The 131540-nt window shown below is 41.6% G+C and overlaps 1 protein-coding gene and 1 pseudogene across 12 annotated transcripts; one reads left to right on the top strand and one right to left on the bottom strand.

Annotated features, from left to right (window-relative positions):
• Window positions 1–9889: 9889 nt before the first annotated feature.
• Xiap (X-linked inhibitor of apoptosis) lies at window positions 9890–63349 on the bottom strand. Of its 12 annotated transcripts, none has more exons than XM_052738507.1 (10): window positions 63168–63349; window positions 62771–62890; window positions 35237–35274; window positions 30870–30983; window positions 28064–28969; window positions 26777–26876; window positions 24500–24578; window positions 23219–23261; window positions 22772–22972; window positions 9890–15220 (listed from the first exon to the last, which is right to left on the bottom strand). In XM_052738507.1, the coding sequence occupies exons 1-10, from the start codon at window positions 63254–63256 to the stop codon at window positions 15027–15029; spliced, it is 1884 nt and encodes a 627-aa protein (XP_052594467.1). In that variant the 5' UTR covers window positions 63257–63349; the 3' UTR covers window positions 9890–15026. The 12 variants fall into 12 exon arrangements, with proteins under 12 accessions (XP_052594467.1, XP_052594474.1, XP_052594496.1 ...); XM_052738514.1 differs by lacking the exons at window positions 35237–35274; window positions 63168–63349 and adding exons at window positions 29952–30008; window positions 34264–34488 and having other exon boundaries at window positions 62771–62885; XM_052738536.1 differs by lacking the exons at window positions 35237–35274; window positions 62771–62890; window positions 63168–63349 and adding exons at window positions 29952–30008; window positions 34264–34488; window positions 62443–62719.
• Window positions 63350–63369: 20 nt separating this feature from the next.
• LOC128110783 (protein phosphatase inhibitor 2-like) lies at window positions 63370–101809 on the top strand (annotated as a pseudogene).
• Window positions 101810–131540: the final 29731 nt, after the last annotated feature.

Genomic DNA, 131540 nt, shown 5'->3' with positions numbered 1-131540 from the left:
AAATTTTGATATAACCTTGAGAAATAGGAATATTAAAGAGGTACACAAATCAAACTTTTATTGATAGTTAATCTTAAAGAAATGTATTAAACAATAATTCTTTGACATATATAGAACCTTATCATTTATTAAATTTGCATACTGACAGTTGTGCTTATTTGTTTTTACACAAAAAAGAAAACCCTTGCTGAATATTTAATGCTGCAGGACATAAAGTATATTCAACTTTTTCAGAGTTGATTAGTGTTTTGATTTTATAACTTCCATTGCTGATAATGCCATTTCACATAAATATATAGCACAATGTGCCAGAAGTATGTTTAAGGTCATTTTGGAAATTGTTAGAAATGTTTTCCTAATGTCATGGCCTCATGCATTAAATTACTTTCCTATAACTAAAACTATAGCCTACCCATTCGTCCTACTCTCACTATGAGGAACAATCACAACCAGGTCTATCTTGTTTTTATTTATAAAACTATGTGCATGTGTGTGGTATGCACATGCTAGCTCAGGTGTCTTTGGAGGTCACAAGCATCGGATGCCCCTGGAGCTGGCATGAGAAGCAACTATGAGATGCCTGATGTGAGTATGAGGGATTGAACTCAGATTCTTTGCAAGAGCAGTAGACACTCTTAACCAGTAAAGCCAGGTCTCCAGTCCTCTGAACAATTTGTTATGCATATCAAATCAGCAACTCTAACATCAATTTTTAAATTAAACATTTTTTCTTTAAAGATTCATTCATCTTTATCTATGTAAATGAGTGTTTTGCCTGCATGTTTGTCTGTGCACCCCAGGTGTGCTGGGTGCCAGAGGCAACTAGAAGAAGGCCTTGGATCTGCTGAAGTTGGAGTTACAATGATTGTGGGCTGCCATCTGGGTGCTGGGAATCAAACTCAAGTCTTCTGGAAGAGCTAATCAATGAGTCATCACTTCAGCGCCCCCCCCCCATTAAACATTCCAATGCAACACAATGCAGAGATCTACTGATTTGATACTTAGTTGATAAGGAGCAATGGTAGGAAAATATTGTTTTTCTTTAATATAATTATACCATTACATTTCTAAAAGAGCAGAAAACTTTCTATGTACAGTAAAAACACGGAATCATAACACAGTAGTTTCAAATATGATTCAAGGTGTTTCATGCAGTGTTCATTGGCCTGAACAGTGCAAAACATTCATGCTGTATGTTCAGAAGCAAGGCTGCAGTGGAGTCATGTGATGCAACACAGGTGAACACTACCCACTTGGATTCATTACACATTCATTTTGAAATAATTTTTGTTGTTGCACATTCAGAAACATTTCACTGTTGCTAAATCTTTCATGACTTGTACATTTACTTATATGATCCCATGTGGGCTTCTTACAGTTTGAGACACTAAGGTCTGTACCACCTACTCCAGTATCTCCCTCCTTGGATTCTTTTTTCTTTCTTTCCTTCTCCCTTCCTTGCTTTCTCCTCTCCTTTCCTTCCCTCCTTTTTCCTTTGCTTTCCTCCCCTTTCCTTCTTTCCTCCCCTCCCCTCCCCTCTCCTTTCCTTTCCTTTTCTGCACAGCACTGAGAATGAAGCCCAGGACTTTGTGTATTCTAAGCACATGCTTTACCCCAGCCCTCTAAGTCTTCTTTTTTTGTATCCTACTTTTCAGAATTCCCAGCAAGTACATAATACACAGTTTGATTTAATAAGATTAAAAGACTAACAATAAGCCAGGCGGCGGCGGCGGCGGCGGCGGCGGCGGCGGCGGCGCACGCCTTTAATCCCAGCACTCAGGAGGCAGAGCCAGGCGGATCTCTGTGAGTTCGAGGCCAGCCTGGACTACCAAGTGAGTTCCAGGAAAGGCACAAAGCCACACAGAGAAACCCTGTCTCGAAAAACCAAAAAAAAAAAAAAAAAAAAAAAAGACTATCAACAGTTTCATTAAGATCAGTAGACAAAGTAGCTTAAAAATTTTTTTTTTCAGTTTCTTTGAGACAGGGTTTCTCTGTGTAGCTTTGCGCCTTTCCTGATCTCGCTCTGTAGACCAGGTTGACCTCGAACTCACAAAGATCCGCCTGCCTCTGCCTCCCAAGTGCTGGGATTAAAGGCGTGCACCACCACCACCTGGCACAAAAAAATTTTTAAATTTTTTTTTTTTGGTCAGGCATGATGGTTAATGTCTTTAATCCTCAGCACTTAGGAGGTAGAGACAAGTGGATCTCTGTGAGGTTGACGCCTGCCTGCTCTACATACCGAGTTCCAGGCTAACCAGACTGACATAATGAGACCTTGTTAAAAAAGAGATTTATTTTTATTTATGTGTACATGTACATGAGTCTCTCTCTCTCTCTCTCTCTCTCTCTCTCTCTCTCTCTCTCTCTCTCTCTCTCTCTCTGTGTGTGTGTGTGTGTGTGTGTGTGTGTGTATGTGTGTGTGTGTGTGTGTGTGTGTGCCACATGTGCACAGATGGCCAGTGAGGTTGGAACTGGAGTTGCAAGTGGGTGCTAGAAACCAAACTTGGGTGCTCTGGAAGAGCACCAAGAGTTCTTAACCACTGAGCTGTCTTTCCAGTCCCAAAGTTGTTTGTTTGGTTTTGTTTTTTTGGGTTTTTTTTATTTTATTTTTTTTTTTGGTGGTGCCTGTCCTGGATCTCAATCTGTAGACCAGGCTGGCCCCGAACTCACAGAGATCCGCCTGCCTCTGCCTCCCGAGTGGTGGGATTAAAGGTGTGCACCACCACCACCTGGCCCAAAGTTGTTTTATTTAAAGATATATTTCAAATAAGGAGCAATCTATGTAAGGCTTGTATAGCTCATTCAGCCGGAAAAATGGAGACTCGTGGATGAATAGTCTTTTCCTTACGTTTCAGCCTGATCACAAAACCAGCTTGAGAAAATAACTAATTTCTTTCTCTGATGTCCAATATACCTCATTTAATCTTCATTTCTTGAATGTGGCAACAGGGCTTCCTGAGAAAATTTTCCAGAAAAAATGCATCTTAAACAGATATCCCAAAAGATATAGTGCATATAAAGAGCCTCAGGGCTGGAGTCGCAGCTGAGGGGATACTGTGCTTCCCCAACATACACAAGAGCACTGGTTCCCAGTCCCAGCACTACTGAAAAAGAAAACTAAAAATAGCCTGGAAGATTCTCAATAAATTCCTTCAGGCCTCTTCAAACTTCCATTTTTAAGACTGGACACCGGACAGTGGTGGCACACATCTTTAATCCCAGCACTCGAGAGGCAGAAGCAGGCAGATCTCTGTGAGTTCGAGGCCAGCCTGGTCTAAAGAGCTAGTTCCAGGACAGCCAGAGCTGTTACACAGAGAAACCCTGTCTTGAAAAAAAAAAACAAACCAAAACAAAAAGACTGGGCCTAGTGGGGTGCTCTTATAATGCCAGGTACTTTGGTGGCAGAAAAGGAAGAATAGCCTGGCCTACACAGGCAACATAGTGAGACCTTGTCTCACAACCAAACTCATCTTCCCATTTTCCAGTTCTTCAGACAGCCCAGCTTTGTGATTCTGAACTCTGCGCTGTTTTTCTCCAGCTAGAATTCTTTCCTCCAGTACTTCAATGCTCCCTCCTCGGAACACTTTCATCCTCTTCCCCCACAGTGTTTGAACTAGACGAACCTTTTGCCCTTCAACGCTCTGTGACAGGAAGTGTAAGAACACAGCCTACTGGCACAGTAATGGTTTATGTTTGTTTTACAAAGAATAAACCAACCACGTCAGAGTGCCTGCAATCACTACATTCTGGAGGCAGATGCAGGAGGCCTGAGACTTCCAGGCCAGCCAGGGCTACATAGTGCAACCCCCTGTGGTGGTTAATCTTCACAGTCTTCCCTAGGAGACACACTGGAGTGTGTCCATGAACGTATTTCCAAAGGGCTTAACTAAGGAGGCAAGATTTAGCCTAAATGTGAGTGGCACCATCCTGAGAACTGGGTTCTGAGGCTGAATAAAACCAGAAAGTAGGACATAGCAGGTCGAGCATCCACATTCCCTTCTCTATGTCCTGATGGACAATACCCCCAGTGGTCCCTTCCTTACGTTACTTTTGACAACAGCAAAAGAAAATGTCACTAATACAATTTCCCCCAAAAAAACATTTTTTCTCAGAAAAATCAGTATGAATTTTAGTATATGTATTTCTTTTCCATGCTCAGCTTTTAGTTTTCCCATCCCATTCATTTATTCATGTGTTCATTCATTCTTTCACATAATGTTCATTCAACACATTATCTCCAAGCTGAACAATAATTAACCCAGTGTCCAGTAATGACCTACTAATGGACTAGGCAGTGTCCTCAGTACTGGGAACACAGTGACTTTAGGGAGACACGCAGCAACATCCTGACTTCCAATGTTTGCCTTGTCAATGTAATAAAATAGTTCTCTTCCCTTTTTTTTTCTGGTGTTAGGGATGGAAGTTAATGCTTCAAACACATTAGGTAAGCCGTTTGTCACTGACCTACTTGCACTCACCCTCAGCCTCCATTTCCAAACTCCTTTTTGTTTGTTCTGAGACACAGTCTCAATATGGAGCCTAAGATGGCCTCAAATTCCAGGTCCTTTTGCCTGTACCTTTTTAGTGTGCCACCAATGCCAAACATCCCATCCCCTCACCCCCCAAAAAATTGAAATTAGGAATGTACTTACATATTTTGGAATTTTAGAGTCATTTTACCAAGTCAAGTTTAATCACTTAGACAGGCTAAGGTTTAAATTAAACCAGGCAGATTAGGGTCTTCACATACCCATTTATCACCTCTAATTTGATTTTGTGGCTTGATATCATATGGCCAGCCAGGTCTTACCATGAAAACAAAACAAAACAAAAAATCCATAAACAAACTGAAGAGCCTGGATTTGGATGCATACGTGTTAGACATCGAGGCAGTCGATTTAGCTAATTCATGCCAAAAATTAGCTAGAAACAGCTTTACTGCCTATAAGACCAGCTTGACTGGTGATTCACCATATGATTTAGGTGAGTCATATAACCTCTATGTCTAGGGCTCCTCAGCCACAAATTACATAGATGGTACAAATATAATGAATGAGACACACAATGGCATGGTATTAAGAGTACCAGAGGAAAAGTGAGGGCTCTTGGGTGGTCGAGATGGCTCAGTGGGTAAAGGCACTTGTAACCAAGCTTGACCACTTGAGTACAAGCCCTGGATCCCACATGGTGGAGTAGAGAACTGACCTCTCACCTCCACATGTGTTCTGTGGCATGCATACCCACGCACATATGAAATAAACAAACAAATAAATGTAACAGCAGTAAAGGCTCTTATGACTTTGTCTCTACTTTACCTGCATGAGTTAGGTAAGTCACCTAACTTCACTGTGGTTTTTTCACTACTTTCAAAATTACAAAGAACTGTCCATTTCAAAGGGAAGTTATAAAATGAAGTAGGTAAAGCACTTTGAAATTTAGTTTTAGAGATGTATCAAGAAATCCTGTGAGGGGCTGGAGAGATGGCTCAGGGGTTAAGAGTGCTGACTCTTCTTCCAGAGGACCCGAGTTCAATTCCCAGCACCTACATGACAGCTCACACCTGTCAGGGGACCCTGACACCCATGGCAAGACCACAAATGCACATAAAAAAATAAAATAAAATATATTTTAAAAAAATCCTGTGAGGACACAAATTATCATGCCTAAACATGTTTTCCATATTCTTATGGTCACATGTTAGAAAAGTGATTTGACTCCCCCAAATTCTTATATGAGGGTCACTACTGGCTTGCTGCTCTTGTTATTGTGCTGGGAATTGAACCCAGGGCCTTAAACCTGCTAGTCAAAGTGCTCTACCACTAAGCTACATCCCTACCTCCCTATTTGAAGGTCAATTGAATGTTGTGGTTTAAGAACATCATTTTTATGATTTTACACAGCAACAATTTCCCCAACTCCCCCTGAGCCATTACACTCTCTTCTGATTTAAGCACAACACATGACCATGTAGAGCAGAAGGCAAAGAGAAAATTGATGCGAGGCATTTTGAGAGCTATGAAAATGGCCATGAATGCATTTCATCATCCTACATCCCTGATTAATCAGACGCTGGTCCTCAACTGCTTCATTTTGTGTCAAACTAACCTGTAATTAGTTCAATACACTCTAATTAGAGGAATGATCCCTCAGGCTTACAGAGGGCTTATTCCTTTCAACTCTTTCATGTACATTTTCTCACATGGTCTTCCCAATCACACAAGGCAGGAGGAACAAGAATAGCTATATCCATTATGAATATTTTTTATGCTCATTTCATGTAAGTGAAAAAATATTGGTTTATAACTATTGTCAACACTTGACTTTTCCATTAATTCTTACAGCTCACATAAAATATAACATATCTGAAAAGTTTATAACAGAAAGCTAAGAAGTAGAGTATGTTCATTTTAATAATCAAATAAAATGTAGCTGAAAGAAAAACAGGTTTTTCCAGATCTGTTAGGACATACTCTTAATGATTAACACAGACATTTGCTAATTTTTTACCAATAAAGCCAAGATCCATGTTTAAATAGTCAATGAAAAATAATTTTAGAAAGTTTTTCCCTATTTCATAAAATTAATTTAAAAAAACAGAAGATTTTATAGGGGGTGGGGTTTTGAGTCTACTGTTTTAATAACAGTTACTTGGAAACATCAATTGGTGTTCACACACTCTCATGTCTTTCGCCTCAAGACAATTGCTACTGATCTCACAGAAACAGACCCTAATTTCTGGCAAAATAAGTTCCAGTATTTAATGAACAAATACATTTTCAATGCTTTAGCTAAAAATACAAAACTCTTTATATAAGAAATCCCTAGTAATAATCATCAAGTAATGTAACAAAGCTAAAGAAAGAACACTTGTGCTCAGGCACACGGACAGACAGACAGACAGACACACACACACACGAGAAATGAATATACAAAGAAAGTTTATTTTAAAAATGTACACAAGGGGGGCTGGAGAGATGGCTTAGTGGTTAAGAGCACTGACTGCTCTTCCAGAGGACCCTGGTTCAATTCCCAGCACCCACATGGCAGCTCACAACTGTCTGTAACTCCAGTTTCTGAGACCCAACACCCATGGCAAAACACCAGTGTACATGAAATAAGAATAAATAAATTTAAAAAAAATTAAAAAAAATGTACACAAGGGGCTGGGGAGATGGTTCAGTGGTTAAGAGCATTGGCTGCTCTTCAAGAGAACCCAGGTTCAATTCCCAGCACCCACATGACAGCTCACAACCGTCTGAACTCCAGTTCCAGGGGATCTGACACCCTCACACAGACATACATGCAGGCAAAATGCCAGTGCACATAAAAAATAAATAGATCTTAAAAAAGAAAAAAATGCACATTGGTAATTTTCAATGTAAAATACATATTGGGGGGTTGGATGTATAGCTCAGTGATAAAGTACTTCCCTAGTCTAAGTGAAGCTCTAGGTTTGAGCCTAGGAAATGCTAAGACTATATCTATCTAAATATGTGCATACATTTTGGCAGTAAAAGCTACTGAAATAATTAAGATTTTGAAAGTGAGACATTGTGGTACGTGTATGCCTGTAATCCCTGCTGGCCAGTCCTGAGCTTCATTGGACCCTGTCTCAGAAAGAAATTAGGTTTGGAACAAGACCGCTGATTCAATACACAGTATCTCAATTAATTATATCCTAGATTTTCCTCAAATTCTTCTCTGGAAAGAACAAAATGATGAAAATCTGATTCTCCTTTGTTTTTATTCTTTATTTGAAACCAGTATTCCTGCTGGGCGGTGGTGGCTCACGCCTTTAATCCCAGCACACAGGAGGCAGAGGCACGCAGATCTCTGTGAGTTCGAGGCCAGCCTGGGGCCTACAGAGTGAGTTCCAGGAAAGGCGCAAAGCTACACAGACAAACCCTGTTTGGAAAAACCAAAAAAAAAAAAAAAAAAAAAAAGAAACCAGTATTCTTCCAATATCTATACAGAAGCCTAAGGTTAATAAGTATAGGCACACGCAAAAGATTTCTGTGCTGTTTTCATTAATTACGAGTCATTATGTTATCTTGGAAATCTCATACAAACTAAGACTTAAAATAATAAACTGTCATCTAGCCTTACACCTATCCAGACCACTATTTTAGTTACAATATAGACTGACATGATCAATTTACACAACTCTCATCATCTAAAGACTGAGCACTCTGCTTTCTTTTGTGCCACACTTGAAAAATTTCAGAACTGGAAAAAAATCAGAACTGTTAATTATTATGAATTAGAAAGGCTGACTCCTTCCAACTCTGAAATTCTTTCCTTCCAAATTAATGGCTCACATTTCACTGAAGTGTTGGCTCTGTAGAAGTGCAGATCCGTTCTGCACAATCTCATCCGGTTGCTGTCACCCACCAGCACTTACAGCTGAGCTTTCAAATCCTTAACTCTTTCATTGCTTGATCAAAGGGTACTTCTTTAAAACCATGTGTGTGCCATACATGTATATATGTACACACATGTACTCTAGTATGTACGGAAGCCAAGAGGAAAACATGCAGAAGTTGTTTTTCTTCTGCCCTATGGGTTCTGAGGATTACTCATCAGGCTTGTTGGTGCCTTTTATCTGTTCAACAATCTTGCCAGCTCTTGATCAGGGTAGTTTAGAGGCAATAAACAATTTGGGATTATTCTGAATTCAGCACTGAGTTACAATATTACCATTACAAAGTTCAAATATATATTATATGCAGGAGAACGTTTTTTGAACGTGAGCTGGGCATAGTGGTTCATGCCCACAGTCTCAGCACTTAAGAGGAGGCCAAAGCAAAAGGTTTGCTAAATTTAAATCCAGCTGGGACTAGAGATTAAGACCCTACCTCAAAGCCAGATCTGTTGGCAAGTCTTTTGTTTTTTGATGACAATGATTTTTGACAGTGATAATATTGTCAAAGATTAACCAGTCCCTACACAGACGGCCTGAAATACGTTTCTTTTTAAAAACAAGGTCTCACGTATCCTTAGTTGGCCTTGAACTCCTTTTGTCTCCCCTTCTATATGTTGGGTTTACAGGCATGTGCCATAACACCTGGTTGGAATAGAATTCACTTCAGAATCTGTATTGTGGATTAGAAGGGACAGGACAATAGTCACTTGAAGTAGCTCCTTGTAGATTTCCATCTAGGGAGACTGTATCAGGCCAAATTGCTCTCACATTTTGAAACTCTGGCCAGTATGTACCCTAACTCATGAAAGTCCCTTATTCCTGCCTGCCTCAGTGGGGCAGTGGTTCTTAGGATCACTATTTCTTGCTTGTTCCACCTTTGGTTTTACAGTGACTATATGGTCTTTGAACACAAACAAGCTACTCTGTGAGGAGAATGGTGTTAACTATTTATATTTTAATTTTTTTTCTGGTGTTGGGGATTCAATGTAGGTTCTCATGTATGTTAGGCAGGTGCTATGCCACTGAGCTACACTTCTGGCCCTATTTTAATGTATTTTTAAAAAAGATTCATTACCCTTTTTTTGTTTGTGGAGAGAGTTTCTATCTGTGTAGCCCTGGCTGTCCTGGAACTCACCACACTGCCTGGCTCATTACTTTTAATTATGTGTACAATGTATCTCGAAGAGGGGTAGGTGTCTGTGTGTATGTGGTTTAGTGGGTAAGGGTACCTGCTGCCAAGCCTTCTAACCTCAGTTCAATCTACCTTAGTTGATAGAACTTAGCATGCATGAAGTCCTGGGTTTGATCCTCAATGCTCCATATATCAGGCAATCCCAGTACTAGGGAGGTAGGGGAAGGAGGATCAGAAGTTCAAGGTTACTCATCCACATATGGCATTTACAGCCAGTAGCTTGGGTTGATGCATGAAATCCTTTCTCAACAAAACAAAATCAAATACAAAGAAGGTATCATTTTAAAGAATAGTGCTTTATTGAATAAGTCTTAGTCACAGAAAAATAAGCTTTAATCTACAACAAATGACAGATTATAGAGCAGAAAGCAATTTTCATAAATTTCCATACTGAAAGGTATCCACTAAATGAAAAAAAGCCATAAAATTATATTCACAAATATACTATTCTGTCTCAAAATGCTTAACATAATTAATTATTCACAACCCTAACAAAACAACAAAACAATTGGTCATTCTGTCAGGTGAAGTATAACAAAAAATGCAAAACCAGAAACTACATTAAAGCCATTATTAATATTAAATTTAAAATGCAAGCTTGTTGGTAAGTATTGACAGTGATAAAAATAAACTCACACAGTAATCTTCAATGTTCCATTAATGATACATAAGCACACAGTAAATGTCAAACATCTGTACTCACATCTGCAAACTGCAGCCTCCGAATGAGAACTTTACCACTCAAGCATTAATGTTATATTATTTAATTGGAAAGTAGTAGGGACTGTCCTACTGTAGCAATGAGAAAGCACTACTTCCTGTGCAGTGAAAATTGGAGCATAATGGAAGGAACTGTTGAAAAATGAACACCCAACACTTCCCAGGACAGGTAGCTGGTGTGCTGAGGGGTTTCTCGACTACAAACTATGTCCCAGGAAAGTCTACCTCAGCAATAAAGTGAGGGTGGTGGTGTGTGAATGAGCTACTCTCTAAGGTAATTTCTAGCTAATAGTCTGTGATTTCATTAGGTAAGGAAGAAATCTACATTGTGTTAAATGGTTCAGAGCCAAACTGAAATATTAAAATGGGAATAAGTTGATTGTTTCTATTAGGAAAACTCAACTGAATTTAGTAAGAATGTTTTTTCTAGTTTTTGAGAAAAGAATTTAAACATTTTTTTTTAAGGATTGGTCTATTTTTTATTGCAATTTATAGCTTCATTATAAGGAGCATCCATAGAAATGAGTAATAGTGATTAAAAGTTAATATATGTCATTTAAGCTCTACGATTATTTTTATGTTACGTGTATGCGTGTATGTTTGTATGTATGTACACGCATGTAGGTACTCATGGAGGCCAGAAGAGGACACGACATAGCCTGAAGCTGAAGTTACATGCAGTTGTAAGCCACCATGTGGGTGCTGGGAACCCTTGGTCCTCTACAGAAGCAGCAAGCACTCTCAACAGCTGAGTTATCTTTCCAGGATGTCTTTCAAGCTTTAGTCCAAGGCAAACCCATGGAAGGGCCTAAAAATTTTAGGATGAAGCTGAGCAGTGGTGGCGCACGCCTTTAATCCCAGCACCTGGGAGGCAGAGGCAGGCGGATCTCTGAGTTTGAGGTCAGCCTGGTCTACAGAGCGAGATCCAGGACAGCCAGGGCTACACAGAAAAACCCTGTCTCAGAAAAAAAAAAGTTTTAGGATAAGAATTAACACTTAGAGCATAAGATATATTCTTCTTGAGTTGAGTTCCACCATCTTGGAGAAGATGGTTAATGTAATACTCTCATTTTACAGATGGCTACTTTTTGTTTTTTCTCTTTTGTGTACGTACGTGTCTGGGTATAGGTGGATACCTGCCATGATGCATGTGTGGAGGGCAGGTGACCCAAAGGATAACCTTTGGTATTGGTGGGGCCTCATCTTCCATCTTGTTTAATAGTGTCTCTTTACTAATGCCTAAGCCAAATTAGCTGACCTTGAGCTTCTGGACATTCTCCTAGCTGCTTCCTGTCTCATGTAGGCATTCTAGGATTACAGATGCTTGTGCTATTGCACCCAGCTTTCCTGTGGGTTCTGGAGATCTGAAGCCTATACAGCCAGTTTATTTCTTCACTGATGGTTACTTTTTTAAAAAGAGAAGATTTGACTAAAATGCTATCTGTCAGATATTTCTCCATTTTCTTATTTTGCTAAGAGCAATGACATACAATCTATTTCATGATTTAGGTCTAATGGGAAAAATACATGCAGCTAATGCTGGGGTGGTAGTTTCCATTCAGAGAGCTCAAGATAGAAATTTTACCTTACTAAAATGAAAACAGAAAAAAACCACACATTGTAAATAACAAAGCAACAAAATGTCATAACAACATAGCCAAATCACATTATATTCACTTACTACACTCACCTCACCTCTACCCCTAACCAAAGGAAGAGGCAAGATCTAGCAGGAAAGGGAATGCTAAGCTGTTAACCAAATAAACTGTATTTATTTAATAAATGCCAAACACTCACAAAAATTTTCAACAACACAGTGAATTACAAATAAAATTAACTATTTATTACAAAATAACTCAAATTTCACATGACTAATATGTAGCAAAATAGATGGTTACTTCAAAATCCTAGAGTGAACTTTATACAGAAAAGAATATCAACACAGATAGTGAGAACTCTCGGGGGTGATTTGGATCTGGTTGTATTTTGACCTTCTAAGTGACCAATCTTTTACACAGCTTTATTGGAAAGGATCTAGTATTTTGTTTTGTTTTGTTTTAGTGTGAGCTCAGACCAACTCTGGTAAGTCTCCAACAATTTGATTAGAGTTGGAGTGCTGTAATTTTAAGAACCCGAAGCAACAGCATTTTCCAAACAATTCTTAAAATAAACTTGTTAGCCACATCAGCTTCATGAATTCAATTTCGCAACTCATGAAGACAAAAAAAGAGGTCTTGCTTAACTCTCAGCACACAAGTTTTAAAAAGAGAGTTTTGATGAACTGAGGCTCCCAAAACAAGAAAAAGCCTTATTCAAAAACAATTCAGTCCTTAAATCCTTGGATAACAATTAGATTAAACAAACTACCTACATGACTTGTACCTGAAGTGTCTTAGAAAACATTTTTTCTGCCGGGCGGTGGTGGCGCGCGCCTTTAATCCCAGCACTCGGGAGGCAGAGCCAGGCGGATCTCTGTGAGTTCGAGGCCAGCCTGGGCTACCAAGTGAGTTCCAGGAAAGGCGCAAAGCTACACAGAGAAACCCTGTCTCGAAAAACCAAAAAAGAAAAAAAAAAAAAAAGAAAACATTTTTTCTAAATTAATAACTTTATCCCCTTGTAGAATGCTTTAAATGTAAATTTAAATTTAAATCTTAGTCAATTTAGATCAAATTCAACTTAATGACTACATAACTGAACCTAAGTAGGAGACAATGGAAGGAACTAAGGATTTTCGTGTGTGTGTGTGTGTGTGTGTGTGTGTGTGTGTGTGTGTGTGTGTGTGAGAGAGAGAGAGAGAGAGAGAGAGAGAGAGAGACAGAGAGAGAGACAGAGAGACAGAGAGAGAGACAGAGAGAGAGAGAGCACAGTCATGTATTTAATTCTGTTAATTTCTATTTAAATTTGCAATTAAAATAACATCACTTACCATAGTAGTCAACAGACGTCAGGAGAACCTAACAATACTCTTTCTCTTAGAAAATACAACAAAAAGTCTAAACTGTTTTCAGTAACAGTTTCACTCCCAAACTGTTCTCTGTAATAAAATAGACCAGTCTCTACAAGAGGTCTATCATGATAATCGTTTAAGGTAAATCCTGTGTTCTATGAAGCATTTTAGCTTGATTTTATTCATATTGACTCTTACACAAGTTGTTAAAAAATATTTAAACAACTACTCTTGTCAGCATGTTACAATTTTCAAGAGGCTTTAAGGATCTTGAGAAAATGTTTTAAAAGTATTCACTACCATTACTAGTCAAGAAACAAACAAACATAAAACAGAGACTTACCATTCTGTACTATATACATCTTAATTCACCTAACAGTAAAAACTCACATGAAACTTTGAAGACACAAACTGACATGAGAATCTCAACAAGGAAAGCTGTCACTAAAACTACAAGCAGTATACAAACATGCTTCTACTTTTACCTACATAAGCAGACAGATGTTTAAAATACTGGGTTAACAAAGATCTTTTAGTAAAGTGACTTAGGCAGGCTTAAACTAGCAAGGATTAAGGATGAATCCTTACTAATTAATTGGAAGATCTGAGACATATTTTATATTTCATTTTACAAAATCAGAAATATTTATTTTGAAACAAGATAAGAAGACATGATCTACCTGTCAGAAAACTACCACTCAGAAATATTTTTCATCCACAAAGCAGGTAAAACAAAAATATTTAAACTTCACATTGGCACCAGAAAGGTTAACTGGCCTGCCTTCTTGGATTAGAAAAACTAAAACTGAGCAATAAGTAGTTTTGCAGACGTTTGAACATGCCTAAGCCTTTAAATCAGTAAAATATTTCCTAAAATTTCTGATTATATAAAAGTAATACATACTTATATAAACTTCAAACAGAATAAAATGAAAAACAGAGAGAAGGGCTCCTATAATCCCCTCTAAGACCCATGCCCCCACCCCCCCCAAGAAAAAAAAAACATATTTAAGAGTGTGATGCATATATTTCCAAATCTCTTTTGTCCTATACAGATACAAAATTCACACACCTTGATTTGCCTCAAACTATACATAGTGTTTTGCCATTTGTATTTTACACTTACTATATCTTTGTTGTCTTTCCATGTTAGTATATGCTGGTTAGATAGTAGTCTACATTAAATACCTTTTGGGAGATGGCAAAATCACTTGAAAAAAAATCATTCACACAAGTACATTTATAATTTCGAAAGGAAACAGACAGAATCATAAAACACAGAAACAAACATCTAAAGACAATGTTTATCCTCCCACCAGTGTGGAACAGTTCATTCCATGTTCACAATAAACAAATTAAGTGATTGGGTAGATTAACTCAAATCTCCCTGCTTATACAGAACACTCCATTTGTTAAGCTTATCCAAAAGGAATGAAAAATGCAGGTGATTAATTCACTTACACATAGAAATCAAGTCAGTGTACTACAAATACATAAGGCGAAAAGTTACAATATTAAATGCTTCTTTGTCTGACGTTTCAATTGAGTAAAAAATTGGATAAACAATATAGCTAATAACCTGAAAGATCTAGAAATTCAAAGTTTAGACTGCAACAGTGCTGTTAACATTTATTTCCACTTGGAAGCAGATGCTAATGGAATGCAATGCTGATTACTTAAAGTTTGCTCACATCACACATTCAATTAGAGTAAGAAGAACATAACATGCCTACTGTGGCTCTGAATTAAGACATAAAAATTTTTTGCTTGAACGTAATGATTGTGTAGCACATGGGACATTTGTCAACTGCTTCGGCACATTGTTTACAAGTGACCAGATGTCCACAAGGAACAAAAACTACAGCAATATTTTTATCCATGCAGATTTTGCAAAGCTTCTCTTCTTGCAGGCGTCGTAGCTGCTCTTCAGTACTAATGTCTGCACAAAGAGAAAAACAACATATACTAGTTTTTGGGTTTGTTGTTTAAATTCATTGAAACACTGAACCCCTTCTGTTTGCCAGACACTCAAGTCTTGGGAGACATGAAAATGACTCATACATGGCACACATTCTTAAGTAGTTTGTATGCTAGTGGGAGAGACTGTGAGCTGCAGCTAGAGAGGTAAGTACAAAGTAGTAAGTACTATAATAAAGTTACATACAAAGTGCTCTGGGGCAAGATGAACAAGTTCTTCTGTCTGGCTGGTTGGAGAAGGCATCATGAGAAAGAGGTGCACTGTGACATTTAAGTACAGGCAACAATTTGTCAGGCAGAAAAGCAAGGATGAAGGAAAAGCAAAATCTCTGAAGGGCACTAGTAAGAAAGGGGTCCATTTGATGGACACTTCTCCAGTGGCACAAGTAGGATTTGGTGCTTAGATATGAGGGCTAAAGAGAGAGAGAGGAAGTAAAGTTGGGTTTGCTAATGTGTCAAGGAGATGATAAGAATTACTGGAAATATAAAAGGAGGTAGAGGCTTTACATTTTCAGCTATATTTGAGACGTTGGCAGGATATCCAAACAAAAAACATATTTGGGCATGATTAGCATATACATATAGGATACTGAAGTAGCTGTATAGTTGAACTTTTGCCAAAACAGATTTTATGAAAGTCTAACAAATATGCCACAAAACTGTGACTGGTCATATATGATAACACCAGCAACAATCAATAGTAATAGAGCATAAATATTATGTGCTAGGCACTACAAATAATTACCTATTTTAACTATCTTTGTAATCACTGTATACTAATCGTTTATAAATCTGGCCTCAAGTGAGAGTTACTTGTTTTTTTCCTTTGGTATGTATGTTGGAGGAGGGGGGTGTCATTGATGTTGGGTATGGAAGTCGAGGATATTGTATACTGCTCGTTCATTGTGCCACATCCCTACCTCTTGTGGCATTTAAAAAAACAAGTTTTCTTTTTAAAAAATAATTTATTTATATTTGTGTGGGTGTGTATACTGTAGCACATGTGTGAAAGCCAGAGGGCAACTTTCAAGACCTGCTTCTCTCATTCAACCACATAGGTTCCAGGATCAAACTCAAGGCGGGTCTTCAGGCTTGAAAGCAGGTGCCTTTACTGAGTGAGCAGTCACCCCATACCTGCTAGGCTCTTCTACTAACTCTAAAACTTCTAGTGCTAGTCACACTGGCACATGGGAATTACTTTATTATATGTATACACACACACATATGTATATATATATCATATCATTATGGAAACATTCGATGCATTTCCCTATTTAACTATGTAGCTCCTTTAAAAACAACAAGCCTGGTGTGGTAGCGCATGTCTTTAATCCCAGCACTCTAGAGGCAGAGGCAGGCGGATCTGTGAGGCCAGCCTGGTCTACAGAGTGAATTCTGGGACAACCAGAGCTGTTATACAGAGGAAACCCTGTCTTGAAACACCAAAAAACCAACCAACCAACCAATCAACCAACCAACCAACCAAACAAACAAACAAAACCAGGGTCTCACTATGTAGCCCTGGTTAGCCTGGAACTTAAGAGATCTGCCTGCCTTGCCACCTGAAATGCTGGGATTAAACATTTGTGCCAGTATGCCTGGCATCACATCTTTTTATGACATTTAGTGTCCTAGAAGGGAACATTACTTACAAAATATGTTTAGAAAGTAATAGTTTAATTTCATTCAAGTACTTATTGAACACTTACTTAGATACTTGGTATACAATGAATAAATACATACATGTGTTTTAGGCATCCAATATGCAGACAAGTAGGGAACATAAGTAAACAGGAAACTTTGATACACTATGGTGACTAAGGTATTAAATGAAGGCCCTTCAAGGAAATTATACCTAACTTGGGTCATATAGAATGTACAGGTGTTACCTAGCAGAGGGAGGGGCCTTAGAGGCCAGAGCAATGACAGAAACTGCTTTAGGTGAAAGAAATGACTGAAGCATGTTCTAAGAGATAGAACATGACTTAAAGGAACATAGGTAAAAACTGGTCATTGAATCTGAAGGAAAAGAGACCAGTACAGAAGGCCAGCAAGAACTGATCCTTAAAGATATGGCAAAGCATCAAAGAGTTGGGACTTGATTCTAAAAGTCCTGAGAGCTGGTGAGGAGTTTCCAGAGAGAGGCACTGTCACATTTGAGCTCCAGTGAAGTTTCTCTGGGTAGGAAGGGGACAAAAGTATTGTTCTCGTCTCTCTCTCTTTTTTAAATTAATTTATATTTTATGTGTACTTGTGTTTTGCCTGCATGTGCATCTGTGTGAGGGTGTTGGATCATCTGGAACTGGAGTCACAGATAGTTATGAGCTGCTATGAGGGTGCTAGGAATTTGGGACCTCTGGAAGAGCAGTTGGTGCTCTTAACCACTGAGCCATCTCTCCAGCCCCTCTAATCTTTTTTTGTTGTTGTTGTTTGTTTTTGTTTTTCGAGACAGGGTTTCTCTGTGAAACAGTCCTGACTGTCCTGGAACTCACTCTGTAGACCAGGTTGGCCTTGAACTCACAGAGATCTGCCTGCCTCTACCTCTACCACCACTGCCTGGCCTCTAATCTCTTCTTAAGAAACAACTTTCTACACTCAATGAAGATGGGCTGTGGTTGGGTATATGCCTCAACTGTCCTGGCATGTATAAGATCCTACGTTTGATCATCAGGACCAAATTCTTCAGAGTGGTTGTATAATTCAACAGTATGAATGTATGTAACTCTACTACGCTATACACATAAAAAATGTTAAGACAGTCTTTTTTTGTTTTTCAAGACAGGGTTTCTCTTTGTAGCTTTGCGCCTTTCCTGGAACTCGCTTTGGAGACCAGGCTGGCCTCAAAATCAGAGATCCACCTGCCTCTGCCTCCCAGTGCTGGGATTAAAGGCGTGTGCCACCACCGCCCGGCGAGATAGTCATTTGTGTGTGTGTGTGTGTGTGTGTGTGTGTTACTGGGAATCAAACCCAGGGTCTCTAGGTATATTAGGTAATTACTGTACCACTGAGCTATATCCCCAGTTATAAGATGGTAAATTTGATGTGCACTTTACTACAATTAAAAAATAATTCCTGGTAGCAGCTTATCTGCTGTATTTTTGGTTGCACATTGAAATCATAAAAGCATAATATAATCTAGGTTGTTTTTCTGTTCTTTTATCTTTTTGAGATAGTATCTCATGTATCCTAGCTGGCCTCAAACTCATTATGTAGCAAAAGATGACCTTGAACTCCTGACCCTCCTGTTTGTACTTTCCAAATTCTGGGATTAAAGGCATACAGTTTATGTATGCTGTGTTGGGGATAGAATCCTGGGCTATCCACATGCTACACAAGCTCTCTATCAAGTGAGCTATATCCTGAGAATACCCCTTTCCTTTTGAAGCAGAGTCTTGCTATGTAACCTAAAATGATCATAAATCTAGGCTAGCTCTTTCTGCTTTAGCCTCTAGAGTATTGGGATTATAATGCTCAAGAATTAATATTCCTCTTGAGTTTGATTGTGATTTCATTTTACAGACCCAATGGAATGAACTTAAATACTGATAGGATCAACTCTACTTTTTCTAGTCAGCCACGTACTGAGGATGCTCCTGACTAGAAATTTACCACTGGCAATTGCTTCATACCACAAAGGTGAATATTGTGTTCTACATCCTTGCCTATAGCAGCTTTTTGTTGTTGTTTCTGAATCAGCGTCTCTCTATGCAGCTCTGCCTATTCTGGAACTTGCTATAGATCATCAGGCTGGCCTTGAACTCACAGAGGTCTACCTGCCTCTGCCTCCTGAGTGTTAGGATTAAAAGCCTGTGTCACCACACTCAGGGCTCTTTCTTCTTGTATTTTTCACAAGCCTCCCTTCGAGACCAGCATGTCCTAGGTACATAACAATAAAGGCTTGGTATCTAGATGACATTTGGTGACCCTTTCTAATATTTTTAGTATATCTTTCAAACTTTGGGAGACATGGTCTTGTATGTTGCTCAGACTGGTCTTGAGCTCCTAGGCTGAAGCGAGCCTACCACCTTAGCCTCCAAAGCAGCGAAGAATATAGATTGCTGAGACTACTATGCCTTAGCTTAGGAACTTGTGTTTTTTATATATTTTTAAATAACATTTATTTGTGTGTGCGCGCATATAGTACATTTGTGTAAGTGCTTGTGGAAACCACAAGAGGGTGTCAGATATCCTGGATCTGGAGTTACAGGCAGTTGCAAACCACCCAGCATAGACGCTGGGAACCAAATTTGTGTCCTCTGCTAGAGTACTATAATTTTTTAAATCACCAAGCCATCTCTCCAGCCCCTTTCATGTATTTTTTTTAATTTTCTCTCCTCATGTATTAAAACAAAATAAAATGTGTGTGTGCCTTTCCTCCACTATCATGAGCCATAGGTCTGATTGTTTCTTGCCATGTCATCCCACAAGACTTTCAGAATCAAGAGATTACTAGCCAAGAAACAAAGGCAATACTGCTCTATTGCCCCGAGGGATTTAGATGAAAACTGGTAACAAAGTCAGGTACAACTCCAAGACAAGATACTGGAGGAGAATTACATCATCCATCAATCCTATCAGATGGAGTTGAATGTTTTAACCACTGGGGACTTGGTCATGTTTAAATTGGGAATCTGGTTTGCTTTTTTGTTTCACAAGAGCTAATTTTTTTTTAATAATAAAGCATGCAGAACCTTAAAAAAACTGTGTGTACATGTGTCTATATTTGTGGGGCTGGTGTACGCCTGTGTATATAAGTAAACTTGCTTGTGTGCATGAAGGGTAGAGACTTATGTCAGGTATCTTCTCAATTGCTCCTCCACATTCTTTTTTGAAACAGTCTCTCTCTGACCCTGGAATTCACCAATTGGCTAGACTGGCTGGTCAGGAATCCCTGAGGATCTGCTTGTCTCTCTTCCTCACACCCCTAGTTCTGGGGTTACAGGCGCACCACATCTGGCTTTTAGGTTGGTCTTGAGATCCAAACTTAGGTCCTCATGTTTACAAAACACTTTAACCACTCAGCTGCCTCCCCATGCCAGGAATCTTTAAAAGCTATGTTTTCTTTTAACATTATTTAATGTATTTTCTTTTGCTGGATATTTTCAACAGGTCTTACAATGCAGCCAGGCTAGTCTGAAACGAGTTATCCTATTGCCTCTCCCTCTGAATGGAGATTATAAGTGTGGACTACCGTCTGGCTTTCTCTATAAAATGTAGAGTATTAGGATTTATTTTAATTCAAAGCCTATTTAATAGTATGATCCCCTTATGTTTTCACATATGAAAAGTTGCAGAATACTTTAAAACCAAACTGTTTCAGTTACAAAACTTAGATTCTACACACAATAATAAAAGCCTCTGTTGTTCTTTGTCTAAAATAGTCTAACCCAGATAACAGCGGTGATGTATACCTTTAACCTCGACACATGAGAAGCAGAAACAGGTAGATCTATGAGAGTTTGAGGCCAGCATGCTCTACAAAGTGAGTTCCAGCACAGCCAGGGCTGTTACAGGGTAAGATCCCATCTCAAACAATCAAAAAATACTTTATCTCGCACAAGGTCCTAGGCCCAATCCCAAGCACCTCATAAACTAGGAATAATGCTGCATGCCTGTAATCTCAGAATTTGGGAGGTAGAGGCAGGAGGAACAGAAATTCAAGGTCATCCTCAGCTACTAAGCAGTTCAAAACCAGCTTCTGTGGGAGACCCTATCTAAAAAACAAACTTAAAATGTGATTCCTGTACAAGATCTTCCAAGATTAGGTCACTAAACATCCTGTCATGTAAAGGGGAAAAGGTCCTAAGACCCCACTCTTCCCTGAGAATTCATACACAGTTAAATGGTTATTGGAGACATTTTATTTAATCTTACAGACACTGAAAAATTACCCATTTAAAAAAACAAGGTGGAGAAACAACGCCTGAGGTTGTTCTTTTCCGGCCTTTACATTTATGTGCACACACATGCATATGCACACACAGGAGCACACACAAATAAATAAATATATATATCTCCCTAATGAAACTCATTGAGTCACAAAGGGTGGGGGCATGAAATTCGAAGGGGATTAGTGGAAGGAATGTGGTACATGAAACCTATCATTATATGTAATTAATATATGGAAATGAGGCATTTAAAACTAAAATGAAGAAACTGGTGAATCTTACTAATGGGTCAAGTGTAGAAATGCTTTAAGAAACTCAAGAAATGAGGGGTGTGGCTCATTGGTAGAACACTCCGTTAACATGTATCAGGCCGAGTTTACCCTATAGCACTAAAAACAAAGGAGGAGTATTAAAAACCAACTAGGTTTCTGATGATTTAGAGAATTAGTTAATTTTGTCAAGTGTGATAACAATGTGATATGAACTGAATGTTTTGTGTTCCTAACATTCATATGCTCCAGCCTTAACGTTCCACACAGTGATGTTCAGAGGAAGGGCTTTAGGAAGTATAGTAATGTGCTACTGAACAATGCTTTGTAAACCAGAAATCATGTATTTGTTCCAGATCACAAGTGAACTGAAAAAATCCTATCATATCTAGTGACATTTCAGCCAGCCTAATGTTATGGCATAATGCATCACATGTTTGTGATGATGCTGGTATTAACTAACCTCCTGAGCTGCTAGTCATATGAAAACATAGCATACATATTAATATATGATAATGAAAAGAAAAAAACCCCAACAACTATGCTACTGGTTCACATATTACCTTACACACTTTATTATTAGAATATACTCCTTCATATAAATATAACTACCATGAAACAATGTCATATCATGTCAGCAGAAACCTAATGGCATACATCTTATGTTTACAAAGTATCTGAGTTGTATGAAGAAGCCATATCAAGTGACTGACATATACCATCTATGTTTGTATAAGTATATTTGATGACATTCATTCAATAATGAGATTGTTTAACAACACATTTCTCAGAACATATCTCCATTGTTAAGCAATGCATGAATACAATTAGGTTTATATGAAGTCATGAGCATGAGAACTCCTGGGGGAATTAATATTCTAGTAAGTAGAAGAAGAAAGACCTGAGAGGCTATAAACACTACTTCGGGAAGGCAACTAGCTGCAGGAAGACCTAGATTTTGGACTTTTCAGTCTGTGAGAAAAAAACACATTTTGTTTAAACTATCTATTCTGTGGTATTTTGTTATAGTAGCCTCAGAAACACAGCATTGAGGGCATACTTAAAAAATACCCTAATATGCTGACTATATATTAAAGTATTTGTAGATGATGATGCACAGGATGTCTTATATTTACTTTGTCTTATATTTACTATGGACAAAAAGATAGGAGAAGATGAGAATCAAGATGGGAACGAGTTGTTTATTATTGAAGCTGACTCATTGTTCTTTCCACTTCTGTGTATGTTTGAAATTTATCATAATAAAAGAGTAAAAAATGTTTATCCCATGGGGATATTATAAACAGGAAATGAATGGGTTGCAAAGTTGTTACTTTCGTTTAAAAAAATACATACCTTTCTGCAATGAAGTCTGACTTGACTCATCCTGTGTATTATCTTTCTGAGCACTCACTAGATCTGCAATCAGAACCTCAAGTGATAGATAGCTGCTCCCAGATGTTTGGATTTTTTCTTCCATTGTTTTCTTAATGTCCCTGAAACTAAATCCCATTCGTATAGCTTCTTGTACCATAGGATTCTGGAAGATGGTATCATCTGAAATCAAAGTAGGATGGAGAAAGAACACAGCCGAAACAAATATTTTCATTAACACAGCTAAAGGCACGCACCAGCACTGCCCAGCAACACCTGGCTTTCTATTAACATCTTCACTACAGAAATATATGATATAAAATGATAAGTACTTCATTAAATTCTTAAATTTATAGCAACTTCATTAAACATACCACAGTAATTTGGCCACAAAATTAAACACAGATTTATTTTAATAAGCATATTTACCAATTTTTGTAGTTAGTGAAGTCGTTTTTTCAGCAGTTCTTACCTAAAATAGAAATATGAATGGTAAAAATTCACTTTAGTAGAAAGAAATTATCTCAATTTGAAAAGTTAATAAACTTAAAAAAATTGGTTTTATTCTAATTTAAAACATGACTATTCACAAGAGCATAGCCTGATGGAACAGAAGGAAGTTAAGACTATTTACTCCAACATCACCACTTTACAGACAAGAAGATGAGGGCCAATGAGATCAAATGACTTCCTGAGGGGAAACAAACAAACACAAACTAAACTAAAAACTAATGGTAGAACCATCATGTCAACTCTAGACTCCCATTCCAGTCTAGGATGCTTCCTACATTTCACTAATGCTTTGACTGCCCTTTGTTCTATGTATCTACTCAGATACATTTTTGTATGGTGTATTTTTTTGTCCCGGCCTTGTTTATGATAGCCAGATAAGGTATAACTGATGTATATCTCCAGCCTTATTTTTGCAATCTTAAGTACTATGTGCTAAAAGTAACTAAAGAGATGGCTCAGCAGTTGAGAACACTTGCTGCTCTTGCAGAAGACCAGAGTTCAGTTCCCAGAATCCATATTGGGTAGCTCACAACTAACTGCCTGTAACTGTAACACCAGCTCTAGGGATCTGATGCCCTCTTCTGTTTTCCTCAGGTACCTGCACAACACATGTTGTGTACACACACACACACACACACACACACACACACACACACACACACACACACACACTCTCTCTCTCTCTCTCTCTCTCTCTCTCAATCAACCAACCAACCAACCAATCAATCAATCCATCTTTTTTTAAGGTGAAAATTCCCAGGCATGATGGCAGATTCCTTTAATCTCAGCACTGAAGAGGCAAAGGCAGGCACATCTTGTAGGTTTACAAGGCCAGCCTGGTCTACAGGGTGAGATGCTGGTTTTTAAAAACAAAACAAAACAAAACAAAAAAACAGAAGGTAGAAACTATTTGTGAGTGGAAAGTACATTACACAAAAGCCTAATTTTTGAAGGCTAAATGATTTCAGTATTTTAAGTTCTTTACACCCATTCTGACCACAACAATACATTGTTTTACTCTGATCTTTTCAAAAATTTGCTTCAGAGTTAAGAATTAGAAACTTTCTTCAAGTTCTCTCCTTTAAAGTTTACTACACATTAATTATAGTAGTATACCATATATTTTACTGGAAGAAATCATTAGAAAAACAAATGGTACAGATTTTGAAAAGATATATTACACAACAGGCAACTTACCAAAGATTCCCCAAGCGAATGGGTTAAATGAATATTATTTATATATTCTTGCCCCTTCTCATCCAATAGATATTTACACCTAAAAGATTAAAGAAAATTAAACTCTACTAGTTAATAACTTAGTGAAGTATTAGTAAAGCCCATCTCTATCATATAAATCCTATTAACCATCTTTTGGGAGCAGAGAGATGGCACTTTCTGACAAATCTGATGGCCCGAATTCAATCCCAGGAACTCACACAGTGGAAGAAGAGAACAGACTCCTGCAAGCTGTCCACTTGTGCACTATGGGATGTGAAGCGCCCCCCAGGCAATAAAGAAATAAATGTAATTTTAAAATGTACCTTTTCATTGTTACTGTCTTTTTTGTACGTGGTACTAGGGACTAAACTCAGGGCCATGTGCATGTTAAACAAGCATTCCATCACTAAACTATATGTCTCATCAGTTCCAACCCCCTTCCTTTTTTTCAGGCAAGTTCTCATGTGATTCAAGCTGGTCTCAAACTTGCTATGCAGCCAAAGATGACCTCGGACTTCTAATCATCCTGCCTACATATCTCAAGTGCTGGGATTATAGTCAAGAATAGGAATAAATCATTCTAGTCTTTTAAAAATACATCTTTTCATTTGAGATAGGGTCTTAATAAATTGCCCAGGCTGGCCTTGATTGTGCTTTCTAACCTAAATAGGCCTTGAAATCCCCTATCTTATCAGACTCCTAAGTAGCTGAGATTAAAGGCCTCAGCTTCACTGTTTCTAGGGAGCCACAAAGCAAACTGCTACCCAGTTCCTTATCCAGCTGTCATTTCAAGGCTAAAATAATGTTCCTATTATTCATGTTAATAATATCAATTTTAGAACTTCAATTTTCAAGCAAGAGTTACTAAATTAGGAGCCAATTTTGGTGGCAAATGCCTGGAATCCCAGCACTTGGGACGCTGAGTCAGGAAGACTGATATGAAAACTAGGCTAACCTGGGCTATATAGTCATACCCTGTCCCCCAAAAACCAAAGAGTCAAAAAAGTTATTAGCCAGGTATGGTAGCAAACACCTGGAATATATGCACTTAGAGGGTTAAGCCAAGCAAATCAAAAGTTTAGCACCATCACTGGCTACATAATGAATGCTTGCTAGTCTGAGCTCCAAGAGACCCTGTCTCAAAAAAGAAACAAACAAAAAAGACAGGCATGGTACCACACCTCTGTAATACTGAAGAGGCAGAAGCTGGAGGACTGCCACGATTTTTAAGTCCAGCCTGGTCTACATAGGAAGTTGCAGGCCAGTTAAGGCTACATAACAAGACCGTATTTCAAAAAACACCCACAAAAAAACAAACAAAATCCAAAACTGAAAACAGGCAAAAGAAGCTATTAAATTAGTATCCTAACACTGACCTCTTTGAGGGGGAGGTTTGAGATAGTGTTTTTCTGTATAGCCCTGGCTGTCCTGGAACTCGATCCATAGACCAAGGAGTCCATGAACTCAAGAGATCCACCTGCCTTGGCCTCCTGAATGCTGGGATTAAAGGGGTGTACCACCAGCGCCCAGACAACACTGACATTTTTTAAAAGTTCAAATTGGTAAATCTTTTTTTAAAACCAATACTGAACACTTAAAAAAAATCTGTTTTTATTTCCTAATTTAATTTTAAGGTTGCTTAAGGAAGATTCTTTTCAAAGGATTCTTCTAAAGTTTTAAGTTGTATTATTTTATATAGTAGAAACTCATACAACTTATATAGCTGAGTACTTTATTTTACAAATGACAAAGGAACTGAGACAAGAGGGTTTCAAGATGAAGGCCAGCCTGGAAGACATTGTGAATTTCTGACCAACCTGATGTGAGACCTTGTTTCAAATTAAAACCAAACAAAACACAAACAGTTAATAATATACATTATGACACCTCTTCAGGACTTCTCATGGCACCATAGGTGTAGGTCAATCTCCAAAGAGCCTACTTCTAAATAAAAAGTATATATTTTTTATATAGTATACTAAATAAAAAGTAGACATTTTTGTAATTTGCTGTTTAGAAATGGAACCATCTAAGTATCATATGATATACGGACAGTGAGTGTTTTGGTTACCAGAAGTCTTAGGTGGTTTTTTTTTTTTTTTTTTGCCTACAAAGTAGGTGACCCCATTTCTATAAACCTGGTGTGAATTTCCAGCCATAATGAAGGCAAAAATAGTTGAGGTGAAAAGTAATTCAAATCTTTCCATGCACAATGTCCAATCTTCCTATTACTGAATGAACAATGAAGAATCTTACCCTGGATACCACTTAGCATGCTGTTCCCAAGGGTCTTCACTTGGCTTCCAATCTGTGAGCCCTCCTCCACAGTGAAAGCACTTCACTTTATCACCTTCACCTAAGAAAACATACAAGTAAAAGTATGTGCATCTGTGCAAGTAAACGTTTTCAGAAAAATGCCCATTCAAACATTTAAGGGGTGTCTAAGTTACATAAAACCTCATGGCTTAAAAGAAGACATTCACATTCCATTTAGATACAATTTTTATCATTTGAGGGGAAATATATTCTAAATTCATCATCTCAATATCAGGGGCTTTGTAGAAGACAATGAAAGCAAAATCAAATTTTTATGTTAGAAACTACAATTGTTACATTCTTTCTAGTGTATGTCATTTGGGCTATCACCATTACACTTACTTCATCAAACTGAAATTTGGCCAAGTTATATTCCAAATGTTAAAAACAATAAAATTCAGCATAAATTACAAAGTATCTTTAACAATAGAGCTCTCTCACATGAAACAGACCTTTAAGATTACTATGTTATATAAATGATAAGATTTGAAATAATTTAATTTTGAATTTGGTATTATTCAATCTTAAAATAAATGGGCCAGGCATGTAGATAGAAAATATTCCTAGAAGTCACCACACTACTGGCTATTCTTGAGACATCTATAGGAACTGTTTCAAAAATACTCTGAAGTAGCAAGGCATAATACAGGGCGGCTTTCACATATGTAGTGTATGTTTTAAAGGTAGATGTTAATTTTTGTTTGGCTGGTTTTTTGAGAGAGGGTATCATGATATACCCCAAACTGCCCTCAAACTCATCTTCCTATGGATTGCTGGAATTACAGAAGTGTGGCACCATGCTTAGCCTGATGTCAATTTACCACAAACCCAACTAAATTCTGTTAACTCTTTTTATAGGGTTATAGTGAAGCTTAGAGAAAAATCCATTTAATAAGTATTTTAGCACACAGAATAGTAGATATTCAATAAATGGTAGCTACTATTTTTAGACCCATTATCTATCAGGAATCGATACTATCTTTTTTTTTCAACTCAACCCCCCAAAAAATTATATGAAAACAGATCTGACTCATAGTAGCATAGCATTTTAACATAAATTCAATAGTTACATTAAAGATGTAACATATAAGTTCAGAGAATGATACTGAGGATAAGCAAGCCTAAAAACTTAGCCCTAAATACTAATCAGTTCCGAAGACTAAAGGCAATGACTTTCGTTTGGGGAGCCCTGTGACAGATGGAAAGTAATTTACCGGTTAAGTTTACCTAAAGCATAAAATCCAGCTCTTGCAAGCTGCTCCTTGTTAACTGAGTATATCCATGTTCCAAAAGTAATGATCCGTGCTTCATATTCTGCCATGGCTGGATTTCTTGGAGAATTTGTTGAATTTGGGAAATTCCTATCAGAACTCACATCAGATTCACTTCGAACATTACCATTCCGGCCCAAAACAAAGAAGCAATTAGGAAAGTGTCTCCTGTGTTCTGACCAGGCACGATCACAGGGTTCCCAATTTTTCAGTTTTCCACCACAACAAAAACACTGCACTTGATCATCAATCCCTGTGTAGTAGAGGCCAGCACTAGCTAACTCTCTGGGGGTTAAATGGGCATAGTCTGGCCAGTTCTGAAATGACTTCAATCTGGCTTCTTCACTACACATGGCAGGGTTCCTCGGGTATATGGTATCTGAAATATCTACAACCTGTCCAGTCCTCAGAAGATAATCTGCATGAGTCTCAGATGGCCTGTCAAGAGCAAAATGACTTCTGTTTCCCACATAGTTTTCAGCTTTGTACTGGCCATTTTGGATACCAGGATTTGTAGACTGTGTGGCACTGTTTTCAAAATAAAAACCATTGATAAATCTGCAATTTGGGGATATTTTCCTGTGTCTTCCAACAGCTGAGTCTCCATACTGCCATCTATCTACTGTCACGTGACAACTAAAGCACTGCACAGTATCCCCTTCACCAGTATAAAGAAACCCTGCTCGTGCCAATGTTGATGCTGAGACAGGACTACTACTCGGAAAGGTAGCAAACGTTTTTAATCTAGTAAACTCTTCTACAAATTCTTCATCCTTATTGGTGTCTGCAGGTACACAAGTTCTAGATCCTTCAAAACTGTTAAAAGTCATCTTCTCTTGAAAATAAGACTTGTCCACCTTTTCTAAAAAGAGAACATTGCATTAGGAAATCCAACACACATAACATAAGGAATATATTTCTGATACTAACCACTAACACATTATCCAATGATAACATAAAACAATGGCACAATCACTAAGATACATTTTAATTCTAAACACTAGAGCCTTACAGTACCAAACTACTTGAGCTTTAAAATCTGGTGCTTTTGTTCTCTTTTTTCAGTGTTAGGGCTTCATATAATGCCAAACACATGCTCTAACACAGAACTATACTCCCAGCCTGTTTCTCTCTCTTATTTCTTGTAGTCTTGGATATCCATCTCAGGGCCTTTTGCATTTTAGGCAAGTACTCTCTACAAGTGAACCTCAATCTCAGTCCCATTTTCTCTTTTGATGGAAAACAATATGTAAACAAATAGCAGAATTACTAATCTTAAGTACTCATTTTATATAAATATGGAAACTGACACGGAAAAATTATAAATATTAAACATGTGAAGTCATTAATTAGGAAAAACATGAACGTAGCATAAAATATGCAGATTATTAAAGGCTATGTATAATTGTTATAATGAATCATTTCATATTCAAGACATCAAAGTTCAATTTTTACTATTTAAAAAGAAATGAATGTTTAGAATGTTCATGGATTAATTTAAAATACAGTTTTACTTTCTTGCTTAGCCAAAAAAAGGTACTCTAGTGGATGCCAAGCACAAATTAAACTTGATGCATTTTCAAAAAAGGAGGACAAAGTTGGGCTGGATCCAAAAAGAGTTAGGGAGGTAGGTGACTATGATCAAAATGCAATGTATAAAATTCTCAAAGAACTAATAAAAATATTAAAGTATTCACAATATTATTTCCAGCATGCTAAGTATATCAAATGTTTCTCATTTTCATGTATAGAGTCCACTTTTGCTGGAACTAGACCATTCCTTACTTTATGTGTACACACACACACACACACTCCCCCTCCCCTGCCCCCCACACCCTACATACCCAAAAGTGCCAGGCAGATAATGGCTTAAGAACAACTTCTGTTGGTCAAGGAACAGTCTGTTTAAATGGAAGAGAATTCAGCAGCCTCATTAGAGTTGCCAAATTACAACTATGTAATGTTTAGCCCAAATAACATACCAAAAGGAGTCAGCTGAGTTATGGGAAGAGTGGCAAGATAATTTGTCCTCCAACATGGTAAAGTGCAAAAGGATGCTACTAATAATTGCACAAAGACAACAGGCATAAATCATGGTCACCTTAGGCAAAGCAGACAGAAGAACACATGCTCACCCTAGCTACAAGACAAACCTGAATCTCCAGACTCTTCCACATTGCCATACTGTCCTCAGTATGTTTGTCAAATGCAAAATAAACAAATGGCTAAAACACAACAGCAAAAATGAAAGATTCTGATGCAAAATGAATACATTTCTGGATATTTCTCAAAGGGGGTGTACAAATAGTCAACTAACACACTAAACACCAGAAGAACACAAATTAAAGTCACAATGAGGTATCACCTCACAACTATTAGAATAGCTATTATTTGAAAGACAAAAACCAACAAATGCTGCTGAGGATATGAAAAAAGGAACCTTTTTTCATAGGTATGTAAACTAGCACAACCATTATGGAACACAAAATGGAGATTCTTTTTGTTTTTATGTAGATATGTGTGCCTGGTATGCATGCATGTGCATGGATATCTTTCTCTATCATTCTCTACTTTGTTGAGACAGAATCTCTCAGTTGAACTCAGAGCTAGCTCACTGACTGGGCTGGTCTAGGCTGCCAGCTTGCTCCAGCCAGCTTCTGCCTCCACAATGCACTTGAACATCTCTCCAGCCCCTAAATGGAGCCTCTTTAAAAGACAGAGTTGGGGTTTGAAGTGGTGACTCAGCAGTTAGGAGCACTTACTGCTCTTGCAGAGGACCTGAGTTCCATTCCCAGCATCTCTATCCACATCAGGCTGCTCACAATTACGTGCAACTTCAGCTTCCAGGATCCAATGCCTCTGATCTCCTTGGGCACCTACACTCACGTGCACACACCCACAAATACACATAATTAAAAATAAAAAAGTTTCAAAACAAACTAGACAATGATGGGGATGTTGCTAATGTAGTAGAGGACCTAGCTAACTCTGGGTTTAATCCTTAGCACTACATAAACTAGGTGTGGTGGTACACCAATAATCTTAGAACTCATGAGATGGAAGTAAGAGGATCAGAATTTCAAGGTCATTCTCAGCTACATAACAAGTTTAGGCCAGTCTGTGATATACAATCTCAAAAACAAACAAGCAGAGACAACTCTGACACAGGATCTAGCAGTCTCACCACTGGGCATTCATCCAGGGAAGGAAAATTCGTATGTTGAAGAGACACCTGTATTTGCACATTTATTACAGTACTATTTCTATGTGGAATCAGCTTTAGGTGACCATTGTTGAATAGACAAAGAAAATGTATTATATGTATACAATATAATATTTAGCCTTAAAAAGATTAAAATTCTACCATTGGCAAAAACATAAATAGAACTGGATGAAATTATGTGAAGTAACATGAAGTAACATGTCAGATACATCTGTGGAAGCTAAAAGTTTAATGGGCACAAGGGTGTACTTAAACAGAAGTAACTTATTGTTCTTCCTTTTTGTTTGGAGTCAGAGTTTCACTACATAATCCAGGCTGGCCTCATATTTCCTGTCTAAGCCTCCAGAGTCTTGGGATTACAGGCATGTACCACCAAGCACTGCAGGACAAGGAATTTTCCTGTTTCATGTATGGGAGTGAATACGCAAGTGCAGGCCTGTGCACGTGGAAGCCTAACGTGCATGTTGAGAATCTGCCCCGATTTCTCTTCCATCTTATTCGTTAATACAAGGTCTCTAAGTAAAACCTAGACCTTCTGATAATGTCTAGTCTGTTAGCCAGCTTGCCCTGGAGACCCTGTCTCCTCCTGGAATTATGGGTATGCCACCATGCCCACACCCAGCATTTATCTGGGCATTGAGAATCAAAACTCAGGTCCTCATACTTGCATAGCATATAGTTTAGCTACTGAGCCATCTACTCAGCCCTGATTACTAATATTCTGTAGTATATTAGAAAAACTATGGTTGAAAATAATTAACCAGATATTTTAAAATAGTTAACAGGCAAGTTCTGAATATTCTCAATGCAAAGAAAATAAATGTATAACATGAGAGACAATGAATATTTAGTCTGATCTGAGTTAATGCATATTTCCCATGTAGTGAAACATGTGACACTATATCACATACACTTATAATTACTGTGTCAATTAAAAATATATTTTAAGGGCTGGAGAAATGGCTCAGCAGTTAAGAGCACTGGCTGCTCTTCTAGAGGACCAGGGTTCATTTCCAGCACCCACACGGCAGCTCATAGTTGTTGGTAACTCCATTTCCAGGGGATCCAACACCTTCATACAGACATACATACAGGCAAAATACCAATGCACATGAAATAAAAATAAATTATTTTGGGGCTGGAGAGATGGCTCAGAGTTTAAGAACACTGGCTATTCTCTCAGAGGTTCTGAGTTCAATTCCCAGCAACCACATGGTGGCTCACAACCATCTGAAACGAGATATGGCACCTCTTTTGGCATACATGCAGAACACTGTATACATAATAAAAATAAATAAATCTTAAAAAAAATAAATCATTTTAAATATATGTATTTTAAAGAATACATTCAGGGGGCTGAGGCAGGAGACACTAAATTAAAGACCAGCCTGGGCTACATAGAGACCCTTCTGAAAACGCGCACGCGCACACACACACACACACACACACACACACACACACACACACACACGCACACATCCCTCAGAATGGTCACGATATCTTGTTTACTTCTAGACATTAATTTTTTGGGACCTTGGAAAGACTTATGCAGAACTTTGGGCAGGCACTATGTTAGCACACTATGTCATAGAACATCAATTTCCTTTTTAGTAATATTAAAAAGATGACAATAACTTCAGACTTGTGTGGCCTTGCCAATTTTCACTAGTATTCATATATCCCTTAAGGGCTAACTTTTATCTATCTCTGAGCGATTTTTTGGAATACAGTTTTAGATACTTTTGACTAGCATTTTCCAGATGTTTGAAAACATTCTGACAATACATTCAAAGTTCTTTGTTGGCTCAGCATAAGCTAGATGATTAAATAAGAGATTCAAAGAAACAAAAGGCTAACTGATAAACTAGTGGGAAAAAATTAATACAGAAATACATAAAATTTTATATTCTTTTTTTAAATTATTGCATAACTAAGGAAAATGAATAAATGATTTAGAATGAAGTCACATAAAGGCGAACTTCCAGTTTAAAACCTTGGGATTTGAGTTAATTGCAAATTTATTGCAAGCCAACATTACATGGCTGCTAAAAAACTCAGCCTTCAGACTGTGTTAGTGTCCAGATGTGGAACATTCACATCCAATTCAACTCCACAATGAATATTACCTCCAGTTCCAAACACATTTTAGGAGGAACATTGACAAATTTTCATGTCCTCAGAAGAGCAATCAAGATAATATCGTATGAGGAATAGTTGCAAGAGCCAAGACTATTTATCCTAAAAGGAGGGAGGGTTGACATGTGGAAAAGAAATCCAAATTCCATGTACCTTTACCTTATAGTGGAATTAAGGGCAATGCATATACTTACTACATTTTACTTATTTTTTGCATTTTAAAATCTACACACATGCATACATGCACACACCACATACACACACACCACAGGGTATGTGCCACAGCACATGTGTGGAGGTCAGGGGAAAACTCTCGGGACCCAGTTGTCTCCTTCTGTCCACCACGTGGCTCCAAAGATAAAAATCAGGTCATCAGGTTTGATAGCAAGTGCTTTTACCTGATGAGCCCTCTGGCTGGCTCATAACCAATAACACATTTTAACCCCATATATGAATCAACTTTTTTTTTGGGGGGGGGGGGGTTTCGAGACAGGGTTTCTCTGTGTAGCTTCGCGCCTTTCTTGGAACTCACATGGTAGCCCAGGCTGGCCTTGAACTCACAGAGATCTGCCTGCCTCTGCCTCCCGAGTGCTGGGATTAAAGGCGTGCGCCACCACCGCCCGGCATGAATCAACTTTAAAACAAGCAAGTGCAGTACAAAATGAGTTGGGTTGCCTTGGAGATTATGAGTCCTTCCCATCAGTAAAGAGACTTCAGTGTAGAATAGAAGACTAGGCATTTTCAAATCAGTAATTATCCTGAAGAATGATCAACATAAACACAATCATGAAACTCACCTTCCCTAAGGTAATGTTTCTTTTCTTGGGACAATCAAAACATATAAAATTAAAGATCTAGTCTTATTTCACAGTGGCAGAAATTTTGTGAGGCTCAATTATTCATCCCATTCCAGATACGTGAAGCTCTGTCATTCTATGAGAGCATCTCTCTGTGAAGTTTTGAAGAGGAGACTTCAAAAGTGGATATAGTGGCATATTCCTGTAATCCTGGCATTCTGGAGTCTAGGGCAGGAAGACGATGAGTTTAAGGTGAGTTTGAGACCTTGCCTCAAAAAAATAAAAAGAGATTTCACTTTCTCAGGGATTAATTCCATGCTGTTGGTTTAGGTTACAGAGGTTTGAAAAGCAGGTATTTGAATGAATACTACATGTACATTATAAGATGTAGAAGGATGCCAAAATAGAGTTATCCAATAAGCTAAAAGTGAAAGACAAGTGACAATCAAGAGAAACCTGTGGGCTAAAGATGGCTCGGTAGGTAAAAGTGCTTATCCCACAGAGTTTGTGGCCTGAGTTAAATCCTGATAACTGATACAAAGGTAAAGGATAGAAACAACTCTGCAAAGTTGCACTTGACCTCTAATCATGCACTTTGTGTGTGTGTGTGTCTCTCTCTCTCACATACGTGAGTGCAATATACACACACACATATATGAGATAAGGTTTCACTGCAACACACACACACACACACACACACACACACACACACACACACACACACACACACACGAAACCCGGTTGGAAGAAGGTAACAGAAAGGTAACAGAGAGTAAAATAAGAATTCACATGAAATGAACGCTGGCAAGGAACTGCAGAGAAATGTAATTCTATAAAAAGCAGAAAATTATGAATATAGAAGAAAATGGGGTATATGCCTATTGGAGAAAGGTTACAGAATGTCTTTGGATGTGAAAAACAAAACAAAACAAAACAAAGAAGATGTGAGGAGCAATAGACTATGCTGAGATACCTGAAGGCCTCTCTGTATTGGTATATTCCGGCGTTGTACTGGGTAAGCAGAAATGGAGAAAAGCAGGGAGCACAATGTCAAAGAAACCTTTGTCAGAGGGGGAAGGCAGTCAGAAATCTTGAGGGAAAAAAAGGATTGGGGAAAATTGTACCATGGAAGTCAACAATGAAACAGCAAGGAATGGCGCATACGCTTCTATGATGGAGTTGAAAGATTTTAAAATGGTGATATAGTTTGTTTAAAACACACATGCAATTCTGGGATTAATGGCACATGCCTGTAATCCTAGCACTTGGGAGGTGGAGGCAGAAGTTCAAGTGCAGCCTCCTACATGGTGAGTTCAAAGTCAGCCTGGTTACACAAGGTCCTGTCTCCCCCTGAAAAAGTAAAATACACATGTGTACACAGACAGACACACACATCCTAGTCAGCTCTGTGAAGAAAACTATGAGCAGGTGCTTAGAATAGAGGATTGTTAACCTGGAGAGCAAAAAGGAAGTAGGTTGAGATATACAGAAATAAAAAAAACAGCCAATTTACTATTTGTAGATAACACAAAAGGTTTTTTTTCCCCTCTTAGATTTTTATTAAGAAATGTAGAATATGCTGGGCGGTGGTGGCACACGCCTTTAATACCAGCACTCGGGAGGCAGAGCCAGGCAGATCTCTGCGAGTTCGAGGCCAGCCTGGGCTACAGAGTGAGTTCCAAGAAAGGCACAAAGCTACACAGGGAAACCCTGTCTTGAAAAACAAACAAACAAAAACAAAAAAAGAGATGTAGAGTAAAGGCTATTTGAACAGGACAAAGGATATAAAATAGGAGATAAACCAGACTGCCACCATATTAAAGCATACTAATGATCAAGACATAGAATGTAATATTCAATGAATTGAAAATATGTTGAGCTGGGCAGTGGTGGCGCACACTTTTAATCCCAGCACTTGGGAGGCAGAGGCAGGCGGATCTCTGTGAGTTCAAAGCCAGCCTGGTCTACAGAGAGAGATCCAGAACAGGCACCAAAACAACACAGAGAAACCCTGTCTCAAAAAAAACCAAAAACAAAACAAAACAAAAAATTGCTGCTTTGTTCAAAAACAGTATTGTGGTGGTAGTATTGGAACTGATGAAGTTTATGAGGACATGATTATTGCTGTGTTAGCATTTGGGAGGGAAGACAAAGGCAGGAGGATATCTGTGAGTTCAAGGCCAGCCTGGTCTACATATTGAGTTCCAGGACAGCCAGGGCTACATAGTGAGTTTCAGGACATCCAGGGCTACATAGTGAGACTGTCTCAGAAAAAAAAATGTTATACTGGCAAGATTACAAATGATCTTTATCTGAAGAAAAAGAAAAGAAAGAAAACATTAGCATTATCATTTGATTCAGGATAAATTATGCTTTTTCTCTTTACAAATACTAGTATTATCACCTAAAACCTGTCAAGTTGCCCCTACATGTTGAGCCAGGTGCCCACCAAGTTGTAAGAGGCAGAGAGCAAAAGTAGATTGTTCAGCCCCCACAAAGAAAGGCAGCATAGCTGTGCTAACACAGCAGTGAAACTCCAGGCTAGACACCAATTGCATCTTTAGGCACATGCATCTGCGGGCTCACGGGTTACAGGTGCTTACAAGCCTCCTATCACTCCTAAGGGTGTACTGAGCATGAACTATGGTTGTGGAGTTCAAAAACAATTTGTTGCGGTAACGCCAGCGCTACCATCACCCGTTCACCATGTCCGAGCGAGGGGCTGTGGATCGAAAAACAGAGACAAAAGACAGCAGGTCATTCGCCTCATTCGCCTCAGTAGAATGCCGAATGCCATTTATTGAAGGAGAGAGGAAACCTTAAATACAGGCTTACAGCACAATGGGAGAACCCCGGAGGGCAAAGTTCGCTATTGATGTTTACAATCTTGCATCTAAGCTGTTAATGCCCAATATGCAGGATACACAAACAAGGAACTTCCCTAAAGCATTCAGGAGGGTGGATACCAGCAGGGAATTAGCATAGGGAGGACATCTGGTCAAGGTCGGCTAGCAGGCAACGGCTTTACTCAACATGGGAGGAGACCAGGGCCCTACAGGTCAGCATCAAATTTCATAAAATAAAAAAAGCAAAACCTGGAAATTTTAAGGAATTTGTGGATTACTGTAAAATGTTCACAAGAGATCTGATAACATTTTAGTAGGTCATGCAAACATCCAGGAAGACTTATAATCTATATAACAACAACTACCCTAAAGGTGTTTCAACAGCTAACCTACTGTTTAGGATTTTTATAGAGGAATGGAGAAGCAGCAAACAGTGACTTGATGTAATCATGTTCTTTAGACAATAAAAATGCTTTAACTTGACTAGGGAGATGGCTCATCAGGTAAAATTATTTGCCATGCCAAGTGTGAGAACTTGAGTTTGAATCCCTAGAACCCATATAAAAGTGGGACAAATAAGAAAAGAGCATCTACAATCCCAGGATTCCTATTGGGAGACATAGGTGGAGACAGAAGAATCCCTGGGAACTCAAGAACCAGCCAGCCTGGCATGCAGAGTGGAAAAACAACAGAGACCCTATCTCAAACAAGGTGAAAGGAAAGGACCAAGGTTGCCTTCTGACCTCCACACATGTGCTACAGGATGCATGCACGTGCATCCATATATGAATAGGTGTGTGTGCACGTGTGCTCGAGCACACATACACACATACACACACACACACACACACACACACACACACACACACACGGGGCGGGGGTGTTTTAACTGATTCACGCTCTTCTATCAACCACAGAAAGGCAGTATCTAGTCACTTAGTATGCTTTAAGACTTTCGGCATCTATTTTCTATTATAGACATGAATGCTCTTCCATAAACTTATCTCATTTATAATCACAGCACTGAAGATTCCCCAGGATTCTACATCTGGGATGTTTCCACCATAAGAGAATATAACATACAGCTTAGGAAAAAGACCTAGACCTTCTTATATCCCAGTTTGCCTCAGGAGCTCTGGTTCACAACAGAAGAATGTTAGCTCTTTTGTTGGGCCCTCACCCCCATTCCTTGGGTAGCTGTTGCCTTGCTTGCTGACCTTGATCAGATGTCCTCCCTATGCTAATTCCCTCCTGTTTCCTTCCTCCTAAATGGCTTACCAGAGGTTCCTTTTTTGTGTATCCTGCATATTGGTGTAAACAGCTAGGGTGCAAGAATGTAAAATATCTGTAGTGAACTTCTGCCTTCCGGGGTTCTCCCACTGTGCTGTAAGCCTGTATTTAAGGTCTCTTCCCTCCTTCAATAAAGGGCATTTTACTGAGATGAATGACCCACTGTCTTGTCTGTTTTAATCCTCAGCCCCTCGAATGGGTAGTAGCACAGGCACTACACTCTTTATGTTTTAGAAGTTAATGTTACATGTGGAGCATGATACCTCATTCCTATAAGCCTAACTACTTGGGAGACTGAAGCAGTGAGCCCACTGGTTTAAGGCCTACCTGGATTATATCCCAATTTGAAGGCCAGCCACCACTACATGAATTTGAGTGTAGCCTGACCTATACAAAGCCCTATGTCAAATAAACAAAAAAGAATGATGACAATGATGAAAATCACACTATCATAGAAAATAGTGGTATGCTACTGGCTAAAACTGTTCCTACAGCTGAAGAACAAATTCAGTTTTGAGGTATGTTTTCCCCCTCAAAGTAAGTGAGCTTAGCATGTGGTATAGGCATTTCTAGAATTTAAGACACATGCTCCCAATAAAAAACTCTCAGAAGCTACAACAATTATAACATTATGAAACAACTGATTGTCTTCTAAGTGAGGATATCACAGGAGTTGTAAAATTAGCTTTTATGAGCTTTTACAGAGGGTGTGGTGGCTCACACTTGTAATCCCAGCATGCAAGAGGCTGAAGCAGGAGGACTGCTGTATGATGCCAGTCCTGGGATACACAATGAGTCTAGGACAGCCAAGGATAGACAGCAAGACTGTCCCAAATAAACAAAAGTGGCTGTAGCTTAGTTGTAGAGCACTTATGTAGCATGTATGAGGCCCTATGTTCTATCCCCAGTACTTCCCAAAAATAAGTAAAATAAAAAATTTTTTTAAAAGGATGAAAGAATGGGGACTGGAGAGATGGCTTAACTACTGACTGCTCTTCTGGAGGTTCTAAGTTCAATTCCCTGTAGCTAGAGTTTTCCTGCCTGGCCCACAGTCAGAACAAATCTCTCTCACCCGCCAGTCCCACAGCTGCTCAGACCCAATCAAGTAAACACAGAGACTTATATTGCTTACAAACTGTATGGCCGTGGCAGGCTTCTTTCTAACTGCTCTTATATCTTAAATTAATCCATTTCTATAAATCTATACCTTGCCACGTGGCTCGTGGCTTACCAGCATCTTCACATGCGGCTTGTCATGGCGGCGGCTGGCAGTGTCTCTAACTCAGCCTTCCACTTCCCAGAATTCTTCTCCTCCTTGTCCCGCCTATACTTCCTCCTGCCTGACTACTGGCCAATCAGTGTTTTATTTACTAACCAATCAGAGCAACACATTTGCCATACAGAACATCCCACAGCAATTCCCAGCACTCACATGGTGGCCAACAACTCCCGTTCCAGGGGACCCGACACCTCACACAGATATAAATTCAGGCAAAACACTAATGCATATAAAATAAAAATAATTTTTTTTTTTAAAAAAAGGAGAAACAACGAAAGAGTTAAACTTTGGGGCTGGAGATATGGCTCAGCAGTTAAGAGCACTGGCTGCTCGTCCAGAGGACCTGGGTTCAATTTCCAGCACCCATATGGCAGCTCACAACTGTCTGTAACTACAGTTCCAAGGAATCTGACACCTTCACACAGACATACATGCAGGCAAAACGCCAATGCACATAAATACATAAATCTTTTTAAAAAAAATATTAAAAAAAGAGTTGAAGCCAGGCAATGGTGGCACACGCCTTTAATCCCAGCACTTGGGAGCCAGAGGCAGGTAGACCTCTGTGAGTTCTAGGCTAGCCTGGTCTACAGAGCTAGTTTCAGGACAGCCAGAGCTACACAAAGAAACCTTGTCTGGAAAAACCAAAAGAGTTGAACCTTGATACCAATGACCCAGAATAGGTAACTAGCACAATCATAAAATGTTATTAAAAGAAAATCAAAAAGTACATTAAAAAGGCTGCTAGGAATGAACAGTGGAACATGGGGAATAAGTACAAATGCTCACTGGGAAGTTACATCTTGGTGACAGTTGCACAATTCTATAAATATACTGAAAACCATGAAATAGCAGTATACTTCAGGGTTTTGTTTTTATTTTTGTGGTGCTGGAGATGGAACTCATGATCTCATGCCTGCTAAGCAAATGCTCTACCACACTATGGCGGTATGTGGCTCCATAAATGCACACTTTAATTTTATAGCATTTGAATTATATAACATTCAATAAAGCTGCTAAGATATTAAAATTGGGAGGTGGGCACCGTGTGGCCATGGCCCGTGGCCCCCGGAGCCGGTGGGCTGAGCCGGAGGAGGCTCTTAAGGGCAGAGCCTGGTGATGAGGAAGCAGAAAACTTATAGCCCAGCTTTGATTAAAGATGACTTCCTTGTTCACTTAAGAAGTTCACCTTTCTAAAAGACATGAAGAAATAGTATCACAAAGATTAATGTTACTTCAGAAAATGAAGAATAATTTTGGAGATCAAAACAGAGAAAGGGCATGTCTTCTCCAAGCTACTGAAACTGCTTCAAAAAGGAAACTCAGTCTCTTGCAGGAAGGACCCCAAAGACCTTAAGCTGTGATGTGTTTAGATCCAACTCAAATACTAAACACCATGAAAACATGAACCATTGATTTTGCCCAGCTAATTCACAGGAAACACACAGAATTCACTGTGCGAGAGCTCACTTCAGAGATGCCTTTGGATAGTTATGAAGAAGGTGGTCAAAGTGTATGATTGCGCAGGGCCTCACCATTTGGCCAATGAGCCCATTTGGAATAAAATCCTATGTGTAACAAAAGAAAAAGATATTAAAATTGTTTGGCAATTGTTAAAATGTCAATTTTAAGTCTAAAAAAAGTTGCGTTTACCAGTGAAATTAGCTGTGTTTTAATTAGTTATCTTTGATTACAGAATGTGGTATTAACAGTATATTTTCAGAATAACATTGAGAAGACTAAGACATTTCGGTTCTAAGTGCTTGCAAATTTAACTTATCGTCCAGAACCCAGTTACTTTTTTCTGAAACATATAAATTCTGGTGTGAAAAAGCTTAAACCTATCTCTCATGTTACTGAGAATCTAAGCTCTTATGTTTCCAAGTATTGCTATTATTGATGGGAGAATGTCTTTCTGTACGGCTGCGAATATGTGTTGCTCTGATTGGCTGATAAATAAAGCCGTTTGGCCTATGGGAAGGCAGCTTAGAGGCAGGCAGGAAATTCAAAGAGAGAGACAGGAAGAAGGCGGGGAGAGACACCAACAAGCCACCCAAGGAGCAACAAGCAATGGGATGTAGGTAAAGCCACAGATCATGTGGCGATACACAGATTAATGGTTATGGGCTAATTAATTTAAGATATAGAGCTAGCTAGTGAAAACTTGAGCCATGGCCATGCAGTTATAATTAATATAAGCCTCTGTGTGTTTACTTGGGTCTGAGTGGCTGCAGGACTGGTGGGTGAGAGAGATCTGTCCTGATTGTGGGCCAGGTGGGACACAGGAAGACGTTAGCTACATATTATTATTTGATTTTTTAGGGAAATGGAGAAAACAAGGAAGGAGGGAAGCATTCCAGGTAGCCTAGGGCAGCCTTGAACTCCCTATGTAGTTGTGGATAAATTTGAATTTCTAGTCCTTCTGCTGCCATCTCCTAGGAGCTGGGTATAAAGATGTGTACCACACTGGGCTCCTGTATATTTAAAAATTATATTCATTTACTTGGAAGGCGAGGGAGTTTGCACCACAACATGCATGTGGAAATCAGAGGACAACTTACAGGAATCAGTTTTCTTCTTTCACCATGTGTACCTAAGGGATTGAACTCAGGTCATCAGAGTTGGCAACAAAGCCCCTTTTGCTACTGAGCCATCTTGTTAATCCCTATCATTTGTTTTTTTTCTTTTCTTTTTTATTTTTTGAGACAGAGTCTCACTATATAGCTCTGGCTGGCCTCGAACGCAGATATCTACTTGCCTCTGCCTCCTGAGTGCTGGGATTAAAGACATGAATCACCAGGCCTGGTTGTATTTTTTTTTTTTTTTTGGTTTTTTGAGACAGGGTTTCTCTGTGTAGCTTTGCGCCTTTCCTGGAACTCGCTTTGGAGATCAGGCTGGCCTCTAACTCACAGAGATCCGCCTGCCTCTGCCTCTCAAGTGCTGGGATTAAAGGTGTGCGCCATCACCGCCCGGTGTATTTTTATTTCTTAGTGCAATGATTTCCTCACTAACTGTACAAGTCACTTTCTGAATTTTTAAAAATTTTTTTCTAGGAAGCCAAGTGGCTGTAGGAGTAGCTTTTCATGCTATGAAGCACTAAAGTTATGCTCAATTATGAAATCTTGTTACAACTGTTAACTGGTTTCTATCCTTATATATTTATAAACCAATTCCAAATACTTTAAAAAGTAAATTTCACTGCCTCTATTAATGAGACTCCTTTAATAACTTGTGTCCTTATTTCCAGTCTTATGGAATTCCCCTTGACTATGTCTATTTGCATATTAGTATACTTTTCATTGTCTTGTGGTGCTGGGGATTAAAACAATGGCCTTACACATGCTAGACAAGTAATCTAAGGCTGAATTATTTCCTCACTTCTTAGGTTTTTAAAAATTTTACTTACCTTCAAAAAATTATTATTTTGTGTACATGTTTGTGTGAAAGGCATATGCAATCCATGCCATGTGTATAGAGGTCAAAGAACAACTTTGTGGAATTAGTTCTCTCCTTCTACTTTTACATGGGTTGTGGACAGTGAACACAGTTTGTCAAGCTGGCATGGCAAGTGCTTTACTTGATGAGTCATCTCACTGGTTCATTCTAAAATTCTGAGACTGGGTGCTGTGGGATGTTCTGTATGTTATGTGTGTTGCTTGATTGGGTAATAAATAAAACACTGATTGGCCAGTGGCCAGGCAGGAAGTATAGGCGGGACAAAGAGAAGAGAATTGGGGGAAGTGGAAGGCTGAGGAGAAAGACACTGCCATGACAAGCAACATGTGAAGATGCCAGTAAGCCACAAGCCACGTGGCAAGGTATAGATGAATAGAAATGGGTTAATTTAAGATATAAGAACAGTTAGCAAGAAGCCTGCCACAGCCATACAATTTGTAAGCAATCTAAGTCTCTGTGTTTACTTGGTTGGGTCTGAGCGGCTGTGGGACTGGCACATGAGAGAGATTTGTCCTGACTGTGGGCAAGGCAGGAAAACTCTAGCTACAAATGGCACCCAACGTGTTGGCAAGAGTTTCCACCTAAAACCTGAGAAAAAAGATTCTAAAACGGAGCTAAAAACAGTTCCTAGTTGTCTCTCTCATGTTAGCAGCAGCCTGCATGTTTGAGCTACTATGGCGGGTTCCTGGCATGCGCGCTCGACCTGCAGTATGGCAGGAATGAGGCCTCGGCAAATGGCACACTAAGCTGCATGGTGGATTTAGCCTTTGCTAGTACAAAACAAAAAAAAAAAAGAGGTTTCTGGGCTACACGCTGCTTTAATAGAAGCATAGACCCACTATTTCTGAGAGTTGATGGCTCCCAGAGCTGGCAGAAAATGTACCACCACCATGTTGGCAAGCCGAAGTGGGCGGAGCCAGCAGCCACAGCGCCGTTTCAGTTTTAAAGTGCTGCAGTTTAAAGCAATAGGTTCACAATAAAACTGATTCAGGGGCTGGAGAGATGGCTCAGAGGTTAAGAGCACTGACTGCTCTTCCAGAGGTCCTGAGTTCAATTCCCAGCAACCACATGGTGGCTCACAACCATCTGTAACAAGATCTGGTGCCCTCTTCTGGCCTGCAGTCATACATGCTGTATATATAATAAATAAATAAATCTTAAAAAAAAACTGATTCAGATGAAATAGTTTACAATGTATATAAAAAATGTATATTGGCTTGAAAGAGAGAGAAAGGGAATATATACAGTTATATAAACAAATAGATAAGTTTTTAAAAATAAAGTCTTTAAAGAGACAGTAAAGGTAATATAAAATATAAGACACATAAAGATGGCTATCACACAGAGAATCTGGATTATGTTCTCTTTGATATTTGTAACTGAAGAAAAACATCTGATTGTAAAAGCTGTTGAGTTATGCCAAAATGTATATTTTAAAGGTACCTTGACTTCAAAATTTGGATATAAGGATATGTTGCTTTGGAAAAGAGGCTCTGCTTTTGTTTCCACAGAAAGCCAGAGGCTATGGATTTGTTCCAAATTAAGATACATCATATTGCTAAAAAAAAAAACTTAAGAGATTCTTATGTCCCAAATCAGAAAAGTCCTCTGGTGTGGGACAGAGAAAAGCCAATATTTTTTGTTTAAAACAGGTTGATTATAAATACAATCTCTTTCTAAAGAAGAAAAGGGGATATGATATAGATATGATAGGATAAAAGGGTAAATTGCTGAACCTATTTTAAAGAGCAACAACTTGTTTAAAATGTTTTACATTGGTATAGATTTTAGTTTATTGATACAAACTTAAAGTTAATTTTGTTATACTGTGTGTATATTTCTACTCTTGTTTAAGGTGTTATGTTTGTACAGCTCATTTAAAATTTAATGGATAATTAAAAAATAGATTAATAATTAGTCATCTATGATAATCATACTCGTAGCCATGTTAGTTAGGTCTTCCAGGTATACATAGATATATTTCAGATAGATAGGTAGTCTTCAAATACTTCAAAAGACCTCCAGAATATGGCATTTAAAATATTTTAAAAATTTAGACTTTCTAGACAGTGAGACATGTCTTCTGCTGGAAGCACCAATTTACTTCAGAGAGGAGGATGGGCATTGAAGACACACCATATGGAGTTTATCTTCACCTTGGCAAAAATAGCCATTTGGACAAGAAACTGTTCTTGCCTGGACTGCTTGATAGACTGGACATGCAGGACCCACAGAAAGGTGACCACTGAACTTTGCTTGACAAAATGGTCCTTTAGGTTCCAGCTTCACAGAGGAAACTGCCAGACATTCTACAGGACACTGAGGAAAGTAACTGAGGAAATCTAGCCCTGTGGGCTGAAGACAGATGCCCCAACTTTACAAGAGAACTTTGGATGACTGTCCAGGCTGTCAGCTGTCTCTGTCTACCCTGCAAGACTCCCGAAAGTTGCTTGTATCCTTCTCTCGTTTCTCAGGTAATAGTATATCCTTCTGAAGTCTTTGATGTAGTTGAAGCTAGATAGTTACAATTTTCCTTAGTTATGATAAAAGATAAGTTAGATATAAAACCTTAGACTCACAAATATAAGATAGATAGGATATCTTCTTTAATTTTGCCAAATAAACTAGTTATTATAAATACACTAGATATTATAACTATAATTCTTGCTTGATAATTGCTTTGTTAATCTGCAATTTTACTATGCGAAATTTAAAACCTTCCTTTTAGAAAAAAAGAAAAGGGTAAGTGCTGTGGGATGTTCTGTATGTTATGTGTGTTGCTTGATTGGGTAATAAATAAAACACTGATTGGCCAGTAGGCAGGCATAAAGTATAGGTGGGACAAAGAGAAGAGAATTGGGGGAAGTGGAAGGCTGAGGAAGGAGACACTGTCAGCCGCCGCCATGACAAACAACATGTGAAGATGCCAGTAAGCCACAAGCCACGTGGCAAGGTATAGATTAATAGAAATGGGTTAATTTAAGATATAAGAACAGTTAGCAAGAAGCCTGCCACAGCCATATAGTTTGTAAGCAATCTAAGTCTCTGTGTTTACTTGGTTGGGTTTGAGCGGCTGTGGGACTGGCAGGTGACAACAGATTTGTCCTGACTGTGGGCCAGGCAGGAAAACTCTAGTTCAACTGGGTGTCTATCATTCAACTGACAGACTGACCTTGAACCTGCTTTGTAGCACAGACAAGCTACTGAACGTAATCCTCCTCCTTAGCCTTCTAAATGCTAGGATTACAGGCCTGCAGCATCATGTAAAGAAGCTTCCAGTGTGCATGTGTTTTGTGGAGGCAAGGAGAGTTGAAACAAGGTTTTATTATACACCCTAGGTTTGTTTGGAGCTGGCAATGAACTCACCATCCTCCTGCCTCAGCATTCCATGAGCTGGGATGTACAACTATGCCCAACACTTTTCAGTTTTTTAAATGAATTCCAGAAGCATGTTTTAGACACAAAATCTACCAACAGAAAAATATTTATACACAAACGAAAAACTGGTACAATCACATATATGTATGAAAATGCCACAATGAAACCCATCATTTTGTATAGTAATTTAAAAATTAATTTTAAAAAAGAGAATGCATTGTGCTGGCAAAATGGGTCACTGGGTAGAGGCAATCTCCACCAAGCCTGAAAACCTGAGTTTGATCCCTGGGACCAACACGGTAGGAGAGAACGAACTCCCAAAGGTTGTCCTCTAACTTTCAAATGAGTGACATGACATGTGGGTATGTACATACACATACTCTCTAAATAAATGTAATTTTAAAAGGGAGTATCTTATCTAAACCTGTTTATATTTTATTTGCTTTTCACAACAATATTAAATGGTCTCAAGCAGAAATGTATCTTGTATCAGTCAATACCTTCTTTTAATCCATCCTGGTTTTTTTTGTTGTTGGTCTTTTTTTTTTTTTAACCAGTAACGGTTTCTAAGGAAAAATATGAATTCATTAATAATTCTACAAGAAAAGGAAAGACATAAATTCACTCATAATTCTACAAGATGAACATGCCAACAGAGAATCAGAATATTTGCAAATAGCAACTATAAAGATCAGCAAATGTATGCAAAAGTATTAAATCTCATTTGTAACCAAAATAACAAATAATTACATGATGCCATTTTTATCCTACTTGACAGAAATCACTATTACAAGCCAATATAACCCATAAACATGGAAAGGTATAGGACAACAGACAAAACCTGATACATTACACTTAGGGAAATAAAACCAGTGGCTAATGTAGGGTTTTATTGCTGTGAAGAGACACCATAACCACAGCAACTCTTATGAAGGAAAACATTTAAATGAGGCTGGCTTACAGTTTCAGAGGTCTAGTCCATTGTCATCATGGCAGGAAGCATGGCAGCACACAGGCCGACATGGTGCTGGAGAAGGAGCTGAGAGTTCTACATCCTGATCCACAGGCAACAGGAAGCGCATGGTCAGACTGGGCACAGCTTGAGTATATATGAGACCTCAATGCCCACTCTACAGTGACATACTTCCTCCAACAAAGCCACACCTACTCCAACAAGGCCCTACCTCCTAATAGTGCCACTCCCTATGAGCCTATAGGGTCCATTTTCATTCAAATCACCATAGCAACATATCTGTAATCCTGCTAAGTTGGAGGCTAGCCTGGACTACAGGAGATCCTGTTTCAAAGAAAGTATATAGGCTCAGTTTAACACCATACAGTGTGCTTATCATATGCAAGGACCTGGGCTCAATTCTCAGCACCAGAAATAAAAGCAATCATTATAAACTAAGGTTGGATAGGTAAGACAGTTATCAGGTAAAGGCCTGGCAACCTGAGTTCAATCTGTAGCTCCCAGGTGAAAGTGGAAAGAAAGAACTGATCCCACAAAGTATCCCTTAATCTCCTCATGCACATGGTAGTGCACGTGCACCCCTCAATGCAAATCATTAAAAAACATTTACAAATTTAAAAAAAGTAAACCCCAGATTGTAGGGTCAGGGTTATTTTAAATCAGTGGTAGAGCCGGGCGGTGGTGGCGCACGCCTTTAATCCCAGCACTCGGGAGGCAGAGCCAGGCGGATCTCTGTGAGTTCGAGGCCAGCCTGGTCTCCAAAGCGAGTTCCAGGAAAGGCGCAAAGCTACACAGAGAAACCCTGTCTCGAAAAACCAAAAAAAAAAAAAAAAAAAAAAAAAAAAAAAATAAATCAGTGGTAGAACACTTGCCCATCGTCCCAACCCCAGAACCATAGCAAACAACGACAAAAAGCCCAAAAACTCAGGTTGTAGATGAATACTAAAGTATAAAAGACATATATGTTCATGATACTGTATTAAGTGAAAAAGCTGTTTACAAGGTTTTGATGTAACTGTTACAATGCTTGCTTAGCATGCATGAGGTCCCAGGATCCCCAGCATAATAATGATGATACAAACTATATAATCCCAATAATAAAAACGTACGAAGTGGCAGCATTATACACTGAAATTCTATTGTAAGGCACGATGGCTCACAAGTGTATTTCCATGATGCTGAGGTTGAGGCAGAAAAACTGCTCAAAGTCTGAGGAAAGCCTGAGATACACAGTGATTTCCAAGCCAGTTTGGGCCACAATGTGAGACCTTATTGTTTAAAAAAAAAATCTGTTAACTCTGGGTAATGCTATTACTGATTTATTTTCTTCTTTGTGCTTTCTTTCATCGTTTAAATTTTATCCATCAAGCATACAGAATTCTAATCAAAAGAATAAGCAGGTAGACATTTTGTCAGGGGACCATTATACAATCCCGCCCACCAGAGTATCATCAGGCGACTTATCCATGTCAAAATGCTTCCTTCATCTGTGAAAACATTAACCTAATAAAGTAAGTATTAGGGCCTTGTACTACCAGGTTTTGACTTTTCATTAAGGACAAGTTTCATAAATTACAGGAGAAAGATATGCTCATAGAGAAGAAAGCAAGAGAGAAGAGGGGAGAGTGGAAGGTGGAGGGTCATGGAAAGGAAAAAGAAAGAAGATCATAGAGAAGAAAGCAAGAGAGAAGAGGGGAGTGGAAGGTGGAGGGAAGTAGAAAGGGTAGAGAGAGGATATCATAGAGAAGAAAGCAAGAGAGGAGAGTGGAAGGTGGAGGGAGGTCGCAAGGACAAAGAAAGATCATAGAGAAGGTAAGTAAGAAGAGGGGAGAGGAAGGTGGAGAGACTTGGAAAGAATAAAGAGAGAAGATCATAGAGAAAGAAGCAAGAGAAGAGGGGAGTGGAAAGTGGAGGGACATGAAATGGATAAAGAGAGAAGATCATAGAGAAGAAAGCAAGAGAGAAGAGGGAAGTGGAAGGTGGAGGGACATGGAGAGGACAAAGAGACAAGATCATAGAGAAGAAAGCAAGAGAGAAGAGGAGAGTGGAAAGTGGAGAGACTGGTAAAGGACAAAGAGAGAAGTGCATAGAGAAGAAAGCAAGAAAAAAGGGAATGGGAGGTGGAGAGACGTGGAAAGGATAAAGAGAGACGATCATAGAGAAGAAACCAAGAGAGAAGAGAGGAGTGGAAAGTGGAGGGATGTGGACAGGATAAAGACCAAAGATCATAGAGAAGAAAGCACGAGAGAAGAGGGAGTAGAAGGTGGAGGGACGTCAAAAGGACAAAAAGAGAAGATCATAGAGAAGAACGCCAGACAGAGGAGGGGAGGGGAAAGTGGAGGGACATGGAAAGGACAAAAAGAGAAGTCATAGAAAAGAAAGCAAGAGGAAAGAAGGAAGTGGAAGGTGGAGGAACATGGAAAGGGTAAAGAGAGAATATCATAGAGAAGAAAGCAAGAGACAAGAGAGGAGTGGAAGGTGGAGAGTCGCGGAAAGGACAATGTGAGAAGATCATAGAGAAGGAAGCAAGAGAGCAGAGAGGAGTGGAAAGTGAAGCAACTGGAAAGCATAAAGAGAGAAGATCATATAGAAGAAAGCAAGAAAAAGAGAGGGAGTTGAAGGTGGAGGGATGCGGAAAGGACAAAGAGAAGATCATAGAGAAGAAAGCAAGAGAGCAGAGGGGAGTGGAAAGTGGAGCAACTAGGAAAGCATAAAGAGAGAAGATCATAGAGAAGAAAGCAAGAGAGAAGATTGCAGTGGAAAGTCGAGGGACATGGAAAGGATAAAGAGAGAAGATCATAGAGAAGAAAGCAAGAGAGAAGAGGGCAGTGGAAAGTCGAGGGACATAGAAAGGGTAAAGAGAGAAGAACAGAGAATAAAGCAAGAGAGAAGAGGGGGGTAGAAGGTGGAGGGACGTGGAAAGGATAAAGAGAGAATATCGGAGAGAAGAAAGCAAGAAAGAACAGACAAATGGAATGTGGAAGGACATGGAAAGGACAAAGAGAAGATCATAGAGAAAGCAAGAGAGAAGAGGGGAGTGGAAGGTGGAGAGAGGTTGCAAGGACAAAGGGAGAAAATCATAGAGAAGGCAAGTGAGAAGAGGGGAGAGGAAGGTGGAGGACCTTGGAAAGGATAAAGAGAGAAAATCATAGAGAAAAAAGCAAGAGAAGAGGGAAGTGGAAAGTGGAGGGATATGAAAAGGATAAAGAGAGAAGATCATAGAGAAGAAAGCAAGAGAGAAGAGGGGAGTGGGAGGTGGAGGGCCGTGGACAGGATACAGAGAGAAGTTTATAGAGAAGAAAGCAAGAAAAAAAAGGGAATGGAAGGTGGAGGGACGTGGAAAGGACAAACAGAGACCATCATAGAGAAGAAAGCGAGAGAGATGAGGGGAGTGGAAAGTGGAGGGACGTGGACAGGACAAAGAGAGAAGATCATAGAGAAGAAAGCAAGAGAGAAGAAAGGAGTGTAAGGTGGAGGGAGGTCGCAAGGTCAAAGAGAGGAGATCATAGAGAAGGTAAGTGAGAAGAGGAAAGAGGAAGGTGGAGGGACTTGGAAAGGATAGAGAGAAGATCATAGAGAAGAAAGCAGAAAGAAGAGGGAGTGGAAGGTGGAGGGACAACAAAAAGACAAAGAGAAAAGATCATAGAGAAGAAAGCAAGAAAGAAGAGGGGAGGGGAAAGTGGAGGGACATGGAAAGGAAAAGAGAGAAGTCATACAAAAGAAAGCAAGAGGAAAGAAGGAAGTGGAGGGTGGAGGGACATGGAAAGGATAAAGAGAGAAGAACAGAGAAGAAAGCAAGAGAGAAGAGAACATTGGAAAGTCGAGGGACATAGAAAGGGTAAAGAGAGATCATAGAGAAGAAAGCAAGAGAGAAGAGGAGAGTGGAAAGTGGAGAGACACGTAAAGGACAAAGAGAGACATTCATAGAGAAGAAAGCAAGAGAGAAGAGGGCAGTGGAAAGTCGAGGGACATAGAAAAGGTAAAGAGAGAAGATCACAGAAAAGAAAGCAAGAGAGAAGAGGGGAGGGAAAAGTGGAGGGACATGGAAAGGATAAAGAGAGAGGATCATAGAGAAGAAAGCAAGAACAGGCAAATTGAATGTGGAAGGACATGGAAAGGACAAATAGAGAAGATCATAGAGAAGGCAAGAGAGAAGAGGGGAGAGGAAGGTGGAGGAACTTGGAAAGGATAAAGAGAGAAGATCATAGAGAAAAAAGCAACAGATGAGGGAAGTGGAAAGTGGAAGGACATGAAAAGGATAAAGAGAGAAGATCATAGAGAAGAAAACAAGAGACAAGAGGGGAGTGGAAGGTGGTGGGACCTGGAGAGGATTAAGGGAGAAATCCATAGAGAAGAGAACGAGAGAGAAGAGGGGAGTAGAAGTAGAGGGACGTGGACAGGATAAAGAGAGAAGACCATAGAGAAGAAAGCAAGAGAGAAGAGGGGAGTGGGAGGTGGACGGAGGTCGCAAGGACAAAGGGAGAAGATCATAGAGACGGCAAGTGAGCCTAGAGGGGAGAGGAAGGTGGAGGAACCTGGAAAAGATGAAGAGAGAAAATCATAGAGAAAAAAGCAAGAGAAGAGGGAAGTGGAAAGTGTGTGGGAGCCCGTTTTCGGGTTCCTCGTGGCTTTACCCAGCAGGTCCGCATAGAGGATGATTAGGACCACAGGCCTGAGTGCAGGTGTCTGAGATGGTCTGCACTTGGCTGTGCTGAGGGAGGAGGTCTTTTGCTCCACCCCTTGGCATCTCTATAAAAACCCTGGAGCAGAGACAGTTAGGGCCGTTGGAGAAGGTTCCAGGCCCCTCCCGAGGCTATCCTTTATATTCTATCTGTTTATCTCCACAAGATTCTCCACAACAAATCCTTCTATCTAATATTTTGTGCTGCTCACACTCAAGAAAACTCTGGGGAACTGTGGGGGTGGTGGGTATACACCCCACAAAAGAGAAGGAACCTGGAAAGGATAAAGAGAGAAAATCATAGAGAAAAAAAGCAAGAGAAGAGGGAAGTGGAAAGTGGAGGGACATGAAAAGGATAAGGAGAGAAGATCATAGAGAAGAAAGCAAGAGAGAAGAGGGGAGTGGAATGTGGAGGGACGTGGAAAGGACAAAGGTTGAATACCACAGGAAAGAAAACATCAGAGAAGAGGGTAGTGGAAGGTAAATGGACATGGAAAGGATAAAGAGAGAAAATCATAGAGAATAAAGCAAGAGACAAGAGGCAAGTGGAATGTGGAGGGATGTGGAAAGGATTAAGAGAGGAGACTATAGAGAAGAGAACACGAGAGAAGAGCGGAGTAGAAAGTCGAGGGACGTGGAAAGGATAAAGAGAAAAGTTCATAGAGAAGAAAGCAAGAGAAAAGAGAGGAGTGGATAGTGGAGGGACAATGAAAGGACAAAAGAGAAGATCATAGAGAAGGCAAGAGAGAAGAGGGGAGTGGAAGGTGGAGGGACCTGGAAAGGATTAAGAAAGGAGATCATAGAGAAGAGAACAAGAGAGAAGAGCGGAATAGAAAGTCGAGGGACATGGAAAGGATAAAGAGAGAAGATCATAGAGAAGAAAGCAAGAGAGAAGAGGGGAGTGGAAAGGATAAAGAGAAAAGTTCATAGAGAAGAAAGCAAGAGAGAAGAGGGGAGCAGATAGTGGAAGGACAATGAAAGGACAAAAGAGAAGATCATAGAGAAGGCAAGAAAGAAGAGGGGAGTGGAAGGTGGAGGGACCTGGAAAGGACAAAGAGAGGAGTCATAGAAAAGAAAACAAGAGGAAAGAAGGAAGTGGAAGGTGGAGGGACATGGAAAGGGTAAAGAGAGAATATCATAGAGAAGAAAGCAAGAGACAAGAGGGGAGTGGAAGGTGGAGGGATGTGGAAAGGACAAAGAGAGAAGTTCATAGAGAAGAAAGCAAGAGAAGAGGGGAAATCAAAGTGGAAAAACATGGGAAGGACAAAGAGAGAAGATCCTAGAGAAGGCAATGAGAAGAGGGGAGAGGAAGGTGGAGGAACTTGGAAAGGCTTAGATAACTGTCTGGGAGGAAAATGTACAAGAGAGGAGAAATTGTAAATTGATGTCAACACTGTTTGATCATCAGGTTAGACAAGAGATGGAGAAGATAAAGGTGAAGTCTCAGTGATGGACCAGTTGTGTTCCTGGCACTTGCCAGGAAACAAATGCCTTTTGATCCACTGGTTAGATGGAAATAACTCAGCTACAGAAACGGGGGAAAATCAGTTAATCCCTGATTGCTACTTTGTTAGAAGGGAGGGGAATTTGTCTATTTTTGAGACAGAGTCTTACTCTGTAGAACAGGTTGGCCTAGAACTCACTATGTAGCTCATGATGGTTTCCAATGTCTCCTGCTTTAGCTTACCAATGCTGGTATTATAGATATAAGCCACATTTGGATTGGCTCATTAGTTTTGAGTTGAAAATAAATGGGCTTTTTTGAAAAGTATTTTTAACTGATTTCTAGTTAACCACTCATATACTGCCATGTAAAAATTAATTAGGAGGACCTGATGACGCATGCCTTTAATGCACTCTCAGCACTAGGGAGGCAGAGGCAGGCAGATTTCTGTGAATTTCAGGCCAGCCTGACCTACATAGTGAGTTGTAGGGTACCCAGGGCTACATAGTGAGACCCTGTCTCAAAAAAAAAAAAAAAAGAAAAGAAGGAAAAAGAAAAGTACAATGATTTTTAAAGGTCTAATAAGCACAAAGGATTATGCCTACCTCTAGCCAAAAATGTCCCTTAAATTTTTTGTTTTATTTTATTTTTCACATATCTTTTACAAAGAGGCAGCTGGTTGAGAAACAATTATACTGAAAATTAAAAGTATTATATTTTATAGACATTCAGAAGCAAAATTACACACAATGAGCTGGGCGTGGTGTCCATGTCTTTAATCTCAGCATTTGGGAGGCAGAGGCAGCAGATATCTGTGAGTTCCAGGCCAGTTAGAGGAACAAAGTGAGATGATCTCAAAAGATTTAAAAAAAAAATTCATATAACAGATTGTGCTTAACAGGACAGCAGAAATCACTCCTTTCACAGATAAAGATACTAAGGCATTTGGAAATGAAAATTTGACCAAGGCCACATAGCTAATTATTGGAAGAGAATTACATGTTATTCTGATCTTCCATACTTGATTAGATAACTTATTCTGACAGTGATCAGGGTACAATCGGGTGATCTCATAATGCCATGTTGGTGTTCATTTAGTGGATGGTTTGGCAAATCAGTTGTATTACCTACCCTAGAAATTTCTCAGAAAAATTATTATTATTATTTTTTGTAATGTTTGGGATGGAAACCAAGGCCCATGCATGCAAGGAAAACATTCTACCAGAGCTGTACTTTTAGACCCTGGAATGAAACATTCTATTTTATGTTCATGCTAGGAATCTCAAGTGAGTGCTAAACCAAACTTTTTATTTTACTTTTTTTTTTTTTTTTTTCTTTTTGGCTTTTCGAGACAGGGTTTCTCTGTGTAGCTTTGTGCCTCTCCTGGAACTCACTTGGTAGCCCAGGCTGGCCTCGAACTCACAGAGATCCGCCTGCCTCTGCCTCCCGAGTGCTGGGATTAAAGGCGTGCGCCACCACCGCCCGGCTTATTTTACTTTTGAGATAGGGCCTCACATAGCCCATTACTAGCCATACACTTGTTTTATACTTGGAGGGTGATCATGAACTTGAAAACACAAAATCACATTTATCTATCTATCTATCTATCTATCTATCTATCTATCTATCTATCTATCTATCTGGAGGGGGCATTGAAGAATCATGAACTTGAAAACACAAAATCACATTAATTAATCAATCAATCAATTTATTTATTTATTTGGAGGGGCATTGCAGAAGCCAGGACTACTTGCAGTCGCTGGCTCTCTCATTTCATCATGTGGGATTTAACTCAGGTTGTCAGGCTGGGGGCAAGCAACTTTACATACTGAGCCATCTCATCAGCACTGATCTTGATTAGCACTCCTGATCCATTTGCCTCTATCTCCTAAGTGCTGTGATTACAGATGTGCATGTGCTACTATGCCTAGCTATTTTATTTTTTTGAGACAGTGCCACACTATGTAGCTCAGGCTGGCCTCAAAAGTTGTGATCTTTCTGTTTCAATCTCCTGAGTGCTGGTATGACAAACTCATACCACTATGCCAGGCCTTTTAAACAAATTCTTGATGGGAGCCTACTTTTTTTCCTTTTCCCACTACAAAAACATTCTGCTCTATCTGTAAACAACTTTGTTGTCTATACTAAAACATTTGGTATGTTTATCCTGTCTAGATTTTATTTTTATTTAATTAATTTTACTTTTTTAAAGGTAGGGTCTCATGAAAATCTGGTTTAAAATTTACTATGTGGCTTGGTGGTAGTGGTGGCTCACACCTTTAATCCCAGCACTTGGGAGGCAGAGGCAGGCGGATCTCTGTGAGTTCGAGGCCAGCCTGGTCTACAGAGCAAGTTCCAGGATAGGCTCCAAAGCTACACAGAGAAACCCTGTCTTGAAAAAAAAATTTTTTTTAAATTACTCTATATCCTGGCCTGGCCTAGAACTCCTGATCCTCCTCCTCCTCCTTTCATGTACTAAGTACTTGTATTACAGGCATGCACCACCAAGCCTAGGTTTTAGCTTAAAAACTGGGCAAAGTAATCTACCTCAGTAACAATAACCTAGATTTTTAAAGTGCATACTTAATGTCCTCAAGTACCAAACACTACCTTGCAATTTTTATTTTCCTTAATACCATATTATAACTAAATGCTTAGCTGCAGGGAAATATCTGCTGAAATCCAGAAAACTTGCTTAAAAGCAATGAGGAACTGCCTTCATTTAAGCACAGGTTTGTGCAATCCTCTATCTCATTCTCCTTTTTTTTTTTAAAACCATGTTTCCTTTCATAATAACTACAACTTGTCAGTATACCTTAAAATTTCGTTAGGATGTTTTGCTATGTGATATCTGATTTAACTTACAGAACACATTTATTACAGCTTTCATGTATAAAATGGGCAAACTGTGCTTCTGAATGGTTGATTGTCAAACCTAACATGGCAAATGAAAGACAAAAAAAAAAAAATCAAACCCATTTCTTGTGATTAATATAGTTCTAAAGAAGTTACCATAACTATTATTGGCAGAATCTATTGAAGCATAAGAAAATGTGAAGCTTCCTAACCTTATCCCCCCCCCCCCCCCCCCCCCCCCCCCCCCCGGCTCTGCCTCCTGAATGCTGGGATTAAAGGCTTGCGCCACCGTTGCCCAGTGTCTTTTTTCACTTCTGAGAAAGAGTTTTATTATGTATCCAAGGCTGTCCATGAACTGAAGATCTTCCTTTCTCTACTCATAATTAATAATGGAATTACAGGAGTGTCCCATCCTGGTCAGGCTCTATGTTCTGAGGTCAATAAAATGGTTGCAGATACATAAAAATTTAAATCACACACGTAAGTATAGATGCTATGGAATGCATAGTAGCACCACCTTTTCTCCATTTAACCAAATACCCTTAAAAAAAAAGTCCGTCTTAGCCAGGCATGGTGGCATATACCTGTAATCCCAATACTCAAGAAGCAGGGATAGGAGGACTGACCACAAATTCAAGACTAGCTAACTCTACACGAGTTCCAGGACAGCCACAGCTACACAATGAGACTGTCTCAAGAAACAAACAAAAAGTCGATCTTAGCCTATAATGCTGATATATTCATGATACCAGGAAGCTAAAGTAGGAAGATTAACATTCCAATTCCCAGCTGGGCAGTAGTGGTGCATGCCTTCAGGCAGATCTCTGTGAGTTCGAGGCCAGCCTAGTCTACAAGAGTTCCAGAATAGCCAGGGCTACACAGAGAAACCTTGTCTCGAAAACAAAAACCAACCAAACAAAAAAGAATTCAAGTCCCATCTGGGCTACATAGCAGACCTAACCTCAAAACGTAAATAGAAGTGCAGCAAGTGCTCTTAACTGATGAACACTGGGTTAATAATTATTTTTATCAAGAACTACATGTAATATGATAGGCAATGTCTTTTTTGTTTCTTTTTGAGACAAGGTCTCATGCAGCTCTGGCTGGCCCAGAACTCACTTTATAGACCAGGCTGACCACAAACTCAGAGATCCTCCTGCCTCTGCCTCCTGAGTGCCGGCATTAAAGCTGTGCGTCACCACCATACAGGGCTTTATGAAACTCAGACTCTATGCACTGATATCTGACATTACCTCTACAACTGTTTTCCCAGAAAGAGTTTGTGAGCTCTCACAGATTCTCTTAATCTCAAACCCAGAAACCCATTTCTTCCTTTTTATGTCCTATTCTGCACCTACCACAGAAAACAACTGCCATTTATACTTTCAAAAAATTCAAATTCAGATACTTATCACAAGAAGTTTAAAATTAAATGCCAGGGGGCTGGGAGTAATCCTAGCACTTAGGAAGTAGAGGCAGGAGAATTTCTGTGCATTTAAGGCCAGACGGGACTACACAGAGAGACTCCGAATCTCAAAATACCAACAACTGCAACAGTAATAATAAAAAGTACGTCAAATTAAATGAAAGAAAGCTGGGTGTGGTAGCATCCGTCTCTAATCTTAGCACTCAGGAAACTGAAGCCTGAATAAGGCAAGGGGAGGGTTCTAGGTTACCCTGAAGATACATCAGGGCCTCATCTATCTCCAAAAAATAAAGTATGAACCACAAATTACTAAGGTTTCTATTTCTACCTTATTCTTACTTTCTTGTATCTTTATAATGTAACTGATATTATTATAAGGCTTTAAAAAATGGGATGGTCTCACTGTTGCTGGGCTATTCTTAAAATCCCAAGCTCAAGAGATTTTTCTACAAAAATCAATTAAAAGCAAAAACAAAAACAAACAAAAAAAACCCTGAACCAGATCCTTCTGCTTAAGCCTCCAAAAAGTAGCTGGCAGGATATAAATGTGCCAGTTAAAGCTACACAGCAAACCTTGCCACAAAACGCAAAATAAAAAATTAGAGCCAAGTGGTGGCACTCGCCTTTAATCCCAGCACTCAGGAGGCAGGGGCAGGTGGATCTCTGTGAGTTCAAGGTCAGCCTAGTCTACAAAACAAGTTCCAGGACAGCCAGGGCTACCCAGAGAAACCCTGTCTCGAAAAACCAAACAGTAATAATAATAATAATAATAATAATAATATAATGAAATAATTAAAAATATAATTGAATCTGAATCTTTGAACCAAGGAGCTCAAATCTGTACAGATAAAAAGGTTATCAAACAAAAATTACATTTTGAAAGACTTTTTTGAACATAGGAATCACAACAATCTTGAGTAATAAAGTACTGAATAACTGGGCCCTTAGTTTTGTCTTACCTCAAACTTCATAAATTTTCTAGAACATGCTCTTTTAATTTAAAATAGCCAAAACACCCTTTTTATGTTTTGAATTAAATAGAATAAACATATCTTTGTGAAAAAGAAAATAAACATGGAGACACTAAGAGTCACAATCCCAAAGCATAGTAGAAATAAAGACAAGACCATCCTCCCCCCAAAACCAAATAATGCAGGATATTTTCCACTGTATATAATTATTTAACTTCAGTACTAATTTCTCATTTTCTAACACTGTTTGTCTCCTTGAATCAACAATGACCTTACACATTGCTAAAAGGTTACATAATACTATTAACAGATTACCCCAGAGATAAAATTTAAGAATCGACAGCTTATCATAATCTTACTGCCTCAAAATAACAAGAGCACTTTACCATCTTCAACTTTTAGTACTTTTTTTGAGATGAGAGGTCTCAATATGGAGCCCAAGCTGGCCTGGAACATGTTACCCTCTTGTCTCACTTTCCCAAGTACAAAAATTACAAATGTGTATCACTGTATGTGGTATTTATTCATCTTTAGAACCCTAACACAAAGTGCAAATTCTTGGCACATATTAGGTACCCAATAAATGTTTGTTTTCTAAAACATAGCCTTTTCCCTCCTGCTAGCACTTGCTACTAGACTTAACTATTAAATCAAGCAAAAACAGTGAACTCTCACTATTACATTTAGAGTCTCCAATCATTAAATACAGAGGATACGCTAAATAAATTAATGTACACAATAAAAGTTAAGGGGAACATTTATGTTAAAATTGTAAGTGCTATACTAAATTAACTGGCACATTAATTATAATGCTAGTCCACTGAAATATCTGACTAACCTTTAGCCAGCATTATTTTGTTACCTTAGTTGGCCTCACTGAATGAAAGCAATAAAATTACAGGTGCTCTAGACTAGAATGTAGAGCCCAGTCTGAAGTCTGCTAAAAATAAACAGTTTAACTCTGAGCGATTCATTTTTTTCTTCTTTGGATCCTCATCAGCCTATCTGTAAACAAGAGAACACTGGGGGTGTGTTCAGCTTACTTTTTTTTTGTTGTTAGTTCTAGGGACTGACTACAGCACCTAATGAATATTATGCATACATTCTGTACTGAATTACAACCCTTAAACCCTTTGAAGTTTTTATCCCCAACCCAAAACATTTACTATTTTTAAAATGTATAAAGTGCAGAGGATTGATAAAGATGGCACAAAAAGCAAACACCAAATGATGCCATGCAATATAAAAATTTTATTGATTGTGATTCTGTTTGTCCAGATGTATCCCAAGCTGGCTTTGAACTCTTCCTACCAAATGTAGAGATTATAAGTGTGTGCCCCGACTCTGATGGTTTATTTTATCATTTTATGTGTATGGGTGTTTTGCATGCAGTGCCCATTGAGGCCAAAAGGGGGCATTGAATTCCGTGGGACTGGAATTACAAGTGGCTGTGAGATACCATGTTGAGTGCTGGAAACAGAACCCAGGTCCTCTGGAAGAGCAGTCAGGGAGCTTAAACACTGAGCCATCTCTCCAATCCAACTTGTTTTTGAAGCAGGGTCTCACTACATAGCCCAGGCTGAACTTGAATTTGCAGTTCTGCATTGACTCCAGTGCTGGGATTAAGCCACCAAGTCTGCCTTTCTTTCCCTTTCTTCTATTGGTATATATTCATTGTCCAAAACAATGGCTTATGTTATATTTTCACAAATTATATAATATTGTACTCTGGCCAACTTTTAGCCTTTTTTTTTTTTTGTTTTTGTTTTTGTTTTTTGAGACAGGGTTTCTCTGGGTAGCTTTGTGCCACCACCGCCCAGCTTAACCTTTTCTTTGAGATGTTCAAAAATCAAACCGCAGTGGTGGTGGTGCACGCCTTTAATCCCACCACTCGGAGGCAGAGTCAGGCCGGTCTCTGTGAATTTGAGGCCAACCTGGTCTACAGAGCAAGAACCAGGACAGGCACCAAAACTATACAGAGAAACCCTGTCTCGAAAAACAAAAACAACAACAACAACAAAATCAAACCAAACCCAGAGCCCTGTACATGGTAAGCAAGCATTCACTGTACCACACTGAGCTACATATCCCAATACAATCTTTACATTCTTAATCTTTTTAAAAATAATTGTAATCCAGAAGGACCCTGTGATTCAGATTTATCTACATGTCAAATTTGATATCTGAATTCTATAGTTTGCTACACTATTTGATAATCAGGAAGCTTACCATATTTCCTAAAAATAGAGACTAACCTTTTTGCCATTTCACATGAATAGGGGGAATAATAAGTGAAAACCAAAAGAGAAACACAAATATCCAAATAATCAAGCCTGTCTGTTAAGACAACATAAGCTACATGGGATTTTACAGTATAAATCATTGATACATAAATAGATATGGTAATAAATATCAATTCCAAATATTTATGTTGATATGCATCTGTGTGCTTTAAAACTTTTTAGTAATAAAATCAAAACTTGTTTATAGTAAAACATTCAAACATACATTTAAGGCACAGGGGAAAAGCAAAGTGAAGTTTTCCATCCCTCTTCTTCAGAAGTGACCAGTGTTACTCATTTTCCTGTATAGCTTTCAAGGATCCATGTGACCCAATCCAAGTAGACATAAACTTCACCTAAGATGTTTTCCAATTTTTAAGTAATGGAGGAAAACAAACCAGGCACAATCTTTACATATATGTTCAGTACATACATGTTAAGTACACTGAAAATGGTGCAGACACCAGCACAAACTAGTTTTATGCTGTACAGAAATGTTAAACAGAATATCCTTAGATTTTGTGCTTAGAGGTTATAGGAAGCAGCAGGAGTGAGGTGGTCAGGGAGCCTCAGAACCCGAGTTCTCATCTAACTAGCCATGTAATCTTAGGCCAGTCATGAAACCTTGAGCCTCAGTTACTGCTTTGTAAAACAAAAGGATTGGGGTAAATCCTTCCCAACTCTAAAACGGTATAATTAATTCTAAGATGGCTGGCTCTTAACAGTGTTCTCTTGAACTGGCTACCAAAAAAAAAAAGTATTCAGGAGAAAATGAGAAGAGCGAAGAAATACTATAGTAATCTCCAGTCTTACTAGAGTAAATTTCTATGACTCGTTCATTATCAAGGTATAGCTGTGATGACAGAGTAGTGACATAATTGTACTTGAAGGCAAAGTAGTAGATTATTAAAATCTAATGGGTTGGTTTTTCCCAAAGTTTCCACTAAAACGTTTTTCTTTTTGGAGATGGAGAGAGCCACTGCTTAGTTCCAGCAATCACTACTTCCCTCCCTTCAAAGAATAACACCCCCACGATTCAACTGTGGAGTTCAAATACTGAAACCGAAAGTCAATTTGACATTTTTCTTTCAGAAATAATGCTGGGGAAGTGACCAAAGGTGGCAAGAATGACCAGCTATTTCCTCCTCTGGAAGCTCTTGGGCCCTCAGTCTTTTGGTTTCGCGCACCCTTGCCAGAAACATACGATTCCTGCCCCATACACGCCACAGGCATCAGATGGGGGGGGGTAGGAAGGTTGAGCCTATCTTTTTTTTTTAAATTATTTAACTAGATTTACCTTAGGTGTCACGAAGTTTAAGGAGGCTGACCCGAAGGCTTGAAGCCAGCCACCCTACACTCGGCTTCCAGGGGCAATCCCAGGAACCTTGGACAAGGAGCCCAGGCCAGCATTCCCCGCGGGCGGGCGCGGCCTTCCCGCCCAACTAGGCAGAGCTAGCCCAAGCGGAAGGGAGGGGGGGAAGAGGAGAGCGGGGAGGAGAAGGGAGGAGGAAGGAGAGGGAGGAAAGGGAGGAGGGAGGAGAGGAAGGAGGGAGGAGAAGGAGAAGGAGGGGAGAGGAGAGGAGAGGAGGAGGGGAGGGCGGGAAACCCACAAGAGCTGTACCCACCGCGCCAAGTAAGCCTGTCCAAACCGCCGTGGGCGACCGTTCCCGAGGGGAGGGTCCCGGAGGAGGGGCAGCCCGAACCGGATCGGGAAAACACAACTCCGCGGGGCGGCGGGCCGCGGCCTAGGAGAAGGAAACGGAAGTCACTATGTCTCCCTCCCTCGGCCTCCACAGGCCGGACGGCCCTCTCGGAGAGAACTCGGAGACCGGAACCAAGTGCGTCCACGTCAGGGCTTATTAAAAAAAAAAAAAAAAAAAGCCACTGGGTGCTGTCCGCCAGCTTCCCCGGCCAGCCCAGCCATTGGCCTTAGGCCATGTCCTTCCCACCTCCCCCCGGGGAGCTCGGCTCCCTCCCGACAAAGCCCCTCCTTCTTTCCCGCTCCGCCATCTTCCGACCTACCGCCCGGGCCCGGGCGGCCCTCGATTAGCGTCGCGCCTGCTCCGGGGAGCACCAACGTCCCGCCGCTTCCCGGAGCCGGAAGGGGGCATCGAGAAAAAACCCAGGCCTCCTCATTATGCAGCCCGACCCCCCCTCCCCAGCTCCAAGCCAGAGCCTGACCCAGCGGCTGCACATGCGCACAGGTCACCTCGCAGTCCCCCGCCCAACCCAAGCGTTTCCTCTTAGCAGCCAGGACTTTTTTTTTTTTTTTGTTCCCACGGCCTTTACCTAGACTTTAGGGTGAGGAGTAGGGGAATCCAGGTAAGAGGATTAAAAACCGAGGGAGAAGGGTCAGAACATACTGGTTTCTTACTGGATATCAAGGACTAGGTGTATAACGTACTCTTTGTTATTTTGAAAACCCTGAAAGGCAAGGCACCCCTATTAAACTCCTTCTCCGGGGGAAACTGAGACCCAGAGAAGTTAATTATCCCAGTATCACCCACCGGCAAAAAAGAGAACTGAGATTAGACTCCGTTGTTTCTAAATAGAGAAAGATGAAAGGAATGACAGGAAAGGGAGACAAAAAGAGAGTGAGAGATGTTTGATTTGTGAAGAGACAAAAAAAAAAAATAGAGTGAAGATGGAAAAGAAACACAAAAAGTCTTTGTACACAAAATGATGATCATGCCCCTAGGTTACTCAGATATGCTTGTATGGTTGTCAGATAAGTATGGATTTAGGTTTCAGGAATTTGGGCTCGTAGTGGCTAGTGTAGTAAGATAGATTCTGAATATCATTTCAGAGGAGATCATGAGTACCATCTGCCTGGTTAAATAATGCTGCCCTTGATGAAAAGGAACTTGGAAAAGAAGAAAAATATTTTTGGTTCTTAAACTTCTGCTAACATAATATCCCTTCTGATGCCATCTTTTTTTTTTAATTTTAAATTACTACATTGATTTAGTGTGTGAGGTCAGAGGGCAACTTGGGGAGTCCATTCTCTCCCAGCATGTGGGTTCCAGGGATGAATTCAGATCCTCAAGCTTGGTGACAAAACCTTTCTCCCCAGAGTCACCTGTGTCCGAGGCCCTGGTGTGCTTAGAGCCCTGAGAATTAGACCTGACCTTTTACAATAATAGTAATTACAAGCAAAGCCTGGGGATGTAACACATTGGTGGAGCACTTGTCTAGCATGTGCAAGGTCTAGGACTCAAACCTCATCACTGCCAACAAAAGAAAACTGCAAGAAAATATTTCTCTCATTTTTCAGAGCACTCTTAAATATATTAATCAGTACCCTCCCCTTTTTTTTCTTTAGATAGGAGTCTTACCAAGCCACCTTCAAATTCATCAAGAGAAGGATCAGGAGTTCAAGGTCATCTTCAGTCACAAGTGTGACCTCAGGCTAAGATGCATGGAACCCTGTCTCAAAACAAAACCAAAACAGAAATTCACCTCAAGCTACCCTCCTTTGTCTTTATAGTAAGTTGGTCCATCATCACCTCATTTTAAAGAGGCTGAAATCAACTGTGCTAGTCTTTGTTAGCCAACCCTGGATCTTTCTGCTCACAGGTCTTCTGCTGACTATCACCCAGGCTGCTTTCTCTGGTCTTAGGCTTGTCGCCCCCCTCCCCCCCTCCCCCCCCCCCCCCCCCCCCCCCCGCCCCCAGCTTGCATGAGGCTGAGTTAAATCCTTTCATTCTGACTTCAAGATGAGAGTAAATCCCCTTAGCCTTGAGTTCACTCCCCCCTAGGATAATGTATAGTGGCTTCTAAGAAAACTACTGAACTGTGCTCTGGCTCTTGCCGGTTGAAACTAGTTGAACAGAAGCAGAACCTTCTCTACTTCCCTTACCTGAAGACTGTATTTTCTCATTTTCTGTTATTCTTTATTCTTTGAACTTTAAGTGTTTTGTAGAATCTTTATTGTTGCTGTTTGGGGCTTTTTGTTATTTTGTTTTTTGAGACAGGGTTTCACTGTATAGCCCAGGCTGTCTCAGAAGTCACCGTGGAAGGCCAAGCCAGCCTGAATTGCAGGCAACCGGTACGTCACCTAGCTAGTACTGTTTGGCTTGGGATTTTTGAATCAAGGTCTCCTGTATCTTATGTTGGCTGCAAACTTGCTATGTAGCCAAGGATGACCTTGAATTCCTGATCTTCTTGCCTCTGAGTGTTGAGATTGTCCCACCATGTCTGGCTTCGTTTTGTGAGACATTGTGCTATGTAGCCTTGTCTGGCTGGGCTCACTCTTGGCAATCGATCCTCTGCCACAACCTCCTGAGTGTTAAGATTATGAGCTTGAGCAACTACCCCCAACCAGTTCACGTTTTTATTGTAAAATGTCCACGAAGTTACTATTTTAGCCGTTTTATTTTAACCACTGTAAGTGAATGAAAATGACGATATGACTGCTCCAAGCTGTGGTTGAGGAGAAGGATTTGATTGTAAGTGTGTGGGAGGGTTCAGCCAGAGGCACCTGGAAGGGTCAGGACTGAACCAGGCCATGAGAGCGGGGAGCAGGAGAGGACGAGAAGAGAAGGAAGAAAAGGGGCAAGGGGTACAGAGAGGAGCCGAGGACCAAGAGTACTCATGACCCAGATGGCAGCTTTATATATGAACGAGAAGCTGGGGGAAGGGAAGCAAAGTCCAGCCCGTGCTGGAGCGGTTTCGGGTAGGGGTGGGGTGAGAAGCGCTGGGAGGAGCCACAGGTACTGAGTGAGCCTTGGGTTGCTTTGGGATCTGACAGTGAGTACATAGTTCAGTGGCATTGAGAACATTCCTGTTATTGTGCAACCATCACCACTGTCCACTTCTAGAACGTTTCATCTAACTCCATCACTGACATTGGTGCCTTGTTACTGTGCACAGTGCCTGTGCCACACAGTAGAGCTACTTGCATAAATGTCTCATCTCTCCTATGCTGTAAGCTCATTTAGGGGAAGGTCTCTGTCCAAATCATTTGTGGAAAACCCTTGAAGTCATCTTTTACGAATTTGAAATGTATTCACGGAAGCAGAAGCCATGTCACGTGTGTGGAGGTCAGAGGACAGCTTGCTAGAGTTGACTGTCCCCCCACCATTCCCATTCTGGGGCTCAAGCTCAGGTCATCAGGCTTGTCAGCAAGTCCCTTTATGCACTGCTCCCTCTCTAGTGCCTTTTTTGATTTTTTTAAGACAGTTTTATGTATCTGAGACTTATTACATAGCTGGAACTTTTCTTTTTTCTTTTTCACTATTAAGGCGTGTGTAAGAGAGATGTGTGTCAGTACAGGCTCACACGTTCGTTCCACAGGCACATGACAGGCACGTGTGTGGAGGTTAGAGGGCATATTTAGTACTTCTCCACTTTCACCATTGGCTCCGTGAATCAAATTCAGGTTACCAGGCTTACAAGAGAAATGTTTTTACCTGCTGAGCCATCTTGTAGACCCAGCCTTGAACTCCCCTTCCCTTCTCCACCTCCCTGTCGCTAGGATATAGGCGTGCACCACCATGCCCACTTCATGCTGTGCTGGTGAGCGCAGGACTCAGTGGATCCTGGGTGTGCCCTCTCCCCACAGCTGCAGTCCCCAGCACCTAGACACATCTCTAGTTCCTTTCCTCTCACATCCAACCCGTCAGCAAAGCTTACCATTGCTATCTTCAAAATATGTCCCGAGTACCACAGCTTTCAACCTCAGCACCACTTCATCAAGCCTATCCCTCTCCTGGCCTGCAGTAGCTTCCTCGTTGGCCTTCTCAGTTCCCTCTCCACTCCATTTCCACAGCAACCAGTAACGCATGGAAACCACAGTACAGATAAGTTTCCTGCTCAGATCCCTTCACTGGCTCTCCATTTTACTCAAAAAAAAAAAAGAAAGAAAGAATACCTCCAAAGGTTCTGGTGTCAGCTACCAGATGGTGTCCAACAGTCTTCATCTGTCCCTAGTCACCACTAGTCATGTGCTTGCATGTGTTTCTTCTGCATAGAATTAGTTACTGGCCTGTGTGACTGATAGGATACAGAAGTGGTGATGTGTGACATTTAAAGGGAGGTCATAAAAGGCCTTGTGGTTTCTGCCTGGCTCTCTTGGATTGATAGCTGTGGAGTAACCCAGGCATGTTTGGGTATTCAAACAGAAGGCGAAACAAGCTGTGATGATTCATGACTGTAATCCCAACACTCAGGAGGCCAAGGCAAGAGGATTAGGAATCTGAAGCCAGCCTAGTCTACATAGTAAGACTTTTACTCAAGAAAGAAAACAGATTGTTGGCACATGCCTGTAGTCTGGTCCTTGGAGGTAGAGGTGGAGGCAGGAAGGCCAGGATTTCAAGGTCACCCTTAGCTGCATAGGGAGCAAGCCTGGGCTACATATCTCAAACCCCACCCAAAAGAGAGAAAAAACGAGAAGGAAAAGAAGGAAGGAAGGGCAGGAAACCAGACGACCCAGCCCAGTATCTAAACTAATGAGAAAATGAGTTCTACCCCTTTCCCATCTTTCCCATCTTTCCTCCCCCTGGACCAGCAAGCTGCCACACCTTGCGGACCATGTGAGTAAGACACTTTGAAGAGGCTACTTCAGGCCTAAGATTACGATACATACAATCTCTTGTGGATTGGCACGTAGCTCAGTTGCTAGAGTACTTGCCCAGCATACATGAAGCCCTGACTCTGAACTCCAGCACCACATAAACCTAGTGTGGTGGAACATACCTGTAACTCCAGCACTTGGGAGGTGTGGGCAGGAAGATCAGAAGTTCAAGGTTATTCTCAGACATAGTGAATTCAAAGCTAGCTTGGGATACATGAGACCCTGTCTTAAAAAACATAAATCAATAAAAAAACTAAAATCACCTGTCTTAGGGTTTCTATTGCTGTGAAAAGACACCATGGCCACAGCAACTCTTATAAGGAAAAGATTTAATTGAAGGGGCTCGCTTACAGTTTCAGAGGTTCAGGCCATTATCATCATGGTGGGGAACATGGCAGCATGCAGACAGACATGGTGCTGGAGGAATAGCTAAGAGGCCTACATCTTGCAGGCATCAGGAAGTGGTCTTAGACACTGGGCAATAGGTATCCTGAGCATGGGAAACCTCAAAACCCACCCCCACAGTGACACACTTCCTCCAGCAAGACCACACCCACTCCAACAAAGCCACACTTCCTAATAGTGCCACTCCCTATGAGATTGTGGGGGCCAATTACTTTCAAACTACCACATCCTCCAAAAAACTGTATAACCTATTGAGAACCAAAGCTAGAATTATCCAGATAAACCTCTCTCCTGAATTTGTGTGCATTGTTTTTTTTTTTCCTTTCTTTTGTATGTGGTTCAGACAACTTCTCATGATGTTTCTCAAGAGCTATGGTGATTAGATTTTTATTCATTTGACACAAGGTAGAGTCATCTGGGAAGATGAGAACCTCATTTGAAAAAATGCCTCCATCATATTGACAAATAGGCAAGTCTGTGTGGTATTTTTTTGATTAATGATGTGGGAGGGCCTAGCACTGTGAGTGGTTGCTACCCCAAGGCAGATGGGCCTGGGTTGTATAAAAAAGCACATTGAGCAAGCCATGAGAACAAGCCAGTAAGTAACATTCCTCTAATGGTTTCTGCTTCAGTTCTTGCCTCCAGGTACCTGCCTTGAGTTTCTAGCCTGACTTCCTTCCATGATAAACTGTAAACTGTAAGTTAAAAAAAACTCCTCTGTACCCAAGTTGCTTTTGGTCATGATGTTTATTCTATCAACAGAGAAGCAACTGCAGGAGCTGCCTACCTGGTTTGGGAGACAGGACTCTCCTTTTGCCTGGAGCTCACTGCGTGTACCAGGCTGACTGGCCATGAGCTCCAGGGAATCTCCCTGTCTCCACCTCCCCATGCTTGGGTTGCAAGGCCCTGTTAGCATGCCTAGCTTTCCCCATAGGGTCTGGGTATTGAAGTCAGGGCTTCATGCTTGTGAGGCAAGCACTTTTCTTGAGTTATTCTCCCTTCCAGCCCTACACTGTTGTCTTTTGTTTTCAGTAGCTAAGTGTTAGCGTGATTTATTACACAGCAACAGATAACTAATAAAAAGCCCTCCACCGACTTCACCCCTGTCATCTCCACGTCCTTGCCTCTCCCCTTTTATCCCTTTAGCTTTCATAGCTCACTCCATAGTCCAGGCTGGCCTGACTTGCTATGTAGACCAGGCTGGCCTCAAACTCTCAGAGATCCATCTGCCTCTACCTCTCAAGTAATGGGATTAAAGGTGTGTGCCGACACAATCAGCTATTTTTCCTTTTTAATATTTTTATACTTAGTTTAAAAAATAATAAAGCTTTTTCTTTTCTTTCTTTTTTTTTCTTTCCTTTTTTTTGTTTTTTGTTTTGGTTTTTTGAGACAGGGTTTCTCTCTGTGTAACCTTGGCTATCCTGAAACAGGCTCTATAGACCAGGCTGGCCTTGAACTCACAGAGGTCCACCTGCTGCTGCCTCCTGAGTGATGGAATTAAAAGCATGCACCACCACAGCCTGGCTCAAAATAATAGGTTTTATTATGATATTTTCATACTTAAAATATCATGTGTCTTGCTCGTATTCCTTGTACTATTTTCATCCATCTCCAGCATTTCTGATATACTATATAGTTATCTTATTATTTTCTCTTTTAAAAAATATTTATTTTTATTTTTAATTATGTGTACACGTGAGTTTATGTGTGGGGGAGTATGTGCATATGAGTGTAGGTACCCATAGACACCAGAAGAGGACATTAGATCTATTGGAACTAGTTACAGGCCTCCCAGAGTGAATGCTGGGAATTGAGCTGAGGTCTTCTGGAAGGGCAGTACCTGCTCTTAACCACTGAGACATCTCTCCAGCCATTTCTTTTGTTTTTGGTCTTGATAGAATACTTTTATTTGTTCTTTGACAATTTGATGCATGTAAACAATGCATCTTGATCATATGCACCCAAATTCCCCTCTCCCACTCCTCATAGGAACTCCTAACTCCTCTTCCCACTCCTTCTTAGGCAGCCTCAACGCGTGCCCCCATTCCATGGCCTCTCAGCTATTTTCTTTTCTTGTTTTATTATTTTATGTGTATTAATGTTTTGCCCGCGAGTATGTTGGTTCAGTATGAGCATTCCTGGTGCCTGCAGGGGCCAGAAAAAGGACTTTGGATCCACTGGAACTGAATTTACAGATGGTTGTAAGCTACCATGTAGGCTTACAACATGAATCGAATCCAGGTCCTCTGGAAGAGCAGCCAATGCTCTTAACCACTGAGCCATCTCTCCAGCCCCATCTATTTTCTTTACTATATATTTCTTCCTTCCATCCCTGCTAGAATAAGACCTTCAAGAAGAGAAGGATGAGGAGCCAGGCATGGTCCTGCACTTCTGTAACCCCAGCATTTAAGAGAGTACAGCAAGAAGAGCAAGAGTTTGAGGTCAGCTCCACTACAGAATAAAACCTTGTCTCAGATGAAGATAAAGCAGGGACTGGAGAGAGGACTCAGGGGCTCAACATGCTTTCTGTTTTTGCAGAGGACCTTCCTAAGTGCCCAGTGCTCACACCGTGATTCAGAACCATTTGTAACTCCAGTTACTGGTGATCTGATGCCCTATCCTTGAACTTTCATCACATAGTACACATGAACTCTTGCAGGCTCACATACAATTAAGAAGAAAAGAAAGAAAGAAAAAAAGAAAGAAAAAATATTCCAAAGAGTAGAGACCTTTCTGTTGTTCACAGATATAGTCCAAGTACTCACAACACCTGACATGGTATGTGCTCAGCAGATAATTATAGAATGGATGAACAAGCATTTCATGACTGTTTTAGACCCTTGGTAAATAGTGAGTTGTCCACTGGGAGATATGATCCTACAAAAGCATAATGCCTAGGTTCTGTGTGCAGGGACCCATAGAAATGTTAAATGAGAAAAAGACATCTCTTGAGACCTTATCCTTATCTGTGCAAGGATTTTTGCTTGGGATTTTTCTAAGCTAAGGAAAATACTGGAGAGAAGTGTACAAGGTACAAGACTGCAACCAGTGAAAGCAACAGTGTCCAAACCTGTAATCTTAGTATTCAGGAGGGGAAGACAGGAGAGTCACAAGTTCAAGGCCATCTATGGCTACATAGTGAGTTTTAAGCTAGTCTGAGATACTTGAGACCCTAACTCAAAACAAACAAGAAACAGAACTCTGCCAACTCGGCCCTCTAAATGATTCCAACAGAAAAGTAGTGTGCTGTCATATAGTAGGAAAAAAATGGATGGCATAAGGATTCATAGGAAGCAAGGAAAAGATAAAAGATAGAATTAAGTACAAAGAGAAGCATTTGCTTTGACTAGGAGAAAGGACATGCCTTCAGAGACTAAAATGCATTAGATGTTGATAAATAGATGAGAATATTTGACAGCAGTCAACACACCTCAGTGGCAACTAGATTTTATCAAAAGTGAAATTCATAATTAACCTGCTAAGGGTAATTGCAGTGGTTTGGCATTGGAACTTTTTTGTAAGAAGTTCTAAGATAGAGCTCAAATATAGTAGATCGTACGCAGAACTGCTTTGATTGAGGGGGTGAAGGTGGGATGAGCCAGGCTTTGCCCTTGGAGCTATTACCTTGTACCCTTTTACAGGAAGGAGTACATACCTGCCAAGGATCACCCTGGTATCAGTCAGAGGATGGCCTTCTTGAAGATCATTCATGGCAATCAATTGCCATCTACTTGTAACATCTGCTTTTCTGCCCTCTGGCCCCTCCTTCCCTCCTCTTTCTCTCTCTCTGTCTCCCTCTCTCCCTTTCTTTCTTTCTTTCTTTCTTTCTTTCTTTCTCTCTCTCTCTCTCTCTCTCTCTCTCTCTCTCTCTCTCTCTCTCTCTCTCTCTCTCTCTTTCTCCTCTCTCACTCTCCCCTTCTCTCTCTCTCTGTCCTCCTCTACTTCTCTCTTTCTCTCTTAACAAGGTCCCGTACTGTAGTCCAGACTGGTTTGGAACTCCTGGGACTCGTCCTGCTTCGGCTTCCTGAGTTTCTGGGATTATAGGTGTGGACCAGCCCCACCCAGTTATCTCCGGACTTTTGCTCCGGTGTCAGCAGAGCTAAACTTTGCCTCACTTCCTGCAGCTGTAACTTCCTCTGTATAGTCAAACGCTGACAAAGCAGCTCTCTCTCTCTCTAGCCCGCCCTTTCCTTTCTCCGCCTTTATCTTCCAGGGAAGGGCTCATACAGTTTGGGGTGGGGCCAAAAGAGCACACAGTCATCTCCAACTAAGGCAAAAGTCCATCCAAGCTTTCTATATACTAGTCCAGTCCTATGGCTATACTCAGTCTCTTCAGCGTTCAAAGAGACAGCAATCCAAAAGCAGCCAAGGTCAGGGAATTATCCCTGTGAGTCTGGATTGGAGAAAGGCGAAACCTACTGGAGTTAAGGTCCAGGAGGGAAGCTGGCTTGTTAGAGGGTCAATATGAATAATGTTTAGCTGGAAAGAATATGAACCAGAAGCCAAAGAGCTGAAGGGATTCATATCTTAAATGTAGATAGTTGCAGTTAGTGTCTGCTGAATGTTCACCACGGTCTCAGTGTTCTTTTTGTCTGTTTTTTTTTGCTCTAATTTTATTATGGTGTGTGTGTGTGTGTGTGTGTGTGTGTGTGTGTGTGTGTGTGTGTGTGTGTGCGTGCTGTGAGTATGGATGTGTGTGCAATGCTCTGGGTTTGGAAGTCAGAAGACAGTTTTCACCTGTTGATTCTCTCCTTCCACCTTGAAATCTGGGAACTGAACTCAGACCATCAGCCTTACAAGGCAAATAAATGCTTTTGCTCACTGAGCCATTGTGTTGGTCCTCAGAATTTTCAAAAGGGCTGAAGATAGAACTTGGTGATAAGTGTTTATCTAGCACATGCAAGGTCCTGTGTTCAATCCCTAGTACCTGGGGTGGGGAGCAGGGTAGGGAGAAAAACCTGACTGTACCAGAATCAACTGGAAAGGACAGAGGAACTAGATTTCTCCCCAGAACCTAGCTGACAGTGATCGAATATGAATCATGTCCTGGAATTAGGAGTTTCCCAACAATCTCCCAGTGATTCTGACTCACCACCAGGTTTCAGAATAACTGGTCTATAAAGTTCAAATCTTTACTGAGCTCAGATGTCTCTCCCCCAATTTATATGCTGGATCCCTGTATCCGAGTGTGACTATATTTGAAGAAAGGGCCTTTGAAGAGGTATTTAAGTTAAAATGCGACTGTCAGGGTGGAACCTAATCAAACCTCATTGTTGGCCTTATCAATAGGAGATGAGGCCATTAAAAAAAAAACATCAGCTGGGTTGTAGTGACTCACACCTTTAATCCCAGCATTTGGGAGGCAGAGACAGGCGGATCTCTGTGAGTTCGAGGCCAGCCTGGGCTACAGAGCTAGTTCTTAGACAGCCAAGGCTACACAGAGAAACCCTGTCTTAAAAAAAAAAAAAACCCCACAAACAACAACAGCATCAGTGAGGCACATACACAGTGAGCATATGAGTATCTAGGAAGAAGGTGGCCATGTGAAGCCAAGGACAGAGGCCTTAGAAGAAAGTGAACTTGTTCACACCTGATCTTAGGCTTTGTCCTTCAAAAACAACAAAAAGACTTTCTAGCCTTCTGACCTGAGACCAAACATATTTGTATCTGGTATTTTTGTTACGGCAGGTCAGATGGACTAGGACAAATTTTTTTTGGATCTGGCCCTGAAGAGTTCCCTAGAGCCTCTGTCACTCTTTCTGTCCTCCCTCCCACTTGGCCAACTTCTCCAATCATCTCCAGGCTTCTGTTCCGTAAAAAGGTATTAGCAAAATCTGCCTCTCATAGGGTTACATTAAACCAAATGTGATCCTCGTTAACATACCTTTCAGGATGTCTGTTAAAGAAAGGCTCTATCACGATGGGAATAGTGACCACAACAATGAGATTTTGCAGCGGAGGAAGGAAGTCAGGCTCAGCTTCAAACATAGCAAGGAAGGACAGGAATTTGTAGCCAAGGGAAAGGATAGGGGTCAACAAATGGAAAATTACCAAGAGGAAATGTCAAATCTAGGGGAATTCTTGCTGGAGGCAGCCCAGAGTGACAAGCACAGAACAAGGAATTTGATCAGCTACGAAGGGTGGTGGTTGCTAGAGACTCAGAGTCTTTGTAAAACTGGACTGACTGGACTTAGGACTCAACCCAGTGTCTGAGAGGAGCCAGACCCCAGTTTGGTTAAGGAGGGAGCCTTTGTCACTATGTAAGACAATTAACGTAGTATGAGAACAGTAAGCACACAGAAGCTGTTAACTACCACTCCAGTGTACAAGGTATTTTGTTCCATTTCTATGCCTTACCGAGTTCTGACTTGTCAGCTTAAATGCTTCTGTCCCACTGCCTTATTTACCCAATTCTTAGTTGTCCTTCAAGACGGAAGTCTTAGCAAGTTGTGGTGCTTCACATTTATAATCTCATCTAATCTCATCACAGGAGTATCAAGAGTTCAGAGCCACAGCACAGTTTAGTGGCACTCGCCTTTAATCCCAGCACTCAGGAGGCGGAGTCGGGTGGATCTTTGTGAGTTCTGAGGCCAGCCTGGTCTACAGAGTGAGATCCAGGACAGTCAGAGCTACATAATGTGACCCTGTCTGAAAAAAAAAAAGCAGAATAACACAAAAAATGTTCATAGCCAGCCTTGGCTATATAGGAAGTTTCAGGCCAGCCTGGGCTACATGAGACCCTTTATTAAAAAACAAATTACTGCCAGGCGGTAGTGGCGCATGCCTTTAATCCCAGCACTTGGCAGATCTCTGTGAGCTCGAGGCCAGCCTGGTCTACAGAGCGAGTTCCAGAACAGCCAGGACTGTTTCCCTGTCTCAGAAACAAAAACAAAAACAAATTACTGCTGAAGTCTGCTGTAGCCTGCTTTGATCTGCGTCCAGGGCCCCTCTTGTTGGCTCCATCAGACAGCAGTCACTGCAGGGGTAGGCTTAGGTGGATGAGTGGTAGAGGGCTTTGGGTAGAGGGAACCTAACTTGAGACCATCCTGCATGCTTGGCTTCCTTCTAGGACTGGGATCAGAACATGAATAAAAAGAATCCTTGGGACGAAGATATACTTTAGTTGGTAGAATGCTTGTACCAGCGTCATATAAAGCAGATATGGGCCATCCCAGAATTTAGGAGGTGGACACAGGAAGATGAAAAGTTCAAGGCAAGCCTGGGCTCTGTGAAGCCCTGTCTCATAAAACAGAACAACAAAACAGAACAAAGACAACTAAGGCCTAAGTGCTTTCCATGGGGCTGGAGAGCTAGCTCAGCGTTTCAGAGAACTTAACTTCTCTTGTAGAGGAGCTGAGTTCAGTTTCTAGAACTCACATAGTGACTCACAATCCTCTTAACTCCAGTCCCGGGTGTTCTGACTCCCTATTCTGACCTTCACAGGCACCGCATGCACACGGTGCACATACACACACACACACACACACACACACACACACACACACACACACACACACAAAAAAAAAAAAAAAAACCACTCATGAATATAAAATAAAAGTGAACATTTAGAAAGTGTTTTCCATGCAAGTTTGATGATTTGCATTCAGTCCTCAGTCTGATCTCAAAGTAGATGGAAAGGACTGACTCCCCAAACTGCCCTCTGACCTAAACACACACATTATTTTTTTTGACTTTGAAACAAGGTGTCTCTAAATTGCTCAGGTTCTACCTTTCTGGTTCAGCCTCCCAAGTAGCTGACAGCACAGGTATATACCACCAGACTTGGCTGGCTTATGGTGTGGTCAAGTTTTCAGAACACTTCTGTGGAGAATACCATCAAAATAATTCGTGGATTTATGCTTTGTTTGGTTGTATTTTATGTTTTCTTGAGACAGACCGTGCTTTAACTTGTGATCCATCAGCTTCAGCCTCCCAAGTGCTAGCATTGTAAGCCTGAGCCACTATGCCTGAGTCATCAAAAGAATTTTAAATCAAAGTTGGCTTTAAAAAAATCACTGTGATAGCATAATATAATGAAAGGATTTGAGGGAAGAGATGGAAGGAACTTAGGAAACTATTGCAGTAACCCTGGAAATAAGGAAGTTCCCACCAGATAGAGTAGCAATGTGACTAAAAGACATGTTGTCAAGCTAAGCATGATGAAGCATGCCTATAGTTCCAGCACTTGGCAGCCTATAGCAAAAGGATAGTGAGGGTTTTGGGGTTTTTTTTGTTGTTTTTTGAGACAGGGTTTCTCTATGGAACAATCTTGGCTGTCCTGGAACTCTGTAGACCAGTTTGGCCTCAAAACTCAGAGATCTGCCTGCCTCTGCCTCTGGAGTGCTGGGATTAAAGGCATGTGCCACTACCACCTGGCAGGATAGTGAGTTTAAGGCCAGCTTGCGTTATGTATTAAGTTCCAGGTCAGCCCGGGCTATGTAGCAAAACTCTGTTTCAAAAACAAAATGAAACAAAACAAAACAAACCTTAATAGTGAAAAAGAAACAACTCAATTACAAAATATAAAAAATATCTAAATAGAAGTTTCTCAAAACAAGACAGAAAAATGACTAAAGGCACAGCACTTGGGACACAGAGGCAGGAGAATATCTGTGAGTTTGAAGGTAGCCTTGTCTACATAGTGAATTCCAGGATACCCAGGGCTACATAGTAAGACCCTGTCTCAAAAACATGGCTAAAAGTAGATGGAAAAACTCCATACCACTAATCATCAGGAAAATGCAATCAGAACCATAATGAGATTTCACTTCATACTGATAAAAATGGTTGTTTTAAAAAAATATCAAGGGCTGGGGCTGGGGCCCAACTAAGAGTGTTTGCTTAGCCCAAGGCCCTGGATTCAATCTCTGGCATTTCATAAAACTGGGCATGGTGACATGCTAGTAATGCCCTCGCTAGGGTAATGTAGGCATGAAAATCAGGGGTTCAAGGTTATCCTTGGCTACATAGTGAGCTTGAGGCTAGCCAAAGATACATGAGACCCTTTCTCAAAACAAATCCAGTTTAACAATCAATGATGGGGATGTAGAGAAGAGAACCTTTTTACACAGTTGGTATAAATGTTACCTAGCATAGTCATTATGGAAAACAGTGTAGAAGCGTAGTCACTTATACCTGTAATGCCAGCATTTGTGAGGTTGAGACAGAAGGATGGCTACAAGTTTAAGGCCAGCCAAGGTTGCATGATCAGTTCCAGGTCCACTAAATCTGCTGGATAAAACCCTATCTAATGAAAGAAGAAGCAGTATGTGTAGCTGAAGTTTTCCTGTGTCCTGCCCAGTCCGCAGCCACCCAGACCCAAGTAAACACACAGAGGCTTATATTAATTAAAGCTGCTCAGCCATTTGCTCAGGCTTACTACTGACTAGCTCTTACACTTAAACTCAGCCCATTTCTGTTAATCTATATGTCACCACGTTTTCCATGGCTTTACCTGTGTGCCATTACATTCTGCTCCCTGGATGGCAGGCTGAGGTCTCTTCACTCAGCCTTCCTCTTCCCAGAATTCTCCTCTCTGCTTATCCTGCCTCTACTGTCTGCCTGGCTACTGGCCAATCAGCATTTTATTTATCAACCAATCAGAGCAACCATATTCACAGCATACAGAACATCCCACAGCAAGTATTAAAGTTCCTAACATGCCAGGTGTTGTGACTTTAATCCCAGCAGACAGATGTCTGAGTTCAAGGCCAGCCTGGTCTACATAGCGAATTCCAGAAAAGTCAGAGCTATGTTGAGAGACCCTGTCTCAAGAGAACAACAACAAAAAGAAAGTCCCTAACCGAATTTAAAGTATAACTACTATGTGATCTAGCAGTTACACTACTGGTATATATTCAATGAAAATGAAATCAGTTACGATGAAAACTCACTTGCACTCCATGTTCACATTAACTGCAGCAATATTCATAATGGCCAAGAAACAGAAATAACCTGAGTGTACATCAACTGATGCTTGGATAAAAAAATGTGATTTGGGGCTGGAGAGATGGCTCAGAGGTTAAGAGCACCGACTGTTCTTCCAGAGGTTCTGAGTTCAATTCCCAGCACCCACATGGTGGCTCACAACCATTTGTAATGAGATCTGGCACCCTCTTCTGTGTACATAATAAATAAATAAATCTTTTAAAAAATGTGGTTTGTGATGTGGATGGAACTAGAGATTTATGTTAAGTGAAATAAACACAGAGAAGACAGAATTGATATCATAGAAGTAGATAGAATGGTAATTAGCAGAGAAGGGAGAGATTAAGGGACTGAGAGGAATAGAGAAAGGTTAATCGGTGAGTAATTAAGTTGCATTTGGATAAGAATAAAATCTTCTGGTGTGTCAGACATGGTGACATGCCTTAATTCCAGCACTCTTAATGCTGAAGTAGATATATCCTTGTGCATTAGAGGCCAGCTGGAGCTACATAATGAGGCCCTGTCTCAAAACAAAACAGGCTTTTGAAAGTTTTCACCAAAAAAGTGAAACTGATAGGAGATATAGATAGTTTAACCTGATTTAAATGTATATACAATGTATTTAACTATCACCTGATGCTCAATAGATATGCATGATTTTTATGCTTTTATATATCAGTTAAAAAGAGATTTAGCTGGGTGTCATGCATGTGCCTGTAGTCCTGACTCTCAGGAGGTTGAAGCAGGGGATTGCCTAGGCTCAGGAGCTCACGGCCAACTCAGGTTACATAGCAATATCCAGTCTCTGAATAAAAGACTGAGGTTATTGGTCAGTGGCAGAGTCCTTGCCTAGCATGTGTGGAGCCCTGAGTTCAACCCCTAGTTCTATAAAATGTAAAGGTATTTTTGTTTTTATTCTGTTGAAGCTGGGTTTTGCCATGCAGCCCCGACTAGCCTAGTTCTTGCTATATAGACCAGCCTGGCCTCAAACTTTCAATGATCCTCCTGCCTCACATATCTCCCAAATGCTAAGATTACATGCATGCAGCACCATACTTGAGTTTTTGTTTGTTTTTGTTTCTTTTGTGATAAGGTTTCATATAGACCAGGGTGGCATCTAATGTGAATTCAATATGTAACCTTTAATGAACTTGAACTCCTGATCCTTCTGCCTCTACCTTCCAAGGGCTGGCATTACAGGCTTGCACCACCACTCCCTGCCTAATACTTAAACAATATATTACTATTGAAAAAGTAAATCAGCTGGGCACAGTTGGACATGCTTATAATTCCAGCACTTGGGAATTGTGTGTGAGGCAAGAGGATCAGAAGTTCAAGGTTCTCCTCAGTTCATAGGAAGTTTGAGGATAGCCTGGGTTACATAAAATTACCTTTAAAGAAGCAAAAATAAGCTGAGCATAGTAGCACATGCCTTTAATCCCAGCATTTGGAGGCAGAGGCAGGCAGATCTCTTGAGTTTGAGGCCAGCCTGGTCTACATAGTGAGTTCAAGGACAGCCAGAGCTACATAATAAAGAAACCCTGTCTCAAAAAACCTAAAATAATAATAATAATAATAATAGCCAGAAAGTTTATATAAATTATCTTTAATTCTAATTCATTTTCCATTATACTTACCTCATTGAATTTTATCTTAATGTAACATGATTTTATGCTTTAAAAATTTGTAGATTGAATTATTTCTTCCCCAAATTTATATGTTAACACCATAATTCCCACTGGATGTTAGGATATAAGGCCTTTGGAAAATAATGAGATTGAAATGAGAGGCCTGAGAGTGCGTGGGGGGAGGGGATGTCTTATATTGGGATTGGTGCCCTTGTAAAAGAGATCTTTGTGGGGATCCTTATGTGGGGACACAGGGATAAGAAGACTGTGCACAGTCAAGAAGAGCACGTTTACCTGACCCTGTTTGTGTTCATTCCTTTGTCTTGTTCCTCTAACCTCTTCAACTATGGGAAAATGACTGTCCTTTGTTTTAGTTACCCAGTCTATAATATTTGGTTATGGCAACGAGAGTGAGGACAATCTTTTACTGATCACTTCTTACATTTCTTTTCAGCTCAAATGAATATAAAATGATTCTTTAGAACATCATGATAATACACACCTGGAATCTCAGCACTTGGAATGTGGACAAAGAGAATTAGGAACCCAAGGTAATCATCATCTGCACCGTGAGTTCATTACCAACCTGGACTACATTAGACCTCCTGAAATAAGAGTACTTTAGAAAATATGAGCAGGGGCTGGAGAGATGGCTCAGTGATTAAGAGCACTGACTGCTGTTCCAGAGGTCCTGAGTTCTGTTTCCAACACCCACATGGCAGCTTACAATCTGATGCCCTCTTCTGATCTGTTGGCATACGTGCATACAAAGCACCTGTATACATTAAAAAATAATAATAATAAAATAAATTAGAAAAAGTAAATTATTAGCCAGCATAAGTTTTAACTATTAGACATTTTTTCTTCCAAATATGAATGGATGAGTACTACTGTTGGTTAGAATATGACAGAATTCAGCATCAATTCTATTTCCTGTTTTTTTTAAGTGTGTGTATGTGTGTATTGGTGCCCATAAAGGGGCACTGGATTTCTTGAAGCTGGGGCAGTTGTGAACTGCCTCTGCCCCATGTGGGTGCTGAGATCCAAACTCTGGTCCTCTGAGAAACCAGTAAGTGCTCCTATTTTTTTTTCCAAGACAGGGCCTCATTATGTAGCTTTAGCTGTCTTGAAACTCACTCTGTAGACCTGGCTGGCCTCAAACTCACAGATATCCACCCGAGTACTGGGACTAAAGGCATGCAGTACTAAGCCCCTCGTCCAGTAAGTACTCTTAACCACTGCTCCCAGATTTGTTCCTTTCTTTCTTTCTTTTTATTTTTTTCACCTTTTAAAATTTATTTATTTTTATTTTATGAACATTAGTGTTTTGCCTGCATGTATGTCTGTGTGAAGGCATTGTGTGAGGGTGTCAGATCTCCTGGAACTGGAGCTACAGACAGTTGTGAGCTGCCATGTGGGTACTGGGAATTGAACTCAGGCCCTCTGGAAGAGCATCTCTCCAGCCCTCTTTTTATTTTCAAAAAAGACTTACTTGTTTTTATTACATGCATATGAATGTTTTACCTGGATGTTTGTTTGTGGACCACATGCATGCCTGTTACCTGTGGAGAGCAGAAGTGGGCCTTGCATCCTCTCAACTGAAATTACAGGTGGTTGTGAGCTGCCATGTGGGTGCTGGGAATGGAACCTGGGTCCTGTACAAGAGCAGCTAGTGCTCTTAACCACTGAGCCATCTCTCCAGCTCCCACCTTTATTTCTGTTTTTATAGACATCAATACTCCAAGAGACCTGTTCAAACACAGAAGAAAATGGGAATAGAGTGTTGTCAATTTAATTATGTGAACTCTTCAGAAGTCTTCTGGCAAAAAAAAAAGAAAACACAAAAGATGCATAGTGATGTATCAGCAATGTTATTTTGTAATCTATTTACTTGATTAGACTTGCTCTTAAATTTGTTGAAAGCAGATGATTGGAAACCACTGAATTAAAAAATATTTGTCACTCATTACCTAGAGTTATTTGCTTGTTTTTCAGTTTCTAGGAACTATATCAATAAGCTTATTAAATGGCCAATAGTTGTGCTTATCTATTCTTTTACTTAGAGGATGGTTAATTCACTTGATATATTCAGATAGTCTTGGAAAATAAACTATTGTTAATTTGAAGCAATCTTTATCAGTTTAGAGTTTAAAATTAAATGCTCCTATCTTCCCTTGTGCTTTGAATATGTTTTCATTAATGCCTCAGAACTGCTTGTTTACATTCATTAATTTATGGAAATAGTGTGCCATATAATCTCATTGGCACAATCAGCCCTACAATGTTCAAAAAATACTGTGAAGTGAGTGAGATTTACATTGTTTTTTACAAACTGACTTTACTTTCAATTCAAATGAAAGCATATTATTATAGTGTTTGTAAACAACTGTCACTGTCTCATTTATGAAGTCTATTTTTATTAAGTTTTACTTACATTTAAATTAATTTGAAATATTATGTAGTATTTTATGTGTATGGGTGTTTGGCCTGCATGTCTATACACCATGTACATGCATGGCCTGTGGGGGTCAGAAGAAGATGTGGGGTCCCTGGAAATGGAGTTACAGAAAGTTACTAGCTGACATGTGGGTGCTGGGAATCGAACCTGGGTACTATGGAAGAGCAGTTAATGCTCTTGACATCTGGGCCATCTTTCCAGCTCTAAGATTAATTTTTTAAAAGATATTTTTCAGAGTTTCACTATGTAACTCTGGCTGTCCTGGAACTCGCTCTGTAGACCAGGCTAGCCTCAAACTCACAGAGATTCACCTGCTTTTGACTCCCAAGTTCTGGGATTAAAGGTGTGTGCCACCACCACCCAGCCTTTCAGATTTATATTTGATTGTGTGTGTATGAGTGCACCCACAGAAGACAGAAAAGAGAGTCAGATACCTTGGAGGTGGAGTTACAGGAGGTTGTGAGTCCCCTGACATGGGTGTTGGGAACCAAACTGTGGTTCCCTGGAAAAGTAGCAAGCACACTTAGTTAGCCGTTTCTCCAGCGTGTGCACACGCTCTCTTCTTCCCTCCATCCCTCCCTCTCTTTCTTTCTTCTTTTATGTGTGTACAAGTGCCATCCATGTCTTATGGCGGTCAGAGGACAGCTTTCAGGAGTCAGTTCTTTCCTTCAACTGTGTGGGTACTGGGGATGGAACTCAGGTCGTCAGGTTTGGTGGCAAGCACCTTTATGTGTCTAAGCCATCTCTCCAGCTATCATTTCTGAATTCTAAGATAGATGTGGCATAGTCTTGCTGTGACGTTATTGCCTGAAATAAGGCTCTGCCACCTTCAGTATTTCTTACTCAAACTCTATTTACTTTCTTTTTTTCCTGTGGGACTACCTCTCTGGAACAGAAAAAGACACAAGACTATGGACGTGGAGAGACTGTCTCGGCATCAGTAGTATTTGTCCATTATCCCTTTGATATGTAGTTGTGAAACACTTTAAACAAACGGAGACGTTGGCGGGCTGGCCTTGAACTCTTGAGCCTCCTGCCTCATGTTTGCAAATGCTAGGAGTAAGGACATTCGCCAGTAGGCCTGACAGCATGTACACTTTTAACATCAATATATTGATGTGCTCCTTTGTTTGCTTTGTCACAGGCTTTCTGTCTGCTTCAAGTGTGATTGAAGAGGTTTCACACGATTCCAATTGTGGGGAAAGGATGCAGGCACACTTGTGGAAAGAAGCAGGGGAAAGGAAACCAAGAATGAGGACACCACACAGGCACTCTTGAGGTATTTCCGCTTTAGGCATGAGCGAACATGAAAAAGGCTGGTCGGGGCTGGGGGTGTAGCTCAATTGGTAGAGCACTTGCATAGCATACACAGTGTACTGGGTTCTGTGCCCAGTACCTTATAAAACCATGCACAGCAGCACCTGCCTGTTAGTTATTCTCAGCTATGTAGCTAGTTCAAGGTCAGCCTGTGCTACATGAAACTGTCTTCAAACAAATAAACAAACCCCCACCAGAGTAGACATGGAAATTGAGGATATGGAAATAAAGTCCCTTAAAGTTGTCTATATTTGCTTTGCTGTGTTGGTTTGTTTATTTGCTTGCTTGCTTTTGTTACTGTCCTTCAAAACAGGGCTCGGCCAGGCTGGCCTTGATCTCACTGTATACATACTCAAGGATAACCATGAGCATCTGATCTTCCTGTCTCCACTTCCCAAGTGTTGGAACTGCCAGTGTGTTCCACCATACCCATTTTTGGTTTAGGTTGTTGGTACTTATTTCTTTTGCACACATGGAGGTCCAAGAACAACTGTTGTTGGCTCTTCTCTTCTTTCCCCGTGGAGGACTCAGTAATGGGGCTCAGGCTGTCAGGCTTCTCAGCAGCCCCCTGTTACTTGCTGAACCAACTCCCCAGCCCCAGCTGTATGCAGTTTGGGGAATCAAAGGATGGCCTTGTGCATTCTAGGTGTGCACTGTGCCAACTGAGCTGCATCCCCAGATAGTTTTGTTTTGTTTTGTTTTTTGAGGTAATGTCTCATGTAACACAGTCTGGTCTTGAACTGTGTAACTGTGGCTGTCTTTCAACTCCTTATCCCCCTCCCTGCTCCCTAGTGGTAGGAATATTGATACGTGTCATACTAGGCTAAGCCATCTATATACTTGAACACCTTGGAAAGTCTTCAGGTACCCTTAAGGAATATAAAGAATATACCTCAGACATTAAGACCCTGGTCTTAAAGAAGATAAACTATAAACTGTAAATAGAAAATAATTATGGATTTGACTGCATTAAAAATTTAAAATTCTGCGAAAGAAAAATATATAAACAAAGTAAAAGGACAAGGTATGTACAACATGTTAGAGACTCATGATTAGCATCCAGAGTAAGAGCTTCAAATACTGAAAATGTTAAAAGACAAATAACCCAATCAAAAGCAAGCAAAGTGTATGGGTAGAAAAACACAGGATGAAATATGCCTACCATAAAATGTGTTCAGGCTTGCTAGTAAGCAGGGAAATGCAAGTGAAAACAATAAATGGAAGAGAGAGGAAAATGTACATCCACAGAGTGATGGCATGGGTCAGCCCGATGACTCAGTGGGTAAAAGAGCTTGACGACCAGAGTCTCATCCCTGAAATCCTCATGGTGGAAGGAGAGACCCAACCCTCACAAGTTAGCCTCTGATCTCCACATGCAGACAATCTGTAATGTACACATACCCATACATACGAAAACCCATGAAATAAATTAATTTTTACCAGAAGAATGGTAAGCAGCTTCATTTATAATAGCTAAAAACTAAAAATAGAACAATGCCCATCACTGGAAAAAGTGGATGAACCAACTGGAATATTCATGTAGTGGGATTCTATTCAACAGTAAAGAAGAACAAATTCCTCATAGATGTGACAACTTGGACAAATCTCAAAAAATTTTACATTGAATGGGAGAAACTATCCACAAAACAGTACACAGTATCTGTTAGTAAACTGCAAAAGCTCTGGGTTTGGTGTCCCGGATTTCGGCACCAAATGTAAGTAAATTGATGGCTGAAACTTCGAGGAGACAGTTCAGCCCTAGACAGTTCAGCCCGAGGGCAAAATATCCCGGACACCTCAGAGCTACTTAGGACAAGAGCTCTGCCCTGAAGGTGTCCCGGACATCTGGAGCTGTTTAGCACAGCTGTGATGGCTGAACTGGAGACAGTTCAGCCCTAGAGGGCAAGGTATCCCAGACACCTCAGAGCTGCTTAGGACAAGAGCTCTGCCCTGAAGGTGTCCCAGACACCTGAAGCTGTTTAGCACAGCAGTGGTGGCAGAACTGGAGACAGTTCAGCCCTAGAGGGTGAGGTATCCTGAACACCTCGAGCTACTTAGGACAACAGCTCTGCCCTGAAGGTGTCCCGGACACCTGGAGCTGTTTAGCACAGCTCTGATGGCTGAGACTGTAAAGAAACAGCCCAACCTTGGAAAGGAAGGTTTTCTGACTTCTCGGGAGAGTCAGGCCTGGAACTGCTTCAGCAAGGAAGGGTATCCTGACTCTTTGGGAAAGTCAGGATATACCTGGTATGATGGTATGATGGGGGATGGTTTCCCCGCAGGACACAGCAATCCTGCTCCTCTCCTGGAGAGCCACAGTCTCTGGCTTAGTGTTACCAGCTCTTTCTCACTCAGTCCACTATGGGATGTCCCAGCAAGGTTCTTCTGTTCAGCTGTCAATGAAGGTCTTCACCCAATACTCTTTTGAGAAAGAGGTTTATTTGGGAAGGAGGAGTCCAGGAGAGTAACTGCCTCTACCAGGGTGGAGAGAACAGCTCACAACTGACTGGGCAGGGCCGTTTATATAGGATGTCTAGGGGGCGGAGTCCACTGTGATTGGTTAGTTTATTTTCTGCCCAGGGATTGGCCAGTTTTGTGAGCAAGGGGCAGAGATGGCCCTGATTTCAGGGCCAAACTGTGCTTCTTTCACTGGCCTTTCTTGGCTTTTTGACACTACCTCTAAGGCCAGGGCACATCTCTTTCACTGACTCTGATTCTAGGGGCCAAGAGTGTTATTTTATTACTAGTCTCAGAGTCAGGGCATATTTCTTGGGTTCTGGGTTTGGGGATAAAGTGTTCACTTCTCTGGCTCAGGTCCCAAACACAGGCTGTGTTTCTTTCCCTGGTCCTGGGCCCTCGGGCCAGGATTCTACTGTCCTGCTCTGTGATTGGTTGTTTTCACAAGTCAGTTGGACAGGGGCAGAGATGGCTCTGATCTGAGCTAAACTGTGTTTCTCTCACTGGCCTTACTTAGCTTTCTGTCACCACCTCTAAGGCCAGGGCACATTTCATTCACTGACTCTGATTCTAGGGGCCAAGAGTGTTTCTTTGGTACTAGTTTCAGAGTCAGGGCATGTTTCCTTGGTTCATTTCTCTGGCCCAGGTCCCAAACACAGGCTGTGTTTCTTTCCCTGGTCCTGGGCCCTAGGGCCAGGATTCTGCTATCCTGTTCTGTGATTGGTTGATTTCACAAGTCAGTTGGACAGGGGCAGAGTTGGCTCTGATCTGAGCAAAACTGTGTTTCTTTCATTGGCTTTATCTGAGCCATCCTTCCCTAATTCTGGGCTCCAGGGTCAGGGTGGGTTTCTCTAGCCAGCCCCTTTTCCCTACAGTATCCAGAACAAGAAAAAGCAGTATATTATCTAAAATATTTTCTAGAAAAATGATAGTAGATAGTGCATGCCTATAATCCCAGTGTTCAACAGGCCTTGAAGACTAGGAAGGAGTTCAAGGTTAGTTTTAACTCCAGAATAAATTCCAGACCAAGCTGGGCTACAGGAGATCCTTTCTGAAGAAAACAAAAAAAGGGTGGGGGGTGACTCAGCAGTTGAGTACATACTGCTCATGCAGAGGACCTGAGTTTGGTTCCCAGTACCCACAAGGTAGCAGCTTACAGCTGTTTTAACTCCAGTTTCAGGGAATCTGATACCCTCTTCTGGCCTCCAAGGGCACACTGTATGCGTGTGATGCACATACATAAATGCAGGCAAAACACTTATACACATAAAGTTAAAAATAAATTTTAGAAAGGTTGACGTCAGGCCACATGGGTGAAGAGACCCAAGGGCCCCAATTATTGTTCAGGGCTTCCTTTTATGGGGCTCAAGAGAAGGAAGAGTTGGTTACTAAAGAACATAGTTTGGGTGACTATTTTGAATGATAGATTAGGGTCTATAATCATTTTTCTACTGTGTATGTCCCTTCCCAAAATGCATCCTGTTTCGATTATATGCACACCCCATTATACATAGGTATAAGATAGTAAATAGTGGATTCTCCCTAAAATATTACTAGAAGTCTCAGTTTTGCTTTACATGAACCCAAAACCAGTTCAGACTGGATTGACCCTTCTATTCTCTATACTTAGATATGCTTGAATAGGAACTGTCCAAATTTGATTGTTTCCAGGGGGGCAGAAAACTTATGCCATTGTTGAGAGACAGGAGTGTATGCTGTCTGATGCAGGAGTCAGGGTTGAGTTCTGAGGGTCCTAGATCCCTTGTTTGGATAGGGCTGTGGGTGCGTACTATGTGCAGGTGAAGAACTTGGGCTGCCAAGGGCAATGGGACAAGTGAGCGGGTGTGTCTAATGAAACCAAATGGAGCTCCCAGGGTACTAAGCTATCTCTTACGCTTGCCTCCTTTGGTTTGCTATAAAACTCAGCACTGTCCTGTAGATGTAATTCTAAATGGTCTTATTTTTTTTTTTTTTGTTTTTTTTTTTTTTTGTTTTTTCGAGACAGGGTTTCTCTGTGTAGCTTTGCGCCTTTTCCTGGAACTCACTTGGTAGCCCAGGCTGGCCTCGAACTCACAGAGATCCGCCTGGCTCTGCCTCCCGAGTGCTGGGATTAAAGGCGTGCACCACCACCGCCCGGCCTAAATGGTCTTATTAAATAAGAAACGCAGAGCCAAATACAGAGTTAAAAGCCCAAGAGATCAGAGCACTAGCGAATAGCCTTTAGCTTACCAGTCACTGCCGTCCTTCCCCTGAGAGAGAGACCTTCTCGTGTGACCCGTCTTTTTATTGCCTTTCTGTTCTACCTTTCATTGGCTCTAAACCCAACCACATGATTTCCTTGTCACTGCCTGCCTATACAGACCTCCAGGTCTCTATGGTTTGTACTGAGATTAAAGGCTCGGGTCACTGCTTGAACACACAGAGACTCTGCCTGCCATGTGATTGGATTAAGGGCGTGTGCCACCACCTCCAGACTTCTGCTAAATGACTTGCTTTTAGCTCTGACCCCCAGGCAACTTTATTAACATACAAATAAAATCACATTTCAGCACAAATAAAATATCACCATACTGTCTTGCCATATAACTTAATAATCATGGTCTTTGATATTTACCCAAATGAATTGAAAAAGTATGTCCGCACAAAAACCGTATGTTTAGAGCACTGCGCCTTCCTTGTTGTTTGACACAGGGAATCATGTACATTCCAGGCTGTCTTGAGCTCTTTCTGTAGCTGAAGATGGATATAAACCCTGCTCCTTCTGTTTCCACCTCTATAGTGCTGGGATTAAAGGTTGGGACCACCAGACCCAGCATTGTAAGGCAGTGTTTTTCAGTAACTGCCCAAACTTGGAAGCAACCAAGATGCCCTTTAGTGTGTAAATGAATAAACAAAATCCAGATGTAGAGGACCAGCCCCCACACTTATTTACCCCAGGAACTCTTGAGGAATGAGGGATAAGAGACTTAGTTAGAAATAGAAAGGGAGAGAAACAGAGAGAAAACACAGGATAGACTCAAGTGGGCCTGGATCCTTATCCACCGGCCCAGAACTTTAGTCCAAAGGTCTATTTATAACAATGCCAAGGGATGGAGCAAAAGACTTGCTAGTTAGACCCTTACAAGCACCTGGTACCCAGGCCCGTGGTCCAATCAACCTCTTATGCAGTCCTCCTGGGTACAGCCACTAGGAAACGTAGTGGGCTCCAACAGCCAGACAATGGACTGTTTTAGCACTAAGATTAAATATGCTACCAAACCATGGAAAAACATTTGCAGAACTTGAAATGCATGCTAAGTGAAGGAAGGCAGTCTGAAAGGACCACATGCTGTGTGACTCGAACTGTGTGACTTTGTGGAAGAGGCTAAATGAGTGTAAGACTAAAAGGTCGCTTAGCCCAGGATTAGTTGGTGAAAGGGACCAATAGGAAGCGCATAGAAGATTCTTAAAGCAACGAGACTATTTTGTATGACAGCAGTAATAGTGCATACATGTCGCTCTATATTTTTCCAGTAACAGAGAATACTTGTCTCGAATAAACCCTCACTTGGAAATTGCAACAGCCTCCATCAGGGAGGATGACTCAGAGCTTGTCAAAGTATCACTCTGTCCTCAATCAGTCATGCCTTGGACACAATTAACACCTGGTTATATAGAAGCCATGAAGATTTGTAAAGTTCACACATGGGACAAGGTAGAGCCAAGCCTTTTATTATACTAACATCTATAAAGATACAAGTCATTTCTAGATTTACATAAGTCAACCTAATGCCATCTCCCTGTGACCCCTGTCTGCCATCCTGAAGAGGACTACACTGAAGTGGAAGGGACCAGATGGCTGCAGAAGGAACTGGGAGACACGCTTCTTTGGAGGAAGCCATTTTAGGCTGTCTTTGGGGAGATCATATTTTGTGACTTTACATTCTATGAAATCTCCATTTACACAAAGTTGTACTCCATACTCACATAACACTTTTATTTTAGCCAGGAGGTGGTGACGCATGCTTTTAATCCCAGCACTCTGGAGGCAGAGGCAGGTGGATCTCTGTGAGTTTGAGGCCAGCCTGGTCTACAGAATGAGTTCCAGGACAACCAGGGCTACACAGAGAAACCCTGTCTTGAAAAACAAACACCCCCCAAAAAAAACCCCACCCTTTCATTTTATGAATGTACATATTCTACATGAAAGCAGTTTTGTATTTTGCGGAGACAGGGCCACAACAGCCATTTCTCATCAGAACCAGGGAAGCAAAAAGAAACTGGCTCGTGCCAGTCTCGTGGGGGACGGAGGACAGTGAGTGAGAGGGTCTGGCAGTTGTTCCTTACTGACCGTCAGACTCTGCTGTTCCACAAGGGTCACAAGGCTTTCATTCTGTCAGAACTCAGGTCAGTTGTGGGTCAGACCTTTGCCTGTGTGGATACACGCCATGATGGGGTCATTTTCCTCCAGCCTATTTCTATTATTATTACATTTCTGGCCTGGGGAAATGGCTCAGTGCCTTGGATTCTGTTCCTACCACACACATAATGGTTCACAACCATTCTAGGGATGCCTTCTTTTGATTTCTGCACGGACCAGGCACACAGGTGGTGCACACATGTACATACAGGCAAACCTCTTACACATGATAAGCTAAATAAATCTTAAATTGTTAGTTTCTTGCCCAGTAGTGGTGGCGCACGCCTTTAATCCCAGCACTTGGGAGGCAGAGGCAGGCGGATCTCTGAGTCCAGGGCCAGCCTGGTCTACAGAGTGAGTTCCAGGACAGCCAGGGCTACACAGAGAAACCCTATCTCAAAACAAAAAGTTCATTTCTTAGGCAGTTTTGCACATGGACACAGTGTACACTGACCACTTTCACCTCTCACCTCTCACCTCCCTACCACCCCATAGAAGTTCTCTGACTCATTCACAACTGGTTTTTGATCCACTGGGATTAACCAGGTCTGTCTGTGTGACTAGGGATTTGAGCTATCTCTTGGAGCCTAGTGGACTCAGCGGTAGGTAGACAACTAAGGATGGTGGCTGCCCTTCTTCCAGAGTCTTATCCATAGCCAGGATTTCAGGGGTAAAGAATAGGGTCTGTGAGCACCCCCACCCCCGCCTTGACTTACAGATAGGGCTTGTCTTATATGCACCCGGTACAGGTAGCTAAATAGTACGTTAGTGATTGCAGTAGTTGTATGGAGTCTAGAGAATGGCGTTTCATACCCCTTCACCGTATCTTCTGGCTATTGCATACTTCCTGTCATCTTTTCCATAGTGTTCCCTGAGCCTTAGAGGAGATGCTGTAAAATGCCTTGTTTAGAGCTATGCCCACAGCAAGCCTATTTATTTGTTAGTAATGGCAGCTGCAGTCTTGTGTGGATAGAAGGATGCAGACCTCACTTGATTGATCATGATTTGCAGAAAATACAAGGTCTTATTTTCTGACTGTTAGATCTTAGCGTCTCGATGTTCTAGAAATTGATTTGCTTCCTCCGGCCATGTCTTGTCAGGTGAGTGAGGGGATTAGTGGTAAGTTAACAACATTGGCCTTTGAATGCCGATGATTTCATTTGTATTGTATTGTTCTTTCTAGAGTACAGTTCCCTTTTCTCAATTAGTCCTTCTTATTTCCTTACAAGGTTTTAGGCTGGAGCATAGCTGAGTGGTAGATTCTGTGCTTAGCATGTGAAAACCCTGGGCATTCCGTCCTCAGCACCTAAGGAAAATGCTGAATAAAGATCTTTGCTGTGTGGAGGAAAGAGCTCTTAAGCAGTGGTTTGGCGTTATCGATGGTTACAGCCCCATTTCTGTCCAGATAGAGCAGCCTAAATCAACAGTTCCTTCTCAGGATGCTGTCTGAACAAGGCCTATTCCTGTTCGGGTATGCCTCATGGTATAAGACATTAGGAAAAATTAAGGCTAACACTCACAAAGTCAATAACCCACAGGAAACCCGTGGATTATTGAAAAAATAAAATACCCTGTTGGAAGCCTGGAAAAAATGTATGCCAATGTTAAAAAAAAATAAGTACTACGTACATGGGAAATCAAATACGCAACTTGGTTAGCTGCAATGTCAAAGAAGCTATTATAAGAAGGAAAAAGATGTCTTTGAAAACCTGGAAATATAGTTTCTGATGGGGAGAATTGGGGAGTTAGAAAAACATGGCAGCTCAGATGCTAAGCAGAAATTGCACGGACTGCAAAAGAATGATGACTTCTTTGCTAGGGACTCCAGTGCTCCTCTCTGAAACATACCTGAGAAAATGCCAGCTAGAGAACCAGTGGGATTCAAGAGATTAAAAGGGATTGGATGTGTGGCCAGAGGCTGGGAGGTGGGGGGTTCTGGTTGCTGGTGGCTTAAATGAAGAGGCTACAATAAAGCTTGGAGTGTGAGAGGTGACTGAGCAAAGAAGTTTTATCTTTCTTTCTCTCACAGCCTACTCTTTCACCTATATATTTCATTCTCCCCTTGGCCTTTCCTAAATCAGCCTGGCTTTTCGTCTCTGCCTTGAATGTTTTTTTTTTTTTTTTTTTTTTTTTTTTCTGCTTCCTGACCTTATCTTTGTCATTTCCAAATTATGATGCTTTAAATAGGGCTTTCTGTGCAGACAGGAGAGTCACCACTCAGAGGCAGTCCTGTGAAATTTCTCCACCAAAGTAGCTGGGACCAGGAGCATGTGAGGGGCAAAATTTGCATCATTGTGCTTTGCTTCTTTCTCTGGTGCTGGACAGGACCATCTACTAGGCCACCCTGGCCTAGAAGGGTTTGGCTATGGGAGGCTGACACCTGGTGGTCAGACATGGGAGGTGCAGAAGAGTTCACAATGGCCTCCTTTCTTTACCATTTACTGCCTAAAGGAATTATCTCATTTAAATGTCACAAGCCATGCATGCTGGTTCACAGCACTCAAGAGGCTGAGGCAGAAGGATTGCTGACAGTTGAAGGGAAACCTGGGCTAGAGTATGAGACCTTTTCTTAAAAAAAAAGATGAAAGAGGCTGGAAATGTAGCTCAGTTGGTGGAGTACTTGCCTACTATGCATGAAGTCTTGGGTTCAAGACCCAGCACTGCATAAGCCAGATGTGGTGATGCACACCTGTAATCCCAGCACTTGGAAGGTAGAGGCAGGATCAGGAGTTCAAGGTCCTTGGCTACATAGGGAGTTCAAGACCAGCCTGGGATATATGAGACCATGCCTCAGAAAACCAAAAAATAAAAAGACCGAACAAAAAATCCAATAACAGTAAATTAAAAGAAATAAATCTATCTCATAACAATCCTAACGAGGCATGGTGGCTCAGGCCTGTAATGCCAGTACTTGGCAAGCAGAAGCAGAAGACCTGCCTTGAGTTCAGGCTAGCCTGGACTACAGAGTGATGCTCTTGCATCCAAAACCAAACCAAATCCCCCAAAACAGCCTTTTGCAGTGGGTATCACCATTACAACTTGGTATATGAATGATTTATAGTGAACTGGTAAGGTCATTTAAGGACCCGAGTCTACAGCTTAATTGTGAAAATGCTTGCCTAGCAAGTTTGAAGGCCCAGCCTTGCACTCCAGCACTGTAGAAGCTGGGAGTGGCGCCACATACCTGTAATCCTGACGTTTAAGGGGCTGAAGTGGAAGGATCACTGAGAGTTTAAAACCAGCCTTGGCTAACATAGCGAGGTCCAGGACAGTTTGGGCTACAGAGTGAGATTTTTGTCCTCAAATCAAATTAATTATTTTATTAGTACAGTTGGTGTATGTTCAAAACTCAGCAAGAAACCAGAAAGTTACTTCACCTACTGCTGTTCAGTTGCTGCTATTTTAGACTTTTCCACCTGAATGGGCTCTCAAGATGGATTTTTACTCATAAAAATACTGCAGGAAAGGCCAGGGAGGTTGCTCAGTGGGTAAAATGTGAGCTGCATGAGCCTGGTAACCTACATTTCATCTCTAGAACCCCCAAGAGGGTGGAAAGGAGAGAATTAACTTCACAAAGTTGTTCTCAGCCCTCCACATACACACTCTGGCACCCCTGCCCACCCCACATCATGTACATATATACACAATAATTAATTAAAAACCAACCAGGCCTGGTGACACACGCCTTTGATCTCAGCACTCAGGAGGCAGAAGCAGGTGGATCTCTGTGAGTTTGAGGCTCGCTTGGTTTACATAGTGAATTCCCTACATGGGCATGGCCAATATTCTGGCAAGGAGACTGTGAGACTGGCAACACGTTCGGTGACAGACTGGCCAGTATGCTGTTGGACAGTTTCAACGAAGAGCTGATGGTAGATAGCATGGAACTCACAGAAGCAATGCTAAAAGAATTGTTGCAAAGCAGAAGCAGTGATGAAGTAGGAGAATGCCAGCGTCACCTCGGACATGGTTCTGTGCATAAATAAAGGAGCATGTTCCACTGGAGAGAGGTACAAGAGAAGTGGTACCTTTTATTTAGGGCTGGGAGGGGGCACAGAGTACATGAAGATGAAGGGATGAGAGAAGAACCATGACCAGTCAAAAAGAAGAGTGGTTATTAGCTTTCTTCAACGCAGAGGCCCTTGGCTACCATGGGGGACAGACATTTGGAGTCATCATTTTAAATCATCAGGGAGGAGTCAGGAGCCATCAACTTAGAAGTGGTGGTTGTGCAGATAAAATCAAGGCCATTACTGTGATTAACTTCACTTGGTGGAAATGATGGAGATTAGAAAGTGAGGAGTACCTTTAAAAGGCTGAAAGGTAAAAGCTTTACATCCTAGAAAGGAGGAGGTTTTCCATCAGTAAGCTACACTTGGAACTTCAATAATTTAAAGTTGTGTGTGTGCGTGCTACAGGCAGAACCCAAGACCTCGTACGGAGGCATTCCACCACAGAGCTGCATCCCTACCTTTTAGGAGGATTTCTTTTGCTTTTAGCTCCCCTTCTGCCTTCTCTTTTTTTTAAATCTGAGCCTCATGTGTTCCAGGCTGGCCTTGAACTTCCTGTTGTAGCCAAGGATGACCTTGAATTCCCCATCCTTCTGCCTCCACTTTTGAAGTGCTGTGATAACAGGCGTGTGTTACCACATGCCCAGGTATGTGATGCTAGGCATCCATCCCAGGAGTTAGTACCTGTGAGGTAAGCTCTCTACCAGCTGAGGTACATCCTTAGCCCTGCCCAGCATGTCTGTGGATGACAACTTTCTGAACTTTCTTGGAAGTTTGTTGGCGTTTCATTTTATATATGTCTTTGTTTCTCATTTTCCTTTGTGTAAACATGTATGTGCCTGTGTGTGTGCAAGTATGAGTGTGTCTGTGTGGTGTGTATGTGTATGTTTGCTGGGAATAGAACCCAGAGCAAGTGTTCTGGTTAGGTTGGTTTTTTTTTTTTTTTTTTTTTTTTTTTTTGGTCAACTTTGCAAGAGTGATCTGGAAAGAGTAAACCTCAGTTGAGAAGATGCTTCCATCAGATTGGCCTTCAGGCAAGTATGTGGATGTGGGGGCATTTTCATGAATAATAATTGGTGTGGAAGGGCCCATCCTACTGAGCAACCTTGAGGAGCAAGCTAGTAAGAAGTATTCCACCTTGGTTTCTGGTTTAGTTCCTGCTTCCAAGTTCCTGCCTTGAGTTCCTGCCCTGACTTCCTATAATGATGGACTTTAAACTATAAGATGAAATAAATCCTTTACTCTCCAAGTTGCTTTTGGTCGTGGTCTTTATCACAGCAATAGAAAGCAAACTAAGACAACAAGTGTGCTACCGCTGAGCCACATCCACACCCTCTTAGACATCTGTTCTTAAAAATTAAGTAGGTTTTGTTTATTTATGTGTATGAATGTTTTGCCTGCATGTATGTATGTGCTCCATGTGCATGCCTGTTGCCTTCAGAGGTCAGAAGAGGGCATCAGATCCCCTGGAACTAGAGTAACAGATAACTGTGAGCCACCATGTGTGCTGGAAACTGAACCCAGGTCCTCTGCAACAGCAAGAAGTGTTCTTAACTTCTGAGACATCTCTCTAGCACTTTAGACATCTCTTGTCATCCTTAGAGATTCCATCAAGTTTTCTGCTCTTGAGAACTACAGTCTATCTCTGTCTCTCGCTCCCTCTCCTGTTTCTGATTCTGCCCATTTGACATTTTTTTCCATAACTGCGATAAAGGAAACACTGTGATCAAAAGCCCATAGAGATCTTGAAGTAGGTAAGAGTGGACCTGAAGCAGCTTGTGTTGGTTGGCCTTGTTCTTTTCCTGTAGGATGAAGGATGCAATCCTTGGCTGAAAATGAGGGCCTAATTCATCCCTATAAGGTTGTTGTGCTTACCAAATGAGTTAGTAGATATGAATCAGTTAGCATAGTGCATGGCTGGATAAGGCAGAATTTTGACAAAGCACCCTGTGTCTGTTGGGCATGGTGGCACATACCTGCAATCCTGGCACTTGAGGGGATGAGGCAGGGAGACTGAGAATTTGAGGCCATCCTGAGGTACTGTCAATATGCTGTTACAAACACCAAAAGCAGACCTTATGGAGAAGTCAAAGTCCTGTGGGGCATGGCTCTAGTTGAGGCAACTTACAAAGGTTGGGTAAGGCTCCACAACTGAGAATGTGGTATGAGTGGGGTAGGTGTGGTGGCCTTGGGCATTATCCAGGGATATGTGAGCACACAGAAGCAGAGATCTGGAAAAGCAGAAGCCTATGTGCTACAGAGGCTCATGTAAACCAGTGGAGTTCCCTTACATGGATGAAGTAGTTGGTTTTAAGAGAAGCATGGGTGCTAGCAAGCTATTTTCTAGCCAGGTTGCGTTAGTCCCAAATGTTTTTTTCCTGGGTAGGTCTTTGAGGGTTATCCATTACGATGCATTACAGAGTCTAGAAGTCTAACTTTGTACAGAGTCTAGGCACCTAGGCAGTATGGCTAGGGGTTTCTGTCATAAAACTGTAACCAGGAAAAGGAAAGAGAGAAATGAGGACAATTTGATGGGCAAGGAGAAATGGATGAGGGAATTTAGGATAGCAAAAGGCCTAGTTTTGAGTGTGAGTAGAGGCATATGCCTGAAATAGGCACTTGGAGACAGTGGAGACAGGGGGGCCAGGACAGCTTTGGGTACCTAGTGAATTTCAGGCCAACTTGGCCTACATCAGTCACTATCCTCCAAAAAATAGCCAGAAAAGCACTTGATGCTCTTACAGAGGATCTCCATTTGATTCCCAGCAGCTACATAGTACCTCAAACTATCTGTAACTTCAGTTACAGGGATCCAATGTCCTCTTCCGACCTCCATGGGCATGCATGTAGTACACATACGTACATTCAGGTAAAACACTCATGCAGACAAAATAAATATTTTTTAAAAGGGGACACATTTTGTGTGTGTGTGTGTGTGTGTGTGTGTGTGTGTGTGTGTGATAATATGTTGTGAATCACACAAAGGATAGGGTTTTGTAGGCTAGCCTATGACTAAGTAACAAAGAAGAAAGCTAGGTTTGTCGATACAGGCCTGTAACCCCAACTACTTGGGAAGCAGAGGCAGGAAGATTGCAAGTTCAAGGTCAGACTTGACAACTTAGTAAGAGCTGGTCTCAAAATAAAAGGTAAAAAGAAGTCCTGCATACAGCTCAGTATTGGAGAGCCTTGCTTAACCCAAAGAAGGCCCGAGGTTCATTTCCAAATACTAGGCGTTGGAGGAGGGAACAAGAGATTGAATGTGGGGGTAAATATGATGAAAGCACATTATTTGAATATGAGAAAGCATCCCAGTGAGACACATTATTTGGTATAATTAAAATGTGCTAATATAAATGTTGAAAACAAATAATATCTAGGGCTGGCAAAATGGCTCAGTTGAGAAAAACTTTAAAAACTAATAAAAATAAACAAACAAAAAAGATAGCTGAGTGGGTCGAAGCTCTTGCTGCCAAGTGTGGCTACCTGAATTCAATCCGCAGGACCCCCTTGGTGGAAGGGGAGGACCAACTCCTGCACATTGTCTTCTGCCCTCTACATGTGTGCTCTGCCAGTCATGCCTACACCTGTACACACAAGATCAATAAAAGACGGCCAAGTTTAAATATATCTCTGTAGATAGATATTTAGAACCCACATATGTAAAAGCTGGAAGTTTAGTTCTAAATATGAACACCATAAATCTGTAAAGTAAGTTTTTATATATCGTGGCAAGGGAGAAGGCTGCGGGGGAAGCCAGAATATCTGATTAAGAAAAAAGACTGGAGAGCAAAGAATTCATTGTCCTGGCAGGCATGGTGCATATCCCAAAGGCAGAGTTGGAGGGTGGGTTTAGATTAATTTTTATGGAATGGCAAGCAGATTAATAGGGAAAAATATTGGGGAGGCACTTTATTGAGAGCTGGGTCCATGCCCCTGGGCAGGCTCAGGATACAAGGAGACACACATGCCAGGGTGGATCGCTGTACCTGTCCTATGGCTCTGTAGTCAGGAGTAAGACAAGGACTCCATCTGACCTAATGCGAGCACTATGAAGAGACAGCCTCCCACTCTGGGCTTGATGAATGCTGATCAGACCATTAAGCCAACCTCAGTCCTCCGTGGATGCTGTCCTCTGGGCTCCCCACTGTGTTCTCCAGAGCTCCCTAGTTCACACAACTTCTGTGGCCCTAGTCTGCCCACGTGTCCCCTACCACCCAAGAATAACCTGGTGTTTCCTCTCTGTCACAGTGTGTCAAGATGATGATCCTGGGTACCCCCTTACTTCCTCACTGATAGGAACCCCCTGCCCCACACCCCCAAGTCCCCCAGGACAGGGCTACACAGAACTGGGCTCCTCCCCAGCCAGAGGCCTGTGTGTTTGGAAGATCCAAAGGGGGAAGGAGTAGCTGTGACCCGCACAGGCAATCCCTGAGCTCCCACGGACAGGCAGGAGAGGACACCCAGGCTAGCACCCTCTTGGGCAGAAGCTGAGGAAGGAGGAGGCAAGAGGGACTGTGAAGTCAGGACTGCTCCCAGCAAGTGGCTCTGCTAACTCCAGAGGGCAGAGTCAGTGGGAGCTGAATTGGCTTAGATGTGTGGGTGCAGACTTAGCCATCATGAGAGGCCTGGAGGACCCTTGAAGTCCTGCTGTGAGTCAGGGCAATTTGGCAGGCTTGAGAGAGCCAGGATGCCCTGGAGGCAGGAGAGAGCCACACTTGGCTGCAGCAGCGCAAATGGGAGTGATGGCCCTCCAGTTCCAGGTCAAGTGATGGCTTCTGAATGCCCAGAGCACCCAGGCCTCTCTCTGCATGCAGGGGCCCAGCATCCTTTTGGGCAGTGGTGGGGAGGTGCCCCATCAGAGGGAGATACAGGGCCAACTTTATCAGCTCTCCTGGGCCTGGAGGATTGCCTAGGAGTTGGGAGCCAGGCTTTGCATTTCAAACATCAAGATAAGCCAGACATGGTGATACAAGCCTGTAATCCAAGCACTGGGAAGGCTGAGGTGGGGAGGATGAGGAGTTGAAGGCCAGCCTGGGCTACAGTGAGACCTTCTCTCAAAAAAAGGGAAAACCCCGGCAACAAAAACAAGTCAGGATAGACTGTGCACAGGGGGACATTTGATCCCCCTCTAGGTGACACTGGAAAGTCTGACAGTGTCAGAGCAGAGGAAGCTCAGGAGGCCTTACTCTGAGTTATAGCCTACTAGGGTTGGCCTTGGGACCATTGCTCCATGTACCATTCAGCCCTGGAAGTGGTCTGTCTTAAGCCTTCATCTGGCAAGACAAACACCATAGGGGTTTTGTCTCAGCTCCGATTTGGGCATGTGATTTGGTATATCCATAAAGGCCAGAGGCTGTACTGATACCATTCTGTGAGGTTCTCAACTAGGGTTGGTGACCCCCGACAATTGTATCAGGAAAAATCTTAATCTTGGCATAGTTACATACTGTCGACTGAGTTTGCATGGATATGTGGTCACACTTGCAGCCAGTGTCCTGTGTTCAATGGGGAGGTGATCATATGCTGGTCTCTATGAAGTTTGTCTACTTGGTGGAGGCATGAGCAGTATCTGAGGGAAGGGGTTTGTGTGTCTAACTAAAGGTTGGCCAAGAACCCTGGTCTGTTTAGGAAATGCTTAATCTGGGTGTGTTTGTGCATCGCATCATTGGAAGTGATGTTGTTTCGTGATAACTTCCTTACTAGTGGTATCTCCTGAGAAATGATAGAGACCAGGAAATGGGCTGTGTCTGTCTCCTCGCACAACAAGAAGGGGTTTTTAGACTTTTTTTTTAGACTTTGATATTCTTGGGACTCATGTTCTTTTTAATGACAGAACTTTTTGTTTTGTCTGAGACAGGGTCTCACAAAGCTGCTGAGGAGGACCTTGCATTTTGGATCCTCCCAATTCCACCTCCAGACTGCTAGGATTACAGGAATGTGCCATCAGACCTGACTCTAGAATTTCTTCTAAAGAAATAAAGGGGACTTCGGTGTCTATGTTGCTCCTGCCCTGGGACACTAGGTTGGTCTCCTCTGTGGGTCCATGGGATTCAGTGCAGGAGACAGCAAAGGGCATCCAGCTGTGCAGTCTGCTGTGGCATTGACTGAGGTCATTGTGACATAAGGGGATACTGATAGTGGTTTCCAGGACAACAGATGTAGCGGCTTGTGCCTTCTGTGTCTGCTCCGCAGTGGGCTGCAGGGTCTCTTCAGCAACCATCCCTGTGTCCCATGTCAGCAGCAACCCTGAGCTGACAGCTGGAGCAACCAGCAATGGCGACCTCGATGGCCTTGCATAGACACATTGAGGGAATCCTAAAGAACAAGGCGTCTGCAGCTTCCCCAGTGGTGGCCAGGGGAAGAGATGAGTAAAAAGTCCCAGAAGTGGGATGAAATGAATGTCCTGGCAATGTATCTCCAGCTGACAAAGACAATGGTTTGATGGAACTAGATGACCCAAACATTCCTTACCGCAATGTGATAGGTGATGAGGAAGATACCTCCAGTGATTCAGAAGCCAGTGATTCCACGACTCCACATACACTGGCTAAGAAATTAGTTGCTGCTGAAAGCTAGGAGCCCAAGCATCAGATTCAGGAATAAGAACACAGTGGAGAGGAAGAGCCGAAAAAGAAGCAAGAGTTTGAAATGAAAAGGAAGCCTCATTAGAACCAAGGCCTGAATATTAAATTAGCTGGACAGTTCATTTCAACAGATCTGTACGATGAAGAGGAAGAGGATGCAGATGGAGACGTCCTGAATATTGAAGTGTCAAGGACCTACAACAATCCACTGACAGCAAAACAAATCCCAAAGTGCATAAAAGAAATGTGTTCAACATTGCAGTCGTTTGTCAAATACAAACCTCGTTACTGTGACACACTACTTCTTGATCTCTACAATTTGTGACTTAAGTATCAAAATACATGGCCAGTTAGCATCTATTGCCAAACATTAAGTGATAACCATGGAGACACATTAGACTGGAAATGCCTGATTACTGCATGTATTCTTGTACCTCGAACTTCCCCACAAATACAGTGTAATATCATTAGTCCCAAACGGCTTTATTTTTTTTTATAAGAATGCTCGTTAATTTGCGTGAGGTAGTCCATAGCTTTTATGCTTTAGAAATGAAATGTCATTGGGGGAACTAATTTGTTTTAGCCACTTCTACATGGTGGTACCTCTTAGAAAAACTTTGTGAGGGGGTGGTTTGATATTTTTTTCTTATTTTATTCAAAAACCTGTTGGTACAGTAGAATATATAGGTAAATATTTAGGGTGAAAGTATTTTTACCTGTTTTCTTTAGCTTGTTTTGGCTAATTGAGGAGACTAGGAGTTACCATTGCATTTTTTTCTGATCTATGACCTCTAAAAGTCCTGTTGATTTTCTTTGTGCTTATAAGAGAAGAACTGAATTTTTCTCATCCAGACTAGTTTTCCCCACTCCCACCCAATTAAATTACCATGCTAACGTGGCCCTGACATCTGCTCTGCTTGTTTTGGTTTTCTAGGACCACGCGCTGTCTTGACGTTCCCCTTCTGTACTTGGCTTGATCTGCTTTTCTTTCCTCCTCCCTTCTACCTAGACACATACAGTTGTAAGGATTGTATTATAGGATGGCGAAGTCTGTCAGACACGAGGAACTCCTTTCTTGCACATTCTGTCCTTTGCTGCAGTCATGAAATTCTCACTTTGATACCTGCTAGTTCAAATACAGGAAGTAAGTAGATCGAGTAGCTACACCATGGCAGGAAGGACAGCTAAGCAGCCTGATCTCTCTCTCTCTCTCTCTCTCTCTCTCTCTGCACTTCTCTGATTAACAGCTTGGTCAATACATGGCTAATATTAGTTCATCGGACCTACTTAGACCTTAGAAAACAATTAACTGAGGTTTTTGCATGATGAGAGAATTGTATATAACCAGATATATGAGTGTTCCTGAATGTACAGACAGAATTTTGCCTGAACATTTTTTTTTTTTTTTGGTTTTTCAAGACAGGGTTTCTCTGTGTAGCTTTGCGCCTTTCCTGGAACTCGCTTTGGAGACCAGGCTGGCCTCAAACTCACAGAGATCCACCTGGCTCTGCCTCCCGAGTGCTGGGATTAAAGGCGTGCGCCACCACCGCCCGGCCGCCTGAACATTGTTAAATGTAAAGATTCTAAGCAGCCCCCGCTTTAAGGGAATATGATAATGCACATCATGACAAATGAACTTGATTCCTATAACATGGTAGAAATTATTTGGATTCCCCTCCCCCCAACCCCCTGAAATGCAGTGTAGTTCCTGTGTGCCTTAATTTAGTGATGGCTTTCTTTGTAGTCATTTATTTGTATTGTAAACTTTTAGTAGTTCCAAATTAACCTATTATATGACAGACCTTTTTTTTTTTAGTTTTTCGAGACAGGGTTTCTCTGTGTAGCTTTGCGCCTTTCCTGAAACTCACTTGGTAGCCCAGGTTGGCCTCGAACTCACAAAGATCTGCATGCCTCTGCCTCCCGAGTGCTGGGATTAAAGGTGTGTGCCACCACCGCCCGGCATGACAGACCTTTTAAAGTAATGTGTATATATATATATATATATATATATATATATATATATATATAATATACACATATATATGAAATTGCTTTTATTGAACAGGTTGTCTTCCACTTTAAATGTATGGAATTATCATGATGTCGACAGTTTTAAAAAGTGGGGAGAGTCCAAAAACAAGGAAGAAAGGCAGGAAGGGGCCAGCAGCAAGTTGGCTCGTCAGTTAACGGTGCCTACCTCCAAGCCTGAAGGCCTGGGTTTGATACCTGGGGCCCACACAGTAGAAGGAAGGACTCCTGGAGTTTGTCCTCTCACTTCCACATTTGAAGTATGGCACTTTTTATAATTCCCCCAAATAAACAGAGAAATGTTAAAAAGAAAGAAAGTATAGGGTTGGTGATGTAGCTCAGTTGGTGGATTGTCTAGCATGCATGAAGTCCTCGATTTGATAATAACACTGAATAAACCAGGCCTGATGGCTCCAGTACCTATAATCCCAACACACAGCAAGTGAAGGCTCGAGGATCAGGCATTCTAGGTCATCATGGCTACACAGTAAGTTCAATGGAAGCCCAGGCTACAAGACATCCTGGCTTAACAAAACAAAATACCACCAACCAAACAAAAAGAAAAACAAATACAACAAGCCCCCATGGAAATTCCTTCTCTATGTCTTGGATCACTTTTCCTAACTCCAGAGGCAACTACACCCTAAAATTAGACTTCGTATTTCATACTGGAACTCTTAGCTAGCCTTCCTTTTATTTTTCCTTTTAGAATTTCATCATCCAGCAAGGACAAGAAATACTAGTTTTTCAAGTTCATATAAACTACTCAATCATTTTCCTTGCACCTCTGAGGAGGTGTACTTTGAACCTGGTTGTTGGGAGTCCAGTGTCTTTCTTCTTGCTGATTCTCATCTATTCATGAGTGTGGTTGCCAGCAAGCCAGGGGGGTGGTACTGAACAGAACTGGAGTCGTGACTAAGTTATGTCAGCCACAAATGAGTGCTCCTCAGGCCTGGGAGATGGCTCAGCAGATAGGGGCCCTTCCCTTCAAGGCTAAAGACCTCAGCTCAATCCCCAGGACCCACATGGTGGGAGGGAAGAACCTGCACCTTCAGGTTGACCTCCGACCTTCACATTACACACACACACACACACACACACACACACACACACACACACACACACACATACACACACACACACAGAGAGTAAACATAATTGTTCATAAGTACTTCTGAGTGTCAAGTTTGACACGTGGGGCCAAAGCAAATATAGCAGAGTCACTTGTTACAAGAGTTTTTGTTCAAATCGTATTCCAGAGTACATGCTGAACTGGGGCTGGTTAGCAGATGCAAATATCTCAGTCATAGGGGTGAGGACGAAAGGAAACCGGAAGGGGAAAGCTAAAGCAGTGGCAAACATTAGGTAGCTTCAGAGCATGGGCTTTAATTTATAATATGAAATTAGTTAAAGTCGTGACAAGGGAAGGTCATAGCTGGTGAAAAAGTCCAGCGTTAAGATAGAGTGTGAAGGGGGCTGGAGAGATGGCTCAGCAGTTAAGAGAACATACTATGGGCTGGAGAGATGGCTCAGAGGTTAAGAGCACTGGTTGCTCTTCCAGAGGTCCTGAGTTCAATTCCCAGAAACCACATGGTGGCTCACAACCATCTGTAATGAGATATGGTGCCCTCTTCTGGCCTGCAGTCATACATGCTGTATTCATAATAAATAAATCTTAAAAAAAATAGAGTGTGAAGCCAAGTATGGTAGCATAGGCCTATAATCTCAGCACTTGGGAGGCTGAGGCAAGAGTGTCCAGGTATTTGAAGCCTAGCTGAACTGCACAGTGAGTGTTAAACCAATAGATTCTGTATACAAACTAACTGGGACAGATTGAGTTAAAGAGCTGAGTTCACATGAAGAGGAAAGAGCAGCAGGGACCTGGGGCATATCCTTTATTGATTTGTTCCTCTACATTTACTCTCCATCTGATGTGCTCCATCGCCTCTGGCTGTCACATTGGCTTGGCCTTTGGAGTGGACTGGCAGGCATTTGCAGAGGATTGTCCCTTGATCATATTCTGTGGGCTGGTTGGTGTATTGTTTCCCATGGGAGCCTAAGCTCCTCCTGTTTGGCTCATTTCAGAGAATCCTTGCTGTTCCCTAATCCAGGTAGAAGCCCCTCTCTTCCTCTGCTGTGTTAGGCAGAAGGGCGTTCACAGCCTGGTACTTTGTTAGCCTGTGTTCCGCAATATTGGCTGTGGCTTCTCTGCATCCTGCCTAGATGTTGTAAATGGTTACTTCATAAGAAGCTTCTTTCAAAAATATTGAGGTGGATATGGTGACACAGCCCTTTAATCCCAACACTTGGGAGGCAGAGCTAAGCAGATCTCTGTGCAAACAAGGCTAATGTGGTCTAGAAAGTTCCAGGACTACAGAGTGAGACCTTGTCTCAATAAAACAATATAAAAAGAAAAGAGCATGGGTAGTTGGGAAGAGGTGGGGTTGGGTCTGGAAGGAGTTAGGGGGAATAGTGGAGGCTGAATATGATCAAAATATAGTATATGAAGTTCTTAATTAATAAATATTACATTGAGGAAATCACATCTTGGCAGAGAACATGCTTAACATGTTGGCAAGGCTTTGGGTTTAATCCCCAGTGCAATGAGAGAGAGAGAGGAAAAAAGATATTTATGAGTATCGAGTCCTCAATTTAGGAATATATATTCCTTTTCAAATGCTCAGATTTTTAAAATGATATTTGAGACAAGTCTTGTGTATCCTAGCTTAGCCTCAAATTCCTTGTAGCTGAGGATAACCCTGAATTTCTGATCCTTCCTGCCCATATCTCCTAAATCCTGGGCTTCTAGGTATACAGTACTAGGGATGGAACCCGGGCGGGGCTTCCCGTGTGCCAGGCTAACACTGGCAACTGAGTTACAACCCCAGCTTGAAATATTGAATCATGCAAAGGCAATCTCTGCTGTGCTTAATTGTGTGATGTCTGCTTCCCCTACTAAGCTCCATGATAAAAGAGACTTGCTTGTTTTATTTATTTGTTTGTCCATTTAAGTAGGGCCTCTTTCTGTAGTCCATGCTGGCCTTGAAGTCACTGTGTGATCCAGGCTGGCCTAGAGCTCACTGTAATTTTCCAGTGACGAGGAAGGCCTCAGTCTCCCAAGTGTTGATATTACAGATGTGATTATCTGTCGTATTTACTGTACTGTCCATGGGGATAAGGATAGCATCCCTAAACAGTATTTACAAACATTCTGTTTATTTGTTTGTTTTTCAGTGCTGGAAAGGGAACTCAGGATTTTGTGTATGCTAGACAAGTGTACTAACACTGAACTGTATCTCTAGCTCCAAGAAAACTATAAAAAAAAATTTATGAGCGAAAGCCAAGCCTGACAGTGTATGCCTATGACCTCAGTGCTTGCTAGGTAGAACCTGCAGGGTGAGACTATAAGCCTGGACGACATGAGACCCTGTCTTCAAAAACCAAAAAAATTAATATATGAGTAAAAATTAATATATGAGTAAAAACAGAGAGAGACCATTGGATTGAAAACCTAAAAAAATAACGAGTGAATACAAAAAAGTTAAAAGCAGCAGTAACAGCAATTAACCATGATGGATTCCTCATGAGTCACTGCCTTCATTAGCTACAGATTTAATGAGACAGACACTTGTTTGAACATCTTTCTCAGAAGATCCTGTGACCTCTCCATGGCTTATAATCATATCTTCTTGTGAAGGTGGTGTGGGAGTGTTCACATATATTTCAAGGTGTCTGTTCAATTACAGAGATAACAGGAGATGGACAATTTCAACACAGCTGACACAGAATTGTTTGAACTGTAGGAAAGCCTTCACACATTCAGAGGTGAGAAATCCAGAGCACATACTTTACAGGGGTGTGCCAGCAGTATCACCCAAAGACTGAAGGGAAGAGGCAGTAACAGGAGGCAGCCTAGAAATGCTTTAGGTGCGAACACCAGCAGAGGTTTTAACTTACTTGACCACTTATCTCCCACATTACCCAGGAAATAACCTTTATCAGCCCACCTTCTTTCTGTGGAGTATTCACTTTTCAGGGCTTCTGACCAATCAACACATGTTCATACTATACCTGTTATGCCTGCTGTCCCGTGAAGGAACTCTCCCACCCTCAGGCTCTGGGATGATGATTAAGACACTGTATGTGATTGCTCATAAGGATTGCTCTAAGGGAGCCATAGTTTCAGTATGTTATGATACTTGCTTTAATGAAGGCATTGCTGTTTGGTTTCTTATTGTTTTTTTCCCCTATTTTTGTTTCTTTTTATGGTGTTTTGCCTGCATGTATGACTGTGTGAGGGTGTCGGATCTTCTGGGACTGGAGTTACAGACAGTTGTGAGCTGCCATGTGGGTGCTGGGAAATGAACCCAGGTCTTCTGGAAGAACAGCCAGTGCCCCTAACCACTGAGCCATGTCTCTAGCCCCTTGGTTTCTTTGTTAAGATTTATTTTTACTTCATGTATGTGAGTTTTTGCCTGCATATATGCATGTACACCATGTGTGTGCCTAGTTCCATCATCAGCGATGGAAAAAAAACCAAAACAATATTTGTGAGTACTCTTTAAGGGATGTTGTCCTGATCCTCATAAACAGAGCAGTGAAGGCAACAGATAATCATACCAGTAATCTCAAAATTTGGGAGGCCAAAGCTGGAAGATTACAGTGAATCCCAGGCCAGCCTGGGCCATACAATTACTTCAAGGCCTGCATGGCTTGCAGAGGAAGACTCTTCTAAAATTAACAAACAAAACATGGAGTTTAGTGGGGGATGCCGACATTATGCAAGACCAGAAGAGGGTGTTGATCCCCTGGAAGTGGAGTTAAAGATAGTCGTGAGCTTCCATGTGGGCGCTGGGAACTGAACCCGGCCTCTGAAAGAGCAACAAGAACTCTTAACCACTCAGGCATCTTTCTATGTCTTGTAGTTTGGTTTCTTTACTTCTCATTCAGAGAGAAATTCTTTTTTAAGCAGAGTCTTACTCTGTAGCCCAAACTCACTCAAACTCATGAGTTGTCCTCTTGCCTTGGCCTTCCAAGTGCTGGAATTATAGGTGTGAGTCACCACATTAGGCTTTGAAGAGAACTTTAAATTTGCAGGAAGATTACTAGAATAAAAATAGTAAAAAGGGCCGGGCGGTGGTGGCGCACGCCTTTAATCCCAGCACTCGGGAGGCAGAGCCAGGCGGATCTCTGTGAGTTCGAGGCCAGCCTGGGCTACCAAGTGAGTCCCAGGAAAGGCGCAAAGCTACACAGAGAAACCCTGTCTCGAAAAACCAAAAAAAAAAAAAAAAAATAGTAAAAAGGATACCTATATACCAATTACCCAGGTTCACTTCCTGTTAACTCTTTACCCCAAGTGCTTTATCATTTCTGTGGTCGTTCTCTCTTTCATTAAAATTAAATTATTTGTGTGTGTGTGTGTGTGTGTGTGTGTGTGTGTGTGTGTGTGTGTGTGCGCGCGCGCGCGCGCGCGCACATGCCCATGGCCATGCATGCATTTGAAGGTCAAAGGACAACTTCTAAGAGTTGGTTCTTACCTTCCATCACGTGGTATTGCACTCAGGTTGTCAGGCTTGGTTATGAACGTCTCTACTCCCTGACTCATCTCAGAAGTCCATCTCTTTTAACCTATCATCTATCTGTCTGTCTGTCTGCCTTCTCTCAACTATTGGAATATAATATATATCCTGGCCCTTCCTCCCAAAATACTTCCATGCATGTTTCCTAAGGATATGGTAAATCAGATGTGCCCATGCCTGTAATCTCAGCAATTGGGACACTGAGGCAAGAAGATTACCACAAATTAATAAGCAAGCCTGGAATACATAATTAGCTGTACTCTGTAGCCAAGGTCTGGCAATAGAGTGAGACCACATCTCAAAAAAGAAACAAATAAAAAATACAGTGCTTCTGGGCATGGCAGCATACACCTTTATTTCTAGTACTTGAGAGCAGAGGCAGGCAGATCTCTGAGTTTAAGGCCAGTCTGGTCTTCATAGAGAATTCCAGGCCAGCCAGGACTACATAATGAGACCCTATCTCAAGCAAAACAAAACAAAAGAAACACCCCTCCCCCACAAAGACAGTGGTCCCCTTTTATACAAGCACAAGTCAGTGTCAACTGCAAAAATTTTTTATTATTTTTTTATTTTATTTTTTTTCAACTGCAAAAATTTACATTGCTTCACTTTTATTTAATCTAATGTATTGTCTTATATCCCAGTTTTAGCAGTTGATCCACTAATTTCCTTTATAGCATCTCCCTCTTCCCATACAGAATGAAGTCAGGTACTATGTACTTAGAATACATTCAGCCTCAAAAGAATTTCTTTAGAACATTAAATAGTCATTGTACAGGCCTATTAGACAGTGTTCCACTCACAAGAAAACAACATAATTTCCTTTCCTTTAAAAAAAACTAAAAATTAATATTTTTAATAATGTGTATGTGTGCCTGCCTATTTGTGTATATGCATATGAATATGGGTGCCTCAGAAAGTCAGAAGAGGACATCTGGTCCTCTGGAATTGGAATTATAGGTGGGTGTGAGCCACTGTGGGTGCTGGGAACCAAACTCAGGGCCTCTGAAAGAGCAGTTAGCACTTTTAATCACTGAGTCATCTCTCTGGCCCCTATTTTTATAGGTTTTTTTTCTGGGTGGGGATGACATTCAGGACACATTGAGATCGAGTTTCACTTTGTAGTTCAGATGAGCCTAGAACTCACTCTGAAGCCCAGACTGGCCTCAACTTGTGATATTTCTGCCTCAGACTGCCAAGTACCATACCTATCCCTTATTTACAAATTTTGAGTAACTTTAATAAAACTTCCACAAAAGAACATACTTAAACATTTGCTTATTTTTAAGTATATGAGTGCATTGCCTAAATGTGTGCCTGGTGCCTGCAGAGCCCAGAAGAAGGTGTTGGATCCCCTGGAACCGGAGTTTTAGAGCCACTGAATGGTTTTGGACCACCTGATGTGGGTGCTGAGAACTGAACCTGGGAGCCCTGGAAGAACACAAAGTGCTCCTAACCACTGAGCCATCTCTCCAGCCACAAGGACCACGTTTATCTTGATGAAATCTCACACTGTGGGTATCAGGAGAGTACTCTCTCCCACATTCTCAACCTGCAGCTGGAAGCCATATTCATCACTTTTTGCCATCAACCCCTTTCTCCACAGGGTCAAAACATGTGTGTCTGGGCTTGGCAGGGAAATCAATACCCATGAAAAATAGTTCCCACCCTCTCCCCAGATGCTCATTGAAACCTCATTTACACAGGGGCCTTGTGCAATTTGTTACTGATACCACATCATTTTTGAGTTGCCTGCCTCTCAAAGTCATGAGACATGCCCAGACAGGGTTGAATTGCAGCCATGGGACCAATAAACACAAACCAGGAGGCTCACAGTCCTCATCTTCTTAGATGACTGCTTTCTTTCCAAGAGTTCACCTAGCTACCTAGGCTAGATTATAATGCCATCTAGCTGGTTTTGGAACAAGGCAAAGCCATCACCAAGTCCAAAGGCAGCATCCAGTATTGACACTGCCCTTCCAAAAGAGCAATAGCATCTTGATTTGTCTCTGTCTCTGGTTCAGATAAGGTTTTGTATTCCTGTGAAGTCTGAAACCGAGAGTACTTAAGCTCCCTGGGCACAATCTAGTTAGACAAGTAGGAGCACACAGTGGTTCTGTGCCATCCTGTTTGTTTAGGGTCTGGTAGGCTTAGCAAAGTCTATCTGCCTTGCCATACTTTTCCACCAAATGTCCTGGAACCTTATAAGAAACAGTCAATGACTCTTGCATTTGTCCTTCCTTCCCTTTTTTTTTTTCTGGTTTTTCGAGACAAAGTTTCTCTGTAACAGCCTTGGCTGTTCTGGCACTTGCTTTGTAGACCAGGCTGTCCTCAAACTCAGAGATCTGCCTGTCTCTGCCTCTTGAGTGCTGGGATTAAAGGTGTGTGCCCCCACCACCCTGCTCTTGCATTTAGGGTTTGTATTTGCCTATTTTTAGGGCCCTAATCTGTGCCTTATCTGAGGAGTTGGAGACCTCTCCAGACTCACTATAAATGGCACTGCCTGACCCCAGTTCTATGGCTCCTCCTTGCTCTGCTTGTATGAGGCAGGGTCCTGGCAGGAAGCAGATGGTTCATTCAAAGGGTTGATTTGAGGTGAGTTGAATGCAAATGTAGGCAGGGAGAAGGGAATCACTCTGGGCTCACAATGTCTTCCAACCTATAACAGAAGAAAGTCATTACTAGCTTTATTAGTCAGGGTTCTCTAAAGGAACAGAACTTAGAGAATGAATGTATATTAAGAGGGGATTTATTAGAATGGCTTACAGGCTGTGGTCAGGCTAGTGCAATGGTATCTCTCAAAGGAAACTCCAAGAATCTGGTAGTTGTTCATTCCACAAGGCTGGATGTCTCAGCTGCTCGCCAGTCTATGTTGGAATCCCAAAGAAATAGGTTCTAACAGCAGAGAAGGAACGACTCAGCGACAGGATAGATGAACTTGCCAGTGAAAGTGAGGGCAAGCAGGCGAGAAGCCCAAAGCCTCTTTCTTCCATATCTTTTTTATGTGGGCTGCCACCAGAAGGTATGGCCCAGATTTAGGCTGGGTCTTCCCATCTCAAATGGTCCAATCAAGAGAATTCCTCACTCATGTGTTCACCTGCTTGGGTTTTAATTTATTCCAAATGTAGTCAAGTTGACAACAAAGATTAGCCATCAGCCTAGCCCTCACCTAGAAAGGAGAAAAAGAAACATGATTAAAGTTTGGTGAGAAAGGAAGCTGTAGCAAGGGGATGCCCAATAGCCATTATGGCCACTATCCTGCTATCCTCTGGTCATGACGTGGTCATTGTTGCTTTAAGTAAGAGCTTCTGTATTTACCCACAGGACTCCCTCTCGAGGTTTGGCCCATGTACATTTCCTTGTGGAGAGGAGAAGAGCCCATGTGGCAGCCCTTGAGGCCCCATCCTTCCCAGAGGAGCTATAAGCAGTGAAAGGTTGTTGGAGGAGAGGAAGCATTTTCTTTGGTGGTGTAACTGCCTGCAATTAATTGCTTATGCTCCTGTGGGTAACCACTTACTGTCTTGTAAGTAGGCTGGTTAAATTAAGCTTATTGTGTTAAGATCAGACTATGCCCTATTGTAAGGGATTCCAATATTGAATAAAACAGTGGTTTTTCAGGCTATGCATTGCTGTAGGAGACACCATTTTACAAGCAGGTTTTGACTCCATTCTGAGGAAGAAGGAAGACTTGCAAGCACTGGGTGGACCCAGAAATTGCACCATCTGTCAGGCTCCACCCATCCAGCACAGACTGATAAGTGACTTATTACTGGGAACAGAGAGGGAACCACCCTGTACATTTATTGGGGAGACTTGAAACTGTGGGGACACATGGGCATATTAAAATCTTATCAGGGAAGCCAAGCCTAAGAACTTATCAAACACAGCAGATGAAGGAAAGGGTGTAGCTCCCTTACCTGCACTCCATAAAATGATGGACACCTAACATTGGGATGGCACGGCCCCACACCAACGTATCGTCTGATGCCTGGTGTGTACTCAAGGACTGATGACTCCTCTATGTGGCTTCTTTCTACTGCAGGGGATGGAAGCTACTCTACTGTCTGCCCATCTGTCTGCCTGTCTGGACCTAGACAGGACCCGTTTCCTGCCCTGAACCTGGTTAGGCCTTCAATTTTGAAGGCTCACTCTCCAACCTGACATCAGCAGTTTCCACCAGCAGCTCCGCTCCAGCACTGGTCTGGGTCATTATCTTTTCTACACAGACTTTTTGTTCAACCCACTTCTGTGTCCTCTTGAGAGCCGTTGCTCTAACTATTCGTTCTATAACACACACATTCACGGGCACATGCACATACATGCAGAGCTAGATGAATTTAGTGTGTGCTGTGTGATGAGTGTTAATATTAGTAAATAAGATTGGAATAAAAGAACCTGCATTTTCCTCTGCCAAGCTACCAAGGTAGGCAGATTTGATGACAAATTGCTGTCATTAAACCTTGTGGATTTATTTTTATATAGTACATTCTGACATTGTGGAAATGCACAAGTTTGTTTGTATGTTTCTGGCATACTGTGTTCGCAACACATTGATTCATCAAGCTAGGCTTGAGTGGAATTGTTTCTCGGCTCTGTCGTTGGCACCCTATTTGGGGTGACTAGATGTTTGTTCATGTCTTCCCAGGAAAAGATAATGTGACACATGGCTGGGCATGAAGAGACCAGAAATAGTAAGTACTCGGATTGCTCTTTCTCTGCCCTCAGTCTGGTGTCACTGCATGTTGCCTACCACAGGCCCAAGCCAAGTGGAAGCCAGTGCTCAGGAGAGCCCATGGGACACAGATCGTGGCAAGGTGGGCTTCCAGGGCACAGGGCAAGGGAGAGAAAGGCAGGGAATGGAATTTGAAGACCCATAAAAAGGAGGCAGCACTTTCTTGTGATGAGTGGAGTTTTGGGGTTTGCAGCATCATCCTTCCTGTCAGGTCCACGTGGGGCAAGCAAGGGAGGACTCTTCAGAGCTGCTGGCAGGACGCAGAGGTGAATGCTAAGGTCCAAGCTATTTGCTCTTGAGATAGGTCTCACTGTGTGGTGCTGGCTGGCCTGGAACTCATTATGTAGGCTAGGCTGGCCTCAACTTCACAGAGATTGGTAAGCCTCAGCCTCCCGAGTGCTGGGATTCAAGGCATAAACCACCACAACTGGAAAGATCCTAGTTTTTATCTAGTATATTGTGAAAAGTGGGATCAAGGACATATGTACTCAAGGTGACAAGATGACAACATAGAGGTTAGGAGAAAGCCAGGTGTGGATGCCTGTGATCTGGACACCCAGGAAGGAAAGACAGGAAGAGTGCTGCAAGCTACAGGTAATGGAATTGACAAAGGAGACTGAGGGAATGGGAATAGAGAGGAAGGAGAAGGACGACCTAGTAGCTTCATTTCTGTTGTTTTGACAAAAAGCAATTTAGGGAAAGGGGGTTTATTTGGCTTACAATTTCAAGTTACAGTCCATCATGTTAGAGATGTCAGGGCAGAATTCAAGCTACTAGTCACACCACATCCATAGTCAAGAGCAAAGAGGGAAGGAATAATGCATCCTTGCTTGGCTGCTTGCTTATGCTCAGCTAACTTGCTCTATCTCTATGGCTCAGGGCCCAGCTCATGCAATGGTGCCACTCACCATTGTAAGACAATCTCCTACAGACATACTCACAGGCCAACCTGATCTAGGTAATTCCTCAACTGAGGCTTTATTCCCAGGTCATTCTAGGATGTGTCAAGTTGACAGTTAAAACTAACCAGTACAGCCAGACTTCATGGTGCACACCTGTAATCCCAGCACTTGCATGGCAGAGGCAGGCAGATCTCAGGGTTGGAAGCTAGCCTGGTCTGCATAGAGAGTTCCAGGCCAGCTCGGACTACATAGTGAGATCCTGTCTCAAAGAAAGGGAGGTGGATTTCTTTTGTGATAGGAATTGAGAAGGGACAGAAAGGCAATAAAGGAGAAGGACCGAAGGATTGAAAATTCACTCTTTGGAATCGGACTGACCCTGGATCTTTCTTGCCTCTAAATGTCAAATTACAATTGTTTTCGAACTGTGCTGGTGTAGCTTAGTCTTACAATTCTCCTTCTTCCAAAAAACTGACAGATAACCGGCACACTTTCCTGCTTGAAGGTACCAAATGGAGTCAGATTGCTGAAGTGGACATAAAGGTTCCAACATGACAGCGATTACCAACACAAAGATCATTACAGGAGAAAACGACAATATAGCAAGAACAGAAAAAGCCCAGCAAGGGTCTGAAGAAACCACAGGGAAGCTCTAGTTTTCCCATGAGAGGGCTTTCTGTGACCTGAAACCACAGAAATTTGACTCTGGAGGCCGGGGTAAGGGTGGGGGGGCATGGGGAAGTACAACAAGGGACATGTGCGATAAAGCCAGGTTCAAGTCATTAATTGACTAACGAACTCAAAGACTCTCATCTAAAGTACCTAAAGAAATCTTATAATTTGACAAACATAAGAACCTTCAATTTAAAATTGGCCAAAAGATCTGAAAAGTCATTTTGTCGAGCCCAGATCATGACCCCCAGAGAGACCACCAAAGACGAGCATGCCAGAATGCAAAAGCAAGGTTTAATTCTGGATATACAAGCCTAGGCAGGGACTTCGTCCAATACATCCAACGCAGTGGAGGCTGGAGGAAGTGCCCACCTATCTGCAAGCTCAGTTTTTAAAGGGAAAAAATCACAAGGTTACATCATTTAGGGGTGCTAGTACGGGTACAATTCTGATTGGCTCGCTTCTGGGGGCTTTCTAGAAATCATGGCTTAATCTTACTTCTAAGGGAGTGGTTGCCCACCACCATTTCTCATTGGCTGCCCTCAGGTGGGGGCATTTCTGTGGTCAGTTACCCTGGAAACGAGGGAGAGGTCATTCCATAGTCCGGCAGGCATTACCTCGTGGCTACCTTGTGACTCTGTACTTTTACATTTCCTGGTTTCTGGAATCTGAACTGACTGGTTTTAGTAACTCATGGCCTGTACCTAAAAGGAGATATCTCAGGCCTTAGTTTTAGGGTGAAAGCATTTTGGTCTTATTTCTAAGATGGCTCATTTTGGTCTCACAATTTCTCTAAAGAAGATAAAATGAGCTGGGCCGTAGTGGCGCACGCCTTTAACCCCAGCATTCGGGAGGCAGAGCCAGGCGGATCTCTGTGAGTTCGAGGCCAGCCTGGTCTACAGGACAGGCACCAAAACTATACAGAGACACCCTGTCTCAAAAACATATAAAATGAGTATTAATGACAGGAAAAGATGCTCGTTAGTCATTAATGCAAATCAGAGCCACAAGATACCACTTCAAAGCCACTAGGAAAACATACATACATACACACACACACACACACACACACACAGAGAGAGAGAGAGAGAGAGAGAGAGAGAGAGAGAGAGAGAGAGAGAGAGAGAGAGAGAGAAACAGAGGATGCTTGTATAATCCCAGCAGTGGCTACTATCATGAGTTTGAGGTTAGGCTGGGCTACATGTCAAGACTAAGTCTCAAAAAGAAAATCAACAGAATAGCAACAATAAAAATCAAAGAAAGAGACAAATATACAGAACAATAAAAATATAATAGAGAGTGAATATGATCAGAATACATGGGATGCATGTGTGAAAATGTCATAATGAAACCCATTATTACATATAACTGATATATGCTAATTTTTTAATGCTGGCAAGGATGAAGAAGAAAGCGACCCTAGCTGATGAAGTTATGAAATGGCATAGTAACTTTGGAGAAGTTATTTGGTCATTCCTATGGGAACTAGTGTTCCCATATAACCCAGTAATTTCATTCTTAGGTATATGCCCAAGAAGAATGAAGACATATGTTCCTATTAAAAATATATAGGTTAGTCTTCATAGAAGCATTATCCTAATAGCTAAAAAGTGACAACAAATGATGAATGAATAAACAAAACATGGTATAATCACAAATGGAATACTATTTAGCCATAAAAATAATACTGATATATGCTAAAACATGGATGAATCTTGAAAGCATTATGCCTTATTGTGATACTTAGATTTTAGGGGGTGTTTGTTTTTGTTCTTTGAGACAGAATTTCTCTGTGTAGCCCTCGCTGTCCTGGAACATGCTTTGTAGACCAGGCTAGCCTACGAACTTACAGAGATCCACCTGCCTCTGCTTCCTGAGTGCTAGGATTAAAGGCGTGCACCATCACACCTGGCTGTGTTAGGTAGTTTTAAGTGTCAATTTTCTATAACCTAGAATCACCAGAGAGAGAGCGTCATTAGTAAATTGTCTAGATTAGGTTAGTCTGTGAGCACATCTATGGAGGAGAGTCTTGATTATTGATTGATGTGGGAGGAGCCAGCTATTGTGGGTGGTACCATTCCCTGGGCAGGGGACCCTGAATGATATCAGAATAGGAAAGACTTGCTGAGTAGTGAGAGCAAGCAGGATGCATGCATGTAATTCTCTCTGCTTTTGACTGTAGATGTGATAGGACTAGCTGCCTGAATTCCTGCCTTGATGTACCCCCTATGATGATCTGACACCTGGAATTGCAAGTCAGATAAGACCTTTTTTCCTCTATGTTGGTTTTGGTCAGGGTGCTTGTCTTAGGGTTTTATTGCTGTGAAGAGACACCATGATCCTGGCAATTCCTATAAAGGAAAATATTTAATTGGGGCTGGCTTACAGTTCAGAGGTTCAGTCCATTATTGTTGTGGTGGGAAGCATGGCAGCACACAGGCAGACATGGTGTTGGACAGGTAGCTGAGAGCTCTACATCTAGATCCATGGGCAGCAGGAAGAGAGAGCTACTGGGACTGGATTGAGCTTCTGAAACCTCAAACTCAGCCCCCAGTGACACACTTCCTCCAACATGGCCATGCCTACTCCGACAAGGCTACATCTCCAATGATGCCACTCTCTGTGGGGGCCATTTTCATTCAGACCACCACAGTGTTTTATCCCAGTAACAGAAACAAAACAGGATATACATGAAAGGAGTCAATTCCTTAAGGCAACGTAATATATAATTCACTGATATGAAATTTATCTAATAGTAAAATACAAAGAGAAAAAGAGTAAATCAGAAGTTGCCAGGGGATGGAGGGAGAATTGAGAGATAATAGGGCTTCTTTTTCTGGTAATGAAAATCTTCTGGAATTAGATAGTGATGATGGCTGAACAACATTCTGAATACATTAAAAAAAACTGAAACAGGCCTCCAAGTGGTGGGATGCTTGCCTAATGAGCACATGACTGTGAGGGCTATCCTCAGCAACCTCCCAAATAAAAAGAATTGTATCTTAAAATAGAGAAATGTATAGTATGAATTAGTCACAATTATAACTAAATAAGAACAATGATAATGTTGTACAAACTGTTCTGAAATGATTTGAGGACTAAAAACCATACTATTATATTTCCTTTTTTGATTTGGACAAGGGTGTTGGAAGAACCTTGACAAAATCCTCTGGCTAATTTCAAGGTTGTTGGATACTTCATTATATACAGCGTGCATGTAAATAAAGGCCCTTCCAAGAGGTTACTACACACATTATCCTCACAGCATGCCCAGCAGGTGGTGTCCAAATCAGAACTGACACAAAGTCCCCTAGGGTGAGTCCTCCCAGAAGAGGTCCCAAGCCATTTTACCTCTAGACAGAACTGGACAAGGACCCATGGTCTAAAGGACACACTACTGGGCTATAACTCAGAGTAAGGCCTCCTGAGCTTCCTCTGCTCTGACACTGTCAGACTTTCCAGTGTCACCTAGAGGGGGATCAAATGTCTCCCTGTGCACAGTCTATCCTGACTTGTTTTTGTTGCCGGGGTTTTCCCTTTTTTTTGAGAGAAGGTCTCACTGTAGCCCAGGCTGGCCTTCAACTCCTCATCCTCCCCACCTCAGCCTTCCCAGTGCTTGGATTACAGGCTTGTATCACCATGTCTGGCTTATCTTGATGTTTGAAATGCAAAGCCTGGCTCCCAACTCCTAGGCAATCCTCCAGGCCCAGGAGAGCTGATAAAGTTGGCCCTGTATCTCCCTCTGATGGGGCACCTCCCCACCACTGCCCAGAAGGATGCTGGGCCCCTGCATGCAGAGAGAGGCCTGGCTGCTCTGGGCATTCAGAAGCCATCACTTGACCTGGAACTGGAGGGCCATCACTCCCATTTGCGCTGCTGCAGCCAAGTGTGGCTCTCTCCTGCCTCCAGGGCATCCTGGCTCTCTCAAGCCTGCCAAATTGCCCTGACTCACAGCAGGACTTCAAGGGTCCTCCAGGCCTCTCATGATGGCTAAGTCTGCACCCACACATCTAAGCCAATTCAGCTCCCACTGACTCTGCCCTCTGGAGTTAGCAGAGCCACTTGCTGGGAGCAGTCCTGACTTCACAGCCCCTCTTGCCTCCTCCTTCCTCAGCTTCTGCCCAAGAGGGTGCTGGCCTGTGTGTCCTCTCCTGCCTGTCCGTGGGAGCTCAGGGATTGCCTGTGCGGGTCATAGCTACTCCTTCTCCCTTTGGATCTTCCAAACACACAGGCCTCTGGCTGGGGAGGAGCCCAGTTCTGTGTAGCCCTGTCCTGGGGGACTTGGGGGTGTGGGGCAGGGGGTTCCTATCAGTGAGGAAGTAAGGGGGTACCCAGGATCATCATCTTGACACACTGTGACAGAGAGGAAATACCAGGTTATTCTTGGGTGGTAGGGGACACGTGGGCAGACTAGGGCCACAGAAGTTGTGTGAACTAGGGAGCTCTGGAGAACACAGTGGGGAGCCCAGAGGACAGCATCCACGGAGGACTGAGGTTGGCTTAATGGTCTGATCAGCATACATCAAGCCCCGAGTGGGGGGCTGTCTCTTCATAGTGCTCGCATTAGGTCAGATGGAGAGCCTGGCTCATTCCTTACTGTGAAAAATTGGATACAGGGACACAGGCAAGTATTATCTGTCACCATTGGCTCTGAGTTACCCTAGGTCATGGCTGCAGTTCTGAATGTGGTCTTCCTTCTTGCTGGTGATGAGATGTGCATGTTTTTGACAGGCAGGGGTAGTAGGAGGATTTGCTGTCATAGATGATACTTTTGTCTATCTCAGCCTCTGGGGATGCTGAGGGTTGCTATATGTCATAGGTTCTCTGTGAAGTCCCAGAGAGTAGAGTTTGAATTTGTGTGTTCCTTTAGGGAAAAGGCAGCTTGGACAGAGTAGAAACCGGTACTGTTTTTGTTTGGTTTGGTTGTTGTTATTTTTCCTATTGTCGGCCACGGGACAAAATTCATCCCCGTTTGCCCTCTCCATGGCCAGGAGAGTCCTGCCAGGATACAAACTGACTCATGGCAGAGAAAGCTGGAATGGAAGTTTTTGCAGGACTCAGGAAAAGACTGGGAAGCCAGTGAGAGGGCTCAGTGGGTGAAGGCGCTTGTTACCGGGCCTGGTGACTTGAGTTTGATCCTCAGGACCCACATGGTGGAACCAGAGAGCCAGTTCCCTCACATTGTCCTCTAAGCTCCACAAATGTACCATGGTGCTTGCACACACACACACACACACACACACACACACACACACACACACACACACACAAATAAATAAATAAGGTATGTTTTTGTTTTTTGAGACAGGGCCTCACTATGCAGTCCTGTTTGGCCTGGAACTCACTATATAGATCAGGCTGGCCTTGAACTCACTGAGATCTGCCTGCCTCTGCCTCCTGAATGCTGGGATTAAAGGTGTGCACCTGGCCGAATAAATGTAATTTTCAAAGAAAAGAAAAAGAATAGCAGCGATGATTACATTGCCCTGGAGGTCAGGACACAAATCTCAAGGAGGGAGAATGAGGGTGTATCTGGGTGCATTACTTCTGAAAAGGAACAGCCTAATAAGGAGAGCTGTGATGTGCGGAGGAGGAGGAGGCAGGGAAGGATGAGGCTGATCATTCCCCAGTTGTGTGTCACTGTACACAATTGGGCCTCCTCCAATTTTTTTTGTCCAAGGGGTGGTATCAGAGGCCTGGGGTATTGAGCCTCTCAGTTCTCAGGTTCCGCTGCTGAGCCTGGTGTGGCAGATCCTTCAGGATGGTCATCTTGGGCCATGAGCTGCCCTCTCATTTGCCAGAGTTAACCCTAAACAAATCAATTTCTGAGACTAGAGAGATGCCTTAGCAGTTGAGAGCACTTGCTGTTCTTTCAGAGGATCAGAGTTCAAGTTCTAGAACTCCCATCAGGTGGCTCACAACTGCCTCTAACTCTAGTTCCAGGGGATCTGATGCCCTCTTTTGGTCTCTGTTGGCACCTACACACATGTGCATACTCACACAGGTGTACGTGCACACACATAAATAAAAATAATCTATACAATTGAATGATAAAATAAGGATACACACAGTATAAGCACATCCCTGTATGTTGTTGCACACCTGTAATCCCAGCACTCGTGGGGAACAGGCAGGGGATCGGGAATTCAAATCCATTCTGACCTACTAGTGCATTTGAGGGCAACCTGGGGCACATGAGATCATCTTTCAAAACCAAAACTGAACAAAACAAACAACAAGCAAAATAATACACGGGCTGAAAATAGTATAAGGTTTTGAGAGGATAAATTCAATTTTTTGTTATTTACAAATGAGATAACTATGCATGCTAACACCCCCAAAGTATTTACAGATCACTGATTAGGATTGATGAGACAGTTCAACCAGGAGGTTTATTTTATTTTCTTATTCTTGGTGGTACCGAGGACAAAATTCAAGGCTTTGTGAGTCCTAGGCAAGCACTGCATCCCCAGCACCTCAACTAAGATTTTAGATGGAACTGCACAGTGTTCAGTCTTGTTTGCTGAGCTACATTAGATATATCATAGGAATGAAAAGTAAATCTTTTGAGGTTTGTGTTGTTGTATTTTTTAATAGTTTATTTTTGTTTTATGTTTATTGATGTTTTGCCTGCATGTATGTCTGTGTGAGGGTGTCAGATCTTGGAGTTACAGACAGTTGTGTGTGCTGGGGATTGAACCCGGGTCCTCTGGAAGAGCAGCCAGTCCTATTAACCGCTGAGCTATCTCTCCAGGCCCTGTTGTTATTTTAAAGGCTTTTCTTTCTATATTTTTTAAGATAGGGTCTCACTATGTAGCCCTGGGTGGCCTGAATTCATTATGTACACCAGACCAGGCTGGCCTCAAACTCATAGCATGCTTCTCCATACTGAGTGCTGGGACTAAACACATGTACCACTACACTTGACCTTATTTATTTTTAACTCTGTGTGTGTGTGTGTGTGTGTGTGTGTGTGTGTGTGTGTGTGTGTGTGTGTGACTGGAAAGATGGTTCAGAACACAGGCTGCTCTTCCAGAGGACATGGGTTTGGTTCCCAGCACCCACATCGATGCTCATCACCACCTGTAACTCCAGTTCTGGAGATCTGACACCCTCTTCAGGCACTAGGCATGCATGTGTGTACACAGATACTCATGCAGGCAAAACACCCACATACACACAAAATAATAAATGTTCAAATAAATAAATAGATAGATAGATAAATAAGCCTTAATTACGCATATGTGGGGGGTATGTGTACTTGAGTACAGGTACCCCTGGAGGACAGAAGAGGCCAGTAGATCACTTGGAGCTGGAGTTTCAGGTGGTTTTGAGCCACCCAGGGTAGTCACTGGAAACCAAGCTGGGGTCCTCTGCAAAAGCACCTAGTGCTCTCTAACTACTGAGCTATTTCTCCAGCTGTCTACTTCAGTCCAACCACTGTAATTTTAATCCATTGAGTTAAAAGAAAAAGAAAAAAGAAATCAGCATAGACACACCTAACTTGATGGCTTTAGCAGCTCTTACCACACAAACGTAGCCTATAGGAAATGCCCCCTGCAAAGACCAGGGACTGTGTACAAAGTGATACAGACCTGAATGTAGCACATATATCCAGAACAAGATGTGCATTCCACTACTCTAAAACTAGCTAATTACTTGATTTAGACTGCAGACCACTCTCTCACATTGCCACTTAATTTGCTATTAAATAGCCATCAATAAAATGAGTGTGTGTATCCATGTTATGGTTGAGTAAATCACAGAAAGATATGATTCCCGGTTTATCTGTTATACTATGAAGGACCTAACTTCACACATTGGAAATGGGGCTATCTAGTATAGACCATAACATGTCTTGAATGGCAGGATGAACATAGGTTTTGTTTTGTTGATATTTATATTTGTTGCTTGTCTTGTTGCTGCAACCAAGTGCCTGTCCCAAAGCATCTTAAAGAAGGAAGGATTTGGCCGGGCGGTGGTGGTGCATGCCTTTAATCCCAGCACTCGGGAGGCAGAGCCAGGCGGATCTCTGTGAGTTTGAGGCCAGTCTGGACTACCAAGTGAGTTCAAGGAAAGGCGTAAAGCTACACAGAGAAACCCTATCTGGGGGGTGGGAAGGGTTTATTTTATTACAGTTCTGGAAGGTACAGTTCATTATGACAGGGAAGGTGTAGGAACAGGATTGGCTGGTCAAATTGCACCCACAAGCAGGAAACAGGATGATTAATTTCTTCGCTCAACTTGCTGTCTCTTCTGTTTTCAGTCTGAGACACCAGCCTATGGAGTGGTACTGCTCTAATGGCCTGCATTTCCCCACCTCAATCTAATCTAGGTAATCCCACACAGACATTCCCAGAGACTTGTTTTCATGGGATTCCTTTTTCCTTTTTCTTTTCTTTTCTTTTTTTTTGAGGCAGGGTTTCTCTATGTAGTGCTGGCTGTCCTGGAACTCACTCTGTAGACCAGGCTGGCCTCAAACTCACAGAGATCCTCCTGCCTCTGCTTTCCAAAGTTCTGGGATTAAAGATGTGCGCCACCACACCTGGCTCTCTGTGGTGATTCTAAATCCCATCAAGTTACCATCAAAATTGACTGTCATAGTACAATCTTCTGATTTGTCAACATATGTGTCATATTTGTACGCCATAGTGTCTTTAGCCTTTTTGTATTGTTTCAATAAAATACCAAGCACTCATAGCTTTATGCAGGAAAGAGGTTTATCTAGCTTCAAGTTTTGGAAGTTTGAGAGCATGGCACCAGTGTGTACTAAGCTCTGGTGAGGGCCTTCTGGCTATATCACAGCAGGGGACATGGCCTCATGGTATGAGAAGAGAAGAGCAATCAGCTAGTGAGACAGGCAGAGGAAGCTGAGCCCACCTCATAAGTAACTCATTCTCACAAGAACTAGTGCACAGCAAACATAAACCTCTTCTGAGCCTACTGCCATGACAGCCCAGTTGTCTTCTACTAAGCCCCACTTCTTCCTCCTCCTCCTTCTTCCTCCTCCTCCTCCTCTTCTCCTTCTTCCCTCTCCTTCTCTTCCTCCTCTTCTCCTTCCTCCTCCTCCTCCTTCTCCTTCTTCCTTCTCCTTCTCCTTCTTCCTTCTCCTCTTCCTCCTCCTCCTCCTTCTCCTTCTTCCTCCTCCTCCTCCTCCTCCTCCTCCTCCTCCTCCTCCTCCTTCCTTCTTCCTTCTTCCTCTTTTTCTTTCAAGACAGGGTTTCTCTGTGCAGCCCTGGCTGTCCTGGAATTCACTTTGTAGACCAGGCTTGCCTTGAACTCACAGAGATCTGCCTGCCTCTGACTCCGGAGTGCTGGGATTAAGGCCTGCGGCACCAGCACATGGCTGGAACATTGCTTTTTATTTTGTTTTGTAATGTTCAGGTAAGGTCTCACACTGTCACCCTGACTGTCTTGCTGGGCCTGCGTCTGTCTCTCCAGTGCTGGGATTACAAGCATACACCACCACACCTGGCTGTAAAAAGTTTCCACTGTGTCTCAATATGGAGACAGGCAAGCATAGGGATAGCATGGCAACCTGGAGCCCTACACACCCCTTTCTCACAAGACACTTAGTGGTCTGACCCTCACCTGCATCAAGCTGTTTGAAACAAAACAACTGGTCACTCTGCCTCAATAGCTCCCTAGCAACACATTAATACCTCCACCCCTGCCTTTTGTGGCTAAACACATTCTGTGTTATATCCAGCCTGGACTGTTTTTAGATGCATGTGTAGTAAGACAAACTGTACCCCCTGAATGAACTTTTAGGAAAAGCACTATATTCATCATCTTCTGTCTATGCATGATTATGCATGCATATGATTAAAATATGATACTTGAGAAAGGACATGCACAGTGAAGAAAGGCTTACATAACCCTAGCCTATTAATCACAACAGAAGACCGCTTACCCCTCACTCCTAGTGTGCTGGCTAGTATTTGTCTTGACACAAGGTAGAGTCATTTGGGAAGAGGAAACCTTAACTGAGAAAATGCCCCCACCAGACTGGCTTGTGGTAAAGCCTGGGGTGCCTTTTCTTGATTAATGATCGAGGTGGGAAAGTTCAGCCATTGTGAGTGGTGCTAATCTTGAGCAGGAGGGCCTGGGGTGTATAAGAAAGCAGGGTGAGCAAGCCATAAGGAGCAAGCCCGTAAGCTGCATTCCTCCATGACCTCTGCTTCAGTTCCCACCTTGAGTTCCTGTCCTGACATCCTTCTATGATGGATTGTGATGTGGAAGTGTAAGGCAAATAAACCCTGTCCTCCTCGTGTTGCTTTTGATCGTGACATTTTATCACAACAATAGAAATCCTAAACACCTAGCAATCGACTTTTTCTTCTTGACCTGAAAAGTGAAGCCCCAGATAGTGAGCAGGGCTCTTGAATCTCACCCCGAGCCCATTGTTTCCTTGCAGCTTCTGTGCTTTGGTATAAAATCCTGTTACGTTGTTATTTATATGTGGTTCTTCAATTCTCTAAATAAGACCCAGAGACATTTGATTCCGACAGACCAAGAGTAACAAGACTGCCACCGTGAGGACCAAAGTTCTACACATGAGCCTTTAGCAGACGTACCTAAAACTACATCTAAACCACAACATGTGGTCTATAAAGATGCTGTTTCAGGGCAGTGGGTTGGGGATATCCATGTGACTACCATATAAGGGGATACTGATTTGTTTTGAATGAGCACAGGCATACGATTTAGGTCCATACCACTCTACTTATACATGATTATGTTCATGGAGGAACTGGCTCATATTTGCTGAGTAGTGGGAATCATTAACTTGGATGTCTGCAGGTAAATGAATGGATACACAGACTGGTCATTTACACATTTAACTATGGACAAACATTATTTGTATAAATAAATCAGGTCTAGGACTGGAGAATGTAGCTAAGTAGGTAGAATACTTGCCTGCCACGCTCAAAACCCTGGGTTCTATCCCCAGTGCTATATAAACAGGGCTGCTGGTAGATACATAGAATTCCAGCATGTACTTGGGAGGTGGAGGCAGGAGGATCAGAAGAAAAAGGTCATTCTTGGGTACAGGACAAGTTTGAGGCCAGCCTGGGATATATGCAACCCTGTCTCAAAATAAGCAGAGAGACAAAAACCTAACCAAAAAAAAAAAAAAAAAAAAAAACAAAAAAAAAAAAAAAACAAAAAACCCTCCCATTTTTCCTAAAACACACCTCCTCATGGAAGCATGGACTCAGAAAATGGTCTAATATGAGAGAAAAACCAATAGTATAAGCACAATGGGAAATGGTAGCCAACATTGGAGCTGAGTTGTGAATGGAATGAAGTAAAGGCAGCTGCTATTGTGATGTAGAGGAAAGCAGTTGAGCGGTGCCATATTTTCTAACTTCTAAGAGACTCTGAAGAAATCCAGATTGTGTTTTTAACAGTGAAATATTCCGATTTTTAAATCTTGGCTCAATTTGAACAGTGGAAGGAAGGGAAAAAAATAGGAGGGAGGGAGGAAGGGAAAGCGAACGGAGACAGAAAGAAAACATCATGTGTGGACAGCGTGCGCAAAGATCTGACCTGAAAGCTATTTTTTTTCTCTTGCTCTCGAGTAGCCTGGGCTGGTCTCACAGTCATTGTGAAGTGTATGCTAGTTTTGATCTCCTGAGCCTCCTGTCTCCATTCGCCAAGAGCCAGGACACTAGCCATGCACCACCGTTCACAGCATGCCCTACAGTTTCTCAGATAGAGTGGATGGGACCTGTCACTGTCCCATATCCTGAACTATATTAAGGATCTGGCCCTTGACTAATTTTGTCTGCTGGGAGGGTTGTTTTATGAGTTCAGGTTGTCTAGGTCTAAATAACAGCCCTGGACTAGGAGGAGAGTATCTCTCAGCTTTCTGGCTACTGTGATTGAGGACAGGGTGTCGTGTAAAGGCTCCATGCTTTGTGTTAGGATATAATACATGCAGGATTCCTGGCCTGGGCAGGGCCCATGCTCACTGTGCCTGGCAGTGATATCCATATAAGCTTTCTTCCATGTGTTGATCTTTTTGTTTTGAAACAGGGTCTTGCTATGTAGCCAAGGCTGACCTGGAACTCATTCCACAGACCAGGCTGATGTTGGGCTTTTGATGATAGACCTGTTGTTGCCTCCTAAGTGCTACAGTTACAGGCATGCATTACCACACCTGCCTTGAGCTCTCCTCTTCCTCCTCCTCCTCCTCCCTCTTCTGTCTTCCTCTTCTCCCTGCATACCCTAGCCATCCTGGAACTCATTCTATAGATCAGACTGGCCTTGAACTCACAGAGGTCTGTCTGGCTCTGCCTCCTGAGTGCTGGGATTAAAGGCGTGCTCTACTATGTCATGCCCTTGAACTCTGTTCTTGATACAGATGATTAGTCAGAAAACATGTAAATCAAGAAAAAATTGGCTGTTCAAATCAAATTTGATGAAATATCATTAAAAATATTGCTACATGCTGGGTATAATAGAATGCACCTGTAATTACAATACTCCTAAGGCAGAGGCACGGGGATAAGTTTAGATTCATTCTTGGCTACATAAGTAGTTTGAGACCATCCTGGGCTATGTGAGATACTGTCTCAAAAATATCGCTATAAAAATCCTTTAAAGATATTTAACAAAGAGAATCCAATAGTTAATTATCCAGGATCAAGTGAGATTTATTCATGAAATCTGATAGTTCTGTATGATGAAATATATATATATATTTACATATCTGCTAGGGATAAAATTCAGGACCTTGTGCATGCACATGCTAAGCATATACCATATTACTGAGTTATGCACCTAGCTTCTTCTAATAGTTACTGACTTAGATGAAAGATAGAAAACTATATGAACCTCTTCAGTTATTGACTTTATTACTATTGATTTGTCTGGGTGTGCACATGTCAGAAACATGTGCTGGTCACAGAACAACTCACAGGAGTCAGTTTTCTCCTTATAATTTAACTTAAGACCTGTCCAACAGAAGGGAATTCACACCTTATATTGGAACCTAGTCAACTACCCAGGGATAGTGAGACCATGGATCTTTTTGTTTGTTTTTGTTTTTCAAGACAAGGTTTCTCTGGGCAACAGCCATGGCTGTCCTGGAACTCACTCTGTAGAACAGGCTACCCTCAAACTCATAGCAATCCACCTCTGCCTCCAGAGTGTGGGATTAAAGGTGTGTGTCACCACCGCCTGGCTGAGATCATGGATTGTCGTGATATTTTATTTGTGATGAAATGTGATATTTTATTTGTATGTTAATAAATAAAGTTGCCTGGAGATCAGAGGTCAAATAGCCATTTAGCAGAAGTCTGTTAGTGGTAGCACACGCCCTTAATCTGATCACATGGCAGGCAGAGTCTCTGTGTGGTCAAGGACACAGCCAAGCTGGTGACACAAGCCTTTAATCCCAGTACCAACCATAGAGACCTGGAGGTCTGTATAGACAGACAGTGACGAGGAAGTCATGTGACTGGGCTTAGAGTCAATGAGAAGGCAGAACAGCAAGGCAATAAAAACACAAGTCACACAGGAAGAAACTCTCTGAGGAAGTGACAGTGGCGAGGTGGTAAGATAAGGTAGTCATGACTCTCGGATCTCTTTGGCTATTTACCTCTGTATTTGGCTCTGTGTTTCTTATTTACTAAGACTGTTTAGAATTTCATCTACAATGGATCTTTGAGGAGAACCTAAAACCATCACTTTACTAAACCACCATAATCCTTAAATTGTATTATGTATTTAGGTACACACACACACACACACACACACACACACACACACACACACGTATTTAACAACATTTAATGAAAAAAGAGAACATGAATTTGAAAGAGAGAGGAGGGGCATGTGGGAAGGCTTGAAGTGAGGAAAGAGAAGGGGGAAATGATATATTATAAATCACAAAAATAATAGAAATAAATAAAAATGAGCAGGGTGGTGGTGGTCCACGCCTTTAATCCGAGCACTCAGGAGGCAGAGGCAGGCGGATCTCTGTGAGTTTGAGGCCAGCCTGGTCTCTAAACAGTCTTAGTAAATAAGAAACACAGAGCCAAATACAGAGTGAGTTCCAGTACAGCCAGGACTGTTTCACAGAGAAACTCTGTCTCAAAAAATAAAAAAAAAAAGAAATAATAAAATAACAAAAATGTCATCCCACCAGCAAGAATATTCATGTCCTGAGTGTTTTCCTTTCCCTATGTGCCAATTAGCCAGCCAAATCAGAATGTCAAGTCGAGCTCCCACCGATGGGATGAGACACAGTTAGTCATGGGTAAAAGATGGAAATCATCTTGGTCAAGTGAACTTGGTAGCCCAGTTTGGGTCTTGGTACAAAACGAATTGCTTTTTACAATAGCAATTGCCGGACTTGGAAAGATAACTCAGTGGTCAAGAGCACTGGCTGTTCTTTCAGAGGTTGTGAGTTGGATTCCCACACTGTGGCTTACAACTGCCTGTAACCAGTTCCAGGGCATCCAGCTCCCTCTTCTGACCTCTGCAAGCAGCAGGCACATACGTGTTACAAAGACGTATACACAGTCCAAACACCCATATACAGAAAATAAAGTAATACAAAATAGAAAAAAAGAATCTCCTTGCTGGGCTACTTTGGCTTAGCAGGCTACTTGGGCACACAAACAGTGTGTTCCTTTGTGTGGCACCCATCTTATTCTTTGTATCTAATATTGTGAGCCATCTCACTAACACCCATATTATCATCTTAATTAATGTACCCCGAGAATAATCTGGATTAGTTCAATGCTTATTTGTGATACCATTGTTTTTGAGACAGGATCGTGCTGTGTGGTGCTGGTTGGCCTGGAACTCACAGTGTAGACTAGGCTGGTCATAACTTGAGGCGAGTTCCTGGGATTACAGGCATGTGCCACAGTGCTTGGCTGATACTAATTTTTTTTGAAACTTTTAATTAAACAAGGACAGATGGCTATTGCCTTAACATGATTAAAAAATAAAAAACAGGCCTTGAGTAAAAAGCCAGAATCATATTTTATTTTTTTCTCCTGTGTGTTTTTCTGTGATGAATAAAACACTAAAGCAGATGCTACAATTTGGAATTTTAAAAAAAAATCTTTTAACTTAACCATCTATTGGAACAGAGAAAAATCAGTATCAGTCTCTGACTGGAGATGCATTAATGCCCCTACCAGTGAACTTGTTGTGTAAATAACACTGCCATGGGGGAGCGTTAACAAGTTTGGGAGGCCCTAGATTGGCTGGGAGTTGTGCAGCTGGCTCAGCCGGAAGGGTCGGTATTTCTGTGTGGGCTGATGATGTTAGCTACCACATCAGATTCAAAACAGACTCAAGATGTATTATGTAATGAGTGGCCTGGGGCTGGTGACTGTGTGTGTGTGTGTGTGTGTGTGTGTGTGTGTGTGTGTGTGTGCGTGCGTGTGCGTGTGCGTGTGCGCGCGCGCACGAAAGAGAGGGAAAGAGAGACAGAAACAGGGACAGACAGACAAGGGAAAGGTTGCTAACATGGAGCCTGTCTGATATATGAAATATTTATAAGGAGAAGCACAAGGAGGCTTAGGGGAAACCATTAACTAGGATCGATGAATACTTAAGGAATAGGTAAGGGGTTTAGTGCTCACTCCATACTTTCTTTACCCAGGTTCCCACTGTTTGGTTTGTTGGTTTGGGGGGCACTTTTTGCAGTTGGAGAGATCAAATCCAGGCCCCACATATACACTGTATCTCTGAGCTATAGCCCTGTGCTTTGCTGTGATAAACAACATCCTTTGACTCTAAACTTTGTAGAGTTACTCGTAGGATTGAAGGAGACTATGGTATCCGCTAGATTTTCCATAATATCTGTCCCTGTCATATCGGGTAACTTTTCTGCAAAGGTTTCTTTCATTTCTTTCTGTAAAGCAAAAACCCTTTGAGAAGAATTAGGGTGACCCAGCAAATGCATCCTAACCTTTTCCCAATCATATTTGTTTTCCTTAAATCTAAAGAGTGTGATACAATAACAAGAAACATTCCAATCATATTTTAATTTTATCCGCTCCTTCAAAATCTCTAACTGATCCCCTAACAATACAACAGCTTGCCTTAATTTAGCTAATTCCTTTACTATCTCATTATCAGTTTTATTTTGTTCAGTCCAAAGTTTTTTTTGAATGTCTATGCCAGTCTCTAATGAATTCAGCGGTTTGGATTTCTTTATGAAGCGCTACTCCAGCGGGTGCTTCTGTAGCTGTCAATGCAATGATTCCCATAATAACTGCCATCACCAGTCCAACCATACGACATGTTTTTTTTAATATCCTTTCAGCGAGCTTCTGTACTAAGATCATCGCAGGAGAGTCTTGTCATGGCCTCGACAACTTCACCGGTATCCAGATTGTTGGCCTTGCTCTAAGAATTTATAAACTTTCAAAGGTCAAATTTAAAAACATACTAGAATTAACACAGGTATGAAGGTTACACCATTCACAAGTGATGCTGTAATTATTTGGGTGCCATTGTACAGGCCCCTTTAATAACATGCCATAATAGAATGGCTTTGATTTAGTCTAAAAGACAGAATGTACTTATCATCCTTAATGTTTAATTTTCCTTCCCACACTTTCCACAAGTTAGTTTGAATTGAATTGCCAAATTGCAGGAGAGGACTTGCCATTCCAACTCCATGCCACTGAATAGGTTCATTAGTAGAAGCACTGATTTCTACAGTTCCATTTATATGATACCGTTTCCATCT

The sequence above is a fragment of the Peromyscus californicus genome, unplaced genomic scaffold (assembly GCF_007827085.1).
Source record: "Peromyscus californicus insignis strain IS unplaced genomic scaffold, ASM782708v3 Scaffold_10__1_contigs__length_136768540, whole genome shotgun sequence".
In the NCBI taxonomy this organism is placed as follows: Eukaryota; Metazoa; Chordata; class Mammalia; order Rodentia; family Cricetidae; genus Peromyscus; species Peromyscus californicus.
This window is presented reverse-complemented; position numbering and strand designations above follow the sequence as displayed.

What these genes read in the sequence shown, in the direction of transcription:
- Xiap (XM_052738507.1), bottom strand. Translation starts at nt 63,256, where the DNA reads ATGCCCCCTTCCGGCTCCGGGAAGCGGCGGGACGTTGGTGCTCCCCGG. An exon ending in CATGCTAAGTGGTATCCAGG is followed by an intron (nt 24,579 to 26,776) that starts GTAAGATTCTTC and finishes TTAATCTTTTAG; the next exon opens with GTGTAAATATCTATTGGATG. An exon ending in ATTCGCTTGGGGAATCTTTG is followed by an intron (nt 23,262 to 24,499) that starts GTAAGTTGCCTG and finishes TTTCTATTTTAG; the next exon opens with GTAAGAACTGCTGAAAAAAC.